Here is a 144,179-nt window from a genome sequence, read left to right on the forward strand (position 1 = left end):
CATAACTGAGACAGACATTGAAACAGTAATAAAGGCCCTCCCAACAAAGAAAAGCCCAGGACCAGATGGATTCACTGCTGAATTCTACCAGACATTTAAAGAAGAACTAACTCCAATTCTTCTCAAACTATTCAGAACAATCGAAAAAGAGGGAATCCTCCCAAATTCTTTCTATGAAGCCAACATCACCTTAATTCCTAAGCCTGAAAAAGATGCAGCATTGAAAGAGAATTACAGACTAATATCCCTGATGAACATAGACACAAAAATCCTCAATAAAATCCTGGCCAATAGAATGCAACAACACATCAGAAAGATCATCCATCCAGACCAAGTGGGATTTATCCCTGGCATGCAGGGATGGTTCAATGTGCGCAAAACAATCAACGTGATACACCACATTAACAGACTGCAGAAGAAAAACCATATGATTATCTCAATAGATGCAGAGAAAGCATTTGATAAAATACAACACCTTTTCATGATGAAAACTCTAAGCAAACTGGGTATGGAAGGAACATTCCTCAGTACAATCAAAGCAATTTATGAAAAACCCACAGCCAACATCCTATTGAATGGGGAAAAGTTGGAAGCATTTCCACTGAGATCTGGTACCAGACAGGGATGCCCACTCTCACCACTGCTATTCAATATAGTTCTGGAAGTTTTCACCAGAGCTATTAGGCAAGAAAAAGAAATTAAAGGGATACAAATTGGGAAGAACTCAAACTATCCCTCTTTGCAGATGATATGATTCTTTACTTAGGGGACCCAAAGGACTCTACTAAGAGACTATTGGAACTCATAGAAGAGTTTGGCAAAGTAGCAGGATATAAAATCAATGCACAAAAATCAACAGCCTTTGTATACACAGGCAATGCCACGGCTGAGGAAGAACTTCTAAGATCAATCCCATTCACAATAGTTACAAAAACAATCAAATACCTTGGAATAAACTTAACCAAGGTCATTAAAGATCTCTACGATGAAAATTACAAAACCTTAAAGAAAGAAATAGAAGAGGATACCAAGAAATGGAAAAATCTTCCATGCTCATGGATTGGAATAATCAATATCATCAAAATGTCCATTCTCCCAAAAGCAATTTACAGATTCAATGCGATACCAATCAAGATACCGAAGACCTTCTTCTCAGATCTGGAAAAAATGATGCTGAAATTCATATGGAGACACAGGAGACCTCGAATAGCTAAAGCAATCTGTACAACAAAAACAAAGCCGGAGGCATCACAATACCAGATTTCAGGACATACTACAGGGCAGTTGTAATCAAAACAGCATGGTACTGGTACAGAAACAGATGGATAGACCAATGGAACAGAATAGAAACACCAGAAATCAATCCAAACATCTACAGCCAACTCATATTTGATCAAGGATCCAAAACCAATCCCTGGAGTAAGGACAGTCTATTCAATAAATGGTGCTGGGAAAACTGGATTTCCACGTGCAGAATCACGAAGCAAGACCCCTACCTTTCACCTTACACAAAAATTCACTCAACATGGATTAAAGACTTAAATCTATGACCCGACACCATCAAATTACTAGAGAGCATTGGAAAAACCCTGCAAGATATAGGTACCGGCAAAGACTTCTTGGAAAATACCCCAGAAGCACAGGCAGTCAAAGCCAAAATTAACATTCGGGATTGCATCAAATTGAGAAGTTTCTGTACTTCAAAGGAAACAGTCAGTAAAGTGAAGAGGCAACAGACAGAATGGGAAAAATATTTGCAAACTATGCAACAGATAAAGGGTTGATAACCAGAATCTACAAAGAAATCAAGAAACTCCACAACATCAAAACCAACAACCCACTTAAGAGATGGGCCAAGGACCTCAATAGACATTTTTCAAAAGAGGAAATGCAAATGGCCAACAGACACATGAAAAAATTTTCAAGATCACTAACAATCAGGGAAATGCAAATCAAAACCACAATGAGGTTTTACCTCACCCCGGTTAGAATGGCTCACATTCAGAAATCTACCAACAATAGATGTTGGAGAGGATGTGGGGAAAAAGGGACACTAACCCACTGTTGGTGGGAATGCAAACTGGTTAAGCCACTATGGAAGTCAGTCTGGAGATTCCTCAGAGACCTGAATATAACCCTAGCATTCAACCCAGTCATCCCACTCCTTGGAATTTACCCAAAGGAAATTAAATTGGCAAACAAAAAAGCTGTCTGCACCTTAATGTTTATTGCAGCTCAATTCACAATCACTAAGACCTGGAACCAACCCAAATGCCCATCAACAGTAGACTGGATAAAGAAATTATGGTACATGTACTCTATAGAATACTATACAGCAGTCAAAAACAATGAAACCCAGTCATTTGCAACAAGATGGAGGAATTTGGAAAACATCATGCTGAGTGAATTAAGCCAGTCCCAAAGGGACAAATATCATATGTTCCCCCTGATCGGCGACAGCTAACTGAGCACCAAAGGGGAAATTTGTTGAAGTGAATGGACACTATGAGAAACAGTGACTTGATCAGCTCTTGTCCTAATTGTTGATGTACAATGTAATACTTTATCCATTTTAGTATTTTTTTTGTTCTAGTACTATTGGTTGAACTCTGTAATTAACACACAATTATTCTTAGGTGTTTAAATTTTAACTGAAATGTGATCCCTGCTAGGAATTTGGAAAGCATTATGCTGAGTGAAATAAGCCAGTCCCAAAGGGACAAATACCATATGTTCTCCCTGATTGGTGACAACTAACTGAGCACCAAAAAGGAAACCTGTTAAAGTGAAATGAACACTATGAGAAACGGTGACTTGGTCAGCCCTTGCCCTGACTGTTGATGAACAGCTTAATACGTTATCCCTCTTAGTATTTTTTTTGTTTGTTCTACTTAATACTTTTGGTTGAATACTGTAATCAATACACAGTTATTCTCAAGTGTTGAAACTTAACTGAAAAGTGATCGCTGTTAAATATAAGAGCGGGAATAAGAGAGGGAAGAGATGTGCAATTCGGGACATGCTCAAGCTGACTTACCTCAAATGGTAGAGTTAGAAACATACCCGGGGATTCCAATTCAATCCCATCAAGGTGGCATGTACCAATGCCATCTCACTAGTCCCGCTGATCAATTGCTGTTCACAATTGATCATAATGAAAGGACTAAGAACCAAAGGGATTGTATAAACAAGAATAGTGTCTGCAAATACTAGCTGATAGAATAAAAAAGGGAGAGAACGATCCAACATGGGAAGTGAGATACACAGCAGACCCATAGAATGGCAGATGTCCTAAAAAGCACTCTGGCCTCAGAATCAGCCCTTAAGGCATGCGGATCTGGCTGAAAAGCCCATGAGAGCATTACAGGCATGGAAAGCCAAAACACTCTGGCAAAAAGAACAAACAAAACAAAACAAAACAAAAAACAACCAAACAAACAAACAAAAAAAACCTAAATGAAAGATCTCAGCGAGTGAGATCCCAGTGAAAAGAACAGGTCATCAAAGAAGGAGGTACCTTTCTCTGAAGGGAGGAGAGAACTTCCACTTTGACTATGACCTTGTCTAAATATGATCAGAGTTGGTGAACTCAAAAGGCTTCCATAGCCTTGGCAACTCATGACAAGAGCCTAGGGTGATTACTGATGCCATAAACAAGAGTGTCAATTTGTTAAGTCAACAACAGGAGTCACTGTGCACTTACTCCTCATGTAGGATCTCTGTCCTTAATGTGCTGTACATTGTGATTTAATGCTATAACTAGTACTCAAACAGTATTTTTCACTTTATGTTTCTGTGTGGGTGCAAACTGTTGAAATCTGTACTTAATATATGCTAAACTGATCTTCTGTATATAAAGAGAATTGAAAATGAATCTTGATGTGAATGGAAGGGGGGAGGGAGAGGGAAAAGGGAGGGTTGTGGGTGGGAGGGAAGTTATGGGGGGGGAAGCCATTGTAATCCATAAGCTGTACTTTGGAAATTTATATTCATTAAATAAAAGTTTTTAAAAAAAGAACATTAAATGGCCATGCACAATAAGTAAAACTACTTTATGGTTTTAAGTAGAAAAAACACCAAAACAACAATAACAAGTATCAAAAATAACAAAAGCCAGGAAGCGGAAAGAACATGATTTCCAACCAAAGTTGTCAAATTAAAAATAAAGTGTCTGTTTTCAATAATAAATGTAAGGTCTATGGAAAAGTATATGCCTGGCCCATTCACAAGAAAAAATTGCAATAGATTGGACTTGTCCTTGAAGAATCTCAGGTGCCAAATTTACTAACAAAGACTTTAAGCCCATGATTTTCTATTTTTTAATTAGCTAAAGGGAACCAAATCTAAAGAACTAAAATATGAGATGTCACAGCAGGTATAGAATATCAATAAAAGGATAGAAATTATTTTAAAAACAAATAGAATTCCTGAAGATTATAAGTACAGTAACTGAAAAGAAACAAAAATACTAGCAGTCCTCAACATATTTGAGCAAACCGAAGAAAGATTCAGAAAAATTGGAGATTAAGTCAACTGAGAGTACCCATCCTGGGGAACAGAAAGAAAGAGAATGAAGAGAAATGCACAAAACAGCAGAGATCTGTGAGGCAGCGCCACGTGCACCAGTATACATGCAACGGAAGTTCAGAATAGGAGGCGGGACAAGGGGACTCCCACACATGATGTAAGAAGTGCCACAGTCTCCAAGCAGGAGAAAGTCAATATGCCTACACTTCACGTATCATTTCATTAACACACTGTTAAAGGTCAAAGACAAAAAGAATCTTGAAATCATCAAGAGAGAAGCAACTCATTATGTACAAGAGATCCTCAACAAGATTAACTTTCTTATCAGAGACCGGGAGGCCAGAAGGTAATGAAACGGCATATTCAAAGCACTAAAAGGGAGCAAATTACCAGCAGAAATTCTGCATACAAAAAAAAAAAAAAACCTTCAAAAATGAAGGAGGAGTTAAGATATTCCAAGATAAGCAAAAAGTGAGATAATTCGTTTTTCGTAGATTGAACCTACATGAAATACTACAAGCAGTCTTTCAGGCTGAAATGAAAGGAATTGGGCAGTCTGTTGAACATACTTGAAGAATTAAAGAAGTCTGGTACGGATTACTACACTGATAAATACTAACTATAGTTTAAATATTTTTGTTAGTGATTCTTTTTTCCCCTATTTGATTGAAAGACAGCTTCCTAAAGCAATAACTATTCATTTATATTGGTGTAGAAGTACATAAAGATGTAAGTTGCAACAACAACATTATACAAGAGAAGAGGAGTGGACATACATAGGAAAAAAGGACACAGTTGACTCAATATTTGAAAAGAAACCAAAGTAATCCACCATATTCACATGTTAAAGAAAAAAATTGCAGGATCGCATCAACTGGCACAAAAATAATTTCACAAAAATTCAGTGCTCATTCATCATCATAACCAACTAGGAATAATGTGGCACTTCCTCAAGTTAAAAAGAGCATCTGTAAAAAACTGCTTCCCGCGGCAGGTGTTACGGCCAGCAGGTTAGGTTGTCACTTGGCATACCCACATCCCCTAGCAGAAAGCCTGGGGTCAAGTTCTACTTCAGCCTCCAATCCATCCTAGGAGGCAATAGATGATGGTCCAAGCACTTGGGTTCCTGTCATCTATGTGGGAGATATATACTGAGTTTATGTACCCTGCACATGTGTGCATGAGTCAATCTGCCTTTAAAATAAATGAATAAACAAATAAACTTTAGAAAACACTTTCTATGAACATTCACACTTCATATTGAGGTACTGAATGTTTCCCACACAAGATCAGAAACCAGGCAAGAAAGTCCATTTTTTTAAACTTTTATTTAATGAATATAAATTTCCAAAGTACAGCTTATGGATTACAATGGCTTCCCCCCACTCCATAACTTCCCTCCCACCCACAACCCTCCCTTTTCCCTCTCCCTCCCCCTTCCATTCACATCAAGATTCATTTTCAATTCTCTTTAAGAAAGCCCATTTTCATCATTAATGTCCAACATAGTACTGCAGGATCTCTGTAGAGCAATAGAAAAGAATAGATGCACAGAGAAGAATGAAGAAATAAAATAATGTCTACCTGTAGATGACATGATTGCCTGTATAGAAAATAACAAAGAAGAATCTGGGGAAAATTGTACCATTTTCTACCCTTATATATTAAGCATTTTGTAGTGGTTATTAACTCTAGAATACCTGAACTGTGAGGTCATATTTTCCTCTTAAAACGTGACTATCTACATTGTGTTTGACATTTCTACCATTACACATGATAACTGAAATAAATGAGTTTGTATTATTTCAGCTATTAAATTATTTTGATTAAGAAAATAAGAATTTATAAAAATTATCTTAGATATCACAAAAAGTTCAGCAAAATTCATAGGATTCACAATAAATATACTTAAATGAATTGTATTTTAAGTATGTAGAAATAAATTAAAAACACACTATCATTTATGATTTCTTAACAATGGAAAACTTGTGCATAAATCTAACAAAATACGCATGCCAAAAATGAAAATACTAATAAAAGGAATCAAAGGCAATCTAAATTAATGGAAAGATATTCCATGTTCATGGACCAGAAGACTCAACACTAAAGATGCTAATTCTTCTCAAAGTGATAAACTAGTTTAACATAATTCCTATTAAACCTCCAGCAAGACTTTTTTCTAGATACAGACAAAGTTATTCTAAAATATATTTCAAAGGAAAAAGAACTAAAGTTGTGAAAATATTTCTGAAAAGAAATGGCAGGAAGTGCTCTATTGCAAGACTTCCTACATAGTTACTGTAATTAACACTGTGTGCCATTGGTGGGGGGTGGGGCTCACAGATAGCTCACGGACACAGAATAGAGAATCCACAAAGAGCCACTCATATATTCAGTCAACTGACTTTCGAAAAAGGTACACAAGCAATTAAACAGATAAATGGTGCCAGAAATTAGATATTCAAATCAATTAATCATTATCTAAACTTTAGACCTTGTATGAAATTGACTCATTTTAATGATGAAATTATGCAACTTTAAAAGAATACATGTATAGAAATCTTTAGAACCAAGAGCTTCGTGAACAGTTCTTAACATGACACCTATAGATGAACCATCAAAGAAAAAAAAATCAATAAATTGGATCTCATCAAAATGTGAAATGTTTTGCTTTGTGAGAGATCTTGTTAGGAGAATGAGAAAAGAGCTACAGACAGGGAAAATATTTGCAAACAACATATGTGACAAAGGATTCATGTGTAGTATATGGAAAATCTCTCAAAACTTAACAGAGAATAAACAACCCAGTGAAAATGCAAAAGACACAGACGTCTCAGTGAAGATGACATACAGATGGCAAATAAATCAATGGAAATATGTCCATCCTATTCCATTAGGGAAATGTAAGCTAGAGTCAAAATTAATAGCACAGCACACTGGTCATATACTGTTGGAAAATTTCAAAATAACAATGTCAGTTGCTTGTGAGGAAGAAGAGTAACTTGAACTCTCATCCCCTGACTTAAAATGATACACCCATTAGGCAAACGTCATTCAGTTTCTAAAAATAAACAGACCCTAACCTAACAGCCTCATTCATCAGTATTGACCCTAAAAAAAGTCAAGCACTTGTGTCCCCGCTAAAACCTGTGCATAGGGCCAGAGATGTGCCAAGGTGGATGAAACAGGTGCTCCTGTCATGCCAGCATCCCAGATTGGAGCTCTGGTTCCACTTCTGTTGCTCCACTTCCAATCCAGTTTCTTGCTAATGCCCCCCCCGCCCCCGGGAAGGCAACAGGTGATAACCCAAATGCTTGGGCCCCTCTCACCTATATGACAGACCAGGAGGGAGTTCCTGCCTCTTGGCTTCAGCCTGGCCCAGAGCTGGCTGTTGTGGCCATTTGGGCAAGTGAACAAGCATATGGAAGATGTGTGTGTGTGTGTGTGCGCGCACGCACATGTTCCTCTCTGTTGCTCTGCCTTTCAAATAAATGAGTAAATAAATAAATAAATAAATTCTTTAATAAAAAATTGCCCTAATGTTAGATAACCTCTACATAATTTTCCCAAAGTGGAAGCATCCCGATCATCTTCCCATGCTTGAATGGTTAAACATACTACACGACATCTACAGTTAATTAACAGACAGAGGAAGAGAGAGGGAGAGAGGGCACTCCCATCCTCTGGTTCTATCTCCGAAGGCTGAAACAGCCAAGACTGGGCCAAGTTCAAAGCTAGGTGCCAGGATCTCAACCTCACATGCTTGGCAGGAACACAGTCCCTTAAGCCATCATCCTGCCTCCAAGGATCTGCATTAACAGAACGCTGAATCTGTGGCTGGAGCCAGGCATTAAACCCAAGGCACTCTGATGTGAGATGCTAGCATCTTAACAGGTGCCTTAACCACCAGCTGAACACTTGCTCCCTTTAACTCACTTTGTCCTTATTTAAAAAAAAAGATTTTATTTAATTATTTGAGAAGTAGAGTTACAGACAGAAAGAGCGAGAGATGGAGAGAAAGGTCTTCCATCCGTTGGTTCACTCCCCAATTGGCCACAATGGCCGGAGCTGGGCAGAACTGAAGCCAGGAGCCAGGAGCTTCTTCCAGGTCTTTCATGCAGGTGCAGGATCCTAAGGACTTGAGCCATCTTCTACTGCTTTCCCATGCCATAGCAAAGATCTGGATGGAAAGAGGAGCAGCTGGGGCTTGAACCGGCGCCCCTATGGATGCTGGTGCGGCAGACGAAGGCTTAGCCTACTACGCCACAGCGCTGGCCCCCACTTTGACAACCCAGAGATGTCCTCCTTACCTGTGCAACTGCTTCTGAAACATCCGTACTTTCTATTTTGGAGTTGGATTCTCAGTCTGAAGAATTGATTTGTGTAATTAGGCAAGTGATTTTGAAGGAAGATTTTGCATGAATTTGCAATATAATTTTCCTTTTCTGTAACTGTTAATTGAAATCATTTATCAGGTTTTGAATCTGAAAAAAGTTAACTTTGAAAAAAGGTGTGAACTGTTAATTTTTTATGCAATCTCAACATTGTCTTTGATGCACTCATTAATTCCTTATTTACAATCAGGGCTGCTAGCTTCCTCAGTTTGAGTAAGAAATGGCCTGCCTTAACCCTTAGTGGGATGGCAGATTTTAGACCCAACAGTTTGGCAATAGTTGTCTTTGCTGTCCTGTCTCCTTTCCTGTCTCAGGAAAGTGTGGGGCTGAAATTACCATGAAAATGTGAAACAGGAATTTTGGTACAGAAACACAAGGGCTTAATAAATACAACTTCATTTTTGTATAACTCAGGTAGCGTTCTCAGCACTCATGTCACCAAGTTCACACAAACGTAAGCTCAGGAGAAGTGGGGACTCCTCCAGCCCCTCCCCAGGTTGCCCCTGGTTCTAGGGTCTACAGAGCACATGGGTTCCTAGCGGGGAGGCCAACTTGATCTGACTCTCAGTGTATGGCTGCCTGTGCTGAGATCCGTCCATATGAGTGCCCCCATGTCTGGGGTCGGCCATTAGCCCAATCCGTGGCCTGGGAACCCTGAGCCCTTGAGCACCTGGGGGCGCTTGCTTCTCCTGCACCTCTGCCACCTGGAAAGTCTACAGCTTGCCCAAAGCCTTATCTGCCTTCACTGAATTGCTTTCCTCTCCTGCCCTCTTCCCAGGAAACTGCACGGCCCAGCTACTTCAGGGTTCCTGCAAAGTTTCCCGGGTTGTCTTCCTGGGCTGTGGGTTCAGCCCATGGTTCAGGCCATGCTCAGGGATGGTTGACTTCTCTCTCTGCAGCCTGAAGCTCTTCTCCATCTTGGTCATGATGGTTTCTTCTAAAGCGTCTCTGGATCCTGCAGGTCCTCCAGGGGCCTGAACTGTGGAAATTCTAAAGAGACAGAGAGATACCTTTCACTCCTCTCTTGTCTTAATTCTCCTTCTTTCCCTGAAACTGAAAACAAGCAAACTGGATGAGGGGTAGACTGAAGTCGTGTTTGGTGGGAACATCAGTCCGATTACGACCCCTCCAACCCAGGGGAATCCCCCTACCATCCAACTCTGTTTTGAGAGCTCTCCAGGCACCCCTCACTGACAAGCCGTTCCCAGACAGCCCCACGGATCCACATCCTCCTCCCGGCTCCTCCCTCTGTGCACATCTTCCCCCTTCCTCCTCGCCCTCTGAACACCCGAGGACTGGGCATGGTTGGTGAGCCACACGCTCACAGGCAACTTGGAATCCATTCCACTGACCTTCCTTCAACTCTTGCCAACCCCTGTCCCCATGAGAAGGTGGAAGAGAAGAGAAAGATGGATGCCCACCATTGCTGTCAACAGCTTCACAGCTGTCCATGGTACGATTCACCACAACCTCATCCTAGCTTTGAACATTCATCCGCTTCCATGATGGTAACACCAGATTAGTGAGAAGGAAAATAATACATCTCAGGAACCTGGATCTGTGTAAAGAACAAGGATAAGTGCTAGGGAAGGAAGAAATGAAAATGGAATATTTCCTTTTTGTCAGTTGACCTAATGGACTATTTACTACTTGTTAGAAATAATAATAATAATTTATTCATTGATTATCACTGGTAGAAAAAGGAGATGAATGACAACACAACTATAAGAGATAAGAGCAAGAAACCAGAAATCCTCTGTTAGCTGACATGTGTGCAAACCTGGAGAGGTTTAGTGTTCCAATTAGAATTAAATTAGTTGTCAATGCACATTGCAAATTCTATTGCATTCACACACCAAAAAAAATTTTAAAGAAGCGTAATTGATGTGCCAAGAGAGAAGGGAAAACAGAATTCTGTAAAATACTCAATTAAAACCAGAGAAAACAGAAAAAGAGTGGAAGAAAAAGCAGAAGCAAACAACAAAGGCAAAAATTAAAAACAGTGACAATATGGCAGCTATTAACTATATCAGTCCTTTTAAATGTGAATAGTTCATATACACCAATTAAATGACAGAGATCATCAGGGTGAATTTCTAAAGAAAACCTAACTCCATGTTGTCTAAAAGAAATCCATTCTTGAGCCAGTGGGTGAAGCTGCCACCTGCAGTGCCAGCATTCCACATGGGCACTGGTTCAAGTCCCAGCTATTCCACTTCCAATCTAGCTCCCTGTTAATGTGTCTGGGAAAGCGGCAGAGGATGATATAAGTGTTTGGGCCCCTGCACCTGTGTGAGAGACCCAGAAGAAGCTCCTGGTTGCTGGCTTTGGACAGGCCCAGCTCAGGCTGTTGGGGCCATTTGGAGAGTGAACTAGTGGAAGGAAGTCCTCTCGCTGTCTCTCTCCATCTGTCTCCTTGTAACTCTGCCTTTCAAATAAATAAATAACTCTTTTTTATAAACACCACTATCAGTATGAAGACTCACAGAAGGGATGGAAAAAGACATATCATGCTAACATTAATCAAAATCAACCATCATATTCATTTCAAACAAAATAGACTTCAACAAGGAAAATTATCAAGGATAAGGAGGGACAACATTTAATGCAGAGGGAGTATATTTTCTGAGCAGACATAACAATACTTAATGTGTGTGAGCCTAACAGCAGAGGTCAAAATAAAAAGGGCAAAAACTGGCAGACGAATCCACTATTATCGTTGGCATCTTTAACACCCTCTGGCAGTGACTGACAGATCCATCAGGCAAAAACCAGCCAGGACATAGTCCAACTGAACAGAACCGTCAATCAACGGACTCTGATTGATGTTTATGGAATACTTCATCCAACAACAGCAGACTGCAGACTCTTCTCAAATGCCCTTGGGACATTCACCAAGAGATACCACATCCTGGGCCATAAAGCCCACCTCCTCAAATTCAAAGGGATAGGAATTATGCAAGGCTTGCTCTCAGAACATAACGAAGTTAGGCTAGAAGTCGGTCTCAGAAGTAAGGTGAAAAATCCCCAAATATCAGGACGTTAGATGATGTAATCATAAACAGCACAGGAATCAGAAAGTAATACAAAAATATGTTGTGCAAGACGGAAAATGTAACTTATCAACATTTGTGAGATTCAGCAGAAGCCATGGCTAGAGGGAGTGTTTTAGAGCCGAACGCATGTATTAGAAAAGAAGAAAGATTTAAAATCAATTGTCTAAGCTTCCATCTTGGGGAACTAGAAAAAGAAGAGAAAATTAAGCTCAAAATAAGCAGGAGAAAAGGAATAGTAAAAAAAAAAAAAGATGGTAGAAATGAAATTGATAACAAGAAATCAACAGAAAAAAATCAACAGAATCAAAAAGTTTCCCTGGAAAATATCAAATAAATGGCTAATGGTATAACCAGGCCAACCAAGAAAAAGAAAAGAAAGAGAGAAACTAAATTATTGATATCAGAAATGAAAGAAGAGTCATCACTAACCCAATAGAAATTAAAAAATAATAAAAGAATATTATGAACAACTATAAGCTTACAGATTTGATAAAAGTTGTTAAAATGGGTCAGTTTGAAACACATCACTTGCCAAAACTCACACTCTAAGAAATAGAGAATCTGAAGGTTCCTATATTAATTAAAGAAATTGCATCCATAATTAATAACCTTTCAGCAAAGGCTTAGGTGGTTTTACTGGGGTGTTCTATGGAACATTCTAGAAAGAGATGATACCCTGGTTAGGACGCTCTTATTCCCTAGCTTATCACCTAACTCTGGCTCCTGATTCCAGCTTCCTGCTAATTACTAATGGCTCAAGTGATTGGGTTCTTGCCACCCACATGGAGACTTGGATTGAGTTCCTGACTCCTGAATTCACCCTCATCCTCCAACCATTGTAAGCATTTGGGGAATGAACCAATAAATGAAACCCCCCTCTCCCCCTCTCTCTATTTCTCTCTCTCTCTCTCTCTTACTCTTTCTGTGTGTGTGTTTGGGTTTGTATGTGTATGTGTCTCTGTCCTTCAAAAAATAATTTTAAAAGTAGATATATTTTAATATTTTATTAGGTGTTGTCAAATCAATCCACTAAGTTTGATGCCAATAAAGAATACTTATTTCTCTGCAAATTTGCTGACTGAAAATATATTTTCATTTCTGCCATTTTATGGGGGAAAACATGAATCTCCTAATTATTAAATTCTATTTCTTTGAAAAAACAAATGTAAAATAATTTTATTAATTTTAATGTGTTTTTGGTCACACATTTTTAGATATAAACTTTTCATATTATTTTAATGATCATAGTAATGTATAAAATTCTTTAACTTACTGACGTGTCCTAAGGGTTTAAAAGACTATTTATTTATTTGAGAGGCAGAGTTACAGAGAAAGCTGACCCAATCCAAAGCCAGGAGCCAGGAGCTTCTTCTAGGTCTATTCCATGGGTGCAGGGTCCAAGAGTTGGGCCATCCTCCACTGCTTTCCCAGGCCATTAGCAGAGAGCTGGATCAGAAGTGGAACAGCTGGGACAGAAACCAGCACCCTCTGGGATACCAGTGCCACAGGCGGAGGCTTAGCCCACTGTGCCTCAGCGCCAGCCTCATGTTCTAAGGGCTTTAAATGCTCTGATTAATTTAATCATCAGACCACCTGGAAACTAGATAATCTTACTTTAATTTTATAGACAAGGAAATTGGTCAAAAGGAGATCAGTTAAACTTCCTGAGGTCACACAGCCTAGGACGCTACGTTTGCCACACTGGCAGAATTCACACTCTCAGATGCTGTGCTGGTCTGATCTTCAAGGGATGTTTGTTTTGGAATGGAAACACACACATAAACACACACACACACACTCGTGTTTCCGAGTAAGACAACACGGGCAGATGCTGTGCAAAAGTTAACGTATAGCTATGATAAAATAAAAATGAAATGCTTCCATTATATTAGGTAAAACTTTATTATAATTAAAGTAGAAGTAGTCAGCTGGGCAAAGTGTTATAGGTATATTTTAGAATTAACATTTTTTCTCAACTTCCACCTTTACCTTCTCGTCTGTTAATGATATATACATATATATATATCTCTTCACATTTGCTTCTAGTGCTTCTTTGATTTCATAATTTACATTTAAAGATTTTACTCACATAGAGCTTGCTTTGTTATATGGTTTTTAATTAATGGATTATTCATTAAACTCCTTTTTGCAAACGATGGGCCATTATCCCAACATGTTGAATGGGTCTCATAGCCTTTGTCCACAGATTTAAAATTTCCTATTACATAAATCCAGGCAGGTTTCAGGATTTTTCTCTTCTACTCCACTGACTTATGACAGAAAGGCAAACCATACTGGGTTTGTTATTACAACTTTATCATGTGTATAGGCAAGAATTCTTCACTGTTTGTACAATTTTTCTTGAGTAATTTACCTATTGATTCTTCCATATATGTTAAAATCATTTTGTTGAATTCCTGAAAGAATCCTTTAATTTATTATCATATTTCAGATTACTTTCAATGATTATTCAGCTACCTTTGGATTTAGGGGAAGATAATTAAACTAACTATAAACCATAATTTTGTGCTCTTCCCCCAAGATGTATTTTTCTTATGTATTTTTGCTAATTTCCAATGTCTGGAAATTCCAGAAAAAAAAGTGTTTAAATTTTTATACATTTTAAAGTATACATGTACAAACACCCACACTCACACAAGAGTTTCATATACCCAATATATTCTTTTCTTTACTTTTTTCCACTCATTTAAATTCTGATCTTAGCTCTTTGTTTCTATATTTTTGTGATTTTTTTTCTTAAGATATATGTATCTATCTGAGTTACAGAGATTTTTACAGATGCAGAGAGAGAGAGAGAGAGAGAGAGAGAGAGAGAGAAAGAGGTCTTCCATCCACTGGTTCACTCCCCAATGGCCACAACACCCGGAGCTACATTGATCTGAAGCCAGGAACCAGGAGCTTCTTCCAGGTCTCCCACATGGGTGCAGGGGCCCGAGGACTTGGGTCATCTTCCACTGCTTTCTCAGGCCATAGCAGAGAGCTGCATTGGAAGTGGAGCAGCCTGGACTCCAACCAGGGCCCATATGGGAAGCTGGCACCGCAGGAGGTGGCTTTACCTGCTACACCACAGTGCCAGCCCCTATAATATGATTTTTAATTATTTTTCTTTCTTTTCCAATTTTACCACTTGAAAAAGACTTCCTGCCACATTTACTTCAAATGTAGACATTATAAGTATCAACTCATTAAATTTTTCATAAATAAAAAATTATGCAATGGTTTAAAATTTGTATGAAAATCTGAACATATTTTGAGATTTAATACAGTTTTTTCATTTTTTCCTACAAATTTAATATAAATATGTAGTCAAAATTTGAATTTTTATCTGATAAACAGGTGATTAAAAGAGTAGTGTTTACGTGGGAGACCCAGAAGACTCTCCTGGCTCCAGTTTCAGATTGGTGCAACTCTGGCTGTTGCAGCCAATTGGGGAGTGAACCAGCAGATGTCTCTCTCTGTCTCTCCTCTCTGTGTAACTCTTTAAAATAAATAAATAAACCTTTAAAAAAAAAGAGTAGTGCTTAATTTCCTGATGACCGCTATTGTTTTAAAATCTGTGTCATTAATTACTACTTTGCTTATGTTTTGGTTAGGTTTGATACAAATATTTCAGATTTTTTGAAGCTTATTCATGTTTTTATTGACTAATACGATGTAACAAAGACATAAACCTCAGCCATTCTCTCTCATTGCCCAAAAGATAGATAAACATTGGAATGTATTCCTTGCCCTTGAATCTCAATTGGGTCTCACACCCTATTGCCTTCGTACCCCACCCCCCACAGCCACCTGAAAGACCAGTTGCTAGGAACACCTGAAAGTCCAGTTCCAGAAATTCCCCTCCAACTGCTGCCCTCTGCCCCCAACCACATCCTCAGCCTCCTAAGATATAGAAAGGCTCTGCCCCTACAGGTGGGGCCTTCTGCCATGAATTCCATTAGTGTGCATGACAGCAGCTGGTCACCCACCCCTACGAATTTATTTTCTCTGAATAAATTCAATCTACCTGTAAATTCATACACTGCTTCCTCTCTATTCTGCACCTCTTCTCTTAACGTAAGATCAACTTGTAATCAATAATATGTGGGTGTTAGGAAATAGGTATTTTCTGTATAAGGTAAAAGGTTATTCACATTTTCTATTTTTTTCTCTATTCAGTCTGTCAAAGAAATAAAAACAATTTGAGAGACGTCTCTGTCCTTGTGTGCACCATTTTTCTTTATCCCATCTAAAGACGTTGTTACTACAGTAAAATCTTTCCACCTGCTGGCATTAATGTCTATTGGCCCCTGTTGTAGGTAGTAGTGCGACTTTCTTCTCTTTCCCAACTGTCTTCATTGGTACTTGAGCAGGTGTGTGTTGGGGGAGGGGGATAAGAGAGGGAGAGGAGGAGAGAGAATGAGGATGTGACGATGAATCCAGCTCACCTAGATAGGATGCATTATTTTATTTACTCCCCAGATGCCTGCAACAGCTAGGGCTGGGCCAGGCCAGAGCTAGGAGCCAGGAGTTCCGTCAGGTCTTCCATATAGGAGGCAAGGACCCAGCTCCTTGAGCCATCACCTGCTGCTTGCCAGGTTGTACATTAGCAGGAAGACAGAGTCAAAACTGGAGCAGGGCTGAAATCCTGGCGCTCCAATACGGGATGCGGAGGTTCCAGGCAGCATCGTAACTGCTGTGCCAAAGGCCAGCCCACAGACAGCATTTTGAACCAGAAGCTCACCAAGACATCTTCTGTAGGTTGTCTTACTCTCCATCAATCCCTTTCCCCTATTCAGACACAGCAGACCTCAATGAGATGGAGCAAGGAAAAGCAAGGTTTCTCCTGGGACATGCAGCCCAAGTATGGACACAGGACCCATCCGCACCAATGCTGGCATCAGCAGCCCAAGCCATAGCTTCCGTTCCCTCCCAACTGGTTGGTCCCTATTCCTCTTGCTCTAGGAAAGAAGTGGGAATACAGGATTGCAACAGGTGTGATGAGCGTTTTGCATTCAAAATGGCCTTACTTCCAGGAGTGTCTTTCTTTATTCAAATATATTTCAAGAGCAGTTTCAAAAAACCCTCCTAACAGATGCAGCTCAGTGCTGGCAGCTGTGTGTGTGCCCTGCCACTTGGGAAAGAGGTCAGGGAATTCAGTGCCAGACCCAGAGGAAGTCAGCTGTCTGCTGGGCCGGATCTGCAGGGGGCGTCTTTTCAAAGAATCCACACCGTGTGCAGAAACTGAGGCTACTTTCTTCCTTCTTTCCATTGGCTGAGGCGTTGCAGCCAACAGACTAACACAAGTTAAATGCAAAACCCAGACAAAAACCTAATGGTCGGGATGACAGACTCTCCCCCAATACACTGTCCCCTGCACTGCTTTGCACAGTTTTTTCCCACCATCTGCAGCTTGACCAGTGTTTGGAGAGCAGAGCCTCATGGCGACGGGGCAGGAAGGGATCTCCAATTTGAATCAGACGCCCTGGCAGCCCTTGACCTCCTTTGCACTCATGCCAGCTCCGTGTTCCCCCATTCTGCGTTATCCCCCATTCATCCCTAGCCAGAGAGCGAATACTCCTCCCTTGTGTCTACTTGGGTGCACTCCTCTCCACCTCTCCACTTTTGCACCTCCTTCATAAGCCTTTCTTCTTCTTCTTCTTCTTCTTCTTCTTCTTCTTCTTCTTCTTCTTCTTCTTCTTCTTCTTCTTGGACATCCTCACTTGAACTGTGCATGATAATACTCAATTACAGTATGATAATTTAAAAAAATTACCTGCATGGTTTTTCAACGGTGCCATAAAATAGTAAGCTCCACAGACCATGCCACATCTTCCTCCTGCTGCCCTATGATCTGGCCAGGCATCTATGGTTCAGTCAAGCCTTGGGGGATTCCTTTACTTCTCTCCACTCCCTCAAAAAAGAATTGGCATGGCTTTAGTTTGGTTCTGCAAAGGGGATTGCAACTTCTCATAGTCAACTACAAGTTTGAAGCAAGGGTTGATTCATAGACTTGTGGTTTCTGATTCATGCCTTCTCTCACCCGCCTGGCTGAAAACCTCGTCCCCTTCCCAGGAAGGAGGTGTTTATTTGGACTTGCTGCTCCGTGTGCCATTTCCGGGATGCCACGGCTCTTTCAGACACATGCGCACGCGCAGTGGGGTGATGTGTCTCTTCTCAGCTGCACGGGAGACGTGGTCTGCTCCACTTTTCTCTCCAAATCGCATCTATTTTCATGTTCGGTAATTACACCCTATCGAGTTTCTGCCTGCAGTACCACACATCTTCCTTTCCACCGTCTAGCACCTCCTGTCATCTGCAAAGGGGGCTCGGAACGCAGTGAGCTGTGTGAGAGAGAAGGAGCTGGTGGAGCCCCCTACCCCCTGCCAGAACCTCCCTGCGTGCAGAACTCAGAGGACAACAACCACCAGCACTTGGCTTCACGTCTGGATAGTGAGAAGATTCTGTCTACCATCAATTTAGAGCAGGGTTTTAGACACAGCTCCAGCCTCGACCCAGTGGAATTACATTGAATTGCCCTCTCTCCGATTTGTGATTGGAGGAGGTGAGGGAGGGGTTGAGGATGGTAGGAAGGTAGAGTTCTTTTGATTGTATGATATCCGAAAAATCAGATGTCATTTTGGGGGAGCTCTTAAAATAGGAACATTGTAAATCTTAGACTCTGCGGGGTGCTGCAAATGCTCTCCTGCTCCTGGGGATAAGAGCAAGAAGAAAGAGAGGTGCTTTGGGAAGGTGGGTCAAAGTAGCAGATGGCCTATGAGCTCAAGGGCAGCTGCCCACCTTGAAGAATCAGTGACCTTCAAGGACATTCAACTGTCACTAGTCTGTGCTTACTAGGTTCGGCTGACCTGTATTATTTGATGATTAACAGATCCAGACATCCCTTAACAACATCCACTGTAAAACCTGGATGCACCTGCTTCCCCCAGGTCCAATGCATGTTCCATTCATTCTCCTGTCCACCAGCCCCCCTCAACTCATGCTGACTAGAAGGGTGAATGTCGCTCCCCCATTCGTGGAGGAACGACACAGGACCCTGCGCTGTTCTTTTGTCTGCTCGGCCCTTCCCGGGTTTGCTGATGGTCCTTCCCGAGTTGGCTGCCGACCCCTCCACCTCCGTGGAGGGGCGGCTCCCCCTGCCACTTTCCCCACTTCCGCGGAGGAGTGGCACACCACCGGCCGGCTCTCTCGGGGGCTGCTCAGATGTTATCCGGATGTTCCCGGTGCATGTTGTCTCTCTCCTCCTTTATAGTCCTCTTCCACCAATCCCAACTCTGCTACCCACACGCCGAGCACGCTGCTCTCCTCCAATCAGGAGCAGGATCAGCTCCTGCAGCTCATCAGTCAAGTTGGCGAGAGGCAGCTGCGTAGAAGTTGTTTGGTCCTTTCTCAGCGCCATATTGTGGGAGAGCAGATGCATAGAATAAGTCTTAATTCCAGTAACTTAGTTTAGTCCCAGTTGCTCCCTACAGGTGAATCAGTGCTTTGGAGAAAGACACATAGCTTCCGAAACTTGTGCAACATGAACTCCTGAGTATTTAAGCAATAAGCAAAAGTTTCACGAAGTTATACTATTTATTAGCATTGTTAAATTTCAGGACAACTGCAGTGGTCACATAATTAACCCAGATGAGTAATATGTAGGCAATGAAGTTGGTTTAGATTAAATAAAAGAATGACTAAACTGAGCTAGAAGGACCCTTTGAGATCATTGACAAAACGGAACTCTAAGGACTGAAAAACAGCCCTGGGGTTCTCTAATAGTCAGCAATAAACCAACCGGCAGAATTAGGGGTGAAAGAGAAGGGTAAGGAGAAGTTTCTAGAACCAATGGGGTAGGAAGCCTGGAATGTGGGGCTGTGTGGAGAAACCCAAGCAGAGCGGCCCAGTCCCTAGGAGCCACTCCTGCAGGAATGGACCTCAGAGCAGACTCCTACCTCTCAAGAGGGCAGCCCAGGAACAAAGAGTATGATGGCTTGAGCTCAAGCCCCAAAACAGACAGAGGAGGAAGATGCTTGTGGACATGGGCTCAGGGGTCTTGTGTTGCTTCTGGAAGAGGGTGGTGGATCTGGGTTCCCTGTGTCTCCCACAATGCACAGGGTCAGGGAGAGGACAGCCCTCCAAGATCCCCATCTTGACAATTGCAACGCTTATTCTAAGAGCACACATGTTTCTAAGTGCCATAAATCAAGTTATAAGCTATGAAATAAGACATGGCATGTCCTCCCACATTGACAAACACAGCTTCATAATAGCTTGGCAGGTTGGGCTTGAGTTTCAAATTTCCAGGCACCCTGGACCTCCATGGACCACACATGCAGAATGTATCCACCCCCTCCCACCCCCCAACTTTCTGACCACTCCATTTCCCCCTCTGCAGTCCCCAGCATCACAGAGGGCCTCCTGCGCACATGTGTGGACACCAAGCCTTCACGGCCAAGCTATGTCCGCACTGCCTGGGCTACAGCTCTAGTCCAGAGTGTGTGGTCTGCATGTGGGAGGTTGGATCCGGGGAAGAGGTCAGTGCAGGGCTGCAGCTGGGCTCAGGGCCATGTGGCAGGGGGCCCACTTGACCTGTGTGGTCCAGGGAAGCAGAAGGGCTTTATATAACTTTATCTAGCTTCATGCCCTTGCCTCACAGGGAATAGCTGTAGAAGTCCCAAGCAAGCCTGAGGTTGTGGGTAGGGGCTGCACTGCATGGTTAGGGGTGGGGAACAGGTGCTGAAAAGAGTTTTCAAAGCAGCCACCACCCTCTTTGGTGCCTTGATCAAGATCACAGAGCAAGAGAGTGGCTGGAAGAGGCCTGGGATTACACTTCCCATTCTTTCAGCTCCAGTGCGAAGCAATAAATCAATCAAGTCTGGGAACTCCTTCCCCAGGATCCCTCAGGTCCCCAAACTTAGAATATCACTCACTCAGCACAGGCCTATCTCTGGATGGCTGTTGAGGTACAAATTTCTTTTTTCTTTTGACAGGCAGATTTAGACTGTGAGAGACAGAGACAGAGAAAAAGGTCTTCCTTTGTCGTTGGTTCACCCCGCAAATGGCCGCTACGGTGCGGCACGCTGAGCTGATCTGAAGCCAGGAGCCAGGTGCTTCCTCCTGATCTCCCATGTGAGTGCAGGGCCCAAGCACTTGGGCCATCCTCCACTGCACTCCCGGGCCACAACAGAGAGCTGGACTGGAAGGGGAGCAACCAGGACAGAATCCAGCGCCCCGACCGGGACTAGAATCTGGTGTGCCAGCGCCGCAGGCGGAGGATTAGCCTAGTGAGCCGAGGTGCCGGCCTGAGGTGCAAATTTCAAGAGAAACTTGAAGATTGTTTCCATGTCCTGCACCCACCACTCCCAATCTCTCCTCCCCGACCCCAGCTGGACTTCCATTATTCTTTTTTTCTGCTCACGGATGCAGCTCATCAAGACCAACAGCTTCATCTTGCTAAACGTCACAGCCTTTCTGTCCAACTTGCTGTATTCCCAATTGTTAGCCATCACAAAACACACCGAACACTGGAGTAAGAGAGAGGGTTAATTGGAGAAACCCAGCAGGCTGGAGGGAAGGGGTGAAGAAGGAAAAGAGAGAGGAGGACAGTACAAGAGAGAGAGAGACAGAGAGGGGAGGAGCTAGCGAGGAGAGAAGAGAGAGCAGAGAGAAGAGAGAGCGAGCAGGAGAGAAGACAGAGGCCAAGAGAGAAGAACCAAGAGAGCACATGTTCAGGAACAGGCCCTTTTAAAACTTTGCCTGAGGGTGGGCAGGGAAGCAGAAGCAGCGAATCCCATTAGGATGGGGGTGGAGCTTGACCACAGAGGTTGGGCCATGTGGCCACTTGGCTTCCAGCAATGGCGGCGGGGGCTAGAGCTTGACATGTAAATCAGGGTATAGATCATGCCATAGATAAAACTGTGCCAGTTTCCTAACACCTATTGCACCTGCATGGTCCACACTCCTTTCCTCCTGATAGACTTTTCCTCATGCATACCTGTCTTGTGCAGGGTTTCGTCATATGTCCCTCTATACTCAGTTTTCTCTGCCAGAGCCTGCCCCTGTCAGATAGTTCAATGTCAAGGTGCAAGCCTTCTTCACAGACTTGGCATGGTCTTATTATCCAGGTCCTGGCTTAAAATGCAAGCATATGCTGATGATTCTCCAATCTGCAACTCTTGGATCCTTCTTATCGATACAGACGTCTGCTCTCCATCCTCTCTTGGGTTTCGAAAAACTTCTTTTTTAAATTCATTATGGATTCACAGAAAATTGAAAAAATACAGGAAAATCCCAGGTAGCTTTTTTTTTTTTTTTTTTTTTGACAGGCAGAGTGGACAGTGAGAGAGAGACAGAGAGAGAAAGGTCTTCCTTTTGCCGTTGGTTCACCCTCCAATGGCCGCCGCTGCAGCCGGCGCACCGCGCTGATCCTGGCAGGAGCCAGGAGCCAGGTGCTTTTCCTGGTCTCCCATGGGGTGCAGGGCCCAAGCACCTGGGCCATCCTCCACTGCACTCCCTGGCCATAGCAGAGAGCTGGCCTGGAAGAGGGGCTACCGGGACAGAATCCGGTGCCCCGACCGGGACTAGAACCCGGTGTGCCGGCGCCGCAAGGTGGAGGATTAGCCTATTGAGCCACGGCGCCGGCTCCCAGGTAGCTTTCACCTTGGGTGCACCCTGGTGTATCACAGCAGTTAAGCCACTGTCTGTAACACTGACATCCCATATAGGAGTGCCAGTGGGAATCCTGGCTGCTCTGTTTCTGATCCAGCTCCCTGCTAATGTGCCTGTGAAGGCAGCAGAAAATGACCCAGTTGTGTAAGACCTGCAACCCATGTGGGAGACCTGGATAGAGCTTCTGACTCTTGGTTTCAACCTGACCCAGCCCAGATCTTGCAGCCATTTTCTTAAAAGATGAATTTACTTATTTGAAAGGTGGAGTTATACAGAGAGAGAAGGAGAGGCAGAGAGAGAGGTCTTCCATCCGCTGGTTCACTCCCCAGATGGCCACAATTGCTGGAGCTGAGCTGATCCAAAGCCAGGAGCCAGAAGCTTCTTACAGGTCTCCCATGTGGGTGCAGGAGCCCAAGGACTTGGGCCATCTTCTACCACTTTCTCAAGCCATAGCAGAGAGCTGGATCAGAAGTAGAGCAGCTGGGACTTGAACCAGTGCCCAAATGGGATGTTGGCACTGCTGGTGGCAGCTTTACATGCTACACCACAGCATTGGCTCCATCTTGCAGCCATTTGTCAATTGAACCAGCAGATGGATGATCCCTTTTTCTCTCTTGTCACTTTGGGTTTCAAATAAATAAATAAATAAATAAAACAACTTAAAAAAAAAAAAACAAGAAATTTTCATTGGTGCAATCCACAGAAGGTATTTCAATTTTGCCACTTTCACATGTGCTTTATATATGTTTGCTGTATGTGTGAGTGTGTGTGTGTGTGTGTGTGTGTGAAAGAGAGAGAGAGAGAAAGAAAGGGAGGGAGAGAGAAAGAGAGGGAGAGAGAGAAGAAGAGAGGGAGAGAGAGAGGAAGAGAGGGAGAGAGAGAGAGAGAGAGAGACTAAGACTCTATGGAATCTTACCACATGTAGATTCCTGTACCCACCACCATAAAGAACTGTTCTGTCACCACAAACTTCCTTGTATTATTCCTTTATAGCTACATGCACACTTCATCAACCCCTCAGTCTGTCAGTCTAGCTTATCTATCCTCTATCAGTTCTGCCCTTAAATACAAACAAGAACAATCCCAACCTTGCACTGCTACTTCTATAACTGTGCCCTTCGCCACATGTATTATATATGCATATATACATATATATGTGTGTATGTATATATGGGGTGTTACGCGACCTTGAGAAATAATGTTTTTTCACTTGGCATAATTCCATTGCGCTCCATGCAGGTTGTTTTGTCAACAGTTCATTCATTTTAGTTCTGTGCAATAAAACCATGGTATGGATGGACCACAATTTGTCTATTCATTACTGAAGGACATTTAGATTGTTTGTAGTTTCTGCCTCCTATGAATAAAGCTGCTGTCAACATTCACATGCAGACATTTATGTAAACATAGCTTTTCATTTCTCTGGAATGAACACCCAATACATTGTTGGTTTGTACGGTAAGTGTATGCTTGGTGTTGTAAGACACTGCCGAACAATTTTCCAGGGTGGTCATAGCTTTTTATATTCCCACCAGCAACGAATGAGTGATCCAGTTCTTACTATCCTCACCAGCATATTTAGGCATCACAATATTTAATTTTGCTATTCTGATGGATGTGTAGTGAGATATCATTATGGTTTTGATGTGAATTACTCTGGCTAGTGATGTTGACTATCTTGTCATGCCCTTTTTTTTTTTATACTTTTGTTGCAAATGATTTGGCACACTTTCGTTCATTTCTAGGTTTTAGCCTTTATTCCACTAATCTATGTGCCTATCCTCCTAACAGAACTAGACTGTTTTGATTACTATTGCTATGTAGTAAGACTTAACATTGGATAGAAAGTTTTTCTCCCACTTTTTTCAAAGCTGTTGTAACTATTGTAGATCCTTTGTCTTCCTGCATAAATTTTAGAAGGAGCTTATCTCTGTCTACAAAAAAAGCTTTCTGGGACTTTGATAGGACTTCAATTAAATCTGGAGATCAACTGGAGAATTGCCATCCATATTGTTCTCTTGTATTGTGTGTTCCACTATATTGTGTAAATTTGTCCATTAAAGGGCTTTTGGTTGCTTACATACCTTGACTTGATGGATAATGTTGACATGAACTGGGGGGCACTGATATATCTTTTTTTTTAAGATTTATTTATTTGAAAGTCAGAGTTACACAGAGAGAGAGGAGAGGCAGAGAGAGAGAGGTCTTCATCCACTGGTTCACTCCCCAAATGATCACAATGGCCAGAGCTGCGCCAATCCAAAGCCAGGAGCCAGGAGTTTCTTCCGGGTCTCCCACACAGGTCAGGGGCCCAAGGACTTGGGCCATCTTCTACTGCTTTCCCAGGCCATAGCTGAGAGCAGCCAGGTCTCAAATCCATGCTCATATGGGATGCTGGCGCTTCAGGCCTGCTGCACCACAGTGCCGATCCCTGATATATCTTTGATATAGCATTTTTAAAAAAACCAACTTTTTTCATTGAATTTCTATGTTGATTTATTGTTTCTGTTTCATTGATTTATGTTATTATCTTAATTTTTTCCTATTCTTCTTGCTTTGGGTTTATTTGCTCTTCTCCTAGTTTATAAAAGTAAAAACTTCAGTTATTGATTTGAGACATTTAACCTTTCCATATATGTATTTATAATAAGCTTATCTTTATCTTCAAAAAACCTTACTGGGAATTTCATAAGAATTGCATCAACTCTATAGATCAATTTTAGGAAACTGATGTGTTACTATGTTTAATCTTCCAGTCTATGAACATGGTATGTCTCTCCATTTAGTTAGATCATTTTATTTTCTTTAATTATAATGTTATGATTTTCAACAAATAGCTCTGTCATTTCATTTTTTTGGAGCAATAATATGATATAAAGTTATGGAATTTCCCTCTCTACATTCACAAGTTTTGAAATGTTAAATTTTTATTTCTACTAGCTTCATTTTTTTTCTTTTTAGGTTTGTCTTGAGGCTTCTTTTTGACTTATTGATTATTTAATTTATTTAATTATTGTTTAATTCCTAAGTGTATAGATTTTTTTATTTTGCTGTTTCAAATAACTCTATTTTAGTTAGAACACTCTATAGAGTTTCAATGCTTTTAAATTTGTTGAGTGTATTTTATGGTCCAGGGCATGGTTTTACTTTTCATATGTTCATGGGTGTTTGAAAAAAATGTGTATTCTGTTGGTGCTGAGTGGAGCAGTTTTTACCTAGTCTCTTTAACAATTTGTCCTTTGTGTTTAGTTTTCAGGAACTTGATTACAATCCTGGCATGGATTTCACTTGATTTATCCTGTCAAGGGTTCATTTGGCTTTTTTCTTTTTATATCTATGAAGGTTTATTTATTTGTTTGAAAGGCAGAGTTAGAGATGGAGGGAGGGAGAGAGGGAGGAAGAGAGAGAGAGAGCAATATTTCCCATCTACTGGTTCACTCACCAAAGACCCACAAGGGTCAGAGACAAGAGTCTGAAGCCAGGAGCCCAGAACTCAATCCAGGTCTCCCCTGTGGGTATCAGGGACTCAATTATTTGAGCCACCATCTGCTACCTGCAAAGTGCACATTAGCAGGAAGCAACAATTGAGATCTAGGACTGGAATCCAAGCACCGTCATATGAGATGTGGGCATCCCACATAGTGTTTTAACCACTGTACACAATGTCCATCCCTCCTCTTGGACTTTCTTAAAAAAAAAATGCACCACCAACTTAACAATTTTGAGATAGTGTTACTGAGATTTTGCCTGTCTCAAACCTTCCCCTGTTCCAATCTTAGCATCTCTGGTATGGCCTCTACCATCCAGTCAGCTGACACAGCCAGGGCTCCAAGCCTTGGTGGATTCTCCCCTTTCCTTCACTTCGCCCACTTGTACCACGCTCTCCTGCCATGGCCTCAAAGTGTCTGGCCCTCACCTGGTCCTTCTCTGCCGCTCCAGTCGCATCCTTCTCATCTGCTCCCTTCTACTCTTTTTCCCCTTCCTTCCATTCCTGGTGCCAGGCCTTTGCCTAAGTGGATCCCTTCCTCGCTCCCAAGAGAGTCTTTCCCTGGGGGCCCCACCTCCCTCCTTCTTGCACACTCTCCACCCCACCCCCTCTTGCAACCCTGGTCAGATGGCCAGCAGCAGGCATCCTGCCTCCTCTGCCCTCCCCTGTCCTGGAGTCCCAGTGTTGTCCACAGCATCCTACTGTAGCCCTTACCCCAGCACACATGCGCAGTGTGATGCATCCTAGGTCTACGTGTGGAAAGGAATCCACATGTCACACAAAACAATCCCTTTCATTGTTTTCAGTTTGCTGCCATCACTTTTTGTGGCTGCCCTGCAGCATTGGTTCACGTGAGTTGATTTGAGGCCAAGGTCAGCTTTGAGTACTCGTAGGCGCTTTTGTCCTCCTTGTCTGAGGCCATGTAGTCACTGCCCTGCTCACCATCTATCAGGTGTGTCCCCAGAGGACCCCCTGGAGCTTCCTGCTGGATCAGTTTCCCTCCAGGGAACACAGGCCTGGGCCACCTTGTCCCAACCTCCCTGACCGCTGGCTGATGTCCTTCAGGGATCTCCACCCGCCCCCCAGCCTTCCTTCCTGTCTCAGCCCAGTCACGGGCTTCCTCCCCAATGTGGCTCCCATGCCCTAACCTCGCACCCCATTCATCCCAGGGCCTGTTCCCACCTCTCCAAACCTCCCCTCCCCTACCTGCCACCCTTCCCCACTCTCAGTGCCCATCTGACATCCTGAGGCCCCCGAGAGCTGGCTCCACCTCCCCTCCTGTTTTTCTGATCTGGCCATCTCTGGGACGTCCGTCTGGGACCCTGTCTGAGTCTATGTGTGTATCTTCCCCATGACTCCAGAATACACTACCTGGAGATAAGCCAATAGTCCATTGGATACCGAGACATAGAGCCATTCCTGGAAAGGAGTCCTGCCTTGGCAGCTCTGAGGAGGTGGGCTCAAGACTCACATCCTAGAGACTCAGACTGTGTGCAGGAACGGGAGGACTCAGCCTGGAAACTCCACCGATTTGTGGCTTCAACCTAGCAAGTCTCAAAAGACCAACAAAATACTTCCTGGAAACTGAAAAGCTAATTCTAATATTTACACAGAAGAGTCTATATGTAAGAAGAATGGAGAGAATGTAAAATTTGTAAATGTAAAAAAAAAGAGGAGGGGAGGGTTTGTCCAAAAAATGCTATAATCTCATTTTGATAAAAAGGGAAGGCATTGGCACCAGGCACTACAGAAAAGTAGTAGTACAGGAAAGTGAACTGAGAAATAGATCTGTGTACACTGAGAATCCGAGAGAGGAGAGGCTATGAAATGTAGTGTGCACTTAAAAATATATATTACATCTCCATCTCACAGTATTTGAAAAATAACTGTAGTCATTACAGGCTCCAAAGAGAAAATGTGCTATAAAATCAGGAGATAGGGTCAGCGTAGGAAGGAAAAAAACAGATAGAAAAGGCTGATCCTTTGACACCAGCAGGTACTCAGTAGATGTTTGTGGAGTGAATAAATGAAACAAAAATGTTAAATTCTGAGCCACAAATAATATGGGCAGAATGAAAATAGTGGAGTGTGTAGCAATAGGCATGTGCCTGATAGAAGATTTTTATCTTGGAAAAACATGACCGTGTAAATCTAAAAAGACAAGCCAAGAGGAGAATGAGGCCAGTCTGGGGAAGGTTGTGGTGGTCATGGTGGTGGTAGGGGATGGGGTGGAGAGTGGAAGTGAGAATATTGGAGGGCCCTGGTCAGGATGGACACGTGGGGAGGGCTGTGGCCAAGCAGACACTTGGGGAAGAGAAGGGAGCTCAGGTCACAGCAACTGGAACAGTGTGGGCCCCAGGGAACAGAGGAGGGGTCCAGGCAGCAAGGCTGGATGGTGGGCAGGGCTGGTGTCTATCTTTAACGAATGAGGGCCAGCAATGATCCAAGCCGCTCCAGGTTGAAAGAGGTTCCCCAGGACTCAGCACTGGGCAAGCAGGTCGGTTGCAGGCCAGAGTGTGCTGTCTGTGGGTGGCAGGGGTTAGGGGGAAGATCCAGGGGAAAGTCACTGGTGGGCCAGGGTCAGGTTTGCTGCTGCTCGGTTGTCCAGGGTGAGCTGAGCACTGCTCACGGGGGCTCGGGGGACAACTTCTGTGCTGGAACACAAAGTGAAGACGACATCCCTTGCAACCTCCCTCAGGGGCCTCACAGACAGGTGCACACCCAGGGATGGTCTCTGCTCTGAACCACCTGTGTCCTCTGTCGTCTTGAGCTGAAGATGCTGCAGTGGCCACTGGCCTTGGGGTGTGCTCAGGGACTGTGGTGACCCAGTCACCTGTCTTCCACCCTCCTCACCCCAGCTCTGGAGATGGGGACAGCCTGGGCCTGGGGTGTAGGGATGCTGGAAGCCCACCAAGGGGGAGGGGAAGTGTGGACCAAATGCTGGCTGTGCACTGACACCGGGAAACCACTGCTGCCACAGAGCTGCTACCTGGCTCATGCTTCGTCTCCCCAGCTGGAAACCCAGAGGTCCCACTCTGTGGCTTGAGGGATTTCCCACCTCTGACACTGCAAGGACCCCCTGCCTATAGGAACAGGTGGTGTGGATCTGAGTGGGGGCAGAGCCTAGGCCTCCAGTGTTGAATCTGGTGCCACGCAGGGCCAGATCCTTCCTCAGTCCTTTACAGGAACTCTGCAAAGCCCAACCCTGGGGCGTGTTTGCCATTCCAAGCCAAGCCCTAGACAGACTGCGACCTGGCTGCATAGCAATGCACTAAAAATGGCTTTGCAATCCAAATCTGCTCAGGACGCCTTAAGGCAAAGCCAAATGTTACTGTGCCTGGCCCAGAGGCTACGCTCCAAGTGCATCCAGCCTGCTTCCCAATGCACCTGACGCTCCGCCGTCCATTTCTGTGGTGAGTTAACACACTGGAAATGTTGGAAAGACAGTGAAGCCACTTGACCTTGAGCTTCATGTCCTCTACAGTGGCCTCAGCTCACTGCCCCCTCAGGTTCCTCCAGTGACACCTTCTTGAGAAACCACTGCAATACCCCTCTGACCTGGAGTGCAAAGGAAAGTGGAAAGGAACCCGCCTCCTCCATCCACCTGCTGGATGACCTGAATGATCCTGCCTCTGTGCCAGGGCCCTGCCTCAGACCCCTCTATAGTGCTCCCCTGAGGGTCCCAGCTTCCCACCCGGCCCCTCTTATTTCTGACTCTACTCCTCAAGTCCTGTGGTTGACCTGTCATTCATAGTTCAAGTTGCCCTCTTGATCTGCCTAACTCTTCCCGCTGGGCCACAGTGAGAGCCTGCTCAGCTGCCTTGGCTGGTGGCCTGGGGACAGACCCACCCAGGGTGCAGCTGCTTCCTGAGATGCAGCATCTTCTGCAGGGGACCCGCCCTTCTCTGTCTGAGCTCCTGTTGGGGGCATGAAGCTTCCTCAAGCAAGAGATCTAAACGGGCAGGGGCCACTGCCACGTTAGAGCAAAAGTGCCATCGGGGGTCTCTTATCTGATCCCTTTTATTATTTATTTGTTTTGGAGGTAGAAATGGAAACACACACACACACACACACACACAGAAGGAGGGAAGGAAAGAGAGAGAGAGAGAGAGAGAGAGAGAGAGAGAGAGCCAGAGCCAGGAGCTGGAAACCCAATCCAGGTCTCTGTGTGGGTAGCAGGAACCCAATTATGTGAGCCACCACTGCTGCCTCCAGGATTTGCAATGGTGGGAAACTGGAGTCAGGAGCTAAGGCTCAAGCCCAGGGACTCTGGAACTGCGGGCCAAGCATCTACCTGCTCCTTGATCATTGCAGAACTGTTTCTATGTCTGCTCTCTCCCTCCCTCCTTCTCTCTCTCTCTTTCTCTCTCCCACACACTACCTTTACTCTTACTGTGTTCTTCTCTCTCTCTTCATTTCAACTTTCTCTTTGCTTGGAAGAACTTATTGTAAACCAACTTTGTCAGACAACTTTTGTAAACAGTGCCCAACATTTATCACATTTGTGTTCAATATTTTTCTTACATATAAAGAGCTGACAGCCTGCTCTTCTATGATAGATGTACTTATTTCTTTTAAACTATCACTAACCGAGCATATCATTTTTATACAGTAAGTGTATATTCAATTTTCTACAGTTTCGACTTCTAAACAGCCTTACCAGTGAGACAAATGACAAATATATTGCAATATTAGCAAGGACTCCCTTAAGCCCTTGGAAGACTGTGGAGTTGACATTCATTCCTATTTGGCACAGATGAGAAGATGAGGAGGATCACGGTGGGCCTGGCTGCTGAGGCTTCTTGCTGTCAGTCCAGCACAGGGGCTGGGTGGGGCAGCTTCCTCCTTGCCCCATGGACTGGCCAGCTTGCAGGTCCTGGAGCTGAAGTCTGGGGCAGGAGGTTTTCTCACACTAGGTTTCTGTTTTGCAAGCGTTCTGAAGCATTGGCTCTTTTCTGCCCTGTTCCGCTCTCAATAGAACTTGGCTCCTAGGCCGGCACCGCGGCTCACTAGGCTAATCCTCTGCTTTGCGGTGCCGGCACTCCGGGTTCTAGTCCCGGTCGGGGCGCCGGATTCTGTCCCGGTTGCCCCTCTTCCAGGCCAGCTCTCTGCTGTGGCCCAAGAGTGCAGTGGAGGATGGCCCAAGTATTTGGGCTCTGCACCCCATGGGAGACCAGGATAAGTACGTGGCTCCTGGCTTCGGATCAGCACGGTGTGCCAGCCGCAGCGCGCCGGCCGCGGCGGCCATTGGAGGGTGAACCAATGGCAAAGGAAGACCTTTCTCTCTGTCTCTCTCTCTCTCACTGTCCACTCTGCCTGTTAAAAAAAAAAAAAAAAAAGAACTTGGCTCTTCCAAAAAATCTTTGGGTAGACTTGCTCTGATGAGCCCACCCACACAGAGTGCAGAGAGGGATCGAGAGTCAGGTGCAGGAGCCCTTACTGTGCACTGGAGGAGAGGTCCAGGCACAGGCTCCCAGCCCTTCCTCCTGCCACCTTCCCGACTTCTCTCATCCATTTCCTAAACCAAGCTCCTACTGTGTGACACACTAACCACTAGGTGCACAGACCTGGCCCTCAGGAATCAAATCCAACGATAAGTCCACAGATGGAGATATCTGAGAGTGTGCGCCAAGGGCGACCGAGTGCATGGTCAGAACGCCAAGGCGGTTATGCAGAAGGAAGACCAGGAAGGACTTGGCTCCGGTTCTGGGGTGGAAGCATCGATAATGGATCTGTTGCAATTCCGCCACGGAGATGATGGACGAGGCTTTTCCACTGACATTGAATCAGGTCACTGGGCCCATTGGATGTGATACAATGTCAATGAAACTGTTATGTGTTATTGATGTCAGTCACGGAATAGATAAAAACATTATAAAAATAGCTTTTGTCGCCATTTACATTTTTTTTTTCATAAATGGTAAAAGGCATCACTCCTCACCTGCCAAGGAGTGAGGGAAGGAAGTAGCCGTATTTACACCTGTGCCTGAGGAGTCCCAGGAGGTCAGAGAGGGGACAAGTCCCCCCAGAGGGGGCTGCAGAACAAAGACTGAGGCTTGCACGGCTCCCAGCCTCAAAGGCAGGAAGATGGGGAGTGGATAATTGAGACGGTGAAAGACAGGCTACATGGGGTCCGTGTGCCCCTTCTTCCACTCCACAGACACGCACGGACACCCTATTGTGTGCTGGAAATGGGGCTTGGAAATAGTCCTCCTTGTCCCAACAGGACGACTTAGAGCCTGCCAAGCTGTGAGGTCTCTCACCTGGACATCCAAGGCCAGGCCTGCCCTCCAGGAAAGCGAGGTGTGACCGAGGTGTTCTTTGAGGCATCGCATCATGACGACTCATGCAAGTCCACATCTACATCCAGATCATGCTTGGTACTCAGAGGCGTGTTGTCCCAGGGGCCTTTGGTTGGCCAGCCTGGGAATGGGGCAGGCACTACATAGGAGGACACTGAAATGACCTGGCCAACGTCACAGTGAGTCATGAGTGGACCCTGCAGTGTGTGCCCTTTTTCTTGATCTTGCTGCGTTCTCGTGGTCAAGATTCGGAGACACCCCTGGACCCCAGTAGCTCCGTGCTTGAGTTCTTTTTTTTTATTTTTTTTGACAGGCAGAGTGGACAGTGAGAGAGAGAGAGAGACAGAGAGAAAGGTCTTCCTTTTGCTGCGGGCGCACCACGCTGATCCGAAGGCAGGAGCCAGGTGCTTCTCTTGGTCTCCCATGGGGTGCAGGGCCCAAGCACTTGGGCCATCCTCCACTGCACTCTTGGGCCACAGCAGAGAGCTGGCCTGGAAGAGGGGCAACCAGGACAGAATCCGGCGCCCCGACTGGGACTAGAACCCAGTGTGCCGGCGCCACAAGGCAGAGGATTAGCCTCCTGAGCCGCAGCACCGGCCATTGAGTTCTGAAGTTAGTTCAGGGCAAGGCAGGCCATGGGGCTCCTATCCATCTCCTGAACCTCACTGCTTCCTCTACTCCCACGTCTCACCCATACAGAGAGAGCTTCATGGAGAGCCAGGCAGGTGGTCCCCAGCAAGCCTAGATTTCCCGACACATCCTCCCACAGCACCGGTAGTGGATCCGGCAGAGTGAGACACCTGGGAGTTGGGACAAGAACTGAACTTATCTTCCACATTACCCTTTATCTTCTATAACTGGTGGAGGCAGGGACACCTGAGCCTGGGAAACTTGTAATTATCCCGGTGCCCCACATCAACTGGACTGAAGTCCCACAGGGCTTCTCCATGACTGAGCCAAGGCCAGGTGGCCCCGAGTGCAGGGGCGCCTTCTGAGACATTCAGCTATCTGCTGGATCTGGGTAAACACACTGCAGGTAGAGCATCCCTAACCCGAAACTCACAAATCTCAAATGCTGCAAACACCAAACACTATTTTGAGAACCGATATGACAGCACGCATTGGGCATTCCACACCCTGGCATTTTGTTCCATGCACAAAGATATTAAAAATTACTTTCAGGTTATGCAGATAAGATGTCTATGAAGCATAATGAGTTTTGTGTTTAGACTTGGGTCCCATCTGCAAGAAATATCATTATGTACATGCAAATATTCCAAAATCTGAAAAAAAAAAAAACCTGAAATACTCTAGCACCCCGTGTGCTGAATGAGGGGTCCTCACCCTCTTCCTTTAGGTCTTCAAGGCCCTGGGCTGTTGGGCACAGCCTGAATTCCTCTGCAGGAAGGCCCAGCTCAGGAGGGGAACCTCCACAGCCCACCCAAGGAACACTCTGGGCTGTCTCAAGGAGTCCAGCTCCACCACCACCCAATGCAATTAAAACCTCAGTGAGAAGCATCAGCTGAAAGGAACCCAGAGTTACAGACCATCCCCCTACCCAAACAGACAAAAAAGGGAAGCAAATGGGAAATTGAGAAAAAAAACCAACACGAACAAGCAATGCAACAGTATTTCTTACACAGATCCGGAGATTCTTGACAAGTGAAACATCTGAAATCTGTGCCAACACATTTATCTACATATGGAAGAATTGTTACATAAGACTGAGTGAAAGCAGCTTTTTTGTTTTTGAAAACTATATTTATTTATTTATGTGGTAGAGCTATAGAGAGAGGAGAGGCAGAGAGAGAGAGAGAGAGAGGTCTTCCATCTGCTGGTTCACTCCCCAAATGGCCACAAAAGCCAGGGCTGGACAAAGCCAAAGCCAGGGGCCAGAAGGTTCACCTGGTCCTTCCATGTGGGTACAGGGGCCCAGGCACTTGGACCAACCTCTGCTGGTTTCCTAGGTGCTATAGCAGGGAGCTGGATTGGAAGTGGAGAGCCCTCTGTGGTGGTGCTGGCTGCCACCCCCACATTCCCACCACCTTTGCTGCTGGCAGAGCTCTTACTACGGAGGAGCACTCCCTTGTGTCTGCACATTCAGCTCCATGGATCAGCACCCACCCCCCGTCCTTCCTGAGCTCCTCTCAGCTGGCCTAGGCGTTGACCTCTGCCAGAGCCCCATTCGTATCCTGTCTTCCTGTTAAGCCGCATACACACCTTTCTACTTACCACAGGGCCACCAGTTTCTACTGGTGAGAACATAACCAGCAATGTAGTTAATCCCTGGCAAAGAGTGTGGGCTCCAGGGTTGGACCTGCCTGTGATCCTGTGCCAGGCTATAATAGCTTGGCCACTGAGAAGACTCTGGGCCAGGCGCACTACCTCCCTGTGCCTTTGCTTCTTCCTCCATGAAATGCAGCTATGAATGTTGTCTACCACATAGTTGTTATGAGGACTCAATGCATCAACAAATGTGCACTTCTAAGATAGCGGTGAGCACACAGTTAGTATGCAGCAAACAATATGCATTGCAGTTAACCTTTGGTTGGGACTAAAAGGAGAATATTTGGACCGAGTAGCAGTGAAGCAAGCTTTGGGGTCTATTATGCCCATCTTCCTGGCTGGAGGGCTTGGGCTCCTTATCACTGCCCAATTTTCAACCTCAAGGGATCTTCCCTGAAGTGATCGATAATTATTGCTTCCTTCATTTCACACTCAGGGAGCCAATTGTCCAGCTCCAGGCCACAGACCCAAACCAGCTCGCAGTCAACAGGCTTCTGAAGAATCAGCCAGCAAAGGGAACTGAAAAAGGAGGCGGCATGAGCATGGGACTCGATATCTCTCCTTACCAATGGTTTGCTTTCAGCTCTGTCACTCAGGACAGTGAGCTCCTATCAGTTCACCTTCTCTAAAGTGTCAAAGGGTTAAAATCTCATCCTTTAGCCTTAAAGGAAAATAGACACAGTTATGAGTTCCAGGGCAACTGTTTAGGTGTGTGTGGCTTTGAGACGTTACATAACGTCTTGAGCATCGGCTTGCTCATCTGAAAAATGAATATGATGACACAGCTAATGGAAGGAACGTGCTACCCTGAGCACGGCTCAGAGGGGCACCCTCCATACAGAAAAGAGAAGGAACTGTGTTTTATTGTTTGACAGAACAAGATGAAAGGAAAGTAGCAGAAACCAGGCAGTAGAAACAGAAACACAGGGGTTCCAAATAATGAAACCATCAGACACGGATTTCAAATTAATTAGACTCACTAATTACACTTTCTGTGTTCATAAATTTTTCTTTGAATGTAGATTCAAAGATTTGTCTTTGATAAAGCAATTTTTTTAACAATGAGGAGAATTTCTAAAAAATAGCATAGGAGATTTTAAAGGGACATTCTAGGAATTGGCGATGTGGTGTAGTGGGTAAAACTACCACCTGTGGTGCTGGCATCCCATATGAGCACCAGCTTGATTCCAGCTGCTCCACTTCCCATCCAGCTCTCTGCTATAGCTTGGGAAGGCACCAAAAGATGGCCCAAGTTCTTGGGCCCCTGCATCCACATGGGAGACCCAGAGGAAGCTCCTGGCTCCTGGCTTTGGATCAGTCCATCTCCTGCCATTGCAGCCATTGGGGAGTGAACCAGTGGTTGGAAGACCTCTCTCTCTCTCTCTGTCTCTCTCTCTCTCTCTCTCCCTCTGCCTCTGTTTCTTCCTCTCTGTAACTCTGCCTTATTGAATAAATAAATACATCTTTTTTAAAAGGACATTCTATAACAATAAATAAAAATGAAATTAAGAGTTGAGTGAATGGGTTTTGCAACAAATTGTATAAAGCTAAAGACAGAATTAGTAAAAAGTAGCACATATAAAATAAAAATACAGAATGTAGAGAAAAATGATAAGAAACTATAAAATAGGACAGAGGTATAGATAGTACAGTGTCAATTCTAGTACATATTTAATTAGAGTTATACAAGAAGAGAGAGAAATGGACAAGGCATTTGAAGATAGTAACTGAGAATTTTCTAGCAATGTTGAAGGACATCATGTACTGTTACAAAAAGCTCACAAAATATGGAAAAGAATGAACTTAAAAAATAGATTCCTATTTATACATATAATAAGCAAAAATTTTAAAAAGCCTTTAAAATCCAGGCAAAATAAGAATATCTTCAGAAGAGCTCCAACAAGATTGACAGCTGACTTCTGAGTAGAAAATAATTAAATAAATAATATGCTTTATGTGTACTGAAATCATGCCAGACAAGAATTCTGTTCCCCTTATAATAACCTTCTAGAATAAAATTGTGGAATGCATTAAAAATAATGCATTAGTGTTCTACAGAAAAATTTTTCTTCTGGTAATAGTGGAACAATTTCTATTGCATGAATTTTGTCATAAATAACAAATATTCTGCAGAACACAAAAAATTATAAGATGTGTTAGTGATGACAGATAAAGAATTCACTGAACTGGAAGACAGAACAATGATAATTATCTCAGGATAACAGGATAAAAACAGGAACAAAAGGATCAAAAATAACAATTGAGGGGTAGGTGTTTCATGCAGTGGCTTTAGTTGCTACTTGAGATGCCTGAAACCCAGATCCAGCTTCCTGCTAATGTGCACCACAGGAGGAGTCAGCCAAAGATGACTCAAGTGTTTGGTTTCCTGTCACCCATGAAGGAGAGCTGGTTGGAGTTTTAGGCTCCTGGCTTCAGCCTGACCCAACCCTGCATGTTGCAGGCATTTCAGGAGTGAGCCAGCAAATCAATCTCTCTCACTCTCTCTCTCTATCTTCCCTCCCCATTCAAATAATAGGAAAATAAATTTAAAATTACAAGAAAACAGCAAGAGAGTCTCAACAATCTAGGAGGCAATAGAAAAGAGACTAACATATATATAATCAGAATTCTGAAATGAGAAGAAACAGAAAATATATTTGAAGAAATAATGACCCCAATTTTTCAAATTTGGTGAAAGAAATGGATTTACAGATTCCAGAAGCTCAGCAAACCCCAAATAGAATCCATACAATGCAACTCCTCCTGGACACATCTCTCTCAAGGTTAGATGAAAGCAACAGTGTTGATTGCTGCTGACTTCTTATCAGAATCACTGGAAGTCACAGGACAGTGGAATGGCATTTCTAAAATGCTGGAAAAAAAACTATCAATAGAGAATTCTTTATTCGATGAAAAGATTCTTCAAGCATGAAGATTAAATACATGGTACAGGTATATTAAAGATAAAGAGTTTGGTGTTAGTAGGCAAAAGGTACAATGAGTGTTAAAAGAAGTTCTTCAGATTGAAGGCAATCTTACCAGATGGAAATCTAGGTTCATAGAGAGGAGTAGAGGCCTAAAACTGGTAAATATGTAGGAAATGCAAAGCACTTTCCTTAAAAAAAGGCTAGACTAAACAAATACACAACATTTCTTTGTGGGACTTACTTTTTTAAAGATTTATTTATTTGAAAGGCAGAGTGACAGAGAGTGAATGAGAGACAGGGAGAAAGATTATGAATCTGCTGGTTCACTCTCCAAATGGTCATAGCAGCCTGTGTTGGGTAGGGCTAGAGTCAGGAGCCAGGAAGTCTTTCCTGGTCTGCCAGTGTCCTCTGTCTTTACAGGTGCATTACCAGGAAGCTGGATCAGAAGCAGAGCAGTGGGGATTCTAACTGGCATTCGAATATGAGATGGCATAATCCACTGTGCCCAATGCCAGCCTCTACTGTGGGATTTATAAAGGATGTAACTGTAATATACACAATAACTGTAGCATAAAGTACAGAGTGGGGGAAGATGGAGACAAGGGCTCTGCATGGACTATCAAAAATAAGAGCTGTGTATCTTAATTCTAAGAGCAACTGGAAAAAAATCAGCTATAGCTTTCAAAAATACATGAATTGAAATAAAAATCACAAAATATATGCATTAAACCAAAAGAGGGCAGGAAAAGAAGAATTTAATAAAAGGTGAAAACCAAAAAAAAATAGTAAAGTATAAGATCTAAATTTTCTCATTTTTCTGAATGAACTTAATTATATCATATAAGGGAATTAACAAGCCAATTAAAAGGCAAAAATTGTCAGAAAAGATCTTAAAACATCAAATGGTGTTCTTTTCAGTAACAAATGCATTTTAAATTTACAGGCACAGATACATAGGAAATAAAAGAATAGAAATTATATTGCATACAAAATGTTAAAAAAGAATATGCAATGGAGGATATTTGTGAAAACAACACGAAAAGCAGCTTACAGAAGTTCACCTTATTCTAACAAGGGGCAGATTTAGCACCAACAATAATTATAGCAATGGATTATAATATAAGTAAGAAGAAATTTAAAAATCCATGCTAACAGTTTTCTATACATAAGAATGCCAGCTATTAAACATTGAACAGATGATAGAATTAGGAAAGTCTATTTTCAAAGAATAAATTCATTTAGATAAGGATAATCAATGGATACAAAACCATGGGCAAAAGATTTAACTGGAATAGAATATTCACTAGTTCAAAATAATATGAAAAATTCATCCCAGGAAAAAATACAATAATTACAAAAGGAAAAATGCTAACTGCACAATGGAGAAACCTGGTGAACACGGTTCACATGGACAAGCATGCAGCAAACAGATGCCGTTTGCCTTCTAAAGCAACACACTGAAAAGAAGATTGAGGGCCAGCACTGTGGTATAGTGGGCAAAGCTGCTGCTTATAGTGCCAGCATCCCATATGGGCTCCGGTTCAAGTCCCAGCTGCTCCTCTTCCGATCCAGCTCCCTGCTAATGTGCCTGGGAAAGCAGTAAAAGATTCCAAGTGTTTGGGCCCCTGCACCTATGTGGGAGACCCAGAGGAAGCTTCTGGCTTCAGATTGCCCCAGCTCCAGCCATTGCAGTCATTTGAGGAGTGAACCAGCAGATGGAAGACTTCTCTCTCGCTCTCTCGCTCTCTCGCTCTCTCTCTCTTTCTCTCTCTCTCTCTCTGCCTCTGCCTCTGCCTCTCAGTAACTCTGTTTTTCAAATAATTGTGTCACTTCTGTAGTGTTCCATCCCCAAGTACATCATCCAAATCTAAGCAGTAGGAAACATCCACCAAGTTAAGGGACATTTTACAAAATAAACTTCCTGTTAATCTTCAAAAGGATTGATGTTAGAAAGACCATGAATGACAGGGTGGTATGGGGGGAAAGCCACTATATTCCTCAAGTTGTACCTATGAAAATTGCATTCATTAAATAAAAGCTTCAAAATAATAATAATAAAAAATATAGACTATGAAAGAATGAGGAAATGTTTCAGATTAAAATAAACTAAATAGAAATTCAGGTAATCTAGGTCGTAGTATTGCATTGGTTACTGAGCTGACAAAGAATTCCTACAGCAGACTTTATAGGGGAAGATGGTAAAAATTGAAATTATGACCGTAGATTAAATGATTTTATAGCAATGTGTAATGTCCTGATTTTAAGTATACCATGGTTATGTCAGAAAGTGCCCTTTCTTTATCAAATACATACTAACAAGTATTGCAAACTGTTAACAATTGACAAATCAGAGTAAAGAAACTCCATTGTACTATTTCTAAAATTATACTGAAAATTGGAACTATCACCAATAATTCAGAAAGAAAATTGAAAACTAATACACCACATAGAGTGGGATTTTTCTGAGAAATTCAAGGGCGGTCAATGTTAGCAAATTCATTACTACGATCCTTCACATAGAAGCTGTAGACTACATCAACAGCAAGTCAACATTCATTTTATTTGTTTATTCATTTGCAATAAAATATTTATTCTTCAGAGACCAGCATTGTGGAGCAGTGGGTAAAGCTGCCACCGGAGACACCAGAATTCCATGTGGGCATTGGTTTCTGTCCCAGCTGCTCTACTTCCGATCCAGCTCCCTGCTAATGGCCTGGGAAAGGCTTGGGCCCCTGCCAGTCATGTGGGAGACCCAGAAGAAGCTCCTGGCTCCCGGTTTCTGCCTGGCCCAGCCCTGGTCATTGCAGCTATCTGGGGAGTGAACCAGCACATGAAAGATCTCTCTCTCTCCCCCTTTCTCTCTGTAACTCTGAGTTTCAAATATTTTTTTAAAAAATATTTATTCTTCAGTGTAGAAGGTAACATTGTCTTTAATAGATATTTAATAGAATATATTTAATGGAACTATTCCTACCACTTTCCAGAAGAGGCAAAAACCGCCATCACCTGTGCTTCTGCTGCTACTAGGTACTCATTCTCTTCCAGAGCGGTGACGAGGCATAAGAATTCAGAAAGAAGTAAAACTTTCTCCATTCACCCATGACCATGCAGATGAGAAATCCAATAAGTCAATGCTAAACCAATTCTCACACACAGGGAGACAAACAGAGTTCAGTAAGAGATACCGAATTAGCTTAAAATAATAGCTTTTAAATATACAAGCAATAATGATATAGAGATCTAATGAAAAAGAATAATCCCATTTAAAATAAGAACAAAAGGGTAAATTCTTACAAATAAATGTAACAAGAAATGTGTAAAACTCCATAAGGAAAACTTCAAAACGCATTCAAAGTACTCAAAGGTGTAACTGAAGAAATGGAGACACTTCTCATGTTTTTGGATAGAAAAATTAGCATCATAAAGATGTCATCTGGGGGCCAGTGCTGGGTCTTAGTGGGTAAAACTGTAGCCTGAAGTGCTGGCGTCCCATATGGGCACCGGTTCAAGTCCTGGCTGCTCCACTTCTGATCCAGCTCCCTACTAATAAGCCTAGAAAAGTAGAGGAGGATGGTTCAAGTACTTAGGCCCCTGCACCCACGTGGGAGACTCAGAAGAAGCTCCTGGCTCCTGGCTTTGGCCTGGCCTAGCCCTGGCCATAGTGGCTATTTGGGGAATGAATCAGAGGATGGAAAATCTCTCTCTCTCTCTCTCTCTCTCTCTCTGCCTGTGCATCTCTGTAACTCTGCCTTTCAAATAAATAATCTTTAAAAAATTTCCTCTAGCCAAGTTAAAATATAAGATGATAATGATCACAATAAAATTATCAATATTCTTTCCTGGATCTGGACAAGAATTTTAGCATTCATATGAAAAAATAAACAGGAAAACATTGGAAAAAAATAAACTTGCAGATTCTTTACAAATCAGAACAAATGCAAGCCTACTAATGAATTTACCCTGAAGTAACACAAGGAATATCAATTCAAGTGTTCATCCATAGACGATTGTTTGAATAAACTTTGGCATACCCCTGCAATAGAATAATATTTAGCTCTAAAAATGAGTGAAGAACGTCTTCATAAACCATTAGAGTGATTGCCTAAATGTTTTATCAGCTACAAAAGGAAGATAGAGTTTTCTACAGCCTCATAAAAGATAGCATCTATGCACATATATATGTGCATATGGATATCAAAATCCGTACATACATACTTACTTGTGCAGAAAGAATCACAGCAAGGTTGTACCAGAAAATATGAGAGATTTTCCTTCTGGTGACGGGTAGCAATAGGATGGGATGGGATAGGTGAGTGAGACTTCCTTGAATATGTCTTTGTATATAATTTTGAATTTTGAACCATGCAAGTGTTATATGTGTGCAGAAATGAAATAATATCAAAAGGATAATAAGTTCATGTGAGACTCTATACACAGAAGCAAATCAATCAGATTGCACTTCAAATTGATAACCACAGACAGAAAGGAGTTTGTTTGAGTAACTTGAACATGGTGCTCTAATCATGCCTGTCTACAGGGATATGTTCTATAGTTAAAAAAGTTTTGAAAACATGTTGGAAAGAAATCCTGAGAATTATTGGGTGTCTTGATGATCGTGGTCTGAGTGTATGATTCTGAAACTGTTTTCTGCATTACAGAATAGGGAAACATGCATAAAGGTGATGCCATTCTCAGTGTGGCAGAAGGGAGATGCAGATGTGAAATTAATTTCCTTCTGAATTGGAGATTATCAGCAGGGACACGAGACTTTATGGCAAAAATGTGTTTCCTTTCATTTTTAAAAATTTCTTTGAGAGAAAGAGAAAAATCTTCCACTTGCTACTTCACTCTCCTAATGACCACAACAGCCAGGGCCGTGCCAGGCTGGAGCCAGGAGCCTAGAACATCATTGGGATATCCCACCTGGTGACAAGGACCCATATCCTTGAGCCATCTCTTGTTGCCTCCCATAGTGCACATTGAAGGAAGGTGGCATTGGGAGTAGAGTCAGTCTGCAGCCCAGGCACTCTGGTGAAATGTCGGTGTTTGAAACAGTATCTTAAACACCATGCCAAATGCCCCGGCTGAAAAACGCATTTTGTAATTCCTTCCCCTAAAAGGGGTGAGAAGCGCTATTAGCCCATTGGTGAGGAGCACATCTAAACCTCAGATCTTGGCTTCTACATACCATTCCCCGTGAAAGAAAACCAGGGCTCCTTAAAACCGTGACTGAATAGGGATCCAGGGTAGAAAAGAATGCAGATTAAGCTGAGGATTTGTGGTGGTTTTGCCAGGCAGCAAGAGAGTGCTTAATACTCTTCTTTCCATAGATGCCACTCACTACCTAATACAAAAGGAGTTAGAAAATGAGCAAAACATCATTGTCCTATCCCCTGTACCATCACTGACTCTGGCAAGAACAGTTAACTGAAAGCTGAAAACCTTGCATCAAAGATCGCCGGAGGTGATGAAATGCCACAGCCTCCATGTGATTATAGAAGGGACCTCTGTCTGCTTACTGGCATACTAAATACTAGAGTAAAACATTCATACTGCAAAGACCTGGCAGTCACGACCACCCACCACCGGACACTAAGTGCCTCCTGATATGGAGCGACAAGATACACCTTCAGCCCCCATGCGATATTCTTGCCCAAAGTGGTGGCCCCAAATCAGATCATGGAGAAATAACCAGGAAAGCCCAGCATGCAATACGTTCTACCAGACAACCAGGCTGTTTCTTCAAAACACACAAAGTATTCATCATCATTTCAAAAACAAATAGAGGGCATTGGAGACCACAAAAGACGGGAGACAGGACAGCCAGGAAAATCTCTATGAGGATCCAACTCTGAAGGCACGCAGGGCACAACTATGAGGATTTAGATATTAATTCTGTTTCAGATGTCATTAAGTCAACGTCCTGTTAGGTGGAATACCGGTACGTGGCTGTGCAGAGGGCTGCATTCGTTCTCACGGCAGTGGTGTTTTCTGCACGTCGGCATTGATAAACATGCTAGTTATCAGGAGGCAAAACCAAAGTGCGATGAAGACGTTTTTCAGACAAACAGCAACTGTCTTAGCAGCAGGCGCGTACGACAGGAAATAGTCCAGGGCTTCTTTAGGCAGAAGGGAAAGAATCCAGATGGAAGATCAAAGAGGCAGGAAGGAATGAAGCACTCTGGGAAAATCTGGCTGAAGAACTCTCTTAGAAATCACAGCGCTCTCTGGAGGGGCTTAAGATGCGTGGAGAACACATAGCAGAGAGCAGGGGACTGAAACCGGGCAGAGGAGTCAGAGTGGCCGGTCCTGCCCTCCGCAAACCTTGTGAAGTTACCCAAGTGACCTTTGACTTGGCGAGCCCGGGCGACATTGTCATCTCTGTGGCAGAGTTTCTCAGCGTCAGCACTGGGTGTGGCTTCAGTGTGTTCCATGTGCTGGAAGCTCCACGCCCAGCGCGGCGGTGTGGCAAGGCGGGTCACTCGCAGGTGATGCGGGCACAAACGCACCGCTCTTGCACGTGGGTTGATGCAGTGGTGGCGGGAGAAAGTGAGCTACAGCAGGAAAAGCGTTCCTGATCCTGCGGTGAGTCCCACCCCCTTCCTCTTGTGCCCTTCCTCCATCGCCATGTCATGACGGAACCAGAAGACCCTCACCGGATCCAGCCCCCAACCTAGTCTTTAGAACTCTAAGAAATGAATCTCTGCTCTTTATAAATAGCTGTGTCCTGTTATTGCAGCACAAAATGGACAAAGACAACAGTAGTGATATTTGAAGCCAAGTATTCTTTTGTTTATTAAGTAAAGATGTATTCATTTATTTGAAAGGCAGAGTTACAGAGAGAGAGAAGGGCACACACAAACACACACAGAAATTGGTCTTCCATCTGCTGGTTCACTCCCCCAAATGGCTACAACAGACAGGATTGGGCCAGGCCAAAGCTAGGAGCCTGGAACTCTATCTGGGTCTCCCACGTGGATACAGGGGCCCAAAGACATGGGCCATCTTCTGCTGCCTTTCCAGGCACTTGAGAAGGGAGCTGTATCAGCAGTGGAACAGCCAGAATGTGAAGAACCCAGGTAATGTTTGCTGTGGGGAACTTTTCAATGTACTGTAGGACGCGTAGCAGCCTTTCTGGCCTCTACTCACTCACCACTAGCGTCCCTGCCCTGCACCTGCCACCGCCGCTGTGACAGCCAGAGTCATCTCCACACATTGCCAAATATCCCCTGGCATCCTCCCAGCCGAGAACCAGTGTAAGAGGTACACCAGGGAGGGACAGTAAACAAGTACATACTGCCCAAGCAGGAAGCACTGGGAGAATTCATGAAATAACCAACCCGGAGATAAGATAAGGGGCATGGAGGGGTAGGATCCACCCAACACTAGCTAGTCAGATGGCAGATGTACAGCTCAATGCAAGGAAGGTACATTAACACATACGTGGTGGAGGTGCCAACCAAAAGACAAAGATGGCCGCCGGAAAGATCAGGCAGGTCCTCTTGAGTATCCGTTACCCAGAGTAATCTTCAATGTATGCTATAATAGCAAACGGTAACAAATGACCTATGGTATACAGAAGCTTATAGCACACCATTATCCTTAATTAATGGGTAAATCCATGGCTTTTCTTCAATGGAGCTGATTTATTGTCTTCATTTTCAGATGTTCCGCCCCGTGTTTCCAGCGAAAGCATCGTGTGCCCATAGTAACCAGCAGACACCATGCATGTGTGATCTCCTTTACGACCTGCATCTAATTAGCTTTTTATTGTCATCTTCCAACTCACGCTGAAACTGTCCAAACAGGGGCAGGATGACTCCCCATGCCGATTAATAAGCTCCCGGCCCCGGCCCTGCCATAAACAGAGCGTATTTATGGCACCAAGTCAGCAGCTGCTCTGGGGCGGGGGCGGAGTGTGGGAGTCAGAAGGGGCGTTGGACGAGGCCCCGGCTGGCCCCCGCCTCCCTGCTCGGCGGCACCTCACCTGCCTGTCCTTCGCTGCCTCTATTAGGCTCGGCTAGTTAAGTGAAAGGGAGCGAAACCAGCTGAAAGCTGGTGGGTGTTGGAGCTTGGAAGTCCAGAGATCCCCGGCTAATTGCGGGTCCTAACAGGCACAATTAGCTGCTACAAGCCCTTTGAGATGGCCCAGGGCCTTTCTCAGGTAGCAGCCATCACCAGATAAAGGCTGCAGTGCACTCCACGGAGAGAGACACTTGCAGACAGGAGTGTCACAGGCTGCCAATTACCTTCTCCCTGTACACAGCCACTTCCCGGAGAGACGAAGGACTCACAGGAGGCCCGGGCATGAAAGGGACACGGTGCGGTGCAGGCTGCTCTCAGCCCCAGGAAGCCGAGCTGCCCTGTGGCGGGCTAGAAGTGGGTGGCGGGGGTGGGGGGATGGGGGGGCTTGCACATTCCCTTAGAATCAAGATTTCATGGGCCTCGCTGCTCAGGTTTTCCCTTACCTGCAAACCTCCTGGCAAAAACGCCATCCTGTGCCCCCCTGCAGCACTTTTTATCCTGGGGAGGGGTCCACCAAGATGCAACTTGGATGTGGTGCTGAGAGAGGAAGGCAAGTTGGTGCTGGGGAGAGTGGTTGAGCAGGAATCCGGATCGCCCAATTAGACAGCTATACGTTAAGGTCACATCCTTCCCAGAGGGCAGGATCCCAAGACACCAGGTAAGACAAAAATCCCATTTTGATGGTTATTTTGGTTGCATGTACTTAAAATCCTCCGTGAAACACACTAGGTGCATTTGGGTAGATAATGCTGTGCAGTCATTTGTATGTACGAAAGCACGTGTGATTGGGAAATACGTTACAAAGATGACACACACAATTCTTAGTGGAAGTCTCACCCCACAGAAGGAAAGCATTAAGCGTGTGCAGAGTTGACGTTCTGTATGTTAACATGCGTGCTGGGCGGCTTTGCTGTGTGGAACTGGGGACAAGTCACATCCTCTGTAGGATTCAGTTTCCCTGTCTGAGATGGAGGGAGCTGGACACGGCAGTGTGTGCTGTCACGGCCAGGCCTGATGCCGCAAGTCACGTGATCACGGACCGTGCACTCCCCTCCTACACGGCTACAGATCTGGGAGTGGGGGGATCCTCAAGCCCAGCCTTGTGCTTGCCCTACAGAGGCGGAGGACACGCGGCAGGGACAGCATCCACCCGGATGGCTGCATGATGGTGCATCCGCCCAATGCCTGCCACACACTGTGCACCTGACGTTAGCCATGTGCTAGCCATGTACAAACGAGCAGGGGGCCAGGGCTGGTGGAAATGTGGGTGGTGAGGCAGCCTCCCAGGCCTGCAGCGTGGGACAGTTTGGGAACAATTAGAAGGCCCCTAAGCAGTGTCAGATGACCTCAGCAGGGAACAGCTGGTGCCACTAACTAAAGCCTCAGGCCTTTGTGTTTTCGCAGCTAGGTCTGCATCCACCTGCACTCTGAGCCACCCCTCATCCAGACTGTTTTGTGATGTTCCAGTGCCTGGAAAGCCAGTGGCCCCCAGAGAAATCGCTGGGAGAGAGACGGTGATGTGGCTCAGGAGTAACATCCAACACCCGTTGGCCGCCACGGGACCTGGGGCCTGCTCCCATCTCTGCATTTCTTTGCTGGGTGAGACATTTAACTTTTCTGGGCCTCTCTTTCCTAGTTGAACAAATTAAGAGTTTCACTTTATTGTGTTATGATTACTCCCAGCATTGACATCTGAAGAGTCTAAGTTCTCCTACCTGGTCTCCTACAAATTATTTTTTTTAAAGATTTACTCTATTTATTTATTTGAAAGAGAGAGAGAGAGAGAGATCTCATTTTCTTGTTCATTTTCCAAATGCCTGCAACAGCCAGGTCCAAATGCCTGCAGAAGCCAGGAGGCAGGAACTCCTTCCCTGTCTCCCAAGAGGGCCAGCGTCTGCTGCTTTCTCAGATGCATTAACTGGGAGACGGCTCAGAAGTGCAGCTCCATCCAGGTCTCCCACGTGGGTGCAGGGACCCAAGGACTTGGGCTATCTGCTGCCGCCTTCCCAGATGCATTAGCAGGGAGCTGGATCGGAAGTGGAGTAGCCCAGGGCGGGAAATCGATGTCACAAGAAGTGGCTTAATCCACTGTGCCACAACACTGGCCCTTCCTATGGATTGAGCTTTAATCATGACGATAAGGCCCTCCAGAAAGACGAAAGATGGAAGGGAAGCAGGAGGGAGGAGAGCGTCTGTACCACAAGAGAAGATGACACCAGGCTGTGGAAAGCAGCGCTCCTGACCGTTGGTGACCTGGGGTTCAAGTCTCGGACACCCCACCCCCTCTTCAGGGGAAAAACCACTGCTCCATTCTAGCTGCACTTCTACCAACAGGCAGGATGCTCTTTTGTGATGGCCTCAACCAGCCGTCAGCTAAGAGTTAGGCACCGGGACAGAGATGTCAAGGTAAATTCAGTGGGAGCCATGACAGTCTTTTCAGTAAATGGTGCTGGGATTACAGGATAGTGACTGGGGAAAAAAAATGAACATTGACCGATTCTTCATACTGTACACAAAAAGCAATTCAAAATGGATCATAGACCAACATGTTAGCATTAAAACCATAAAGCTTCTAGGGAAGACTAGGAGAAAACATTTATGATCTTAGACTCAGCAAAGGTTGCGTAGACTGTTCCTAGAAGGTCTCAACCACAAAAGGAAAAACATAACAAACTGAAATCCATCAAAATTAAAGCCATTTTTCTCATTGAAAATTCAAGAAAATTAAAATGCAGGCATATATAATTCTTACAATTCATTCATAAAAACACCTACTAAAAGATGAGCAGAAGATTTTACCATTCACTGCCACCAAGATAATTTAAGAAAGGTAAATAAGGGCCGGTGTTGCGGCTCACTAGGCTAATTCTCCGCCTGCAGTACTGGCACACCGGTTCTAGTCCCGGTCGGGGCGCCGGATTCTGTCCCGGTTGCCCCTCTTCCAGGCCAGCTCTCTGCTGTGGCCCGGGAGTGCAGTGGAGGATGGCCCAAGTGCTTGGGCCCTGCACCCCATGGGAGACCAGGATAAGTACCTGGCTCCTGCCTTCGGATCAGCACGGTGCGCTGGCCACAGTGCGGCGGCCATTGGAGGGTGAACCAACGGAAAAGGAAAACCTTTCTCTCTGTCTCTCTCTCTCTCACTGTCCACTCTGCCTGTCAAAAAAGAAAGAAAGAAAGAAAGAAAGAAAGAAAGAAAGAAAGAAAGAAAGAAAGAAAGAAAGAAAGAAAGAAAGGTAAATAAGAAGAGGAAGAGGGGTCTCACGTCGCCAGCTGTTCAGAAACCAAATTAAGGGCCGGTGCCATGGCATGGCAGGTAAAGCTGCTGCCTGTGGCACCAGCATCCTACACAGGCACCGATTTGAGTCCTGGCTGCTCCACTTCCAATCCAACTCCCTGCTAATGCACCTGGGAGGGCAGCAGAAGATGGCCCAAATGCTTGGGCTTCTGCACCCTGTGGGAGAACCAGAGGAAGCTCCTGAGTCCTGGCTTCAGTTTGACCCAACCCTGGCTGTTGTGGCCATCTGGGGAGTGAACCAGGGGATGGAAGGTCTCTCTCTCTCTCTCTCTCTCTCTCTCTCTCTCTCTCTCTCTCTCCCTCTCCCCCATCACCCTGTAACTCTACTTTTCAAATAAAATAAATCTTTAAAAAACAAAACAGGACTTCAAGAACCAGCTGGTGTCACAGCTTGTGGCTTAGCCCACTACATTGCACTCTGGCCCCAGTTGTGCACTCTAAGAGTAATACGTTAACCTACTGGATGCCAGGCTCTAGGTCTATCATGAGAGAGCGTTGGGCTTCTTGGGGTCTCCTCACAGAAGCCTTGAGGGCACAATCCAAGCCTGACAGCCTCGGAGCAAAGAGTCATGGCGAAGCTGGTCTGAGCCTTCCCCAAGGAAGGGCCACTGCCAATGGACTGCAAGCTTCTCCACAAAACTCAGTGTGGACGGCAGGACTGGGGAGCAGGTGCTGAGCAAACAGACTGCGTGGACAGTTGCTCGGCCATTGCTCTTGTCTCATCAGATCCTTGGGGAGCAGGGATGACAGCTGGGCGAGGAGATGGTGGTGGGGGCGTGGGGTATTTCTGAGTGGCCACGTGTCCTTAGGCTGGGATGTTTTGCCCTTGGAGTGGCGTGAGGTGCGTGCTTGTCCCCTGTGCTGAAGCACTGCAGGAGAGTCAGGTGGTGCACACAGGCTCCCTGTAGGGTGGTCTGAAGCTGAAATCACCCGGGGTGGGGGTGCCCTCTACGTCAGAAGCCACTGTGAGGAAGAGAGCATTCTCCTGCCTCTCGCACGGACCAGTTCTTTACCTTTCCACTGCCAGCTGCTCCCTCTGCTAACGGCTTTCATCTCCTTCGACTAGCACATGGTAGGCAAGGGTCCACCCACACTTTCCAGAGTCTCAGAGCTCCAGGGCCACTGCCGGTCAGCCTGAGCCTGCAGTCGCATCGGCTGTGCTCAGCAGGAACACGTGGTAGGCCTTCCAGGAGGAGGTGCACGCCCCTGGACCCGACCACAGCAGACGGGGGCAGGAGCCAGGCTTCCATCCTCCAGCACAGCCCTCAGGGACAAGGCCATTTGGGGTGGGCATCCCCAAAGGGCCTACGATGGAGTGGAAACCCGCAGCTCCTTCTGGAGAGACTGCAGCCTGCCTGTCTGTGTCCCCTTCAAGCCCTGCAGCCGTAGGCTTCTGCGTCTCCATGCATCTCTTCTGATGCCTGGAGGTGGCTGGTTTTCTCTGTGAGTGACCTGAGGACCTCCTGGAGTGCATTCATTGCTCCCAGCAAGCTGGATGAACTCAGCCAGCCAGGCCTAACCATAGTTTGAGAATCAGTTTCTCTTTGCAGAGTTGGCGGGAGCCCTGCCCCAGCGGAGACTTCCAGCAAGGAGCTGGGTCCTCCCAAGCTTTCCCATCTCCCTGCCCTGCCACCACCCCTTGCCCTGGGTGGATGTGTGAGCCTGGAGCTCCACCCTTCCAACTGCAGCCAAGCGAAGCATTGGGAAGTGCAAACAGGCACCTGTTCTCAGAGCCTCAGCATCCTCCCTCGAATGTCTGCCACCTGAGAGCAAAGAGAAGTCTCCGTGATGGATAGTGGTCAAAGTCGTGATCTTGGGGCCAGCGTTGTGGTGCAGCAAGGGATGCCGGGAGGCTCACATTCCATAACAGAGTACTGGTTTGTTTGAGGTTCCAGCTCCCTGCTAATGCGCCTGGGAAAGCAGTGGATGACGGCCCGAGTGCTTGGCTCCCTGCACCCACGTGGGAGACCTGGATGGAGTTCCAGGCTCCTGACTGCAGCCTGGCTCACACATAAATGTTGCAGCCACTTACGTGGTGAATCACTGCTCTTGCTGGTCCCCCACCTCCTCTCTCTCCGCTCTGTCACTCACCCTTTCAAATAAATAAATCTCGAAAAGAATCATGAACTTGCTCCCTGCTGCTGTGGGTCAGTGGCCTCCTGGATGGGGCTTTGGGTCAGCAGCTGGAGGAAAACAGCTGACTCATGCTGGTTCTTCTCCGAGACAACAGAATAAAGCTTCCTGGGCTTCCCAGGGCAACAGAGGCACAGCAAAAACAGCTTCCTGGCCAAGAAATAGACAGGAGCGTGGGACCTGTGTGTGTGTGTGTGTGTGTGTACAGGTGCACACATGTGTATGAGCACACCTGGGATACAAGGCTAGCCCTGTGAAATTTTAGGGAAGGTGTAGAGGGACCCGGAGTTAAGGACGCAGTCGGGTATCCTTGTTAACTCATGCCTGGAGCCAGGGAAAGCCCGCGGTTTTGTGCCATTGGAAGAAGGAAGAAAAGGAGAAGGCTACTGTCTGCGTCAATAAGCTCTGTACACTAACAGTTAAACCCGGGCCAGCTAATCTGTGGGTCCCACTGCAAAGTGAAAATGCAGAACTTTGTTCAGAGATTAAGAATTTAAGTTGATGACAGCAAGATAATGAGTCAGGTGAGGCGTCCTAGGGAGCAGACGGGCCAGGGAGATGGCCGTGCATGGAGCTGGAGCTCATAACATCTCACCAAGGTACGCATAGTCCATGCTGGCACTTCACTTTCCACCCTGTCCCCAGCATGGTCACCCTGGGCTCCCTGCTGTCCCCTCTCCTGGCCACCGGGTCACCTTCTCCCTCTTTAGTCCCTGGCTGTGTCTTGCACTCAGGGGACGCAAGATACCTGTTGGTTGATTGGCCTGAGAAATTAAATATTTTGGTAAGGTCTGGAATGCGGTTATCGAAGAACATGAGTGCATTTGCTGTCCTGTGGCAGCTCCCCAGCAAATGTGTGCACCTGCCGGTCCAGGACCGCCATATGATAGGTGTTTGCTACCATCCCACAGTGTGAGTTCATTCACAGCAGCTCATGGGACATGCTGACTTGAAGGGTGCCGGAGCTGGTAAGGAAGCTGAGGATACCAGGAGGGGGAGGAGCCCTTCTGGGTTAATACCAGAGACCCAGCAGCTGCTCTGTGCTGAGCTGATACTTGCTATAAACAAACTGCCCTCCCCTGTGGCCCAGAGCTCTCCTGGGGATAGCGAGCCTGTGGGATCCAGAGCCAAGCCCAGCACAGCCCAGGACCTGTGCATCACCAGGCATGAGAGCAAGGACAGAGTGGGCTCTGGCAGTGGTCTCCAGAGACTGAGCTAGCCGAGGTCAGAGCAGGACACACTCAACAGCCTGCTGTCCACAGCACAGATGGAGTGATGACTCTGTAGGACACTGAGGGAGACAGTCCTGGACCTGGGTTGGATGAGAGGCTTGGTGATGGCCTAGCCCTTCCTCTTCATCCTGGCTTCATCATCACTGCCATCCACCACCCACCCCTGCTCTGAAAACCCTGATCACCTGTGCAGCTCCCAGCAACTGTACCTCATACGCCATTGTCTCCCCATGACCACGATTTTGCCTTCCACGGTTTCAGTTACCGATGAACAACCATGCTTTGAAAATACTAACTGGAAAATCCCAAAAGGAGACACTTCCCAAGGGTTCAGCTGCAGGCTGCATAGAGTGATGAAACCCCATGTCACCACGCTGTGTCCTGCTTGGGCTAGGCCCCTTCCTGTTGTCCTCCGTGTGGCACCCTGAATACCCCACCCATGCAGGAGTCACTGAGTGGCCAGCACACTGACTAGTGTGCTATCACGGTGCTTGCAATCCTACTAGACTTATCAATGGTTCTGAAAGACAAGAGCACGGATGTTGGCAATCTGGGTGTGCTAAAGACACTGCTGTAATTTGAACAGTCTTGTTCCTGAGCCCATACAGAACTTCAGACCCCATTGTCATAAATTAGTGGGACCAACAGGGTGGGAACTTAGTCCAGCCATGGCTATGATCAGAGGTGGGCCTAGCAGGTGGTTCTTTGTCATGGTGGGCGTGCCCTCAGAGGTCACGCTCATGAGAAGGTTGCTGTGAGTGCAACTTGGTCCCAATTCTCTGCTTGAAGATTCCCGATCCCTGCTGCACACCAGCTCCGTCATTCCTATCTGCCACTCTCCCATCACTGGGGCCAAACCAATGGGACTGCCTGCTCTTGAACTTGACCCTTGCCTGGCTTGAACTTGACCCCTGCATGCTCTGACACTTGAACCCTGCCTGATCTGGAACTTGAACCTCCAAAACCTGGAGCTAGAGTCAGCCTTTGAATCTTTATCAATAAGTGTCTTCAAACATTGGTAGTAACAAGCAGCCAAGAATACAGAAACCACAATGTGATTCCTCAACAAAAAGTGAAAGTCAAATAGGACATTTTAAAAAAATTATTTATTTTATTTGAAAGGCAGAGGTATACAGAGAGAGAAGGAGAGGCAGAGAGAGAAAGAGGTCTTCCATCTGCTGGTTCACTCCCCAGATGGCCGCAACGGCCGGAGCTGCACTGATCCAAAGCCAGGAGCCAGGAGCTTCTTATGGGTCTCCCACGTGGGTGCAGGGGCCCAAGGACTTGGGCCATCTTCCACTGCTTTCCCAGGTCACAACACAGAGCTGGATCAGAACCGGCAGGATTCAAACCGGCACTCATATGGGATGCTGGCTCTGCAGGAGGTGGCTTTACCTGTTATCCCACAGCCCCAAACAGGACATTTTGAGAGAAAAAGGGAGATACCTTGTTGACATCACTTTTATAATAATAGTATATTGCTATAATTGTTCTATTTTAACATTAGTGGCTGTCATTAATCTCTGGTCATGCATACATTAGAAGTTAAGCTTCATCTTAGGTACACATACAGGAAAAAAAAAAAAACAAGTAGTAGGGTCAATCTGCTGTTTGACATCCACTGAGGGGCCTGGACCATATTCACTGGTGATAAAGGGAGACTGCTGTATACAATTTCCCCTCCTATGTAAGACAAGCAAACAGGTACAGAGCAGTGATATAGCCTGGATTGGAACATGGTGCTAGAACTTGTTTTTTCTTTTTTAAGATTTATCTTATTTATTTGAAAGAGTCTCAGAGAGAGTTACACACACACACACACACACACACAGGTCTTCCATCAGTTGGTTCACACCCCAAATGGCCACAATGGCTGGAGCCGCGCCAATCTGAAACCAGGAGCCAGGAGATTCCTCCTGGTCTTTCACAGAGGTGCAGGGGCCCAAGGACTTGGGCCACCCTCTGCTGCTTTCCCAAGCTCATTAGCAGGGAGCTGGATTGGAAGTGCAGCAGTCGGGACTCGAACCAGCGCCCATGCACGATGCTGGTACTGCAGGCCTGGGCTTTAACCCTCTGCACCACAGCGCTGGCCCCTTGTATTATTTTTTTACCTCCCACTTACCCAGGGGGAATTTAAAAAAAAAATCTAGACGCCCAGGCTGCTTGACTAGGATTCTGATAAGCTTGGCCTGACAGTCATATGCACGCTGCAGGACCTTCCAGAGAGATCCTGAGCCCTGGAGTAGAGGGTTAGCAGGGAAAGCAGCAGGTCTGGGGGCCTCAAGGGCCCTGCCCAGCCTTGAGGTTCCCTGATGCCCCGAGTCCACCTTTTGTACAAAAGATGCTTTGTTCATGAGTTGCAGGGCAATGCAGATCCCTCTTCTCGCCCCCCAGTCTCTGAGCTAGATCTAATCACAGGGCCATTTTCTCCTGTCTCCCATGGCTTCCAAAGAATAAAATTACCCAAATGGATAAAAGCTTGTCGTAGGCATATGTAGAGCATTTCAAAGTCTATTTATCAGAAAACTGCCCATTGCACTTACACCATGGAAACTCCAAGCACGAGGACTCTGTCATTTAATTTTGAGGAGAAAAAAGCTGAACAGAGAGATACAACTGGAGCGACCTCGTGCTGGAAGTGGTTTCTGTTTGCAGAGGCAGCCAAGTTCAATGCCATCCACCCCGAGAGTGCTCTCTCTCTTCTCCCATCTCCAAATGCCTGACCCTTAAGGGCAGCAGCAAAGTGTAGCTGAGTGCGATGTTGCTTTTTCTCTCCGGCTCGGCAGTCTCCCCAGGCTGCGCCATGCCACTTACATCCAGGAAGGAACCTCCTCAGCTGATGCTGCCCTCGGTCACCTCTGTGCCACCATCACCCCCGCACCCAGAGTGATCAAATGTGTAATGGCACAGGCAGCGGTGGACATGGAGCTGCTGGGAGGGGCGGTGCTGGGGGCTCATGGTTAGGAGCCTCCCCGAGTCCACAGGTGACCCCTGAGCTCCTGCTGTACTCTGTGGGGCCCGTCCCCACTGACTTCTGCTTGTCATGCAGGTGTCTCCAATGGAGCAGTAGCACTTGGGGCTTTGCAATCTCAATATGAAGTCTCTGGGGCCAGGGCTATGGCACAGTAGGTTAATCCTCTGCCTCTGGTGCTGGCATTCCATATGGGCATTGGTTCAAGTCCCGGCTGCTCCTCTTTCTATCTAGCTCTCTGCTGTGGCCTGGGAAAGTAGTAAAAGATGGCCCAAGTGCTTGGGACAGAGAAGAAACTCCTGGCTTCAGATTGGCTCAGCTCCAGCCATTGCCATCAACTGGGGAGAGAACCAGCAGATAGAAGACCTCTCTCTGTCTCTCCCTCTCACTGTAACTCCACCTCTCAAATAAATAAATAAAACCTTTTTAAAAAATGAGGTGGCTGGCACTACGGTGTCACTGGTAAAGCCTCCACCTGTGGTGCCGGCATCCCATATGGGCACCGGTTCGAGACCCGGCTGCTCCACTTCCAACTTAGCTCTCTGCTATGGCCTGGGAAAGCAGTAGAAGATGGCCTAAGTCCTTGGGCCCCTGCACCCACGTGGGAAACCTGGAAGAAGCTCCTGGCTTCTGGCTCCTGGCTTCAGATCAGCACAGCTCCAGCCATTGTGGCTAACTGGGGAGTGAACCAGCAGAATGGAAGACCTCTCTCTCTTTCTCTCTCTCTCTCTCTCTCTCTGTGTGTGTGTGTGTGTAACTCTGACTTTCAAATAAATAAATAAATCTTTTCAAAAAATGAAGTCTTCATTTTCATCTACTTTGTCAGTGCTGTGAAAAGGTTTCCTTTTGGGGCATTATCTCTGGGCATCCAGGGTTTCCAGAGAATTCCTGCCTCTGCCACAGCACTCCTATTCTGAATTCACAGGCTCATTCAAACGAGGCCAAAGGAACTCTGTTGTATCTTGAGGAATGGTGCTTCCAGGCTGGTCTTCTGTGGGATACTGTGCATCTCCTGATTGCAGCCCCACGGTGCCTCGGTGCTTTTTCAGTCACCACAAAGCTAGCCAGACCCTTGGGCCACACGGGGACACTGGGAACAGACTGTGTAGTATGCAACAGTGTGTGTCCCCTCCTCGTAGCATCATCCACGTTCTCCAGAGACAGGAAGTTATGTGCACACAGACACACACCCATGCATGCATATGCACACCCATGCACACACACAGACTAGGTGAATGTGCATCCGTACTTTGCACCCTGAAAGCTGCTCTAACAACTCCTCACGTTAAAACTGGAAGTAGGACTGAATACTGGCTGTGATCCAAGTGGAGAAGCACATACCAGGAATGTGTGAGACGTGATTTCTGATTGTGACGGGCTGGGAGCTGCACCATCACACTGGAGAGACTGCCGGCCGCAGCAGCCAGCCTCCTGCCCCAGTGAGTTCCAGAAAGTGACCAGCCACAGAAAATTCCCCCTCCCTCCTTCTAGAAGTGTCCCCTTGCTGTAGTCCACCAGGGACGGCTCATGGTTCTTGAAAAGCAATTAGAAAGTCTCCCCAGCTTCCACAATCCCACTCTAGCGGAACATCTCCCATTAGGACACAGTCTCTTTGTTTCTTCTTTGCATTCTATAAAGCATCCTCTCCTTCCTAACCCTTACACCCTTGCCCTGAGAGTCACAGCAGATGGGTTGCCTTGTACATGTCTATGAAAAAGCAGGATGTGTGTTTTGTCTGGGACCCAGTCTTGTCCTTGACAGACATAACTCGCCGATGGTCCAATCACATAGCCGTAGCAGTCAAGATGGAGTCGAGTCCTGGGAGCACTCAGAGGAAGGCAGGAGCAGTGATGGAGAGAGAGATTCCTCATAGGAGGTGAGACTTGAGGAAGGCCTTGCAGTAGGAGGTGGGCAGAGCCTTAGGAAACACAGTACAAGAAGGCCAGCGCCTCGGCTCAATAAGCTAATCCTCCACCTTGCGGCGCCGGCACACTGGGTTCTAGTCCTGGTCAGGGTGCCGGATTCTGTCTCGGTTGCCCCTCTTCCAGGCCAGCTCTCTGCTGTGGCCAGGGAGTGCAGTGGAGGATGGCCCAAGTCCTTGGGCCCTGCACCCACATGGGAGACCAGGAGAAGCACCTGGCTCCTGGCTTCGGATCAGCGCGGTGCACCGGCCACGGTGGCTATTGGGGGGTGAACCAACGGCAAAGGAAGATCTTTCTCTCTCTCTCTCTCTCTCTCTCACTGTCGACTCTGCCTGTCAAAAAAAAAAAAAAGAAAGAAAGAAAGAAAAAGAAAAAAGAAAGACAGTACAAGAAGAATGGGAGGGAATCACAGAACAGAAGGTGCATAGGTGCAGAGGAGTCAGGGGCCGAGTGTGGCCCTGGGGCATTGGAGGAATGAACCAGTGGATGTGAAATTTCTCTCTCTCTCTCTCTCTCTCACCCCTATATGCTCTCAGCCTATCAAATGCATAAAATTAAATTTAAAAACGTAACTTGTAATTCCATTTTCCACATACTTTTTGAAATTCCCACCTACAAGCTGAGCTGTTCCCACTGTTCTAGGCCTGGGGATATAGCAATTATAAAAACACAAATCCCCAGGTCCCGTGAGCTGACACTCTCGCGGGGAAGCCGCACCTTCTCATCTGTGTGCCTTTTCAGCTTTCTCACTCCTGCATCCCTGCACAGCACTGCTCCTTCCAGTGCCTCTTCCAGCTCCTTCCCAGGCAGGCGCCTCTGCGGCAGCTCGTGCACAAGTAGCACAAAGTGGCACATCTCGGAGCTGCTCCTCCTGGGACAGAATCCAGGTCTCAGGGCCTGCCCCTTGCAGTGAGCTCCCAGAGAGCAGGGTGGGTAGAGAGGTCTGTGAGGCGGTGCTTGGAGATGAACTGGGCAAGGAACTCACACTTGGGTGTTGGAGGCTCTGGGTCTCTAAGGACTTATGAATTTAAAGGAGAATTCCCAGGCAGCTTCAGGCACTTGAGGCTACCAGGCCCTTACTCATTCAGCAAAGCTTTGGTGAGAGCTACTGTGGGACAGAGATGGCCACCTGGGCTCCAAGTCCTGGGGAAGCAGGACACGGGAGGTCCCTGAACACTGCCTCAGGTGGTGGAGACAACCCAGCACGTGACCATGCCAAGCTGGGTGATGGAGAAAACAGAACACAAGGGGCAGCCGACTTGGTCTACGTGAGGACAGTTGAGTGAGGCCCTGGTTGGAGAAGGGCCCTTTAAATCCAGCCCTGAGGAATGAGTAAGAGCCAGCACAGGAAGGCTCGTCCACAGAGCACCACACACGCCTGTGTGCTGGAGACCCTGCTAGCAACTGCACAGAGGTATCAGAGTTCTTGAATATAAACACTGGATGCTCACTGGCAAACTGCAGTAGAAAAAGAATACTAGAAGAATATTAGAGAAGTCAGGAAGGCTGGGGATTCGAGCAGGAGCCCAGGACGCAGGCTGCCGGGAACCCCACCAGGGTTAAGCTCGGGAAAGACGTACTAGGACCTTCTCATTGGTGCCACTTCTGCTGGACACCAGACTGGCCAAGATCTCCTGCAAGAGCTAACAAGTGGGGAGTAGGTGCATCTACGTCCATTTAGATGTAGATTCACATCAGGTAACTTCCCTAAGTCAAAATGAAATTTTCAGATGCTGGGCAACCAACACCTGAGAAATCCATTCAATCCTAAGTACCTGGAACATGGAAGATGAAAGAAGGAACGGAAACTCACTTGGCCATTTTAGCAGAGGCCAGCAAATCCGGGTCCTTGAGGAGCAGGTGAGGGAGTCTGGACAATGGGGAACTGTCCATGGGCTTCAGTGAGGGTAGGGGTGAGGCCTGAGGGCACCGGAGGTTACAGGAACTCTGGTTGAGAACTCGCGGCAGAAAGGATGGGGCGTGGATGGGAGGGGAGAATGGCTGGGGGACAGAGGGCGCCTGTAGGGCAAGCACAGTCATCCGGAGGAGATACAGCCATGGCGATGGAGCTAGAGAGAGAGCCCAAGCCACCTGAGAGGCCTTTAGGAAATAGCATCAATGGGGAGGTGGGGGGGGGGGACAGGTGTAAGACGGACTCTCATGAAAGCAGCTCTTAAGCTTATTGGATAAGACACCTGTGCCCCACCCAGGAGTACCTGGCTTTGATTTCCAGCTCTGATTCCCAATGCCAGGTTCCTGTCAGTGTAGACCCCGGGGAGCAGTGGGTGATGGTTTAAGTAGTTGAGTCCCTATGACTGACGTGGGAGAACTGGATCGAGTTTGCAGCTCTTGGCTCCACCACAGTCTCAGCCCTGGCCATTGTGGGCATTTGAGTGTGAATCAGTGAGTGGAATCCATCTCTCTCCTTCTTAAATAAAACAAAAAAAATTGTAAAAAGCAATGACCCCTAGACATTGCTGTACACTACTGGGTGCACCGTGGCATCCTCCGTGGGTACAGGGACCCATGGAGAGGAACAAGTTGAGGGATGGACGGGAGAGGATCATCTGGAAGCCTCAGAGGCATCTGAACCCACTGTCAAGAGGACCCGGGAGTGCGGGCTGGGCAGCAGCCAGGGAAGGAGAGATGCCCAGCGCTAAGGGACATTCACTTCCATGTCCAGCAAAGTCAGAAGAGCCAAGGGCGGCCTGCCGGGGCTGTGAGAGCGGGAGCCATGAGCCGGGGAGAAAGCACCAGGACCAACCAGGGCCTAGGGCACATGGAGGAGGTGACGCCTGGGCAGCCTGTCTGTCGGGCTCAGTGGCAGGAAGTTCATGGCGTAGCCTGCGGTGGATTTAAGAGGCACAGTTTAGGAAATAAACACGTATTCATAAGCTCTCGCACCCAGAGCACGTGCTAGCAAGGCTGGATTCACAGGCTTGGATAGTGACGGAGACAGAGCCAGCACCAGCTCCTCTGACAGCACCTGCGAGTAGGCTGGCGATTGAGAGACATCCTTTGTGGAATAAGAGAGACCTGAGAGCATTTTCATGGTGGCAGGCAGGAAGCAGGAATTAGCAGATATCCTACATTTATTTTATGCTTATGATGTACTAGCTACTTTTCTCAGTGTTTTCTGCACGTTAACTCTTTGCCTTCTCCAAACAAGCCCCGTGAGCGGGAACTGGTGCTCTCTGCACTTCTGAGATGGGAATTCGAATTGTAGGGAGACCGTGCTGAGGCCCCAAGGCCAGGCAGGCTGGCTCCAAGGTGGGCTGTGTAAAGACTGTGCTGATCGGTGAGCAAAGATGGACAGAGAAAGCAGGTCACCGGGTTGCAGAGGAGGCACAAGGCAGAGGGATGTGCTGTGGGCAGCGAGAGGCTCTCCTGCTCCCTGTGACATGGGACAGGGGGCAAAAGGATGTGCTTTGATGCAAGGAAAATGGTAGGTGTGGCGACAGTAAGTTCACGGGGCAGCTTTTGCTTTGTCTGTAACGCAAGAAGCAAGTTCATCTGCTGAAATGGAAGGGCAAGGTGAGGAGCAGGCTCGGGAGCTTGGAGAAGATGGAATCCAGGAGTGGTTACCGACCAAGAAAACCCAAGAGTTGGAGCAATTTAGTGGCTCCAGTCTGGCTGGCTGGATACCCAGCAAGGGCGCCATTTCAACATCCCTCCCCGCCCATCACCCATCACTTCTGTCAACGGATTGCCTCCTCCGCGATCCTTGAGCGGGACCGGCCAGGGCAACAGGAAACAGCCTTGGTTCCCAGGAGCCATCCCCCAGAGGCAGCTCCAAGCAGCCGGGATTTTGAAGACGTGTGGCTGCAGGGTTGTGGGAAGGAGGGAGGGTTTTACCTGGGGAAGGGACAGCCTTGGAAATGTGGCTGATGGATAAAGCATTCTCCCCTAGGGCAAGATCCCAGCCACCAGAGACCGAAGTTGAACTTGGCTTTGCTTTCACTTTGCATTTCATGAACGACCTTAGCTTCCCCTCCACAGTCAGCGCTGTGCCCTCTTCACTCTGCGACAGTTCCGGGGTTGTGCCCATTGGCTCACACGGCAAAGCATCGGCCACCAAGAGCACCTTTTAAGGACCCTGCCCTGGGTGGTCCATCGTGCTGGAAGCCTGCACCTGACTGGAGCCGCCCTAATTTATTCCACGCATCCTTCAGCTCAATCTGCTATTTTTGAAAACCAAGGAAGGAGGCCATGGGCGTTGAGTCTGCGTGGAGTTGGGCAAACCCAGCTGTATTTTGGATTTTTTGCCTGCTTAAAAAATATTTTTCATTGTTTTGAGTTTGATGAGAATGTGTTTTCCCATTAATTTTTAAACCAAAATTGGATCCATATGTTTTCTGATTCACGTCTGCTTAACTCATCTTGTTGCTTTAACAGAGCATTTGATGTCCAAGAAACCTCTTTATATGCGTTCTCCTCCCCAGGTTAGAGTGAGGGTGAGGGGGAGTTGAGGCAGGACTGGAGATCCAGAAATCCTGGGGTCCATTTGGAAACATAACCCGGAGTTTGAATAGCCATCTTCGGTATTCCCAGGAAACACCCATCTTTCTGCAGCAAAAGGCCTTTGCGCTGGTGCTTTTTTGTGTCCTGGAGGCTGCTACAGGTCCTCCCACCCTGAGCACCCCCAAAGTCAGGGGTGAAACCTGGAGGCTTACAGGGAGCTGCTTGTTTTCCGAGTGAGCCGTTTTCTTACAAAGCTCAGCTCTGCTCAGCAGTCAGCGGCAGCGAGGGCCTCTGCAGTACGGGAGAGGTCACTTGTGGAGGATCCCCACGTGCACGGTCCCCAGACCTCTGTGCTGTAAGCCTGGGGCTGTGGTTCTTGTCCTCAAAGGGAGTCAGGTGCTTCTCAGGACCCCAGCGGGGGAGGGAGGACAAGGACACTTTGGCCAGGCTATCCATGGAGACAGGTGCCACCCACCAGAAACCCACCCACCAGAAATGCCCAATGATGCCACGGACAGCAAGAGCCTTAAATAGTTCTCTCTCTTTTTTTTTAAATTTTTTTTTTATTTTTGACAGGCAGAGTGGACAGTGAGAGAGAGACACAGAGAGAAAGGTCTTCCTTTTGCCGTTGGTTCACCTCCAATGGCCGCAGTGGCCGGCAGGCTGCGGCCGGCGCATCACGCTGATCCGAAGGCAGGAGCCAGGTGCTTCTCCTGGTCTCCCATGGGGTGCAGGGCCCAAGCACTTAGGCCATCCTCCACTGCACTCCCAGGCCACAGCAGAGAGCTGGCCTGGAAGAGGGGCAACCGGGACAGAATCCGGCGCCCCGACCAGGGCTAGAACACGGAGTGCTGGCGCCACAAGGTGGAGGATTAGCCTATTGAGCCATGGCGCCAGCCAATAGTTCTCTCTTCCTTATACTCTCATCTCAACCTTCTTGCGGGATAACAAAGAAACTCCTTACAAAGTTGCAAAGCACAGAGCGGACTTGAGGAAGTCCTTCCCAGGGTCCTCCAACAGCTGTTTGGTTTTGCTTTGGTTTTAGTCTTAATCTTCTGAGAGCCTGAGCTTAATTTATAGAGTATGGATGATAGCCCTTAGCTCTCTCTTCGTTGGGAGGACTGAGCTCTGTGAAGCACTCTTCTTTGGCAGTAAAATGCTGTCAGCAGGCCTGGTGGTTAAGATACACTGGTCTTGAGCGGGCACGGTAGTGCAGTGGGTTAAGCCTCTGCGTGGGACACCTGCATCCCATATTCGAGTGCCTGGTTTGCATCCTGGCTACTTGGCTTCTGCTCCAGCTTCCTACTAGTGCACACCCTGGGAGGCAGCAGATGGTGGCCCAAGGACTTGAGTCTCTGCCACCCACGTGGGAAACCTGGATGGAGTTCCAGGCTTCTGGCTTTGGCCTGGCCCGGCTCTGACTTGAGAGGGCATTTGAAGAGTGAACTAGTGGACGGAAGGTACCTTTCTGTCTTCCTCTCTCTCACTCTACCTTTAGAAAAAGAAGTAAAAACAAATAAACATTTTTCTTAAAAAAAAAAAAAAGGTATCCTGTCTCACCCAGCTTTGCTCCAAATTCTAGCTCCCTGCTAATGTAGACCCTGGGTGAAAGTGGTGATGGTTCAGGTAGTTGGGTCCTGCCACTCATGTGAGATACCCAGATAGAGTTCTTGGCTCCTGGCTTTGGTTTGACCAGGCCCTGGCCATTGTGGGCATGTGTGGAGTGAACCAGCAGACAAGAGTACCCTCTCTACCTCTGTGTGTGTGTGTGTGTGTGTGTGTAACAGTAGATAAATTAATGCATGAATAACGCACACAGGGCTGTGGGTGGTTTTATAATAATCATCTTTGGCCCCCTGACTTGCCCCAGAGGAGTGAGCCTTGGGGAAACTGGACCAGTTCCCGGCCGCCATCCCACCCCTCCCACACAAACGCTCACACAGCCAGGAGCAGCCAGGAGGAGAACGCGAGCGTTTCCAGGATCCCGAAGCGACAGCAAGGTTTCCAGGCGGGATGAGCTGGTTCCAGGATTTCCCTCGGCGCCCTCTCCTCTCCTCTCTATGGGCGTCAGTCTCTCCAGTTGGTTGTTTGAATTTGGTAACTGTCCAAGGAGAGGCAGTCTGCGTCTCCCCCTCAGTGCGGTGCTGAGTGCCCGATTGCTACTCCTGCTACAGCCACCAGGACAGAGCAGTTTGGTCCCAAAGGGCAAGGGGACTTGTGGGTGTGCGTCCCCTGTCAGCAGCCACGAGCCTGGATCCAGAATGCAAGGTGCGGAAAAAGTCCCCGAGAAGACACGATCCAGCCTCACATATGGTTGGTCTCTCTTTCCCTCTCTGTCTCCCTTTGCCAGGAAGAAGTGTAGGACCAATTTATGCACAAATTGGTCACATTTTCACACATAGCTCCAATTATCTAAAAGGGGTTTAGCATTATATTTATATTGATAAGCTTAACAATGTTGAACCGCGACTCTCAGCTGATCTGTTACAATTCCCATCCAAAGGGACCAGAAGGAACCATTGGAAACCCTCCAGCATCTCAAGAGAGAGGCAGCCTTGAAAAAAAAATGAAAACTGCTGCACCAGGTCTCGGTTCTGCAGAAATTACCGCATACATTCCAAAGGAAGGAAGGCCAAGGATAGTCCAACGGGTACCAATCCCCTCCCGAAGGCCCAGGGGAGCTCCCGGGTTAGGGAGAGTGGAGATGGCACCCCATAGTCGTGTCTCCAACAAAGAAAATGAATCTATGGCAACAAGGGTAGACTTAGCACCCAGGCAGACACTTGATAGAAACAAGAAATGCGTGTTTATGGCGATTTATTTGCAAAATATTAGAGCTCTAGGTTGGGAAGTTAGCAACAAGCAGTTCTAATACCTGGGCTTCGGAGACACCTGTCGTTTCAAGGGTTTTAACCACGGACGGGAGGTTAATGCGATCAGCTGCTTTGCTCTCTCCCCAGTGATCCTTGGTAATCTGTGCTGGCTCCTGCCCTCCCACCTTTAGCCCCAGGCCCTGGCTGGTTGCCGCCTTGCTGCACGGGCTGAGGACAGAATTTAAGACCATCATATATACCTGGGTATACGCATCTGCCCCTCGCTGCATGGCCATTGTGATTAATAGCTGAAAAGAGCTGGCAACTGTGGGCTCACAGGACCAGGTAATGCAGGCTAATATGATTACTTGTAGAGCTAACTTGGTTAATTGCTTATAACTCGCTGAGCCCCTCCCCCATGCAAATTGCTTTGTTTGCTTCCGCAGTGGGTGACGTGGGGACGGGACCTGCACGCATCTGGCTGGTGCTGGTCTGCCCAGCACTGCAGCAACCATCCGAGCGTGGCTCAGAGGTTCTTTGCCTGCATCAGCACACGGACCAGCCCGGGTACCTAAGCTGACACTCTATGAATCTGCACGTGAGATTCTCCCAAGGTCAGGTCCACAGACTCATAACCATGTATGCATTTGTTACTTACAATTATTACATGAACATTTAATAAAAAGAGAAAACTTGTGGGTTTTGCCAGGGTTAAGCTTTCAACTTGCATTTTTCCAGACTCCACCTGAGTTAGCACCAGGGTTTCTACCCAGAAAGGTGCCTCCACATCTCTTCCTGGTGCAGTCGGCCACCCACGAGGCTGTGCACCCCCTCCTCTCACAATCACCAGAGGCAACCACTCCGCAGGCCAATGCAGGAACACAGGGCCTCATCGTAGCACAGAGGAGGGCTCCAGGGACCTTGGATTCAAAGATGTGTATGTGGCTGGGAGGTGGGACCTCTTGTTTCACCAGCAGCAGCTCTCTCCCCATGCCAGAGGGGAGCCCCAGCAAGGCCAAGGATGTGGTGCCCCTCTGAGCGTGCCCATACTTCAGGCGCAAAGGCACAAGCCCGCTGCTTGCAGGCTGGTGATCTGCATTCCCACGAGTGCATGTGAGATGCCACCAGGGCTTTGGGTTATCCAACTGTCCCTTGGCGGAACGATGGATGATGTGTCTTGCGAGAGCCTGCGAGTGGCCCTCATTAGGTCATGCTGTGGATTTCTTCTAAACATTAGGGTTTTCTGCAAAACTGTACCTTCCATAAAGACAGGGCCCCTGCCTGTCTTGTTCTGTGTTGGCGTCTGGACCTCACACACTTCCCAAGCTGTGAAAGACGTGACTGGAACAATTCGGTACCCTAGCAAAGCCCCCGTGTTTCATAAGGAAGCCCTTCGTCCCAGAGCCAGCCCCTCCAGAGGGCAGAGAGAGCTATGGACAGGCTGGGCAGCCATCCAGCCACTAAGCCACCGCTTGCCACGCATCTGCCACAGGCTCTGCTTAGTCGCTGGATGCAGGGGGCTGACGCTGAAGGAGCGGACATCACCCCCGTGTTCAGGACGGCCTGCATGTGGAATGGACCAATGAGCAAAACAAGAATGAACGAATGAATGGATGGTTTTTGAGGGTAGTTAAAGGCTACAGACCAGGGTAAAACGTAGAGTGACTGGGGGCTGGGAGTGAGTGGACCAAAGCCCTCTCTGACATGATGATGTTGAGAAAAGAAGGAAGAGAAAGGAGCCTGTGGAAGGCAGGGTGATGGCGTGTGAGCCCTGAGGCTTTCCAGGTGGGGAAGCCTCTCTGGGGAAGACATTCCCAGAGGAAGAACCATCACAGTATACTGGAGACATGAGCACTTCTGAGAGATCTTGAGGTGCTTACTTGAAATCCACCCCAACATAAGAAAGTTTCCTGGCTGCACACCTGCCCCCTCGCCTCCAATCTGAAGCCTCTCCCCTTCCCGGCACTCACTGCGCCCAGCAAGCAAGCTGCCCCCCAAGCCTCAGGGTCATGAGTTTCCCAGAGAATTCTCCTCTGGCTCCTCCACCCCGAGTTACACTTTGCAGGAAGAGCAGGATCCGAGCGATCAGAGGCCCTGCCTGTGTGACCAATGCACCTGAGCAGGAGACAGGCGGGGAAGGGAGGTGGGAAAATGGTCAAGGTCCAGGCCCCGGGCAGGACATGGTCTCACTGAGCACCTGAGCGATGAGGTAATGCAACTTAGAGACTCCGGTGGCCAGCAGCCCCACGGGGAGTGCAGGTAGCGCAGGAACACCTGTCGCCACCTGACTCATGCAGAGCCGGGAAGTGAGTCAAACACTCCAATCTGTGCTGCTCGCACGTCGGCCCTTAATTCTATTCCTCCTCCTATTTTGCTCTCAAATGTATGTTTTGTGTGGAGTTATCCGTCACCGGGCGCTGTCACTGAGATGTGTCATTCCTCTGCTGTGCCTTCTGATAAAATGGCCTTAATGCATATGCAAATCTGTCTTCCCAAGAGGGAGTGTGTGGAAACACTCGCATTTGGCTGCAAGTCTTCCTCTGTGAAAAGACTGGAGAAGCATGTGCGTTAATTTTACCTTCAATTGCAGGCTGAAGCCACCCACCCTGTCCCTGTCACGCAGAGCCGAGAGTTCAGACTGCAACACTCTGCTTTCCATGAGGTCCGCCGCAAGTTAAGAGAAGAAAAAGCAGCTGACTGCTCTGTCCTCCTGGCTGCTCTGGGGTCCCAGGTGTCTGTAGACGTGCTCCCTCCCTCCTCCCTCCTCCCTCCATCCCTCCCTCCTCCCTCCTCCCCTCCCTCCTCCCTCCATCCCTCCCTCCTCCCTCCTCCCCTCCCTCCTCCCTCCATCCCTCCCTCCATCCCTCCCTCCTCCCTCCCTCCATCCCTCCCTCCTCCCTCCCTCCTTCCCTTCCTAAATTGTTCTTCCTCTTCCTACCCCTCCTCATCCCTTGCCTCCATCTTCGCCTCCTCCTTGTCTTCTTTCAGCTTCATTTTTTTGTACTTCTAGAAAACCTCTCTCAATCAACAGTGCTGCCGTTCTCTCTGCTTCAGACAAAAGGAACCAGGTAGCAAGACCAGGTTGTGGCCGAGGAACCCCGATAGCCACACACAGGTCCCCTAAGCAAAAACACCAACGAGGCAGTAGCGATTTCGAAGACCAGGTGTGGTGTTATCAGCGCCAGCCTGGCATTTGGCTTCCCTGCCTCCCTAAGATGTAACCAGTGGTCCAGCAAGGGAGACATGCTCACATAGAGAGCTCAGGGCAGACCCCAGCCATCTCCAGTCTCGCCTCCTTCCAGCCCTGTCAGGTGACTCTCTGGCTGGCTTGGGATTGGAGATGCTTGGCAGTAGGCTGGCAGACGTGAGCCCCTTGCAAGTGTCCTGCAGAGGTGACCGTCGTCATGCCCCTGCGGTGGCAGGTGCTCGCTGTGTCTGTCTGTTCCTGGCCGAGTGCTCACTGTCTGCCCAGCCCCGGTCCAAGGGAGGAACTGGTGCAAGTCTCCTTTCTTCCGGAATCTGGCCAGCTGGCGGAGACAAGACTGGAACAAGAACTAGAGGTCAAGACCAAGCAGTGAACAGTGCAGAGATGAAAAACAGGAGGGTGGGAGAGGTGTTTGGGAAAAGGATGGGGGAGTAGAGCTGAGAACTAAAGGGGTCTCCTGGGAAAGTGGGTGTTTGAAACTCATCTTTTCTGGGATCCACAAGGGGGAAAAGAGACAAAGGCCTTTCCTAGCTCAGGAGACTGTTCTTTCAAACATGTTCTTCAAACCTGTCACACAAGAACAAGGTTGCGGACCCAGCATGGGGTGCAGTGGGTTGAGCTGCCACCTGCAACACCAGTATGCCATATGAGAATGCTGGTTCCAGGCCCAGCTGCTCTGCTTCTGATCCAGCTCCCTGCTAATGCACCTGGCAACAGATGATTACTCAAGTGCATGGGCCCCTGCCACCCAAACAGGAGTCCCGGACTCAGTTCCAGGCTTCTGGCTTCGGCCTGGCCCAGCCTTGGGCTGTTGGGGTCATTTGAAGAGTGAGCCAGCGGATGAAAGGTCTGTTTCTCTCCACGTGTCTGCCTCTATCTCTGTCACTCTGCCTTTCAAATAATAAAGAACAAAGTCACCCAAGTCCCCTGTCACTTTCCATAGTCAACTAATGACATCTATTATTGGTGGAGAGATTAAGACTCAGAGAGGGAAGTCGCTTGGCCAAGGGCACACAGCTCCCAGTGTCGGGCAGGGTTTGAAACTGCAGAGTCCAGCTCTAAAGGCCCAGCCTGTTCCTACTCAACACTTTGCCAAGATAGGAACGGGGCAATGTGCTGTTCCAGGGACTTCCAAAAGTCCCCTCTGGCTGAGAGAATGGCTAAGTTAACTCGTGTAAGACTGGAGGGGTGGTCAGGGGCTGGAGGGCGAGGCCAAGGAGCTTGAACCTGAGCGTGGGGTACTAAGGGATCAACTCAGGGTTCACACAGGTGCCACATGGTCGGTGACACTGGGAGGTTTGTACCGTGTGCAGGTGAAAGGTGAGACTGGATCCCGGGCCAGGGCCTCAGCACACACGGAGGCTACAGGGAGAGGAGCAGAAGGGGCAACACCCAACAGAATACAGGAAATCCAGCGGCCGTGCTGGCACCACACTGTGTTACTGTTGTTTCTCCTCCTGAGCTCCCTTTTGCCGTGACTGCTATGTTCAAGGTCAGGAGAGCAGGTTTCAGAACCCAGCGTCACAGCCTGCATGTGCAAAGATGCCCACGGCAGACTCAGGCACCCGAACCTAAAACCTGCCGCATCTTCCAGGGGGTGCCACGGAAGCCCCTGAGCGGGCCGGTCTCCCCCTCCCACCCCCCACCCCTGGCGGGACAGCCTGGCTTCCTATGACGGGCCCTGCCTCCTGGGACCTCCAGGTCACACACTGTGGTGACCATATCTGCGATTTCAATGTCTGCACACTCACCAGCCTAATCACGTTTCCCCCAGAGTCTTGTTTCCTTCCTCATTCCATAGAGAAGGAAACAGTGTCTCAGAGAGGTTAAGGCACTCCCCTGAGGTCACACAGCTGGGGAGTGTCTGAGGTAGACCCTGCTGCATTGCTGCCCCATACCCCCCCACCCCTGCAGAATAGAGAAGCCCCACCTGAGCCTTCCCCACCGAGACCACAGCCCTGAAACCCCTGCTAAAGAGGACCCCGGGCTTTTAAAGAACCCCTCACAGAGCAATTATTTCTTCCAAATATTGGGAGATCAAGGGATCACGGCGTGCCTGATTTGCTCATAACAGATATCAGAGGTATTAAGTGCAGTGTATCCTGAGTGTAATTAGTGGATGCTTTTCAAATGTGATGATAATTGCAGCCCCTTGTTTCTACAGTAATTTACAGAACCACCGGTCCCCACTGCTGCCTGGCTGGCACTGGGGAAGCACGGAGCTCCTCTTCAGGAATTAGCTGGCGTCTGTGGCCCAGCCACACGTCCAGCAATCCCTGTCCCTCTCGGGAACGGTCCCTCACACCTGCAGAAGCCCCCTGGCACTAACGGGCTCAGGATAAAATCTCACGTGCTTTCATCGGCTTCGTCTGAACCACAGCCCACGGAAAGAGCTCTTGCAAAGCCGCTGTCTTCGGGGCAGTGCGGTGTTTGTTAGGATTTTAAAATCTCGGTACTCTCCACCTGTTTCTCTCTCTCTCTCTCTCTCTCTCTCTCTCTCTCTCTCTGCTAGAATGCTTGACTGTGACATGTTGAATTGGTGATGCTTGCCAGACAAGCTGGGACCCCTCGCCCAGCATCTGTCCATCTGCAGCAAGGACAGGCATGTCCCCGTCCTCTGACACGCGATGCTGCCCAAGTTCAATGCCAGTCAGGGTCTCTTCCTGCTCCATGCTGCATCACAGCACCCGCTATCTCTCTGGGAAAGCACGGTGGCTCTGAATGCTAGAGCCATTTCGTTTCTGCCCCTCTACGCCTATCCCGCCAGCTACGTGTTTCGCTTGCTCGTAAGTCGAATGACGCCTCCTTGGGCTGTACATTGAAATCCTCAATCCCAAACCTGAGGGCAAAGGCCTGGGAGATTTGCTCGCACAGTGACTCTTGCTCGGTTTGAAACCTCGTCCAGTTTACCTCTCTGAGTTTTTGCTCTCTGGTCGTCCTCTTGAACAATTGCATTTCTGAAGGCTTAGGTGTCTGTGGACATCTATCCAGAGCAACAGGCAGAAGGAGAAAGCTGTTAATAGAAATTCTATTGTCAGAGCCCACCTCCAGGGGCCTGCGCTGTGGCGTAACGGGATAAGCCTCTACCTTATGCACCAGCATCTCATATGGGCACCAGTTTGAGTCCCGGCTGCTCCACTTCCAATCCAGCTCCCTGCTAATGTGCCTGGGAAAGCAGTAGAAGATGGCCCAAGTGCTTGGGCCCCTGCCACCCATGTGGGAGACCTAGAAGAAGCTCCTGGCTCTTGGCTTTGAATCAGCCCAGCTCTGGCCTTTGCAGCCATTTGGGGAGTGAATCAGCAGATGAAGACCTCTCTCTCTGTTGGTAACTCTCTCAAATAAATAAATAAATAAATATTATATATATATATTTTAAAAAAAAGGTTCATCTCCACTGGGACAAGGGAGTTTTCCCAGGTGACTCCCTCTGGAAGAGACTGGAATGATCTGGAGATGTCCAAAACATTCCATCCATGGCCAAAGCCCAGCTCAGCAACACCCAAGCCAAAGGTGAGGGTACAGATTGACAGCCATAGATGTTGTGAGGACATTGGGACTCCCACACTCCACGTCCAATTAAGGGAGGCCAGTTGGAAATAATTGAGCCTTCAGGAAACTCACCCGGATTTCAGCTGATCTGACTTTTGAACTATCCCTAGCTCAGGAGACTCTGGGGACAACCCCCAAGGCCGGCCCCACCAGGCCTCAGCTGGGACCAGCAGGCTGTCCTGACTGGTGATTCCTCTGTCCCACCAGAAGGGGCGCTCTCATGGTTTTGCAGTAGGCACTGACCGCTTCCCCACCCCCACCGCAGCACCACCAGGCGCTTGTCAGGAGCCACTCAATTTGATAACTCATACTGATGACTCATTGCCCTCTTCACAATATCCTTGGCAAGGGTTAGACAGTGACATTTGCCACTGAAAATAATGCATTGTCAAATCGGCAAACTGCAGGCTATAATTTCTAACACTTGTATCTGTTATTTTAAACATGAAACGCTGCATCAGTTTGACATTAATTTATATAATGGGGACCGAAAAGGATAATGCAACCTTGCTGACCACCGCCATTTAATTAACTGGCAGGGAGAGCTGCTCACCAAAACGGCGGAATCGCCATGCGCACAAACAAACCCTGTTTGTACACCTTGTGTCATGCATTATTGAAATGAGCCCTGTCATTAGGGCGAATAATCAGGATGCCTGAGTGAAAGCAACCCCTGGTAAATGGAGACACGAAACTTTCGTGAAAGTTTGTAAATACAGTATTGTATGGAAATTTTGCTGCCTGGGCTTTCCTGGGCACTGTAAAATGTTTTATTATGAAAAAAATGGATAAGATACTTATCTTTTAAATTGGAGTTTAATATTTTATTAGTGCCAGGCACATAATTCTCATCAAATGGCAGGAAACTCTTTTTTGTATGGATATAAATGTCTAGAGTTTAATATTTCAAAGATAAGTACCTACCACTGCATCTATCACACAGCAGCTTAATGGAATTTACTTTTTCTTAAATATTTATACTGTATATGTGTTTGCGAGTCAAGTGATTACGGAGCTGGAAGGTGGAGGGCGCGGCTGGCCGGGTGGTTAAGCGGACACACCTCCCACGCATGCTGCGTGTTCTCAGCCCTCCCATCATTAACCTGGCCAAGGAGACAATAAGGAAGTAATTCAGGCCCAGGAGCTGAAGGAGGGGGCACGGAGAAAGCTTGCCAGCTCGGAAAAACAGCCCGAAAGTTGCGCCAATGGAACCTGAGTTCTGCAGACAACTGCACAGCCACCCTGAAGCGGATCGGATTGGAGCACGCTACAGGGGAGCGGCGCAGGGCGGCTGCCTTGTGCTGGGACCCCTCCCGGGGGCCACAGGCCCTCAGCGGCTGTGCAGTTCTGCAGCCTTGCAAACTCCTTCCCGGGCCCGAGCTATGCTCTGTGATCCATGCTGATACAATTACCTCGCCTTTATTGGCAATTTAGACCTGCTTTTAGGGACATTTTCGAGCAAATGATGTTTTCTTGATATTTTAAAAGAAGCAGTGCTATTCGCCGTACCTTTGGGATAAGGTAGAACCCAGTTAGAGGCTCATTAGGGTACTGATTGCTACCACGCGGCTTCTTGGCTGTGCATGCAGCTGGCAGCCGAGCTGCCAAAGCTGAAGGTTTGGGCCAGCGGGGAGAGGTCCCCCCCACATCAGGGCCATATTTATTTTGTATTTCTGGGTGAAACACGAACCAGTATTTATTCCCCTCATACTTAGAAAGGTCTTAAAACTCTCCCGTTAGTCAAATGATATTAAAATAGGCTCAATAAATTTTTTAATAGGCACATATGCCAAAGGGATGAGGGGGAGGGGGCTCCTTTGTGCCTCTGCAGGTGGCTGTCCAGCTCCTGGGCTTGGGTGCCGCCTTTGCTGGCCAGGTGGAGGCTGGGGCTTCGCTAGAGGAGTGGTTCCATCCACAGTGGATAAGACGGGCTCTCCTCAAAGGGCTTCTGACGGGGATTTCAGTAGAGCGGCATGGGAAGCCACAGCAGGTGGAATTAACCAAGGCGCATGAGCCTGCTGGGTTTCCCAGCACCAGAGGCAGCGCGGTAGACCAGAAGTGGAGGGGTCTGAACCAGACACTGCTCTGGCTGACCACACCGGCAAAGGTAGCAGCGGGTTCCTGGGGAAACCCGGGGCCAGGTGAGCATCGGGTAGCAGCTGGGGCTCAGCGCAGGGTTTCCCTCCTCCCCGCTGCCTCGGGCCAACTGGGCAGCAGTGTGAACAGGCAAGTTCCACTTCCAGGGTGACGTCCTTGTGAGAAATAAAAGCTGATAATTTAAAATGCTCTTAAACGGGCTGTGAGCAAGAGAGAGCTCGGCGGCGGTAAATAAAACCTGTTAATTAAAACGGATTCTTTGGAGAAAAGTGTCGCCCCAGTCCTCGCTGGCACAAGCCGGAGCCAAACCTGTGTGTTCTGCTCGGGATGGGCTTCCTCCAGCAGGCCACGTGGCACTGGGACTGCGTGGCCCTCCCACACTGCCCCGCAGTGTGGAGCAGTCCAAGCTCCCCATGGCGGTCAGGACATGGCCCCTGCCCAGCTCTCAGAACCCTGCCCAGCCCCTCCGTCCCACCACACCAGCCTCGCTCAGTCCCGCCTCCCGGCCTTCCCCTCACTATTTCCATCTCCTCTGCCCTCCCAAACATCCCAGGTGCCACCTCTCGCCATCACTCAGTGGCCACATTGTAAGCCTCCCACCGCCCACCGGAGATCCTCCTCGGTGGGACATCCAACCTTGACACCCACACGGCTGCATCCGATCCATCACCAGTGGCCCTTCTTGCCAGGGGTCACCCCGCAGAGCCATCCCCTGCCACGAAGCAGATTCGTGGGCTGGTCTCAGTGGTATTCCCAGCTCTTAGCTGGGTGGGGGTACACCACGCTAGGAGCTCCATTCATTCTAATGGAGCAACTGGGAAGACGTCGCAAGCACCACTCCAGGTGTTTCCCCCTAAGAGGGCAGCCTCCTGCTTGGCTCAGAAATCCACAGGCTTCTTAGGTGGGGTCCAGGTAACTCAAAGCCATGCGAACTGAGCCAACTGGCCAGCAGGGGGCACCCAGGAGGCAGGTGTGAGGGAGAGACAGTCACACTGTGGCTTGGCTGGAGGCGGACTTGTGCCCAAAAGGAGCAGGTCGCCGTCCAGGCCTTTGATCTGAGCAGGATTCTAGGATCTAGGCTGGAAGTGCAGAGAAGGCGACCAGGCAATAAGTAGGTTTCTAGCCGAGAAGTGGCAGGTGTGCCCAAGCTCAGAGTCAGCCGTGTCACAACTGGAGCCGCGCAGGGAAGCTCCAGCCCAGGCCTCAGGTTGAAAGGGCGCCATGTTGGCTCCGAGAGCATGAAGACCCGCAGCATAGCTCCACCAGGAGCCCTAGAGTGAGCAGGGGTTGGGCAGGCTGGGGAGCAGCGCAAGGAGCCAGGATGGCGGAAGGGGCAGTGGGGCACGTGTGCAACGACAGGACTCCAGAGAGCAAGGTGGAGATAAGCACCAAAGAGGGCCATGGGAGCCTGCACTGCCCAGGTGCTGGGTCGTCCGAGAAGTAGACAAGTAGGGCAGCATTGTTCCATGATGCTCTCAGTCTTGCGCATGCAGGAGGGTGGGCTGGGCCATGATGTCCATGTCAGGGGTGACCTTGCCTGGAGGAGCCAGTCACCCCCATGCAGGTCCTGGGGTGGTGAGAGGCAGCCCGCAGGTGCAGGCAGCGGGCAGCAATGTCTTGCTGAGCCGTCTCCCCCTGGGAGCCCAACACTGTGCTACACAGGGGAGGCACGGAACACTGCTCCCTGAATACAATGAGCCTTTGCTTTCTGTACCCTTCCCCCACCCCAACCATATCCAGCCAGCCAGGGGAGCCCCTCACAACCTCATGGCCATCCTGGGGGTGTGTCCCGGGGCAGCTGGCAAAGGCATTGAGCCCCAACAAGTATTCTCCTGGGAGCCCCTCTGAATCTCTGCCCTCCCACAACCACTCCTAACCTCAGCACTGAGACTAAGAAAATGCCTCAAAGTCACCAAGCCCTGTGGCAGCAGGGGATCCCCAGGCTCTTCAAGCCACGCCCACCAGCCATGAGCCTAATCTCAGCTCACATCCAACAGGCAGCCCCAGTAGGAAGCTCAGTCCCTCCCCTGGGCTGGAGGATCATGCCCCAGCAGGACTTGCATACCAGAGGGAACTGACCAGGGGTCTCTCTCCCTGCTTTGCAGCTGCAGGCAGACAAAGAGGCGATGCTTTATAGGAGATTCATTCCCAAAATGGCTGTGAGGGTGCAGGAGGGTGCAGCCAGCCCGTGCGTCCAGCCCAGGGCGGAATCAGGGCACCAGGCAAGAGCCAGGGACACAGCGCCCCACCCCCGCCCATCCCCACCCAGGAGGAAATACCGCTGCCTTTCAGAGAGGTTTGCCTGCACCCAGCTCTGTGGAAGCACATCCTTCTTCCTTCCTTTTTCTCATTTCCAGCGCACATTTTGGGAAAAAATAAAATCCAATCTGGGGTTGGGGGGGCGCGTGAGGGATCCGGACTCCTTTCTCGTATCTATATCTCCTAGTTGTCATCTGACTCTCCCTGTTGGGGAATATCCTCTCTCATCAGTGTGGCTCCCTGCATCTCTGCAACCACATAAATAAAGAAAAGAAAAAAGTGGGCAATGAGGCCTCTGTGTCGCGCCCAGCCCGCAGAGCGCGAGCCGCTTACGAGACAAATACAAGGGAGCGATTATTGCAAGGCCATGCCCCGTCCCGCTTAGCATGAGGGAATCATTTGGGGAGAGAGATTCAATTTCATAAAAATGATTTTCAAGAGCTGTTTTGTGAGGAGTCGCATGTTGGGGCTTTTTTTTTTCCTTTTCACCAAAATGAATAAAAACTTTATGTTCAGTGGGGTACTTAGGTATTGGTTTTGTTAATTTCTTAAAACAAATTGGCTCCCCAGTAAATCCCAAACTTGGACAGCCACATTAAGCTAGCAGTAGGGAGGCAATCTGAGTGTGATTATCCTGCGAGAGAATTCCCAGAATTTCATCCAAACTGTGATTTGTTCTGTTATAAAAGGCCTATAAAACCCAGTATAGAAATTCCTGCAGGAAACTCGAGTGTTTAAATATCTGCAATTACTCTCTCGTGATTAAAGGAAGATATGAAGGACAGGACATTAGTTCACAACAGAGAGGGTGAGGTGTGGCGCGAGCGATAAATCACGGGCGACCGTGACACAAGCGGACCTTGAGGTCCGGTCACAAATCAGCTCGCGGCTCCAGACGCTTAACCGGCAGGCGCGCCATGGCATTCGGCAATGGCAACTTCAGGGCTGGTAAGCCCCGGTGCTCCAGGGCCCCACCACACATGCCGCCGCTGTTTCTGGAGTGTTCCTTGTGCTTTGTGCAGGAAGCAGGCGGCGTTTGCTGACTGCCAGGCACATGCAAGAGGTCTTCAAAACGCCCAGAGAAAACGCACCTCTCCGTGGATTTCAAAATGTTTGCACCAAAGAAACCTCCCTTGTAAGTCCGTTTTCCACCAACTTTTTGACGTCGTTAATGCTCCATTCACACACACACCCCCACTTCATATCCCAGACTTAGCCCTCACTGCCCAACAAGTCTCTGAGTTGCCTTGGGCTGTGTCTCCTCTCTAATACTCCGTCCTCTAGGTGGTGAGCTTTAGAATAGTCATCTAAGGATAACCCCTGGCAGTCAATCCAATGGTCCCAGTTCGCAGGTGAGGGAGCTGAGACTCAGCTTGGCAGGGGGACCCACCCATGTGTACTGTGTGGGTTAGCAGCATCCCTAGAAGAAAGCCCACCCTCCTGGCCCCTAGCCTCTTAGTCTTGGGAAACCACTCATCTTCCCGAGAGTCTCCAGGTAGGCCAGCTGGGGACTTGCCCTGCTAGAACTTTCTTCCACTCTCAGACCTACCTTATCCTACTGCCCTGAGGCTCCTCAGCTTGCCTGTAGGTGTGCAGGTCTTTAGAGAGTGAGCTCCGTGGCTCCCGGGCTTGTGGCTTATCCACCAGCAGCCGCACAGTCCCCATGGCTGCATAGCCCCCAGTCAGCCCCTTCTTCCATGGACCGAGTTTGCAGGAGCAGCCCCAGACCGTGGAGGCCTGAAATGCCACCTCTTCCCATCACCGCTCCAACCCTACAGGTCCTGACAGCCTCCTGCCACTGGCCATCTCAGGGTTCTCTTGCAGACCCACCCCTGCCTTATTCTAACACCGTTATGACGGGTTTCCTAATGGCGTTGGGCCAGCGTTTGCACTGATGACACCAAGCCGGTGCCCTGGGCTTCTGTCCCCGTCTCCTCCGGCACACCAGGTATCACAGATGAATGAGTGGCCTTCGAGGACACATCGATGAGCTTGCACTTCACCCTGAGGCTGTGTCTGTGTATAGACCATCATGGTTCATTCCCCGTGCCTTCCACCTCGGAGGCCTTCTGAGAAGGTGAGCAGCAACCTACTTACCTAAAGTGTCGAGTCCCTGAGCCCCAGCAGCTAAACACTCTGACAGGCAGAGTGGACAGTGAGAGAGAGAGACAGAGAAAAAGGTCTTCCTTTTGCCCTTGGTTCACCCTCCAATGGCCGGCACATCGCACTGATCCGAAGCAGGAGCCAGGAGCCAGGTGCTTTTCCTGGTCTCCCATGGGGTGCAGGGCCCAAGGACTTGGGCCATCCTCCACTGCACTCCCTGGCCACAGCAGAGAGCTGGCCTGGAAGAGGGGCAACCGGGACAGAATCCGGCACCCCGACCGGGACTAGAACCCGGTGTGCCGGCGCCGCAAGGCGGAGGATTGGCGGAGGATTAGCCTAGTGAGCCACAGCGCCGGCCATTGGCACCAGCACTTTAAACATCATGTCTTTGCATACGTTCTGCAAGCTTCCTCTCTCTCTCTCTCTCTCTCTCTCTCTCTCTCTCTCTCTCTCTCTCTCAATCTTGCCCTCTCCTCACTACCCAGCCTCCTGAAGCTTGAAGCAATGTTTTGAGAGGTCAAAGTGGAAGACCGGAGAGGCCGTGAAGCACACGTCGCACAGGTTGGTGTGACCGGCAGAGCGCCTGTGCAGGTCAGCGATGACAAATGGCGCAGCCCTGGAGGTGTGCGATCCATTTATTGATTTCCAGCCCTCCCTCCTCTTGTTCCAGGGGCCTCCAGGGAGAAGAGAGTCACAGATTCTTAGGGCTGAAATTGTGCAGGAAGGACACGGATTTCCTATTGGCCAGACATCTGAGGCTGCCCGGCCAAAATATGGAGCCCATTACAGGCAAATCTGGTTCATGTTTCTGATGCAGACAAATGGCTTCGCGCGGGCTGATGGCCTGAGCCCCTGTGTCACTGGTCCAGGCCCACGGCAGCAGACGTGCCACCTCCCTGACTGCCTGGGGCTCCCCCGGTGAGGGTCCTGGAATAACAGACATAGGGCGAATATTCATATTTAACAAGGATTGAGGATTTGCCCTGTGCTGGGAAGGTTTTTTTTTTTTTTTCAGCTCGCATTTCCTAGCTCATTGAATACCCACAGCTCCTGTGCCAATGGAGGTAGCACTTTTGTTGTCAGCTGTGAGGCTCCCACAGGTCACTCTGCCCCTCTCCCCGCCCCTGCAAATTGGAGCCAATTTCACACCACCCCATTTGGCATAAGTAAAATAAGAAGAAGAAGAACAATAATTTGGTCACAAGTGCGTAACTTCTCAAACCATGCGTTCTTTCCAGAAACATCTCTACTAAGGGCCTGGAAAAACTGGGCTAGGGAACACAGACGGAAGCAGAGGGAAGCGTGAGATTAAATCGCAGGGGGGCAAACCTTGTCAAACTCCAGGTTGTAAACGTTTCAGGTTTTGTGAGACACAGGGTGTGTGGGGTGACAGCGAGGGAACTTCAGAAAGGTTGGGGAAAACGGAATTAAAGGACAAGTTTGTTTGAAATCAATGCCTAGGAGGAGAGCTCCAAACCGTTCACGGAAAACACTTACTGTGGGGAATGTATGTGCAGAGTTCCACACTGTTTTGCACCAAAATAAAATTTTTTGTTTTAATTCCTTTTTTCCCCATGAACATTCTGGACCAGCCTCATCCTGGACTATCATGGACGGCAGGCTGACGGATACGCATGACTGGGCCCCGTGAATGCGGTCTTTCCATAACCAGACCCAGCCTGCTGGCAGACTGGACGTGGTGCAGGGCTAAGCCAGCAAGGGGCATTTCCTGTCAAGTGCAGGGCCCATCTACCACACAAACGAGGTAATATTAGACAGTGGTTGTGCCGGCGCTGTGGCACAGCAGATTAAAGCCCTGGCCTGAAGTGCCGGCATCCCATATGGGCGCCAATTCTAGCCCCGGCTGCTCCTCTTCCAATCTAGCTCTGTACTATGGCCTGGGAAAGCAATGGGACATGGCCCAAGTCCTTGGGCCCCTGCACCCGCGTGGGAGACCTGGAAGAAGCTTCTGGCTCCTGGCTTAGGCTAGCTCCAGCCGTTGTGGCCATTTGGGGAGTGAACCAGCGGATGGAAGACCTTTCTCTCCATCTCTCCCTCTTTCTCTGTAACTCTGCCTCTCAAATAAATAAATAAAATCTTTAAAAAAATTCAAAAAAGGAAGCGTTTCTAAGACATGGAAGCCCAATCCTGTCATCTTCCCTCCATTGGCTTTTCATGTTAGGGATGTAGAGACAAAATAAGGTGACGTTAATCAAGCTGTTTGAACTACGAATAATGGGAGATCTCTAATTCACCTAAGTGGATGAGCCTGGGGTTTTAATCTTAAACATAGAGAGTTCATGAATGCAAGTCTCTGGCACGGTTTACCAAATTATAATTGACAAAAGAAACAGTAAAAATAGATTAATGCTAACATGAGTGATCAATTTCTCCCTGAAGTACCATGCAGGATTCCTTCACACATTCACTGCATTTCCAAAGCTGCCGCTGATGGCCCCCACTCCGCCGCGGTCGGCGCTGGAATTCCTGGCACTACACTGGGGGTGACGGTGCCATGTCTCAAAGTTATGCGGCACCTGATTGGTCGTGTTCCTGCAATACATTTTCCTAACCTCAAGATAAAGATCCATGCATCTCTTTACCCTTTAAACAAAAAAGCTATTGTAATAGCATGTAGTCCCAGGCGCAGTCTGAATACCAAAAACCGGTACATGCACTGCTAAACTGTTTAAGTATGGAAGAAGTAGTGTCTAATAGCATCAGGAAATTGAAATTTAAAAATTTTTCTCACTCACTTATTTGATGAGAACTGGGTATGCTGACAGGTGAAGCAGAAACCCATTTTTCAAGTTAAATGCCAAGTGGTTATATAGCATAATATTCAGTCAAAATTAACCACCTCACTGCTGCACTGACACCCAGCGTATTGAATGCCAACTGTTCCCGTAAAGCAAACGGCAGGCCCCTGGGAGTGCCTGCAGAAGGAGAAAGAAACTGTTACTGATACTTCAATTATTTAGTTGGAGTCCCAACTCTCTGTGCAGTGGAGGAGGGAGGGGGTGGCCGGGCAGCAGCCCCCTGATTCTCCCAGACGCCACACTTCCAGGACACTCCCTCCCTCATCGTCTAAGCCAAACCTCAGAAATGTCTGGAGATACCCAGGGCCTCAGGCGATCTCCCTGTAGGCAAGCAGGTGCATGCCCGCCTGTGGCACACATGCCGGGAGCAAAGCGGAGGTTGTTGGTCTAAGTTGGCTTCCTAGCGACAGGAAGACGAGAAGCAGCGGCCTCCAGGGAGCACAGATGACTGTGCCCAGGGCAGCTGCCGGAGGGGCCTGAGCGACACAGGCAGAGGGAGCCATCACGGGGTAGGACTGAGATTCGCAGCCATGGCTTGGGGAGCCCTGTCTGGGGGCATAGATGGAACGTTAAAGAGTGCCCCTTGCAAACACTAGCAACTCTCAGCTGCTGCGGGCACAGGCTGCAGCCAAAAGGATGGTCTCCAGACACAAAGAAAAACAGGCGGTCAGGGCTACTTGCAGCCTCACATCGCCTTGGGGCACCTCTCTCCCTCCATCTGCAACGCGCAGTGTCCCACAGCCGCTCCGGGGTGCCCGGACACCAGCTGGAAATCAAGGGGACAGCCAGCTTAGATCCACGACCATACGCCTTTGCCTGGTTCTTCCTGTGAGAAGGAGAAGCTGGCAACATTTTCTTTCTTTAGTTTTTCATTTCCAAGTGCAGTGTTCCATCTGCTTCTCAGAAGCCATCCCCCCCACCACCCAAGGACAGCAGGGCAGAGGTTATGGGGTCCTCAGGTGGCATAGAAGGGACACCAGTTGCCCGAGGTCTGCACATCCACTGGTGGATGAGCCAAGACTGGCATCCCGGTCTCTCCCCTCTGCTACTCACGTGCCTGCTTTATAAAGTAACCCACACTGGAAATCACCGAGCAGCCACGGCGCTGGTGAAGACTGAACCTACATGCCACCCACAGCGTCCCAGTCAGTGCCTGGTTCTGGTTCTGTTTCTGCTTCCTGCTAGGTACACACCTTGCAAGTCAGCGGGTGGTGGCCCTGCTTCTCACATGCGAGACCCAGGCTGCGTTCCAGGCTCCTGGCTTCTCCCTGGCTGTTGAGGGCATTTGGGGAGGGAACTGCTGATTGAAGTTTTCTCTTTTTGTTTCACATACACAACGCACACACACACACACACACGTTTACAAATGAAAAACTACAAACTTTTTTTCTGTTAATGTTTATTTCTGAGAACTTGGAAAATACAAAAGAATTGCAGTAAAATTTAAAAAGACACTCCCTCAGGGGCCAGCACTGTGGCGTAGCAGGTAAAGCCACGGTCTACAGTGCCAGCATCCCATAGGGGCACCGGTTCGAGTCTCAGCTGCTCCATTTCCAATCCAGCTCTCTGCTGTGGCCTGGGAAATAAGCAGAAGATGGCCTAAGTGCCTGTGCCCCTGCACCCATGTGGGAGACCTGGAGGAAGTGCCTGGCTCCTGGCTTCGAATCAGCGCAGCTCTGGCCATTGCAGCCAATTAGGGAGTGAACCAGTGGATGGAAGACTCTCTCTCTCTCTCTCTGCCTTTCCTCTGTGTAACTCTTACTTTCAAGTAAAATAAATATTTAAAAAAGTAAAAAATAAAAAGATACTACCTCTAATTCCACCTATTACCAAGTGATATTAAACCATCGGCCTCTTTCTCACTCCATCTCTCTCTGTCTCTCTCCTCTCTGTCTCTCTCCTCTCTCTCTCTCTTTCTCTCTCTCTCTCTCTCTGTGTGTGTGTGTGTGTGTGTGTATGTGTGTGTGTATGATAGAGAGTTAGTTTGGAGCAGGCCCTTTTTATTCACTGAATTTAAAATTGCATACATATGGAGGTGGCTTAGGAGCAACAGGTTTAAGCACACACACAAGGCTGCACACACGCACATCCGCGTAACAGCAGTCATGGAGAGGAGGAGGAGGTGCCTCCTGCTTTTGATTTCTGATGGTGAGATCTCCCCGTGTCCGCACCCACCCAAAATTTCCTAAATCGGAGTGGAAGAGCATTGGGAACATCAGGAAGAATGTGCTTTCCAGGGAGGTAGGAGCCCACTTTTAAATAAAGGGTACTTAGGGCTGTCAGAGGAGAGCGGAGCCTTCTCCACTGCTTTAAGAGACAATTTACTGCCTCATTAGTGCGTGTCATTTAATGGAAAGGCCTGTTATTTTTGGAGGAAGAAATGCATATTCCACACTAAATCTAATAACAACGTAAACCTCTAATAAATAATTGTAGCAGTTTATAAATATTTAAACAGTAAATCTGGAAGTCCTGGGGGACGGGGAAGGCAAGGAGGGAAGATCTGACTTCTAAAGCACTAAACCTAGGTCCTGACACATAATGCTTGCAACCTTTCTTCGTAGGCACGGGAATGAATGTCGGGGGCTTTCGGCAAAGAGAACCCTCAGGGCAAAGCGATCAGGCCAGCGTTCCTAAGTACAAGAGTTGTCGGGGCTGAGCTTGATCAAAGGACTCAACTAGAGACAACAGCCCGAAATCTTCAGTTTCTGACCTTCACTTTGACCATAAACCCCTGGAAGATTTGCACTGAGCCCTGGATGTGCAGAGATAATTCACGCCAGAGTGTGCAGCCCCTGTCGACTTGTGGGGCCAGCCAGGAGACTCAGGCTGGGCCTTGAGGACTACAGTGTGCCAGGGCTGGTGCCAAGGGCTGCAGGATGGACTCCACGGATACCCACAAGCTACTGTGACGTGAGAACTGTCACTGAGACCTGCGGAGACGAAGGAAGCCTGCCGAGGTACTTGCTCCTGAATGGTGGAGCTGGGATTGGGGCCCAGATGGTGCTTGGGGGAAAACGTCCCCTCTGCAGGAGAGAACCACAAGAGAGGACTTCTGCTTGCTTCTTTGCAACTGAAATGAGGGGAGGAGACCGAGGGTGAAGCGGATGCTGAGGACAGAAGAGAAGAGAGACGGGAGCCACCCGAGCTGCCAGTAGCTAGGGTGCAGTTCATCATGTCATCTCCAGGGGATGCTCCCCACCTGGATGTCCCCTTGTCATTTCAGACAAAGGGAGGCAGGAATTTGTATGACTTCAGCCAGAAGCATCCTGGTTGATCCAGGGACCCAGACCAGGAACCCAGGCTGGTGTTGGACAAGGAGTCTTCAAAAAGTTCATAGAAAACGTGCATTACAAACACTATGCATGGATTTCAAAAATGTGTTGCACCAAAACTAACTTTTCTTAATTCCATTTTCTACATATTTTTTGAAGCGGCCTCGTACTTCAGACAGGAGGGCTGATTGGACAGTGTTCCATGTGGGGGTCAGACTCCTGGCGATGAACAGCCCCTGCGTGACACCCCAGCACCCAATCTGACCTCCTTTTACTGACATCTCCTGTCTGTTCCCTGCAGAACCCCTCTCCCTCCCTCCAGGTCACATGTGGCCTGGGAACTGACCAATCCCAAGCACCGCGTCAGAGATGATAGATACAGATAGTAGCCAAGACAAGCGGCACACCCAGTGCTTGGTCCCAGAATGGATTTGAGTTCCACTTTTTCTTTTTTTTTACAGATAGCGTTAGAGAGAGAGAGAGAGAGAGAGAGAGAGAGAGAGAGAGAGAAAGGTCTTCTTTTTGCCATTGGTTCACTCCCCAAATGGTCACCATGGCCGGAGCTACGCTGATCTGAAGCCAGGAGCCAGGTGCTTCCTCCTGGTCTCCCATCCGGGTGCAGGAGCCTAAGCACTTGGGCCATCCTCCACTGCCCTCCCAGGCCACAGCAGAGAGCTGGACTGGAAGAGGAGCAACCGGGACTAGAACCCAGCGCCCATATGGGATGCTGGTGCCACAGGCAGAGGATTAACCAAGTGAGCCACGGCACTGGCCCTTGGGTTCCACTTTGGAGCAGCAAGATAGAAAAAGAGCTCCCACTTCCAGGACTGAAGCCCACTGCTCTCCCTCTCCCTCTCTCTGTCTGTCTCTGTCTTCCTCCCTCGGAGTTTGGGGAAGAAGATACATTATCCTGGGGAATGTTGGCCGCCATCTTTCTCTCACAGGGAGCGGAAGTGCTGGGATGAGGCTGAGGCCATGAGAAGCAGAATGGAGAATCCCAAAGGAAAGCAACACCAGGTCCTGCAAGCCCTCCTTACCTCTGCTCTGCCCAGTCACCTCAACCATCAGTCTCTTGTAGTTCTCAACAGTTTGAGCTAGTGGTCTTATCACTTGTCCACAGGCATTGTTGCACTCTCTCTCTCTCTCTCTCTCACACACACACACACACACAGTGGGCACAGGGGGGAGTCAATGAATCCAGAATTCTTTTTATTTTAAATTTATTTATTTCTTCATAAAGGTAGAGTTAGAGGCAGAGGCAGAGAGAGAGAGACAGAGAGGAGAGGCAGAAAGAGAGAAAGAGAGAGAGAGGTCTTCCATCCACTGGTTCACTCCCCAGATAGCTGTGAAGGTCAGAGCTGGTCATATCTGAAGCCGGGAGCCAGCAGCTTCTTCCAGGTCTCCCTCACAGGCGCAGGGGCCCAAGCACTTGAACCATCTTCCACTGCTTTCTCAGCCACAGCAGAGAGCTGGAATGGAAGTGGAACATCTGGGACTCGAACTGGATTCAAACCAGAGACTAATGGGATGCTGGCACTGCAGATGGTGGCTTCACCCGCTACCCCACAGTGCCAGCCCCCTCACCCAGCATTCTAGCAGGGCCCCTAAGTCAGTGTTTGGGATCTGTGTCCAGAGACCAGGGCCAAGTATCTCCAGTCATCACCTGGTGAGTGGACCAGCATCCACTCCCAGACATGCACAAGGGCCTTCAGCAACCCAGGGCACAGCTGAAAAAGTAAGAGGTTTAAGTCCTGAAGCAAACACACAGTAAAGACGGAGAAAGAACCAAAGTCTTTCCTTACCCCAGTGAGCTGTAGACCAGCCTCTCCATGCAGCATGTGCGGCGCTGTCTAGATTCCCAGGTGCAGAGTCAGGAAAAGGATCCAGAGAGCTCCTACGTGCAGTTCTAGGCAGTCTGGTTCCAGGATTCCTACATGCAACAGCACCACTTCCAAGCCAGGATGTCAAAAATGCAATCTTTGAATCATTCAAACAACAACTACTCTGTTTTCCATTTCATGAGAATGAAACTGAAGTGCTCCAAAGGGGTGCTCAGCTTCCTCCTGTGAGCTTTCTTGGGGCAGAGGTACCCTTCCTTAGGTAAGCCTCGCCCTCATATTTCTACTACCTGTACCTCAAGCATTACCTTGTCTTTCTCTTGCTGTCATTGTTGTCCAACATCACGTGCCTGGTTAATCATCTGCAACCAGCTGATAAGGCCTCCTTCTTCCAAGGAAGTTGCATGGCCCCTCCTTACCCTTCTGGTTCTTCTGATCCTGGGGTTTTCTTGCCTCCAGGGCTCTGCTTCCGGGCTTCACACCTGAGTTTCCTTCTCCAGCTCACTGCTATTTGAGGGCCCTGGTGTCTCTGGTTCCAAATGCTTTGCCCTTGGTTGGGGAAGATTGCACCAGCAATCAGGAGTCAAAACTCACACAAGGCTCCAGGTCTGGGGCCCTGGGTGTCTGTTCCACCATCCAGCTCTGGTTATGGCCCAAGGTTTGCTTACTAAAATATCATTTTCCTGAACATAGTTCACTGGGCCCTCGCCAGCACTCAAAGGCTCCCATTGGCTGTAGACTCTGGTTGCATGAAATCCTCCTCATATACCGTCTCCCATGTATGCCAGTGCAGGCGCTGGCCAACCCCCTGACCTTGTGCACTGCTGTCCCACCGCTGTGCTCAGAATCTGAAGTCCGCAACCTTTCAGACCTTGCTTGAGGGTCTCCATGATTACCCAGGCCTTAAGCTACCCCCCCCCCAAGAATCTTGCTAAGCATGTTCACCATCAACATCCACTGCCACATGTGGTCGCTTGTGTCCACGCATGGACCTCCCATGGGCAGAGGGGCCAGGTGTCCTTCACCCTTCCATGATACTTCTGTGATAACATGCATGAGCACAGAGATCTGCACAAATGGGTAGAGTCGAGAGAGAGAGAGAGAGAGAGAGAGAGACTGATGCAGCCACCATCCTGCATGGATCAGGACTACACTGGTAGAAACCCTGACCACGTGCCCTCAGAGTTCCACGACCCAATTCCGCTGTCCTGGGGAGGTCACAGGACACACTGCAGACCCTGGAGCTGCCACCATGGACTGTGACAGGTGATGAGAGCAGGCAGCCCGCCCACTAGTAAGTGAGTCTTAGCAAATCAGGAAAATCATTGCAGGGGCCAGTGCTGTGGTGTAGCGGGTAAAGCTGCCTCCTGCAGTGCCCACATCCCATATGGACGCCGGTTCAAGTCCCAGCTGCTCCACTTCTAATCCAGCTCTCTGCTATGGCCTGGGAAAGCAGTGGAAGATGGACCAAGTCCTTGGGCCTCTGCATACATGTTGGAGACCCAGAAGAATCTCCTGGCTCCTGGTTTCGGTTCGGCACAGCTCTGGTGGTTGTGGCCAATTGGAGAGTGAACTAGTGGATGGAAGATCTCTCTTTCTCTCTCTGCCTCTCCTTCTCTCTCTGTGTAACTCTTTCAAATCAATAAATAAATCTTTAAAAAAAAAAAAGGAAAAAAAAAAAGAAAACCTCTGCAAATCCGACTCAGAAGGGGCCTGGGGTGTACTCACTCCAGCCCCTTGTTTCCCAGCAAGCAAACTAAGGCCCATGGAGACATGATGTCCCCAAAGCCACTGAGCTAATTAACTGAAGGGTCCAGATCAGAAGCCAGGTCCCCTGGTTCACTCAATTGCTCAGACCTCCTTTGATTAATAACGAGTTTCATTGTAACTCTACCCGATTAGGAGTTATTCAAACTAGATTCTTTAACTTTTTCATAGGTGTGACAGGAGGGCAGCATTCTGTGGTCAGATAAATTGGGATCATGATAAACCAAAAAGTAAGCTGGCATATCGACTCAGAACATCTCAGAGCTCATAGTCTGTTAATGCACAAGGGCAGAATTGTAAGTAGCATTTCCCAAATTTAACTGATCACAGAATTCCTTCTAGTCCACGCCCTAACAAAATATCTTGCGACATTAACACGCTGGGGCGCGTGACTTGGAAAATGTGGCTCGATTCAGTTTTGCATGAATGAGGACTCAGGATTTGCTTCGACAAAGCCCAGCCTCCACAGCCTTCACGAAGCACCTGCACTTGCCTGCTTGGTGAGGTCTGGCTCTGCCCATCCCCACCTGCTCCTAGAAGTGAGTGGAGGGATTGGGGATGCCAGGCTACCAAGGGGCCTGTAACAGAACACCATAGCCCTGGCAGCTTGTCAGCATCACTGACTGCTCACGCTTTTGAAGGCTGTTGAGTCCAGGATGGAGGTGCTGGCAGATTCTTGGTAGGGGGGAGCACACTTCCCGGCTCAGAGGCGGCGCCTTCTTGCTGCATCCTCGCCCGGTGCAGGGGTGAGGGAGCACCCTGGGGCCTCTGACGAGGGCGCGGATCCCACTCACCTTCATGGCCTGCTCACCCCCGAAGGCTCTACCTCATCAAAGCCAACACTCTCAGGACGTCGTTGGCCAGATGCGCAGCCGAGGGGCCAGAAGCATCCAGCCCAAAGCAGTTGTGCTTCATGCTTTGTGACATCTTAAATGCAAAATTCTAATTTGTCCAAGTTCATCTTTAAATCTTCAAACAGACCCATCTCTAATTAGCACGAACGCAGAGCAGGCTCAAAGCCGTTCAATGACTGTGTGCGTTTCACCAGATCAGATATGGGCCCTGGCAAAGATGCCTGACGGGTCCCTCTGGAGCCACTAGGGGCAGAATGGGACACAGGGGACCTCAGCTGTGCGAGGGACCCGTCGTACAAAGTCTCTGGTTGGCTGTGTCACGCGCGATCTCAAAAAAAGGCATTATGTGACTGCGTCTTACCACATACCCCAACTGAGTTCTCACAAGGGTATTACAAAAAACAAAAATCACAGGACTTGGCAGTGACTCCGTAAATAAAATCACTGCTTTAATTGCTTCAGTGTAACAGGTCAGTCGTTATCAAGAAAGGTTTTGATATATTTTTTAATTAAATGGTGACTCTGCTGATCAGTTTCACTGATAATCAAGCAATCTCTTCCTAATCCCCCACCTTCCAAAACAGCGTGCCTTCCAAAACAGTTACAAGGAGGAAGAGCCGGGGATCTGATCTGAGATCTGTCCGTGGTCAGCCGTGTAGACTCCAGCGAGTGACTTTCCCTCTCTGCACTGAGGGTCCCTGCCCCAGGAGGGAGGAGGGACACATGGTTCTCAAATGCTCCTTCCCACCTTGGAATTCTACAATGTGAATGCAAGGTGGGGATGACATTGAAAGATAAGTGTATATTGGTGCAAAAATTTTGGAAATCCAAAATAACGTTTTCATTAGGTGCATTTTCCATGAATCCTTTGGAGATCGCTCGTAGTTTTATAGCAATAGAAGCCTTCGCTGTCACCATTCTTTCAAAGATCTCTAAGAGCCCCCGTGAAGGGCAGGCTCAGCGTGGGCCAACACAGATTCCTGGTGTCTGGCCTCTCCGCCACCATAGTCCTGTTTCCTGGTTTACAAAATGGGAGGACCGTGTCTGGCTGCCTTGTCAAAATCACCTGTCTCTGCTCTGCTTGCTGCTTCCGGAATGCCAGGCACACGCCTGAGAACACACTCAAAGCATCCCTGGGCCATTTGCAACACTGCTTACGTTGATCTTGCCCCTGGCCGAGGGAGGGCAGCAGGGGGCTCAGCTTCAGCCACTGACAGCCCCTGCCTCGCTGCCACCTGGCTCCCCTTGACCCCATCCTGTGTGCGGAGAAGTTAAGGTACCGAGAGGTTAACACTACTACCAGAGTCCATCGCACCCCCATTCTTAGCAAAGAGCTGGGGAAACCTTGACTTTCCTGATGTCCCTTCAGGTGGTCCTGTGACCACGGCTTTCTTGCTCTTCTGCTACAACCTCCCACCTTCCAAAAGCTGCACTACATGTCCAGGGGCCCCTCTCCTGCACGAGGCCTGGGAAGGGCACTCAGGGCCTCCAGCCTCCAGCAACTGCCTTTCTAGCTCAATAAAAAAAAAAAAATCCCCCACCCTCCTGTGACTTTTGCTTCTCCAGAGTGCTGTGATGACTGAGAGCACTTCTCAGTGAAAAGCCCAAGGGCCCACTTCCTGGTTATCATCTAGGGAGGTGCTCATGGGAGGGACCATTGTCCCCAGTGGGCCGAGTGGCTAACTCTCTGCTGTGCTTGCTCAAGGGGCTGGAGTCAAGCTGGGGTGCTCTGCCCAGGCGCCCTCACCAGGAGCCCTTGTTCAAGCTATGCACACGGCTTGCCTCTCCCTGAGATCGCCTGGCATTACCAAGGCCCAGCCTTGTTTGGTTTTGCTTGTGGCACCCTTATGGCGGTCTCTCCCAGTCCTGGAGCACCACGGGGAAGCAGCTGAGCATTGGTGGTGGGAGACGGAGGTCAGACTCTCTCCCTGCGTGCACTCCGGCTCTCTTGCTGACTCACGGGGGCCTCTCCTGATAACCCTTCTACCTGCACCTCAACCCCGGAGCCCAGGGAACCCAGCCTGACACAGAAGCTCTGCTTCTCTCTGCTGTTCTGGGTATGCACTCCTCACCCCCAAGACTGGACTGGAAGGGGTACCCAGAGGTCCTGCTGAGCAGGTAACTGATGGGGAGTGACAAGGAGGGAGAAGGGGCTATGACTGGGCTGAACTGTGCCTTGCCTGCTGGGAGGAGGCATGGGTTCCCTGATGCCTCCAAGGAGCCAGGACTTGGAGGAGCAAGACCTTGTGCATCCCCTTGGGTCTTCTGTTCTCCAGATATCACAGGTCTGCCAATCCCCTGAGAGCCCCATGCACCTGCCCCCTCCCTTGCTGCCGTTTCAATGTCTAATTTACTCTTGGGGCCTTCTCTCCTCCTCCTCCTCCTCCTCCTCCTCCTCCACATCCCAGAATTTGAAGAACGCTTTGCTCTTTCCCAGGGTCACTGGGGAGAGGGCTAAATTTAGTTACAGCATGGGATGAAATGGAAGGGGAGGGGGACAAAAAGAAGCATTGCTACTGCTTGTTCTGTGGGACACGGGGAGCAGAACCCCTTCCCGGCTGTCTGAAACAATCATTGGGAGCAGCCCCTGCTTGAACTCAGCCATTGTTTGGCTCGCTTTTTGGACACAATGAGAAGCTCTCTAAAAAAAAGGAAGAGTAAACCGATCATAACTCGAGGGAGGAGTGGAACTTTCTCTAACTGCAGAGAAACAATCTTGGAAGAGCATTAAGGCGGCCTGGGCATGGCCACATGGTTTGCAGGTCAGATGCACACAGAGCGAGCGGGCACTGCAGCTGAAAACCAGCAGCGAGAAGGCTTCGCTGCTTTGCTCTTCCCACCCCACACTCCCTTCCTCTTCTCAGTAGGCAAGTGAGACTTCAACACAGCCAAGCGGGCAGATCCGTGCCGATCCGGCTTGGATGACGTCTGTGTGTGGATGACGCTGGGGGCTGAGGACGGTGCTGTCAGGGTGGGGGAGATGCTCAGAGCAGCTCTTCTGACCGGTACCCACTAGATGCCAGCAGCACCTGCTCTGGCTCCGACCGCCAAAAAATGTCCAAAATATCTCCGGGAGTTCCCAAAGGTCCCCAGGGGTTGCCTTACACATACACACGCTCACACACGCACTCACACATATGCACACACACACACACACACGTATGCATGCTCATGTTGACAGTCATTGCTCTGGGCACTGGGAGACCCAAAGGAAGTCCCTGTTTATTCGCCAATTGCTTATCATTTACAAAGCACCTTCCTGTATTTCTGCTCAAATTCTGCCATTTACGATTTGTGATGGGCTGGTCCGTGCCTCCTCCCCCGTGCAAAATTCATACACTGATGTCCTAACCCACGAGTGCATCCTCATGTGACTGCAGCTGGGCCTTTAGCAAGGTAAATGAGTTACAATGAGGTCTTTAGGGTGAGGAATGCTCTTAGAAGAAGAAGCAATTAGGTCTGAGAGAGGTGCCGGAGGGGAAGCCGGGAAGAAGGTAAGAAGGTGACCTCTGCCTCAGGGGAAAGCTACCCAGCTGACATCCGACTCCCTGGTGGTGGGCTCCTAGCATCCCGTCCGTGAGAAACTCTGTTGCTCCAGCCGCCCAGTCTGTGCGATGCCATGTGGCAGCTCTAGCTGGCTGCTGCAGGTTGTTGGATGCTGTTTGTCTCTGACCCAAAAGATTCATGTGTTGGGAGCTTGGTTGAATTGGGTGGTGATGCAGAATCTTGAAGAGGTGAGAAGTCCTAAGTTGTTTGAGGACAGGTCCTCCGGGGGGCTCGGGAATTTCTCACGGAACCCCTGAGATGGCTGTGGCTATGGAAGCCTCGGCCTGGGCTCCCCAGCTCGCTGGCTACCTGTACCATGGTGTGATCTCCTCTCCTGCCTTCTGGCCTCGTGTCCTCAGAAGGGCCTGGGCCATGCTCTGAGGGCTTCCAGCCTCCAGCCCTGAGGGCTAAGTAGACTTTTTCTTCATAGGGAGCCTGCCTCTGGTGTTTCGTTATAGGAATGCACTGTCCCGTGAGTCTGGCAAGGCTGAGTAAGTTTCAGAGGAGGTAAAATATTCCCAGAAGTGCTGAGCTCTTGATGGGGGAAGGGAGCAGACATAGAACCTGGACCCCCAGGTGCCTCTCAGAAAGCCTCTTAGTATTTGGCAACAGGTATTCAGTGGGGGCAGACAAAAGGAGGTGTTCCAGGATCAGTATGGAGGAAGAAACACCTGCTTCATAACAGTCTTTTCGTTAGTCCAGAGTTGACTCCTAATTTTCCTCTTTGTTTCCTGGATACCATTAGCCACTCACAGCTAACTGAATGTAGAGGCCTGGTGCATGGCTGAAATTAAGCCACTTTGTTAAAAATGCCCAATCATTTCTTTATCTGGCTTCTATCTCAGCAAAAAAAAAAAAAGTCCCTTTTCTCCATTTTCTCTATTCAGTTTTTGTCTGTTTCAGTTTTCAGAGTTCCTTGGGACCTAATATGTATTTGTGCATTTGAATAAAATAAATAACTGTTCTTCAGTCAAAAGCCACTATGCATTATTTGGTTGCTTATTTCAGTGGCTCTATCACTAACCTTAGCTGACTAGCAGCCAACTGTTAGGGTATTTTTGTTTGTTTTTTAAAATTATTAAAAGAGGTATTTATTTGAAAGGAAGAGTGACACAGAGGGAGAGTCAGAGAGATCTTGTGTCTGCTGGTTTACTCCACAAATGGCTGCCATGGTTGGAGCTGGTCCAGGCTGAAGCCAGGAGCCTGGAATTCCATCTGGATCTCCCACATGAGTGGCAGGAGTCCAGGCACTTGGTTCAACGTCTACTGCCTTCCTGGGAGCATTAGCTGGATTGGAAGTGCAGCACCCAGGACTCAAGTCAGTGCTCCAATACGGGATGGGGCGGGGAGAGGGGGGCGGAAGAATCCCAGACAGTGGCTTAACCCGCTGTGCCACAATGCTCTCCCTGTCAGCCGGATATAGAATTGAGACTACAGAGGCGCATGGTGTGACGTGCAGGCATGCATCATTAACACAGGCACAAGAACGCATTCTCGATGGTGTGTGCTTGTGAGGAAGAATAGAATAAAAGCCACGGAGTAGAGAGATATGACCTAAGTGTTCTTCTCCAAAGCTAAGCCCTCCCAGATACAGAGGGATTAGTAAGCAACAGACCTTGTGGCTGTCTCTCTGCCCCTCGCAATCTTGTTTTGCTCTTAGGACAAAAGGCAGTCGGTTCCTGCAGACGACCTTCCCAAGCTCATCTAAACAGGTGTACCACCCTCTCGCAGGAACTGCAGCCTCATGGGTAGACACAGACAGGTGTACGTGGTTCCTTCTCACTTGTCTTTCACTATGGTCTTGGTGAACAAAATCTGCCCCCGCTGAAAAAAGAATCCTACAGAATCAAAAGTCACTAAAATCTCACCTCACTCAGATTTTTCTGGCAATGTGATATTTTTTGTGTGTATAGAATATTCCAGGTTCTGCTGCTTGGTCTTAAGAAAAATGCTAACAGTAATAGGCACGTGAACTATCTTTAGGATTTATGGTGTACAGGGGAAAAACAGAAAGTACCATAGATTTGTATAGTTTTTTTTTTCCTTAGGAAAGATGTATTGTGCTGGTTCTAGCAGGAAGATGAAGAAAAACCATGAAATTCTTCATGATATTATATGAAAATTGTCAAGCTGCTAGGATATCCTCATTGACTATGAGCCAGTCCCAAACACAGTGTATTTATACTCGAATTTTTCAGTTTCCTTGGACAGTAGCTTTAGCCTTGTGCAGTTGTAAAGTCCCACAAAAGAGTATTTACTTTATCTTGTCAGAAAATGTAGTCATAAAAGAATCATAAATGCCCTGTGTTTATCAGGTTGTCTTGGCATACTGGTTGTCATTGGAGACACAGCGTCCAATTTTTTCACTCGCTCCCTCTAAAGAAAATGAAATGTCTCATTGCTCTCTTCAACAAAAACACCAAGAATCCTAAGTTATCAGAGAGAGAGCCTGTCTCCCCATTAGCACTATGTTAGTGATAAACAATGTTTTATGCCCCATAATTAAGGTACAGGTAATGAGCAATTATGCAGATCATGAATTAATTATATTTAAAACAGAGGCCATTACAATCAATATTCACCACATTTCAACTGCATTCTGGAATTAATAAATCTAATTAAAACTTTCAATTGGCAGTGATCTGTTTATACCACCTTTGCGAAGAATCACAATTAACAGCTGTCTATGAATAACCACACTCCACGTCTCTACACACACACCATGGAGTCGAGGGTACGGGGCTGTCACCTTTGCTTAGGTAGATCGTTTAAGACAAAGCTGCCTTGGAGTGGTTCTTTCTCTCACGGGCTGATAACCCTGGGGGACAATTCAGACTTCTTTATTACAGATGCTGGAGCCTGGTCCTTCTGGCTGTAGGTCATAGAACAACCTTTTCAAAGTGAAGTTGGAAGGGACAGTCATTTCACTGGTTGGTAGCTGACTGATGGATCAGTCTCTACCCAGCATCCGCAGACTGGAGAACCACCCTTCTCCCACTCTCAACTGGTGTTTTCAGAGAAGGGCTGGCAGGCCTCCTCCCACCTGGGTGGGGTCATGTTTCAGTCCCAACCAATTGGGTCATCACACTTTGCTGGCCATAGCAATTGCTTTAAGGCTGGGCTCAGGACTTTATGAGAGTGTGAAAGTTATTATATATCACAATAATGTGGTTGTGGCTTTTGAGAACAAAGTTCTTTTGTTTTCCAAAGCATTCAAAACCAAAAAGACAGATGCACGGGGCATTTGTCCATACCACTTGCCCAGCCCAGGAGCAGGGCTGGGGTGAGAGAGAGACTGGCTCCCTGTCATTTATTTCCCTAAATCCAGCTGTGCCTGAAACCAGCTAACTGGAGTTTTTGCATGTTAAATCTCTCTGTGAAGGGCCTTTGCTCACATTCTGAGTGTCTGAGAATCTGGGTGGCCCATTACTTCCACATAGTTATTGTACTAAGCCACCCTTACGCGAAGAAAAATCCAAGCCAGAATCAGAGCCTGGTGATAGTAGAAGTTGGTACTGGGGAAGGGAAGAAGCCTGGCCTCACTTTATTGTTTTATTTATTTTTTTATTTTATTTCTTTGGAAGTCAGGGTTACACAGAGAGAGGAAGAGACAGAGAGAGATCTTCCATCCTCTGGTTCACTCCCCAAATGGCTGCAACACAAGGGCTGGGCCAGGCCTAAGCCAGGAGCCAAGAGCTTCTTCCGAGTCTTGACTTGGGTGCAGAGGCCCAAGCACTTGGGCCCTGGTCTCACTTCAAAATGAAGCATCTATGTGCTTATGTCTGCTTTTTGTGAAATATCCAGAATACATCTTCAGTCCATGGTGCTAGCACATAAACCTGGGCTATGGTTTGAGGATTTCCTTCTACACAAACTTCTGATGGCAGAGGAAAGCGTGACTCAGCAAGGCCTTCTGGACTTCCTTGAAAATGATGAGCTCTTCCTGACCGATTGGGTGGGGAGGAGGGAACGTCTTCCAAAACCATGCATGGTGACCCTCAGCCAATGGGATAGAGAGCATTGCAAGCAAACTCAACGCCTTTGTTAGAGATGTTTTGGTATGATAACTTTCTATTTACAATGCACATCTCTATCTATAGCCTTGTTTGACTCTGACAGCACTAGCTGTGGCCTCATCCATTAACCCACCCATCAGTTCATGATTTGCTGAGTGCCTACTGTGTGGTAGGTCTGAGGCCTGAGTGAGACACTAAGTTGTAATGAAACCCAAGAGACATGGATGGCCTCTTCCATCATTTGGGATTCTGTGCCTCAAAAAATTGGGTTAAGATCAAAGACCATGAGATCCCAAACCTCAGCTCACCTTCATTTGAGGAGGAAATAAGGTTTATTCCATCAAAATCCAACAAGTGTACCATGCTTTCCTTCTATAATATCCCAAAGCACTTGGCGCAGAGTTGATTTTACCTTGAACTTGATGCGGCTTGATTTTTGGCAACCCTCAATTCCAGTAGCTCCTTCCAATGCCTTCAAATTGGACTTGGGCGTGTGATCCTGTCTCACCTGTTTGTGAAGACCATAAAGGTGTTAAGCACAATTGGTTGAGATCACTGTTGCTTTCCATCCAACTTCCCCTTTACCACTAACTTTCTTGTCTGGTTTGGCATTGGAGTGGCCCAAGGCACTCTGAGGATTTGGATCAAGGAGGGTTGGGCAGGGATGAACAAACTCATTTTGGTTTTGAAGGGATATATTTATGCATGTGTGGCCATTTCCTTATGTGTACATTGTGTATTTGTAGCTTCAGCATACTGGTGGCTGGCAGAATTGACTTAGAGAATATTCTGTCTGCCCCTATCCCAGTCTATCCCATGCAAACCATGGAAGTGCAAGGCTAGAGTTTCTATTGAGATGTGCATGCACTATGCAGGATTATGAAGGATTAAAAAAAGATTTCAGGTGTGTGAAGCCAGATGCTGATCTGTGGAAATTCTTCCAATGATCAGATATTATTAATAAAACTATTCATGTGGATGTGTTATTATTGATGCCTAGTGAAAATGTAATCTCTTGTAAGGGATAGATTGAACATAAAATATGCAATTAAAAACACACCACACTTCGTTCTCATTTTTGATGAGGAATAAGAAAAACAGAATGTATGAGAATTCATGTTTGTGAGGCACAAATCTGTAGCAGTACGTCACTCAGCAAATTCATCCGAGTGTGAATTTGCATGTTTTATGCATGCTGGGGAAGGATCTTTCTATTCCCACTATAGAAAATGACATTATAAAAGTGTTGATCAAAGAGAATGCAGACCAAAAAATGGTAGGAAGAAAACGTACTATAGAGATGTGTCAGAGTGTTAATTTTTAAAATTGATTAATAAAATATGCTTTTTCCAAAGTATTTGTGATATTTTCCATTTTTTCCCGTGTATATTTTTGATGATTTCTTTTATCATTCAAAGTAGATATTTACTTCCAGCCCTAACTTTACATACATGATATATTCTTAAAGATAGCCTCCAAAATTGTAAACGCTTGCAGAAAATCTGGATCAATCCCAGGTTGGAACACCACTCTCCATACTGAACTCTAGTGTCAGCCTCCAGGGCTGTATCTGAGGCTATGGAGACATGCCAGCCAAAAAAAATAGACAGTGATCTTTGCACCTGATAAAATTTTAATACAATTGAGAAAATAAGATTTACAGAAAAAATAGAGAAACAGAGTTAAGAAAGGGCAGGAAAGAAAAGTGTAACTAAATGGTAACAGCAGAGTTTTGAAAAATATTTATGTGTTTGTTTCTTGCTTTGTCTATGTATTGCACGATAGGTGTCCTGGATATGCTTTGTGGCCCCTATATGGGGTGGCCTGTGCTTCCTCCATCCCCTTTTATAGAAACTCCTCTTCCTCCCCTTCCCTATGACCATACTGAGCCCTCTCCCCACCACCCTCCATCATAGTAGAGTGGCCCAGGGATGAGAACTTGACCCCATCTGCACAAGAACAGTTGGCTTCTTTCCTGGAAATTGGGAATCAGGACCAAGAGACCTCAGTCTACTTCTGATTGATTTCTTGTACCAAACGATGGAACCATGGGAACTGGGAGGAGCCGTTCCCTTCCATGTGGATTGGGGAGCATAGGAGCCAAAGAGATCCCTCAGAATGGAGAAGGAGACAGGTGGGAGAACCAGAGCACTCCTGAAAACATCCTGCTTCCGGTTCTGCTCCCATTTCAGACTATCGTCCCCAGGCTATGAAATGCACCTTTGGAACTGTACAAGTCAGTGGATTTTAGCACATTCACAGAGTTGCACAGCAATCACTAGTAATTGCAATATGCTTCTATTGCCGCAAAAGGAAAAACCTGACTCACAAACATCCACTCCCTTTCTCTTCACCCCTCCCTCTTCTGCTCTCTGTGTCTATGCATTTAGCTACTCTGGTCACTTCCTATAAATGGATAAAATAATATATGTTCTCTCCTTGTGACTGGCTTCTTTCACTTCACACACCGTTTTCAAGGTTCGTCCTCATCGAAGCACACACCCCCTGTATGGATACAGCAGACTTGATTATCCCTTCATTCTATTGAGGTGGTGGCCCTAGAACATTCTTCCTTTTGATTTCCTGGACAGGCTCATTCATCCTGCTCATCCCAATAGGACTCCACCTTTTGGCTTAGGGTCACAACCACCATCCTTGGTCTCTCCTACGAGTCCTAACTTATATAACTACAGGAGGAACTGCCTGAGAAGGATCCCTGAGGGAATGGGGCCTTGCTTAGGGTTAGAAAAGAAGGCAAATGTTTGGAGAGGAAAGCTCCTGTAGAGACAGAACCAGCAGAGACGGAGCACGCGTCCTTGCGCAGCGGATGACAGAGGGGCTGAAGCATGGGAGGCTTGAGCACAGAGATGGGACAGTGATCAGAGGACTTTCTAGACATGCCGAGGTTCAAAAGAAAACTCAACTCTGTTTCTAACTATCAATAGGTGGCATTTCTGTGTCACTACAACATACACTGGCCTTCAGAATGACCATCCCCTGAGCTGTCCTTTCCACCGACCGTAAAACCTTGACCTAATCCCATGAGTGCTTCCCAGTGCCCCAGATGGTGGGGTAACCAAGGGCATAAGTTCTACCACCACTGCTACCAGTTCACCTACCCAGGACCACTGCCTGCCCTTGGAAGTGAGGTCAGAAACGGCACCTCCACAAGTTACCCACAGCACATGGGGTACAGCAGTCTCAGTGCCCAGGTTGAGCCCTCTCTCCTTGTGGATAGCTGAGTGGCCTTTAGTGGTCAGTTCATATCCCTGAGCCTCATCCTATTTGTTCATTGGTTTGCTGTGGGTGGAACATATCTCGTGTTGGTGGGAGTATCAAACGAGAGGCTGAGTTGTCTGTGAAAGAATGCCGCGGAATCTATTCTATTTTCCCTAAACACAGTGCCATCCACCTACTGGCCACAGATGCACATGGAAGTGGACGTGAACAAGATGGAGGGGTGTGGGGCCAGCATGTGGCATAGCAAGCTAAGCGGTCACCTGCAATGCCGGCATCCCTGATAAGAACATTGCCTCAAGTCCCAACTGCTCTGCGTCCCACCCAACCCTGCTAAGGAGCCTGGGAAACACAGGAGGTGGTGGTCCAAGTCCTTGGGTCCCTGCCACCTACATGGGAGACGCAGATGGAGCTTCTGGCTCCTGACTGGTCATTTGGAGAGTGAACCAACAGATGGGCGATCTCTCTGTTTTTCTCTCTCTCTTTCTCTAATACTCTCCCAGAAGAAAAACAAACTTCAGCTTTGTTTTTATTGATCAAATGGCACATGATTCCTACAAATGATGCCACATGGTGACTATATGCTGAAAGGGACCAGGAATTTAACAGCAGATCTTTCTTATCCCATGCATGTAACTTCACAGCCAAGGGGCCGCTCCCTCCGACCCCCTCATAGAGTCACATACACATTTCTCCATCCTTTCTTGGTCCTGGGTCCTGACCAGTGCTCATCCTCTCGGTCTCTGGAAAGCCATCACGGAAAACAGGCAGGTCTGACATTTCACCCCGAGCTGGGCACTGTGATTTCACTCCTGCCTTATGTTTAAATGAAAAAGAGCAGGCCGAGGAATAACCCAACGTAATTGAGCGAATTCACACGGTGATGTTGGCGCTGCCCACAGCGGTACCTGGCAATCACCCCATTCATATTTTGGGTTCTGACACGAGAGTTTTCAGTATTTTACGGCTCTCTGTTCCATGTCAGCAGCTCACTGTACAGCTGAATATCAGTCCTATTTAAATCTGCAGGAAAATAGCTGCAGGTGACATAACCTTTCGTGTCGTACCACTGTGTACATACACAAATAATTGAGGCTCTTGACCCTGTCTGGGCCCATACAACTGTAAGTACAAACTTGACATTTTGATACTGCTGCTAGCCTTTCTCGTTGTTATTTTCTGTTTCAATAATCCATTGCAGGTAGAAAAATGAAAGAAGGAAGCATGAATGATTAATGCTGTCAAGCTAAAATAATGTATTTAGAAAAATCTATAAATCTGTTATTTGTGGCATTTTAAAACTGAACACGACACTCCTCGGTGCCATGCCGCCTGCTTCCCGGCAGATGGATGTGAGTGTGCAGCAGTACGGGGCAGCCACGCGGCCTGGGGAATCTGGGCTGAGCTGGGCTGCGGTTGTCCAGGGAGAAGGCTCAGAGGGAAGCTTGGATCCTTCCTGGATCGAGGTCAGGAGCAGAGGCCCACCGGGGAGTCTTTAGATTTGCATTTCACACCAGGGTGAGGCTGGGCTTTGCTTTTGAGGTTCCTGGCTTGCCATTCCCACGGGGCTGCAGTCTACAGGGTCCAGGCAGCCAGCTGTCTCTTGCTCCAAGCCAATCTCTATTGGATTTAGTTCAAGCTCAGGCTGAAAGTTGATCAGGTTAGGCTCCTAGGAGGCTCCACACAGCTCCAGGCGGTCTGCTGCATGCTGATCCTAGCACACGACTTTGCCATCACACAGACCCCAAGTTGGACTCTGCGTCTCCAGGGCAGGCAGCAATCACAGCCCCTTCACCCAGGCGTCCCCAGGTCTCGGAGGCCAACAGTTTTTCGTATCTGTTGCAGCCTAAGTCGCCAAGCTCTGATCACCCTGCTCTGGCCAGAGATACTCTGGCGAAAAGAACATGGAACCTAGGCCTGTGCCGCGGCTCAATAGACTAATCCTCTGCCTTGTGGCGCCGGCACACCGGGTTCTAGTCCCGGTCGGGGCGCCGGATTCTGTCCCGGTTGCTCCTCTTCCAGGCCAGCTCTCTGCTGTGGCCCGGGAGTGCAGTGGAGGATGGCCCAGGTGCTTGGGCCTTGCACCCCATGGGAGACCAGGGTAAGTACCTGGCTCCTGACATCGGATCAGCGTGGTGCACTGGCTGCAGTGCGCCAGCCGTGGCGGCCATTGGAGGGTGAACCAACGGCGAAGGAAGACCTTTCTCTCTGTCTCTCTCTCTCTCACTGTCCACTCTGCCTGTCAAAAAAAGAAAAAAAAAAGAACATGGAACCTACAGAAGATGCTAAAATGGCCTGAAATCAAACTGTCACTGATGCTTTGCAGCCCCAATTGCTGTCACCAACATGTTAGATTTGGTTAAAAGAGTATCTCAAATTTTTGCAGATGGTAAAATCAGTAATCAGTGGCAACGCTGTGATTATTTGCAAGTTCCAGCTCTTCAGCACCTGGTCAGAGCAGCCACACAGGCCACCTTAGGTGGCACTGGGGCTGCCCCGACGGTGTGTGGTGGGGAAGGGAAGGGCCCGGAAGAACAGAAGTTTCCTATGGAACCTTGGTTTGCTGGAGAGGAGAGCAGCTCCCCTGGGCGCATAGCTGCCCCAGCAGGTTGCAGGTCTTCCGGGAATGTGACCCACACTGGAGAGAGGCAGCTCTGAGAGGGCCGGCTGGCGACGCGGGGTCTGTCTTTCCTGCGGGCAGCCTAAGCACGTGGGGAGGAATCGACCCTGCTTCACTTAATTAATGCTGTTGACAATTTCTCTGCAATAGCAGAAAGCATTACTTCAAAGCAACCAATGAGGAGAACTGAAGGCCACCAAGGGTAGCAGAGAGCCTGTAGATGCACTTGAGAGTGGGAGGCACCAGGCAGTGTCCACCTTTGAAAGGACCCTGCCCGTGGACAACATTAAGGATGCCTGGGGAGACCTCAGAAGCCACTGACTGAAGTTGACAGATGGGTAATGCGTGCCTGGTGTCAGGTGCATTGACAACAGGATGAGTGGGCTCTGGCTCTTCGTTCCCTTTTAGCCATGATGTGATTCTTATTTGACTCCTGTGTCTGTGCCTCTGGGGAGTCCCTGGGAACACGGGCTCAGGGCTGGGTGCCATGGTAGGCAGAGAACAGCCGCAGGACAGTGGAAGCCCTTCATCTCCGTAGTTGGGGCAGGCAAGCAGATGGCACCTGTGTACGGCAGCCCTGTGCTTACTGAGGGACAGAGCCCAGCTTGTTTGCACCCCAAACCTGGTCTGACAAAAACCAGGAGGAGCACCAGCCCTCCCTCTGGGTCCATTGTGCATGTCTATGTGCCTCTATCCAGCAGAGGAGAAATGGACTTGAATCCAGTTTGTGTTTCTGTAATAATGGAGCCCTCAGATGCCTGATCTATTTGGAGACGCTTGCTCCACTCAGGTGCTGGGCCCCCAATAATTTAAAATTAACTCAACTCTCTCAGCATAAAAAGTAATGGCTCTGTCAAAAGCCAAGTGCGGATTTCCTAATTTAAGGTTTTACATGCTAATTCTGAATAAATGGAGGTGCCATGAGAAGGAGGGGTTCTCTTTGTAGGTGCATGAAGGCGGACCATGAATTAGTGGAGACCATTAAAGTTACATCCTGCAGAGTTTCAGGCTTCACAAATGCCAGACCCAACGCCTGGTCCTGAGGACCCAGAGGGTACCCCAGAGGGTGGCATGGAAGAGTCTGACCTTAGTGCTCGGAGTCCCTCCCTGATACAGGCTGGGAGTGCCCACGCCCTGCCCATTAGTACATGCTCTTCTGAGTAAGTGTCCAAGAGACCTTGACCATTCACTCATTCTCTTCTCTGTTGGGCTTTCCCCTGGAGTGTCTACTTCTCAGAGAGGAGTGCTGGCAGAGGCTTCGACCCAAGCAGAATCACTCGCCCTGGTGTGTGACTTCTGCGAATATCCCAGGTGACCCAAGGTGACGAGGTGGAGATCACCTCGCCTGTCTCCAGCTCATGAGACGCTCCCACCACCAGCATCTGTCCTGGCCTGTCCAAAGCCCTCCAGGGACTCGAACAATCTCAGGACAAGTGGCGATTTCCTAGCCCCTCATTTTTCCTGAGCTGTTTGTGAAGGAGAGACCTAGGAATATGATTCTTGCCCATTCTTTGGCCTCTGTGTGGGAATCTAGGGCTCTGTGGCCTAGCCCTTGGCTTGACTGCTTAGTGCCACATCACCAAGCCCCCGGCTCTTTCTCCTTCTGCATGGAGCCCTGGGGGCCAGGCTGAGATTGTGAGGTGATGTTGGCCAACTCGTGCCTGACCTCCAGTAGGAACCCCAGCTGGACTTGTCCCTGCAGTCACAGCCCAGCCCTCAGAGCACTTTCCACAGGGTCCACTCTGCTGAAATACAGGGAGGGGGCCCGGGACGAGGGGCTCTGTTTACACAGGTGTCCACACTCAATAAGATGAGAGCATGAATACATTTCCCCGCAGTGTTTCCCAGCGAGAAGTCGAGTCCACACGTGGAAACACCCGTTCCTGGCAGCTGTGCAGATGGGACTGTGCAGTTTCTGAGGCCCCAGGCCTTTCTCACTGATCTGGATGCTGGCTGTGCTGTCCCAGCCCAGGGCTGAGCTCTGCAGAGGAAGACTTCCTTGTGCTTCCTCCCCCTGCACATGCTGGGTCATCATCCAGGAGCTTCTGAGACGGTGTCAGGCGTGGAGAGAACAGAGTGCAGAGACTCAGGGGTCCCTGGAGGAGGCCTGTGTGTCCTCTCAACCTCCACGGGTGCTCCTTGAGCCTGACAGTTAAGGTATCCGTCTAAGACACCTGCAGCCCACACTGCAGTGCCTGGTGGGTTCAAGTCCTGGCTCCAGCTCCTGACTCCAGCTTCCTGCCTGGGCAGACCTGGGAGACAGCAGCGATGATTCAAAGAGTTAGGTCCCTGTCTCCCACATGGGAGACCTAGTTGGGGTTCCTGAATCCAGGCTTCCTCCTGGTCATTGCAGGCGTTTGAAGACTTAACTGGGATATGGGAGCTCTTTCTGTCTGTCTGCCTGTCTCTCTCATTCTCTCTGCATACCTGATAAATAAATAGAAAGTTACAAACAAAACCTGGGACCCTGGATGAATCGCAGGGTGGCTGACTTGAAGAGGCAGAGGCGGAGTGTGAAGGAGCCCAGCATTTCCAGGCTCTGGCCACTTCCGCGTGATCACCCCAATATGGAAAAGTAAGTGGTATTGGTGGTCAGAATCCTTCCCACCCCCAACCAGGTCCAGAGGTACTCACTGACCCTTTAGCTTTGTGGGTCAGCTGGTTTTGCTTTGCCACTTTTTCTTAGAGAGCACTGAGTAAAAGCAACTGGAAAACGAAGCCAGCTCCTGGCCAAGATCAGCTCTGCTTCCACCCGTTGGGTTTTGTGGCACTGGCCTTCATCATGGCAGCTCACCATGGAGGGCAGGGCAGGGTGGGCTTGGAGGACAGGCTCCTCCATGGGGGCTGGGGCCACACTATTTGTCTCTGAAGCCCCAGGCACCCCAAGGCTGCTCCCTAACATCGGAAGCCAGACTTGCTGACTAAATCAACCCAAATGTCAACATGGTGCCTGGGGTGTGATGCGTGTGGGGTGTTGATGAAGTTTATGGAAAGTGTGTATTATGAAAAGGCGATGAACATTTTAAGACACGAGAGTAAGCACTCCCTTTTTGTTTGTTTGTTTGACAGGCAGAGTTAGACAGTGAGAGAGAGAGAGAGACAGAGAGAAAGGTCTTCCTTTTGTTGGTTCACCCCCCAAATGGCTGCTACGACTGGCGAGCTGCGCCAATCCAAAGGCAGGAGCCAGGTTCCTCCTCCCGGTCTCCCATGCGGGTGCAGGGCTCAAGCACTTGGTCCATCCTCCACTGCCTTCCTGGGCCACAACAGAGGGCTGGACTGGAAGAGGAGCAACCGGGACAGAACTGGCACCCCGACCGGGACTAGAACCTGGGGTACCAGTGCCGCAGGCAGAGGATTAGCCTAGTGAGCTGCGGCGCTGGCCAAGCATTCCTTTTAATTCCATTTCCCATGAGCTTTTTGATGTCCCCCCACCATGAGGCTTGTTTTACCTCTGGGGGGAAGAACAAACATTGGGATAACTTCTCCCTCAATAAGAGGGAGGAAAACTGGACTAGCCTTGGGAAGACCCTCTCCTGTTGGGTGAATGCACCCAACGGCCTTGGCGGGCGTGACGGTGAGGTGCTCACTCTTGCATGTTCTCAGGAAACGCAGAGTTTATGATTCTCAGCAACACAGAAGGTGAGGTGTTTTTTTTTTTTTTTTTTCCAAGGGGAGTAAATCCGTGTTCGGAATCCATCTGGCACTGGATCTCAAATAGGCTTTGTTGCTCAGAGGGTCGTGTAGCTTTCATATTTCTGGATTTAGACAGGAGAGAACCTCTAAGTGGCTGAGGGTTAAGGAGAAACAGTTGCTGATGGCTCAGAGCTGAGCGCTCTCCAGCTGCAGGGAGCAGATGGCCAAAGCAGCCAGGGAGTTCCTCCAACCAGACAGGGCAAGGACTAGCCTGCTCTGTGTCACCGGTGCCTCGGCGTGGGCAATGGCAGTTCAAACAGCACTGCCTCCTGGGCACGCTCTCCCTCTCCCAAGTGCCTGATCTCTTGTGGCCGTAATTCAAGGAGGTTAGAGGTGGGACAATTTCCCCTGCAAGAACTGGATTGTCACAGTCAACCATTGTAGTCACAGGAGACAAGAAATAGAAACCCAGCAAGACAGACCTTAGTCAACGGATGGCAGTGCTTCCCAGGTGTTTTTGCAGCTGAACCTGGACTCCCAGGAAGTGGAGTCCTCTGTCTGAGCCTACCATTGCTGGGGATAAGCCAGCCCCTGGTACATGGAGGCTCCGTGACAAGGAATTGCAGAGCTGTGCTAGCTCCTAGGACACCCAGCGAAGCTTTGGCATAGCCTGGGCACAGCAACTATACTACCAGCCATCCTAGGGCTCTTCATGTCCTGATGCTGTCTTCAAGCCTCGGGACAGTCTTGCTGGAAGTCACATCTGGCCTCAGCTGCTTGGGAGGGAGCCCATACACTACTCCTGCCTGGCCACCAGCACAGTGCTACCTATGGAAAGGGGAGTGGTCTATGGGCTTCATAAAACCAATGGGCAGCGTGGACCTCAACCCTGTGGATCCAGAAAACCACAGTGGTGAGGACCGGGGGGCACAGGAACCCATGCGGAATCCCTCACCCTGGGACGCCACTGAGATAACCAAGGGAGTTCTAAGGTGCGGACTGGAAATCCCAGCGTCAGCTGACACAGGCACGGAGCAGAAGGAAATAAAATACGAATGTGGATCAGGCCTCCATCAGACTCACAAGCTGAAATCTCGAACCCAGGCATTGCCCAAATCACAACCTCAGTGGCCACGCACAGGCTCACTCGGAAGCCCAAGGCCACCCAATTTGATGTGCCTACCATGAAATTCGTGGCACCCATTCCACCGACAAACACACCATCATCACACCACACACCTGAACTCTCACCTCACTGCATGCATCCACCTCACCAGCCAAGCCCTTGGAACTCCCATTAGGGACCCACCCCCCAACACACACGCATGCATCCTACACTGAGCTCTCTCCACACCCCCACATGTGGCTGCACCCCGCATCCATCCACTGGACATGTTTTTGCTGGTGTGTGCCAGGAGAACAGAATTATGTATGTTACTTTTTGGGATCAATGCAGCAAGTTCCAAATGATGTATGCCACGGAAAATGCCTGCCTTGTGCACAGAGAATACAAACCATTATGTGCTGAGAGAGCTACATTCAGCCGCCTATTTGTTGTTTGTTGACTGCTGTCAAATATAATAAAATGAAATAAATCTCTAGGAACAGAAAAATTAAGGCACCTAAATGTGCTATTGTTTTTGATTTTGTCCAGGACTCATAAAATGGTACTTTTCTTCCCTTCCCGAGTGGTCAGATAAATAAATTAACTATAAAGTCGGAAAGAAAAACACATCCGTGGAAAAGTGCTCTGCAGGGGCACGCTTGTTCTCACTCCGCCTCTGCCCTCCCTCGCAGGCTGCTGCCTCCACTTCTCTGCAAGCCCCTGGGATCAGGCCCTTGGGAAGGGAGGCTGGAGTCGGGGGCAGGGGCTCCTGGGAGGCCTCAGCACTGTGCTCTTCTCTGTGTTGGGGGTCCCCCCTCTCTCCAGTTTCAGATCCATTCCCCACACAGGCACAGGGGCACTGCCTTGTCCAGGTCCACAGGGAGCCTATGTTATCATCTTCTGCGTCCCCCTGCCCCAGTCCAGCACCAACTTCCTATCCCAGGAGTGCTGCCCTTGGACGGCTGGAGCCCTTTGCAGTTGGTCTCCTTTGAGTAGGAAATGCCTGGGAACATTCTCATCTCCCCTGCAAGTTGAGGGTGGGGGTGTCATCCTCCACCTGGGACCCACAGGTGTGAAAGCTCCAGCCCCTGCACCTGCTGCGGATTGGAAGATTCTGGGGTGCAGCAAACACCCTAGAGTCCTCCTATGGGAACAGGCTGTGGCTATCCTCTGTGAGACTCTGCCTGACTTCTCACTGCTATGGTTTGAACATGATTTGGCTCCCAAACACAGGCAGGATTTGGAACCCTCAGAGTCAGAGAAGTTCATGACACAAGAGGGTAGAACCTGACCCCCATTTGTGGTGCTTAGGAGGTGGGCCCAGTGGGAGGGCCTCAGGCCACTGAGGCTGTGGTTGGTCCTAAAAGCTGAGTTGGGTTCAGTCATTCTCAGCTTCCGGCTCACCACGGCCTCCTTCCTCCACCCATGTTGCCTGTTCCACAGACTCTGCCCTCACCAGACGCCAGACCCATGAACTTGACCTTCCAAAACGGAGGGCCACAGCATAAGCAGCCTGCAGCAGGCGTTTCAGTACCGCAAGGGGAAGCTCACTCATTTACTTCCCTAGCTTGGCTTCCTCTTCCCTGCGCTTCTTCCTGACCCCACTTCCCTACCAGCGCCCTGGAAGCACTTCCTTCAGAAAGCCGCACACGCAGACCCTGGCCTCTGTGTGGGCAGTTAGAGGAGAGTCTGGGGAAGCAAATGTCCTCCCTCACCTCAGCCCGGCCATCCCTGCCCTGCTTCGACCCAGAGAAATCCTTACATTAGGGAACTGCCTGAGGTTTCCATGGATTAAAAGACTGTTTCAAAGCTCCTGGCTGTGGGCAATTGGCTCATTTCACAGACGGGAGACCCTTCCCACTGTCTTCACCCTGAGAGCTGATTGTCACAGCATCTTCTTGTGATGCACCTGTGCAGCCTGTGCAACATAAGGGGGACACCACAGTCCCCAGGGGCAGTGGTGGGGGTGGAGGTGGGAGGTGTGAAGTTAACTCAACAAGGAGGCCTGACTCTGGACTAGCGGGACTCTGAGGCAGGAGGATGGACGCCATGGGCAGCCTTCCTGCTGTGCTTCTGAGAGTAGTGACCAAGTGGGACAGAGAACCAGGGTAGCAGAAGCCTGGAGACCTAGCAGAGCACTGCCCAGAGAACCGTTCAAGGAAGGCCTCTCCCTCTCCTCCTTCCCTCCCTACAGTGGAAGCAAACCCAGGCCAGCTGGCAGGTGCCCTCCCCAGAAGCAAAACTGAGCCAGGTGGATGTGACATCGCTAGGAGCGCAGGGGACTTTGCAAACCATCCTGGTCTCTGCCATTCTTGGGTAAGTGATGGAATGAGAGAGCCTCGGGCAAGGCATATCGGACATCCTGCTTATGTGGGAACTCAAGGAATTCTCTAGAAAGATGAAGAAGATGTGGCGAAAGTTCCCTTGATTCCCACAAATGCCTCACAATTTGCCAGATGCTTGCATAGACTCATTCATTTCATCCTCAAAGAAAATTAAGTAGGTGTTATTCTTATCCCCATTTTATGGATGAGAAGATGTAGGCACAGAGCAGTTCAGTACCTTGCCCGGGTTCACACAGCTGAGAAGCAGCCTAGGCGGGAGTGGATCCCCAGTAGCTCGGGCCAGAACCCATGGTCCCATGCCTTCTATGCTCCCTGTCTGTTGGGCCACAGTTCAGACGCTCACCATGGTGATGTGCAGGAAAAAGATGGAGCCCTACAGCCAAACCTGGACGGATCATGTTCATGGGCAAGGGAGTCACTGCCCCAGGGCTGTTGAGTGAAAGGCTCCAGGAGGTCCAGCTCAGTGAGAGGAGCCGATTCCACACAGGGCTGGAGAAGAGAAGGGACCCTGGACAGGGATAGGCAGAACAGCAGGGCACGTGGGCTGAGGGCAGCAAGAGAGGGACACCGCGTGCTGAATGTGGTGGTGTTGGTAAAGAAGCAGATCTCGGAGGGCTTGCAGTGCTAAGTGAAAAAAATCTGAATTTTATCTAGAGGGAGAAGGTTGTGAGATCCTTTCCAAGGATGAGCACTTGGCTCTGGGGTGCTCTGAGCGGCAGCATCACTCCCCGGCTCGCCCCTCCCCTCCCCTGCACCATACAGGCCTTAGTTGTTTCTCAGTAGCAGGTGCTCAGCCGGCAGCAAGCAGGGAGCTGGGAGTGGACGGAAGCCTGAGCCGTCTCTCTCAGGGATCTCTCTGAGAATTGAAGTGTTTGTTGGCACTGGGGCTCAGAAAGCAACCCCCAACCTAGGTCACTAGGGCATGCCAGGTGCTCCGAACTAAAAGAGAGCCCAGCCTCACTGACCTCCTCCCTCCGCTGGCCCCCATCGTCCTCCTCTCCTCCCCTCCAAAGTGCAGGGAGGGGCTCTCTCTCTGGTTCCCCTGCCTGTCTAGAAGTCCAGATACTCCAGCAGAGGGACTCACAGGAAAGGAGACTAGCGTTCACGCCACACCCACAGTCCAGATCGAACTTCGTCCCAGCTGTCCTGTGTTCTCTGGATCCGTTCACCTCCTCCCCAAATGATGTATGCTTCCTCTAAAATCACCTGCCTTCCCACTCCCTGCCTTCTTTCCTATGAGGACAGCGTGTAAGCTCCAAATTTCATAGGGTTGTTGGGTTCTCACTCTCCTGTGATGCCTCTGTGCGTGTCATGAATTCGCTTCTTTTTTCTCCTGTTCATCCACGGATTGTCACTTTATTTCACAGACTCAGCGGGAGATGGAGGGTTCTTTCCACTACGCTGTGTTTTGTTTTGATTTGATGCTTCCAATTACACACAACAAACCCAAACCAACCGCCATTCTCCCTACAGCACTGTCGAAATCGTCAGGTGTATGTCCGGATTGTGTCCCCCATCGCATTGTGGCCAGTTAAGCCACCACCTGCAACACCTGCACTGCATATCAGAGCAGTGGTTCAAGCCCTGGCTGCCCTGTTTCTGATCCAGCGCCCTGCTAATGCACCTGGAAAAGCAGCAGAAGATGGCCCAAGGACTTAGGCCCCTGTCACCCACATGGGAGACTCAGACAGAGTTCCTAGTTCCTGGTTTCAACCTGGCCCAGTCTTGGCTGTTGTGGCCATTTGATGAGAAAACTGATGGATGAAAGATTTCTCTCTCTCTCCCTCTCTCTCTCTCTCTCTCTCTCTCCCTCCAATCCCTATCACTCTGCCTTTAAAATAAATAAACAGCATAAAATATAAGGGGGAGGCTGGTGCCATGGCTCACTTGGCTAATCCTCCACTTGCGGTGCCGGCACCCTGGGTTCCAGTCCTGGTTGGGGTGCCAGATTCTGTCCCAGTTGCTCCTCTTCCAGTCCAGTTCTCTGCTGTGGCCTGGGAAGGCAGTGGAGGGTGGCCCAAGTGCTTGGGCCCTGCACCTGCATGGGAGACCAGGAGGAAGCACGTAGCTCCTGGCTTCGGATTGGCGCAGCGCACCAGCCGTAGCAGCCATTTTGGGGGTGAACCAATGGAAAAGGAAGACCTTTCTTTCTGTCTCTCTGTCTTTTCTCTCTCACTGTCTAACTCTGCCTATCCGATATATATATATATATATATATACATATATACATACATACACATACATATATATATATATATATATATATGGGGAAAAAGAAACAATGAAATCCTCTTCCAGTGAATTAATGACTTGTAAGAGCTTGAGTGACGCTGTTAATCTTTCTCCATCTTCTGCTCTCACTTTGTGCCCGCTCTGGTCTTTCTGCCAGCAATAAGAAAAGGACACATCACTGAACCACATGGCTGTTGTAGGCACTGCTTGTCTGCAAACCCAAAAGCCTGCAGCAAACTCCTCTGGGTTCCCACCTATTGCTATAGGTGTCTACTGCAGCACTTAGGGGTGCCCAGGGGGCTCAGTGCTGAGCAGTAAGGCAGGCGACGGTTTGCCAGTGACACCCAAGGAAGCTGTTTTACTTCCTGATGATAGGCATGGGTTCAGTGCGAAGTGTGCCTGAAGAGCACAAGGTCCTTCCCGGCCGTGTACATGAACTTGACACCTGAAGTTCTGATGGCCATCAAGACCCATGAAGTGAAAATGCAGAGAATGGGAAGATACAAAGCTCGTGAGTTCTCAGTGGCTCGGCTGAGCCGACTGCCAACCTGGACACTTCTTTAACAGTAAACGTTCTTGATGTTTAAGACACAGTTAATCCGGTTCTCCATTACTTAGAGTGAAAAGCTTTCTCAACTGACAGGCACGTCTTAATGGCCACTCTCTTAGCCATGCAAAGGCCCAGAAGAAGCTTTGAAATGACTCCCCATAAATACTCCTTTAAACTAGCCACGGCTCTCTCTACCTCTGCCTGCACCAAGAGAAACACAGGACTGTCCCTTGTATGCGTATCTGGTCCCTGTAACTAAGCTCTTTAACAGGAAGAATGCGGTTTTATGTTCTCTGGTCTCCTGCAGAACACATTAACTACATCTCTGCACATAGAAGATGTTTAGAAAATTCCTGGTGCGTTGTGCTGAGCCAAGCATTTGTTAGTTATTCTTCTAAACAATCGCAGTTGGTTCCCACTTACTTGTTATCTTCTCTATGAACATGTCTCATTTCTCTATTATAGGAAACTTTCTCATGACAGACTCTATGCCTTATTTATTTCAGCTACCTCAGAATGAATGCCTTATACTCTACCAAGCATGTGCTCAGAGGATGACAGCTGGATAAGGAAAGATTGACGTGAGAGGGACTATCAGATACAAGGGGTTGACTCTTAAATGCCAAGGCCAACTCTGGATGTCAAGGTTAAGCCAATCCTGGTCATTGTACTGCACTTGCCAATGGTTGGTTCAAGAGGAAGCGGCTGATAGACAACTAGGCTACTAGGTGTCCATGGAAGAGGTCTTTGGGACAGATTTCCATTCTTAAGTGACAGACAGAGAGTGAGCCACCTCCACCTTTCTTTCTCTGGATGTTGTATCTGAATGTGATAGGCAAACAGCTGTGGCCATCTTGTGACCCAAAGGGACCCAGGCTTGTGATGAAGCAGATTCTGGGGCAGTAACCCAGGAGAGATAGAAAGGACCAGTGTCCTTTACTATACCGTGAGTGGAAAAAACCCAGTGTCCCGGATTGCGCTGGGGGTGAGGGGTTCCATGCCAACCCTTCCCTGCAGCTCTGGATACCCAGTTTTTGGAAACTGCTAATTTACACAATTTAAAGTCAGCCTAGATCAAAGTTTTCCGCCCTCTTGCAGCTCAACACATCTTACCGGATCCGAGTGCTTTGGGATCAGAGGAGGAGGGGGATACAGCTCCTCACACTCCAGGGGACTCCCCAGAAGCCAGGCATATTCAGTGACAAAGAAAAGGATCAAGGACCTCCTGCATTCAGGATGCAGGGGTGTAGGAGGAGGTCTGGCTTCTCTGTGCTGGGGCTCGGATGGATTTGCTAGAGGTCTGCTTGTCATTTCCCAAGGGCCCCGTCACTGCTTGATTTGCATCTTGAAAACCTCTAATGACTTACAGCAGTGGCTAATCAACGAGGGAAAGACATTGGGGAGCCTCCAAGCCCCCATGCACATGTATTCCTTGACGTTTCCAGCCCAGGTGAGCCCTAGGGCACAGAAACAGCCCAGAGGAACAAGAGCCCAACAAGGGACTAGAAAAGGCAAGAAGTGACCACGCTCTTGGCCCCCAGCCCTGCTCTCCATGAGACTGGGCAGAGGTGATGACAGGGTTTTGTTCAGGAGGGAAGCCCTAATGAATCCTCACGGACACCCCCACAGGCTAAAGGGAAGGACCCCGGCTGTGCCAAGCGGAGCTCTGGCTGTGCCATCTGAACTCTTGAGTTCTCTCCTAGCTCAGTCTCCCTGTGTGAGCCTGGACCGAAGACCTGAAAGCCTCGGTGTCCTTGTTGGCAAGCCAAGCGTTTGCTTCAGGGCATCTTCCAGGCCCTTCCTGGAGCTGACAGGCTCTGTAGCATTAGGAGTTTCTGAGCTGGTTAGGAACCTGCCAGTCATGTGTGGGCATTCCGGTGCTGTAGTGTAGCCGGTAAAGCTCCCACCTGCAGTGCCAGTGTCCCATAGGGGCGCTGGTTCATGTCCCAGCTGCTCCACTTCCAATCCAGCTGCCTGCTAATGTGCCTGGGCAAGCAGCAGGAGATGCCTCAAGTGCTTGGGCCCCTGTACCCCTGTGAAAGACCTGGATGAACTCCTGGCTCCTGGCCCAGCCCTGGTGCTGGGGAGTGAACCAGCAGATGGAAGATCTCTCACTCTTTGAGTGTATAACTCTGACGTTCAAATAAATTTTTTTTTTAAATTCAGCAACCTACAATTTAGGAAAGAGTTTCTAGCAACACATGGGAAAATTATTAAAGTTCAAAAAGTGTGAATTAAAATAAAATAAAAAAAAAAAAACAGAAAAGGCCACCCTCGCCAACACCTCTTCAAGCTTCACTCTAACACCCAAATGGGGCTGGAGGACCTTCAAGAATCACCAGAAGGATCAGATGGGGCAGGGGAAAAGGGATGGAGAAGTGTGGACGTCACCTCCCCCACCCATTGATTTCACATCAACACCTCCTCCTGCCACAGCCACCAGGGTTCCGATTTACCTGGAAGCCTAAAGCAGCCTTTGTCACAGCAGGAGTGAATGAATCCTTCCACAGCGGTGGTGGGTTGGGTGGATGACATTTTGAGTGGAAAAGGTAGGAAAAATCTCAGTTCTGGAAGACTTTTAAATGGACTCGTATCTTGAAAGCAATGTTATTTTATGGCCACGCTGGAAGGGTAATATCAAACTTATGAAATATTTACTAACTTGGCTGCATAAACAACAAATCACCTCCTTTCCATTAAATATTTTTGTGAAGGATATTTTCGTAAAATACTGCATCTTGCAATTTAATTACAATGAGTAATTAAAACTTAGAGCATAATCATTTTTGGCAAAAAGTCAGTTTTTGTTAAAATTTTAAGATAGAAAAAAGATGCATATTACGACCATAATACTGTTAGTAATTAAGATAAATGCATCAATTATTAAAGATGCAAACATGTCAAGCAAGCATAACTAATTATTTGAGCATGTTAACAGTTGTTTAATGTTAACAAGCAGTGAATTATTAAAGACCCCATGTGTCACATTCTAGACTGCATAAAATAGAATGTTCTGGAACGTTTTAGGATTTTCAGGTTTTCCTTAGATCTCTTCCATCGGGTTAGCCATAAAGTTAAGATAACTTGCCTTTAAAAATGTATTTCTAAAATAATTAGCTCTAATCAGCCTGGGAGAGACCACATCTTGGAGTCTGTGCAGCAGAGAAAAATGCAACTGATCCAAAGAGAAACTGCAGGCCCCGTGCCATGGCTGCTGGAGAGATTGATGTGACTTGGGGGACTGTTTCCCAGCAAAGGGCCAGAGTGAGGGCAGAAGCCGGAAAACGTGGTGTTGGTGCAAAAGCACAGAGGGTCGGCACAGAGGGTGGGGAGGGGGGATGCTCCCACACCTCACAGCTGTATATCTCTTCTTTCTTCTATTTAGAGATACACCTTTTTGAAAACAGCACTTCACGCAATCATATAATCAAGATGCCAATTAAGACACTTGCATAAATCACATGCGAAGCAATGCTTGGATTATTTTTGACTGTCAAACCGCAAATCAACGCTGGCGACGTTCTCGCTGGCGTTCAACCGGGCTGGGGTGTTTCCTTCTCCCCAGATGCAGAGCAGGCCCTCGGGGAGCCCATCTGTCTGTGGGCCTGGAGCACAGCGAGGGAGCAGCTCCTTGTGGTCGGAGAGCCCCAACATTTGGCGCCGACTTGGCCCCGACCCTTTGCAGTGGGAACAGGCAAGTTTCCCATGAGTCTGGCTGAGGTCAAGGACCTCGGTGAGGCTCTTGGAGGGACGTGCGTCTGGACACAAAGATGGGAAGGGCAGTGGGAGGTGGCTGTGGCTGCCCCTGTCTGCTGCCACAGAAGAGGCGGCCACCATCACAGTCGTCTAAGGCTGACCCTTTCTCTGACAACCAAACAGCCCCCAAGCTCCCAAGGCAGCCACCTTTCTTTTTGCCTGGCCAATGCCCGTCACACAGTTGGTGGGGCTGCTTGGCCTGCTCACGGCCTGCTGAGCGCTTGGCCCTTTCCCACACACTGCAGGTGCACAAAGAAGAGGAAAAGCCTCATCCACTCCCAGAGGGCTTGCAGTGGATCAGAGTGAGACTCCCCGGGGGAAGAGCTCAGCTCATGGAGCAGCCTGGAGGCAGGGGCTGAGCCTCCCTCTAGGGGTCGCCAGGGGAGGGAATGGTCAGAGAAAGCTCCTAGGAGGAGCAGAACGGCCACCAGCTGCCTTCACCTGGTCCAGGAGTGCTGAGTCAGCTCTGCCAGGGTGGGGCACTGATGCAGTCAGCATTTCAGCCCTGTCACTGAGCAGGAGGGGGCCTCTCTTTTGGAGGGGGCTCCTTTTTCTCCTTCAGCTGCTCTCAAAAAGGCCCCCAGCCCCAGACATCATCTTTTTTTTTTTTTTTTTTTTGACAGGCAGAGTTAGTGAGAGAGAGAGACAGAGAGAAAGGTCTTCATTTTGCTGTTGGTTCACCCCCCAAGTGGCCACTATGGACGGCACGTTGCAGCCGGCGCGCTGCGCTGATCCAAAGCCAGGAGCCAGGTGCTTCTCCTGGTCTCCCATGCGGGTGCAGGGTCCAAGCACTTGGGCCATCCTCCACTGCCTTCTCGGGCCACAGCAGAGAGTTGGACTGGAAGAGGAGCAACCAGGACAGAATCTGGCACACCAACTAGGACTAGAACTCAGGGTGCCAGCGCCACAGGCAGAGGATTAGCCTATTGAGCCACAGTGCCGGCCCAGACATCATCTTCTATCTCCTGTTATCAGCCGTGCTAACTGGATAGTGCTCACCACACACACACACACACACACACACACACACAACCTGTTCTCCCCATCACCCATCTGCAAGCAAATGCCACAGAATTCCCATGAAGCTCAAGTCTCTTTAGGAGCCCCCTACCCTATTCACCCAGGCACAGACCTGGGAGGAACCCCAGCAATTTTGCATTTATCATTTTGATTAGTTTTCTTCACAAAACCTGGATCTGCCCCCAAACCACCCTCTGGCCAGCCTAAGCCGGGTGATGGGCTCCCACTCCCTGCAGCACCACCTCCCCAGGCTTGCAGTGTCCCTGATGGCAGCACAGCATGGTGGCAGCACTGGAGCCGCAGAACGGTGCAGCTCACCCCTTCCTCCCCCAAAGCCCACATAAGCACCTTAGCATCAGACTGGCAGAGCCCAGAATTGCCCGGCCGCCTCCACTCCAGTGGAGGAGTGTTTGTGGCAGCAGGTGAGTGGTCCCTATGGGAAGGTCCAGAGGTCCAGGCCTGAGTGGAAACCTCATTCTACTCCTTGCACAGGCCTTGCCTTTGGATATAGAGAGCGTTTGCTGGTGCTGGGCAGGAGAATTCCCACAGGGACACATGGGGTACACCAGGCCACGCAGAACGTGCATTTGGCTTGTAGAGCTGGGGGCGTCCCTCATTCCCCAACAAGGGTCTCTAACTGCATGATTTTGATGGAGGTCAAGAGACCAGTAAAAGAAAGATAGGGAACTGAGTGCTTGGGGTGGGAGCTGAGAGAGGATACATGTTGGGGGTTGCACTAGGTCTGGTCCCCACGCCCCAGCCCCACTGGCAGCAGGGCTGAGGCCCCTGTAAAACAAGCTATTGGCTCACTTCTGATCAGAATTCGGGTGACTCTGGTTAGGAAAAGTGCAGCACTTTGGGGCACGACTGGATTTGGCATCTCTGCAAGGACCACAAGCCTCAGTAGGGATGGAAGATCCGAGGAAGACCAGGTGGGAGATCATTCTTTCTTGGAGAGAGCAGCTGAATATATGCGGAGTCCATCCAAGACCCTCGTGGGGAGGCTGCGGCTCTCACGTCCATGTGCCACGCTGCAGCTGGCCACTTCCTCCACGTCCTGTGCAGTGGCACCCAAGTTCTTCAGGTCAAAGGAATAAGGGCGAAAGGGGAATGTGTGTCCTCTGGGACCCTAGCTGGGGGGTCTCCTCTGTGTTCTTTCCCCTCTCCCCAGCTGGATGGCAAGACCCCCTCACCCCGGATGGTGGCGTCCCAAGGTTGGTGGAATCTGGGCCCCCACGTGGATACCTGGAGGTGAACTCTGTACCTCCTGGACACCCTAGACTACCTAATCAGTAACAAATAAACTGCACCATTACATTCCGGGGTCTTTTCGTAGCAGCATTTAGCCCGCCGTAACTAATAGCGCAAGTCAGAAAATATGTGTATTCATGCCACTGGGATGTGACCTGGAAATGGTGTTGGGCTTTACTGGGGAGAACACAGCACCCAGGAGAGCTTGCCTTGCATGCATTGTGTCATCCTATCAGCCAGGGTCACTGGCAGGGCTGGCATCTGGTGTCCCTGCGCTCCCACGGAACATCATTGTCACCGGCACCTCTTTGTACTGAAGGTTTTTTCCTTCTTTCAGCCACTGGTGGCAGCCCTAGGTGAAAAAAAAAAAAAAAAAAAAAAAAAAAAAGCAAATCCTAACTTAGTTAAAGGCAGCTCCAGCAAAGCTGGCAATTCTCCACTATTGTTTTTATGAGCCATTTATAAACGCCAGGATGGCTCTTTGCGGGGACGCACGGCCACCTGAAATACTGAGAACCCGTCCTGCACGGCGGGATGGAAAGCGCCCACAAACCTTCGGCGGAGTTCTAAATCCTGGCACTGCCGGCATTCCAGATCCTGAAATTGTGGGTCTCCCATCTCCAGCCTGAGCACTCACGGCTGAATGCGAGTGCTCCACTGGCGCCGTGCCAGACGCATGCCTTCATGTGTCAGCCCTGAATCTCTTCATATGTTAGGGTGAGCTGCGTGTACACCAGTTTCTTCACTTCCAAGGCAGCTTTACCATCTGTTTCTATTACGGGAGTCTATGGCGCAGAATACCTCCATACACCAGAGCCTCCATTTTTTTCCTGGCGTGCCGTTAAAACACTTTATGAACAGAATGATTAAAAGGTAGGGGCCTCCTTAATTTTCCCCCATTTTTCTTGGCACGTTATGGAATTCGCAAGGATTTTTACAGTTCATTTTATGAAGATGAAAGGTGATTTAAAAGAAAATTAAGAAATTATCGGGGAATGTAAATGTGGCTGCAACCCAGCTTTTAAAAATCCTTTAATCTCATCATGATTAAGTGGATTTTTCATATTGTTTCCTAACTGCATATACTTAAGAAGGCAAAATTCAAGTATATTCCGAAATTTGCAAATAGTTCTGGAATTTGATATCACAGAGCTTCCCATGTCTCTGTATTTTAAAACCAAATTAAGACAGCTATGTGATGAAGCTTTTAGTCAAAGGGTTCTGGGTGTATGCATTATCACACACACATACACACACACACACGATCAAACTCTTTAGCTTTTAAGGCAAGACATGAGTGTTGACATCTCACATAAAAACCTCACGTCTTAGGATCTTCAATGAGCACAAAATGGGTTCATTTTGCTCACACACGTGTGTGTGCCTGCATTTTCCTGTGATCCAAATAACCCAGGGTTGCACACATAAACATGTGCGTGCATGCATTTTCCTGTGTCCTAAGTAACCCAGTGTTGCACACACACACGTGTGCGTGTGTGCATTTTCCTGTGTTCTAAATAACCTGGTGTTGCACACACACACACACATGTGCCTGCATGCATTTTCCTGTGTTCAAAATACCCTGGTGTCTCTTACCCAGCATCTGCAGAGACACTGCTTCACCTACTGCTTATTTTGTGGGCCTATTCATGAAAACAGGTGCATGTCCTTACAGGATGTTGAAAGGGTTCATGGTGACCCGTGACCCCTTTGGCAGCAAACATGGCGGTAAGCAGGAAAAAGAAGCCAGAAGACTTACCGCAACTTGCTTAAACCCGGAACAAACGGATCATGCAAAATCAAAATCCTCCAGAAATCGCCTCTTTGTCTGTGGAAAAGCCTGTGTGTGAGGAACAATCGGCACCCGAGTCACCCGAGACTCTCCCCATTCGCGGTCAGGGAAGGGCCTCTGCTTTCACGGTGTTGCTTTGGCCAAAGCCAAGAGAAAGGCGCTAAAGAACACAAAACCTACAGCGCAGGATCTCCCAGGTCCCTGGCTGCTGATGCCGCCTCAGTGATTTTCTTGCCTGCGCATGTACTGTGTGCAACAAGACCCAGGTCTACAACATCACGGTCAAGGCTTGCTTTTGTGCTGAAGCAGGGAGCACGAGAAGGGAACCCGGAAAATCGATGTGCAGAGCAGGAGGAGGCACTTCAGGCCTGGGTGTCCGAGGGTTTACAACACAGAGTGAGGCAGCCCTGGGTCTGTGTAGCCCGAGGACCAACATCCACACACGGATAGCCTGGTGAAGCCGTTCTCCACCAACATTTCCCGCTGCTTCCTGCAGGAGAGCAGAACTCTAATTTCCACCCTCTCCTCTCCTCTCCTCTCCTCTCCTCTCCTCTCCTCTCCTCTCCTCTCCTCTCCTCTCCTCTCCTCAAAGATGGCCACTCCCCAGTCTGCTCTACAACCCCATGCCCCGCTTGGTGGAACCAGTCCAGCACCCTGCATCTCCAGGCTGGAGCTGTGCCCGGAAGCAGAGTTGGCTCCCCCATGGCTGCCATCACCACTCGCCTGTGGCTGTGCCTTGCATATGGTTGGTTTCCACCAAAATACACATTGAGTCTTGGCCTCCAGCGCTGCAGTGTTGGGAGGAGGACCACGGGGGAGGATTTTGGGTCATGGAGGTGGAGCCCTCATGCATGGGCCCACACCTTTCAGGCAGGAACGGGTAGTGAGCCCAGGCATTTAGCCCCTTTCCCCTGTCTCATACAGGTGCTTGCTTGGCCTTCTGCCTTCTGTCACGAGAGGAAGCAACACAAGATCCTCACTGGGTCATGTTCTCTTGAAACTTGAGCCAAGATAACTGCTCTTCATTGTAAAGCCTTGAGTTAACTGACAACGGACTAGGACACCTGCTCTGTGCACAAAGCCCATGGTGAGCCTGGGGTAAGCACTTCAGATGGAGCAACCCTGGCATTGCAGGGTCACAGGTACTTTGCCGCACCCCCCAGGGAACCCAGGTAGAGACAACAGTCTGTGCCATCCTCCATAAGCCGGCAACACCAGGGACCTCTGCAGACTCTCTCCTGCTGTAAGTATGCTCTCTTTCCCTCTCCCCAAGGGGCACTCCTCTTCAAGCAGGTGAAGTTTAAAGAAGAGGAATGTCCTGAGAGCCAAGGAGCAACCATAAGTTCATGGCTTTTTATCGATCACCAGAGGCCTCTTTAGCCATGAATTGCAGTGAGAGGAAGTGGAAAAAACTTAAAGATTTATTTTATTTATTTGAAAGACAGAGTTACAGAGAGAGGTGGAGACAGAGAGAGAGGTCTTCCATCTGCTGGTTCACTCCCCAGATGGCCGCAATGGCCGGAGCTGAACCAATCTGAAGCCAGGAGCCAGGAGCTTCTTCCAGGTCTCCCATGTGGGTGCAGGGGACCACGGACTTGGGCCATCCTCCACTGCTATCCCAGGCCACAGCAGAGAGCTGGATGGGAAGAAGAGAAGCTGGGACTAGAGCCAGCACCCATAGGGGCTGCTGGTTGCCGGCGCTTCAGGCCAGGGCGTTAACCCGCTACACCACAGCACTGGACCCTGAGCCACTGTTGATGTCCTTGGCAGAGCCCAAGGTTTGGGGAGGGGGCTAGAGGATACATCACCGCCCACAAAATCACCATGTTCCTAACTCCGAACACCTGCTGCGATTCTTGCTCATGGTTCTCGTCACAACCTGGAGCCTGGACTGTGCTGCCCCACACTCATTCCTTCCTAACCTAATCTGTGATTTTACCCTATATGGAAGTTGTTTTTTTTTTTTTTTTTTTTTTGACAGGCAAAGTGGACAGTGAGAGACAGAGAGAAAGGTCTTCCTTTGCCGTTGGTTCGCCCTCCAATGGCCGCCGCGGCCGGCGCGCTGTGGCCGGCGCACCGCACTGATCCGATGGCAGGAGCCAGGTACTTATCCTGGTCTCCCATGGGGTGCAGGGCCCAAGCACTTTGGGCCATCCTCCACTGCACTCCCTGGCCACAGCAGAGAGCTGGCCTGGAAGAGGGGCAACCGGGACAGAATCCGGCGCCCCGACTGGGACTAGAACCTGGTGTGCCAGTGCCGCAAGGTGGAGGATTAGCCTAGTGAGCCGCGGCGCTGTCCAATATATATATATATGTGTGTGTGTGTGTATATATATATATTTAAAGATTTTCTTGATTTATTTGAGAGGGAGAGTTACAGTGAGAAAGAGAGACAGAGAGAGAGGTCTTCCATCCACTGATTCACTCCCTAAATGGCCACAATGGCAGGAGCTGCACCTATCCGAAGCCAGGAGCCAGGAGCTTCACCCAGGTCTCCCACACAGGTGCAGGGCCCAAAGACTTGGGCCATCCTCCACTGCACTCCCTGGCCACAGCAGAGAGCTGGACTGGAAGATGAGCAACCGGGACAGAATCCAGCGCCCCGACTGGGACTAGAACCTGGTGTGCCGGTGCCACAGGCAGAGGATTAGCCTATTGAGCCATGGCACCAGCCTCAAAAGTTGGGGTTTTTCTTGCATATGGAGGTGAAGTGGGAAGCAAGTAAGACTCCGGGAGCCGATTTGGGCTCGTCCTAAACATCAGTGCTAGCAAGAGGCTCTGGCATAACCTCTGGGGTACTTGACAGAGCTGCCCAGTTCCCTGCTGGGTATGGTGATTCCTCACCCTCCCATCCCAGGGCCGCTTCCTATGGAAGTTTATAGCTAGAGTCACTGCGAGTGCCCAGGCTGGGACTATGTTAGAGCAGCAGGCTTTGCGCTCCTCACCTGATTCCCCAGAAGCCTCAGGTGAAGCTCAAGCATTCCTGAGAGGATGCCAAGGAGCTCAGGTGCTCCAGCGAGGCATTAGGACAGACTCAACAGCATGTACCCGCCGGGCAGGACTGCCCAGCGGGGTGGCCTGTTACCCCGTTGTTACCCCGCTGCACATTGCCTCCTCTAAGAGGGAATTCATTCTGCCCTTCCACTGGGTGCCCAGGAGGCTGCCGAGTACCCCAGGAAGCTGGTTTCCAGCAGAGCAGAGCAGAGCAACAGTGGCTCCTCCGCCTCCCTGCCCTCCCCATCCTTCCCTTGACCCAGGCCTAGGGCAAGTCTCTAGAGGACAGGACCTGGTCCCATCAAACTCTTGATCCCTAGCCTAGCACATGGCCAGACAGAACACACCAGCCCAATAGATGGGGAGACAAGGCTGCTATCCTCCATGACACATTTACATTTTATACCTTTATTATGGGAAATCTCAACAAACACGAGAAGGAGAATAAGACAATGAGCTCCCCATTATACAATGCCCAGCTCCAATAATTATCTTTATGGCCTGTCTTGTTTCCTTTATTGCTAATCTCCCCACACCCCACTACCCCAACCACCACCAAGGTGAAGTGTTGTGACATGCAAATTCCAGTTGCTACAACCTTTCATAGGTGAACAGTTCAATTTGTGTGGCTGGTGTTATGTTGCAGCAGGTTAGGCTGCCTCTTGTCACACCAATACCCCCATACAGGCACCTGTTTGACTCCCAGTCCAGCTCCCTACTAATGCACCTGGGAAAGCTGCAGAAGCACCTACCACCCATGTGGGAGACTCAGACGAAGCTCCTGGCTCCTGGCTTTGCAGTCATTTGGGGAGAGAACCAGCAGATGGAAGATCTCTGTTCCCTCCTTCTCTGTAATTCTACCTTTCAAAGCAAACAACCAATCAAAATTTTCAATTTGTATTTCTAAAAAAGAAAGATAAAACAACTTTCTAGCACCTAAGAAAATAACTTCTTCATATCAAATACCTAGTTGATTTAAAAATACTTAATAAACAATAGGACAGATTTTGTGTACTTATTTGTTCATAATTGGTATTTTCAACTTTTAATCTCTAAATTCCCTCTCCCTGCTTTTCCCCTTTCTGTTCATATTTGTTGAAGAAACCAAGTCATTTTCTCTTTATTCCAGATTCTGCCAATTGCACCTCTATTGTGTCCAGCGTGTGTTTCTATCCCTTGTATTTTCTGTAAGCTGACTTTTAGATTTAGAAGCTGAATTGGACTCTAACTCAGAAGCATGTGATACCCAGTTTTTTCTTTTCTTGTGATGTTAGTAACCATCAATAATCATTGCCTAAATCCATTTTTGTCAGGGATTGAAAATTCTCTTGCCTTACTTTATTAACAGAAATACTTCTACAAAGGGTGCTTCTCTACTTTCATAAAGGGCATTTTTCTCTTACCAACTACTCTGTTACCTTGAAGGAACAATCTCAAAGAAAATGAAAGTAACAAAGTATTCCTTTTTACTTGCAGTTTTTAGAGCAATTAATGGACTGTGGGACCTTGCAGGATGACCCATATGTGTTGTCATGAACAGGTGGATTTTCACAGATTTTCTGTGTTTCAATCTGTTGCAGCCGATAGTCGCATCAACACTCTCCAGCCATTGGCTTTTGACACAACTCTTGCCACTATGCACCTCGGGGTGTCTCCATCACACTTCCCACATCATGCCATTCTGCAGAGTTTCCTTGCTTCCTTACATGATAAGACGCACTGTGGTTCTAGCCCTGGATCTATGGTCAGGCACTTCGCTAGGGCTCTGTGGTTCCTTCTGGTGGTAAATGGTGTATAGAGACCACAGTTGGGAGCCAGGGATTCTTAGAGCTATCGGGTTGATCCTGGTTTCCAGTCATTTTTCAGTGTACTTTCTTCCCGAAGAGGAAGCACATCACAAATGCAAACTGACATTTTCACTTCAACTTGAGGTTCAAATTTTGATTTTATATTTGTGTAATTATGTTAATAACCTTGTAATGTCATTAGCATAATTACTTCATTGCTTCTTCCTGCTACATACATGTGTGCAAGAAAGAGAGTGAGTTCCAGAATAAAAATACCAAATTATTACTAAAATACTGAAAGCTATGTTTGCAGTTCGTTTTTGCCCTTAGGAAAGATCCCACTAAGGGATCTTTTTTAAAATTAACCTAAAGGAAATTCTCTCTGGGGGCTGCATAACCAACTCAATACACATTTAGGTCTTTTCATGTTTTTTTTTTTTTAAATTTTAATTAGTTTTAACAGATTCAATATAATTTATAGATATAATTCTAAGAATATTATATTCCACCCCACCCTCTCTCTTCCTCACCCCCTCCTTTCCTCTCTCTCCCTTCCTCCCCCCTCCCTTCCTTTCTTCCTATCTTTCTTTTTTTAGTCATTGAGAGTGTATTTTAAACTTAGATTACAGCAAAAGGATTAATGCTTCACCAAATAAGAAGTTTAACAAGTTAAAAGCAAAAAGATCCTAGTTTGGTGGAAATATAGGTGTTGGCTATCAACAATAATTGAATGGAAAAATGACCATTTCACTCATACACAGTACATTGTAATCACAGATCATTAAAACTATAGTAGTATAACATTCTTAACCATTGGTTTGACAAAGGTAGAAAACAGTTTTACAAAACTGTATTTGCAGCAATACTGATACACACAGGCATATCTTTCTGTCTTTTTGGTTTTTTTTCCTTTTTTTTTAATTTTAGCTCCCATGTGTAAGGAAGAGCATGTTGTTTCTGTGTAGGGTTTCTTTCACTCAACATGATGCCCTCCAAATGCATCCGTTTTGATACAAATGGTAGAATTTCATTCATTCTCTTTTATAGCTAAATACTATTCCATTGAGTATATATAGCACATTTTCTTTGTCTGTTCAGCTGATGATGGACATTTCAGCTGTTGTGAATAGTGCTGCTATAAACATGGTGATGCAGGTATCTCTTTGACACACTGTGTGCATGTTTTTTGATATATACCCAGGCATTGAATTGCTGGATCTTATGGCAAGTCTATTTCTAGTTTTTTGTTTGGTTGGTTGGTTGGTTGGTTTTGCTTTGCTTTTTAAAAGAAATCTGCACACTGCACACTGTTTTCCACAATGGCTACACCATCAACACGCCCACCAACAGTGTTCAAGTGCTCCCCTTTCCCACATCCTCACCAGCAGTCGTTACTCTCTGTGTTTTGGATTTTAGCCATTCTGACGGAGTGTGCTGTCATCTCACTGTGGCTTTGATTTGTGTTTCCCTGATGGCTAGTGATGTTGAGCATTTTTTCCTATATTTGTTGGCTGTTTGTATCTCTTCTTTTTAAGAACTGTCTATTGAAGTCCTTTGCCCATTTCTTAACTGGATTGGTTGTTTTTCCATTGATGAGTTTTTTTAGTTGTTGATAAATTCTGGATATCAATCTTTTGTCAGATAGGTAGCTTGCAGATGTCTTTTCCCATTCTCTTGGAAGTCTCTTCACACTACTGATCATTGTCCTTGTTTTGCAGAAGCTCTGAGTTTGATATAATTCCATTTTATTTAGTTTTGCTTTTGTTGCCTATGCTTTGGGGGTCTTGTCCACAAAGTCATCTGAAACACCAATGCCTTGGAGTGTTTCTCCTGTATTTTCTTCCAACAACTTCATAGTCTCAGCTCTTAATTTAAATCTTTGATCCATCTTGACTTGATTTTTGTATATGATGAAAGATATGGATCTAATTTAACACTTCTACATATATACATCCTGTTCTGCCGGCACCATTTATTGAAGATATTATCCTTACTCAAATGTGTGGTCTGAGCCCTCTTATCAAAAATCAACTGGCTGTATGTACATGGATTAATTTCTGGGCTCTGTTCTGTGAAACTGATATAAACACATATTTATGTTCGGTGATGGTTTTGGGGGAACTGATTTTTATTTTGACTTATGCTTGATAATTACATAAAATAAAAGTGTACTTCAGAAAGCTCATAGAAAGCAAAATGAAAAGTTTGCAAAGAAAAATGTGAATCCATATATAGAGAAGATACTCAGAGATTTGAGGGAACATGTGTATTTTGAAAAAATAAAAAGTATGCCTAGATTTTGAGCTTTTTTGCACCAAAATGTTTTTACCTTGAATCCTATTTTTCCATAAACTTTTTCACGTGCCCCCATCTGTATCTGGTTCCAAAATCAATTTTTCAAACAAGTTATATGCAGTGAGAGCTTCTCTCTCACCCTTCTCCACGGCTTTTCTTTTCTCCCCTTAAAATTATACCTATGTTGGATGACTTCACTTAGTTACTATACAGTCCAAATACAAATAAATAATAGCATACCATGAGTTATACTAAATAAATAATAGTAGCCCATTCACATTTTTCCCTCTCTTTCTTTGTTCACAAAGCTGCCCATGGTGGAGGTGACTTCACAGGGGTTGATAGAGAGACCCCACACTCCTTCCTAGCCACAAGATACTCTGTCTTGGTATCCCCCTCATTCTGAAATGACAAGAGAACCATCAAGGGTGAAATATTACAAACCCTGAAGTGTAGCATTGAAGGCACCGTCTTATTGGTAATGTGAGGCTTCCATGAATCTAGATAAGAATAACTGAAGTAAGCCTGGACTTGCATCAAAGCAACAGTTATAGGACAAACATCAGCAAGAGCAGAGGCAGTAGTGATAGAAACAACACAGCAATTATTATTGCTGATATATATCAATCACTTCTGTGCCAGAAACTGGAGCTAGCACTTTCCATCTCCTAAATCATTTTATTTGAGTTCCTGCAACTTTTCACAATGCATGAATGAGCCGTGAGAAACCTGCTTTATCCCACATGGACCTATCAGCCTATAAACACAACCCTGCGAGTCCCACGTTCCTTGCTTCAGGGCTATCCCATGCACCCAAACTTTCCCAAGCATTTCTGCACATTTATCTGGTGAATTTTAAGCCTGGATTTCGTTGGAATTTAAGACCCCTCTCGAAATTCTCTGGGAAGACTTGGAAAAATCCAGGGACCATAAAAATTCCCAACTGAAGGCACTTAACTCCAAATGGCCCTTGGTGAGTGATGAGTGCAAGAGAGTATCACTGACAAACAGGTGCTGATAAGCTGGGACAAGGTCAAGTTTCCTAAAGACCCTTCCCTCAGCATGCCCTGCCTGGAGCTGATGGGTTGCAGCCGCTGAGCCTGGTCCGTCCCAGCAGTGCGTGGTATCAACCTCCCAAGCACCCTCTCTGCTAAGAGTTCCTGCCTGTGAGTGAGGCCCGCTGTGCACAGGAGCCGATTTGAGATGCAGTTGTTTGATCAGAGGCGTACTGTGCCGTCTGCTGTTTTCTCCTTTCTGTTGCAAGCCAGCGAGCCATGGTTCCAATGCAAGTAGGGGATCCACAATGATTTTTTTAGCAATGCACGTGACTGGGAAGCCGTTGAAGGCTGCACTTTGGGGTCAGGGACACTTTGACATCCTTCCCAGGAGGCTCCCCCAAAACCAGACCTATGGAGCAGGGATCTCTACAGAGCCTCCCTTGTTTATTGCTGCCATCCTGTTAGCCGCACCAGGACCCTGAAGTTTCGACAGACAAAACAGGCCGTACAGGTGACCGTTCAGCTGTCAGCCTATTCCAAGAATGGTTTTGCTGAGCCTACAGTAATTCAACTCTGCTTGAACTCCTCTCCTTGTCACCAAATTATGCAATGGGAGCAGGAACACAAGCAGAGACATGGGTGCTTTCCATGGCATCCGTGGGCCGGCTCCACGGTGAGGCGTGAACACTTGCCAGTGGCCCCAGTGCACAGCGTCATGTGGGCTGCTGCTTCCTGTAGCAACGTCACGCTGCCTCAGGACCAGACTATGCCTTCTGGAAGAGCTCAGATGCAACCAGGACATTGTCACGGCCCAAACCGCCCGGCCTGGATCTCAGCAGGAAGCCAAGGTGCTCAGCCTCTGGGCTGGGAAAGGACACCTGATCTCTCCAAGTCCTAGCTCTTTCTGGACCCTAGGGGTCCTGGGAACAGTGCCCACCGCACAGGGTTCCAAATGAGGAAGTTCATGAGAGATTCGTGGAGAGTGCACAGAGGTCAGTGCTCCCCAGATACCGACAGCAGCGTGCCCCGACGTGAGCAGTAGCTGCTGTAGGGTGTGTGCCTATGACACCTAGATGGACAGAACTCTGTATTCCCATAAAGAGCTGATATGGAAGACTTTCCTGTCCTTGCCTATACGATGAGTATGCTTCAAAACGTTTATTGTTTGTAGCCGTTGTCTATATTCCCACTAAACTAGGGTTTCGCTTTTCACTTGTTAAACACCTTACTTGGTGATGTATTAGGCCTTTTTATTGTAATGTAAATTTAGAATATGGTATCTCAAAAACTAAAAAAAAAAAAAAAGGAGCCGGCACTGTGGCTTACTTGGTTAATCCTCCACCTGCGGTGCCGGCATCCCATATGGACGCCGGATTCTGTCCCGGTTGCTCCTCTTCCAGGCCAGCTCTCTGCTGTGGCCCGGGAAGGCAGTGGAGGATGGCCCAAGTCCTTGGGCCCTGCACCCCATGGGAGACCGGGAAGAAGCACTTGACTCCTGGCTTCGGATCAGTGCAGCGCCGGCCGTAGCGGCCATTTTGGGAGTGAACCAACAGAAGGAAGACCTTTCTCTCTGTCTCTCTTTCTCACTGTCTATAACTATACCTGTCAAATAAATTTAAAAAATAAAAAAAAAGACAAAGAAAAGGAGAAGGAAGGAGGGAGCCTTACCTGAATCTGAAAACTTTTTAAGATAGGTTTATACTGACACAAAATAATTCAGAAAGCCACGCATAGCAGGGGTCTTCAAAAAGTTCACAAGCAATGCCCACCATGAGAAAACGCTGCGTGGATTTCAAAATTTTCAGCACCAACATAAACATATTTCCAGGCCCCACCCCCACCTTTAAATCCTTGATTTCCATGCAGACTTGATTTGTCCTAGAAAAAGTTTTGAATTAAAAAAAAAAAGTGTGTTCTCATCTTTGTCAAAATCGATCATGTTTCCTTTTGGGACTAAAAGTCCCACCCTCTCCTTCCAAAGGGAAGGACACTGAATGAGAGGCTGAGACTGCAGCCAGCAGGCAGGAACACCCCCCGCCCCGGCCCAGGTTCTCCAAACATCGCTGGCACCATGGCCTCCCCTGAGGGGCAGCTGGCTCCCCAAGCGAATTCCCTGTTAAAGGACAGATGTGTATCCCTCAAACGTCCTGCCAGCAAATCCCAACTGGACACAGGGCGGGGTGGGTTGAAGCACAGGAGCCCAGACAGCCTCAGCTTTCCTTTCTGTCTCGGGTTGGGTAACCAAGGCCCGGACTTCATTCCCCTTCCCCGGTCAAGTCTGCCTGGCGGCATGACACCGAAGGGCGGTTTCAGATCTGGATGCTCGGGTGGAAACCGCCGTCCAAGCTTCACCCGGCGCAGACCTTCCCACCAACTGATTTATGTGTCAGGCGAGGCGCAGGCTGTCATCTCCAGCTTGTTGATGGGAACGGACTGTGCGCTGGTGTGGACTCAGAGAATCGCGTGACTGACAGCCCTTCAGCACCAACCCACTTCTCCACTCGCCTTCTGCATACACTCCCCGCAAGGCCACGGCAGCAGCGGCCGGCTTTGCCCATCTCGGCCATCACAACTCAGAAGTCAGGGCGCAAAGGGTTAAAGAGTCCCCCCCACACACACCCCACACACACACCCCGGGGTCTCACCTCCACCTCCAGCAGCCTGGTTCCTCTCCCCTGCCTGGGCTGGCTCCCTGTGATTTATGGACAGCTCCATCCCTGAAGGGAGCTGACAGTCACTCTCATTTTCTGCTGTCCACCCCCCCTCCTGCTCGGCCAAGGTCATGCGCGCGGGGGGCCCCCCCAAGTTCTCACTGCGCGTCCTCCTTCACCCGAACTCCAGGGCGGCCTCATGAATCATTCCGTCTCCACATTGAACTCCTGACGCTTCCCTAGCACCAAACTGCTCGACTTCCGCAATTTTTCTTCATTCTCACTAACAATTTGGTAATGAAATATTGATTTTTAGTTAGATTCAAATAGATGTTATTAAGTTTGCATTGATAAATCGTTCCCTTTCTCAGGCTGGAAGTACCTCAGTCAAATTCTGACTGCATGTTCATACCTGGTGATGTATTAATCTGACGTGGCTGTCAGCCGGGCTGCCCGGGCCGGCCCTGGGGGTGCAGACCTAATTGCTGTTACCTCACACGGAGGGCACCGTGCCAGTTGTAAAGACTTTAGCCTCGAGCCCCAGCTGGAGGCTCCCGCTTTTCTCCATAGCCACTGGCCTGCACAGGACGGAGAGCTGGCCCACGGTGTCGCGTGGTTCCCCACACCCTTCCTTCTTGCGATATGTCAGATCCAGCCCAGATCATGAAATAAGCGGACAGACAGACCAGCGTGTACCGTTCCCGTCCGAACATCATAGAGGCCGCTCGGAGTCCTCATGGGCAGAAGGCAGAGAGCGTGGCACCCGGGAGAGGCTGCAGACACACACTGCAGGCACAGGTGCACACTGCAGATTCTGCGTGCCCCGTGCGGACTGGGGGCGAGGCAGCGAGAGCTAGCTGCTCACCATCCAACCCTTTTGCCGCTGCCTCCCACACCCAGCTCCATGAGACAGACACGAATCACCAGGGACTCAGCACTCACAGGACTCTGCCCAGGAGCCACGCCTGGGCTGTGTGTCACTTTACTCACGGTTACCTGGCTCAAGACACAGGTGACCCAAGCTGGGCTGATCTCCAGTTCTCCATCCCGGTGAGCCAAGTAGGCACAAGAGCCGAGGGAGCCCCAGCGAGAGAGCCCCAGCGCTGTCCTTCTCCGGAATGATTTCAGACTGGGGTGGGGGAAGAATTCTCTTCTCGCCTGTCCGAGAACAAGGATGCGGGACCGCAAAGCCCGGAAGGCACGCGCCGCCCTTGCTGTGCGGAGAAGCCGAGGGCCCCCAGTAAGGGCAAGGCAGCAGCGAGGATGGCGGCTCCCCAGGCTGCGGCATCCGGCAACACGGCTCCCTCTTCCTCCTCGACGGAGTGCCAAGTCTGGTTTGGGTTTCCCTTACTCATACTCGAAAACCCCCCTCCTCCGTCTAACTAGGTCAACACTCGCAGCGGCTGACTCTGGTGTCATGCTCAAGGTCACCGTCACCAGAGGCCTTGCGTTGCCTGTCGCCTTGCATCCTGAATCCTTAGCTTCTCCAAGACCTGTTCAACCCGTGACTCGCCTTCTCTACGGTCAGCTCCTGCTGGCTCAAGCGGTGCCCCTCGTTCCCTCATTTCTCCAATTGGGAGACTGTTCCTCTGTTCTCACGACTCCCTTTATCTCTGCAGGACGGGTGCTTCGTCACTCTCCATAACCCCCTCACTGCAAACCATGTCCCCACAAGCTATTCTTTCACCGGTTAGAAGTTGCAACGAACTCCTGAGCTGGACTGGAAGTCTGGGGCAGGTTTGACCTGCACACAACTCCATCTTTCATTAGCAGAGTCTAACACGGTGCCCCTGCACCTACAGATCATATGAACTTGTGTTGCATCCTGTTTCTAATTCATTTATTTATTCTCTCTCCTCCTGTCAGAGTCCTCCCCATTCTTCAAAGCCAAGATTAAATACTGCCTCCTCCTCTGAGCCTTCTTAGGTTTCTACAGTCGGAATTAATCTCTTGCCTCTCTGTGTTCCCACACCATATTGCATTCAACTCCTAATTAGCATGCATTAATTAATGTGTACATTTGTATGCACTCCTTCCACAACACATTCTGGGTATCTGCTTCCTTAGATTGGAGGTAATTCCTAGTACGTCTGTTTCCCAGACGTGACTATCTTTCAGCTCCTGAAAGATAAAAATCTTATTTTTTTTCTCTAGCATCTAGAACAAGGCTGGAATGGGGCTGAATAAATGCCTGGTGGATGAACTGGAATGGACAGGGCTTCACTGAAGTGGGTGCATCAGCATGCGACGGGCTTCTTTGGAGCCCTGGTTTTTTGTCTGCATGTTAGCAGCAAATAGCAAGAACACTTAAAGTGAAACAGCTTGAAGTAAAGAAAGGTGAATTTGTAAACTCACATAACATGACCCCAGCACTGGGTCTGGCATCAGGCCCTGCTGGACCCTCAGTCCCAAACTGTGTCAGGTAACTCTGTGTCTCTTCATCTCTTCTTCAGTTTCTCTCTGCGTCGGTTCCATTCTTACGCAAGCCTTTGCCTCATGGTGCCAAAAGAGCTGCCAGAAGCTCCAGGCTTACAACCAGTCCTTCCAGAAATTGAAGGAGAGACAGCTTCTCTCTTTCGAGTGTTCCCCAGTGACAGCATTCACATTCTGATTGGCTTGACTTAGGTTGCATGACCATCACTTGGGCTGGACCAGGTGGCCCACCTGAACTGACAGCAGGAGTATGGTTCCCCAGAGTAAACCGGGGCAGTGATGATCGAAGACAGGGCATGCATGCTGGGTGGGCGGCTCGATGTCACTTCCTGCAGGCACTGGCCTGGTGCCCTTGAGGCCACCAGCCTTGGTCCCTGACCATGCACAGTTCTTTCTTTGGAGGAGAGCGGGAGATGCTAGCAGGGGATGCCGGCCTTTTCAAACTCATCCCTCCGTGTCTGCAAAGGAACTGTCAAGGCAGCCATTGGTAGGGAAGCAGGGTCCCCTTCCTCCCCGTGAGCAGCCTAGCAAATGGGTGGGGAGCAAGGCTGGCAGGCTCAAGCTCGAAGAGGAAATGGGCCACCTGCTCCCTCCCCTTCCTCTTGGTCCAAGCTGCAGCTTGTCCCTGAGCTTCGGAACTACAGGAGTGGAGGATCCTGGGGTGGGCACACTCAGAGTGCAGGCCAAGTGTCCACCCAGCTCCCGGCTCTGCCATTCCTGGGCTGCAGGAGTGGGACTGGTGCCCCAAGTCTTCCTCAGTGAAGACACTTAGAAGACACCAGGACTGCCCATGACACCAGGACTGCCTCAGGCCTCGGACGGCCCAGCAGAGCTGCTGGAGGCCCTGCCATTGCACCCATCCAATCCATCTTGCGTTCATCATCATGGAGGCAAACAAAAGGAACAGGTGAAAGTGCGGTTGGTGTTGCCACACCCTGCTGATCCCGTCAGCTCTGGCCAACACCGCCCAGAAAACAAAGGGATGCCTTTGGGAGTGGCTAACGGCCAGGGTGCCACCTGTTCCCTCCGCTTCCCGGGCGGCAGCCTGGCCTTCCTCCACCTGAGCTGCCTGAGTCAGGACCGCACGGATTGTTCAGAAGACGGGGCAGCCTCTCTGCTATAGCACCCGCCTGGTGGGAACGATGCTCCCGCCAGCCCCTGGCGCCTTCCAAGCCAGGAAGAACCAGAAGTGAGGGGAGAGCGAGGCCTCCCATTTGGCCCCCGCTGCTTGGATTTTCCTCTCACGGCCACAGTGAGTGCGGGTTAGCTCTGATTGATTTTATCTGTGAAATGAGCTGAAAATCCCTCCCAGCGAGAAGTGCTCAACTCCCTGCCTCAATGCAGACACTCCAGATAAATCAGATTGCCCAGCGCCCAGGGCGCGCATGGGCCCCGGGCTGGGGGAAGCTGGGCAACATGGCGGCAGCATCCCTGGGAAAGCTGCTGGCTGGGCCCAGGGGCTTCTGAGGCTGAGGATGGGGACACGGGCAGCCCTACCAGCCTGGTCATTGCTGCTCTGTCGGCTTCAGATACTGTGCCCTTGGCAGTCAAGGCTGCCTGAATGTAGGTGTCCTCGGAAAGAAATGCCGTGAGAAGGATACGGAGACCGGAAACTGATTAGGGGCGGAGCTTCCAGGAGATGCTGTTGAGGAAGCGGACAACTGAGTTAGGGAAGAGAAGAAACGCAGAAGAGGCAGCAGGTTGACTGAGGAGCAGGTTGCCATGGTGGGCGTCCACCGAGAGACCTGGAATAGCATAGCGGACCTGGGGCTGTCCCACTTCGGGGGGTGTTGGGTATCTACTCCTGCTCTTGCCCCTGGGATAATTAACTCCCCGGGCTTGTGGCCTGCCCTGGTCAGGGGCTGCGTGTGCTTGCATGGAACCCATCTGCAGAGACGCTAGCCTGTCCACTGTTGGCTTCTGAGGTCACCGTATGGCCAGGACACCGACCAGCTTCCCTCCAGCCAGGGGGATCTCCCACCGTGTTGCCCACTCCATTGGGCCCAGTGATCACATGGTCACCTTGGCAAGTCTCTACCCAGCTCCCCTACCCACAATTCCTCAGGAGTGAAAGTAGGATAAGCAGGTGCACCTTGGAGGCAGAGCGGAGAGCCATGTGGCTTTGGACCTGGGACGTGAGCAGAGAGCCAGGGAGGCAGGTGCCTGCCTCCTCCTGGCCTCTCCTCTGCAGGCCGGGCCCCTTGACTTTCCAGGTCTCCCAGAACACAGAGAGGGGATTATTATAATTCTTCTCTTTATCAAAAGAGACTCTGGCACGGTTGCTTAAGAGTCATTGATGAAGCTGACGTGAAAAATTCAGTAATTGGTTGCCAATATCCAATTACTCCTGGGTAATATGAAAGTGATGGGAAGGAGAGACAAGAGGGCACAGCCCGAGAACCCGTCAGGTGCAAAGAGGAAGCGGGAGGCTTGGCTTGGGCCCCTGAGACAGGATGGCGCATGGGAAGAGAGCAAGATGGGAGCGCACAGGGCACCTCCCCCGCCAATCCCCAGGGTTTCTCTCCAGTCAAGCCTTGTTCCTGGCTGTTCCTTTACCAGGACAGCCTTTCCTATGGGCCCCAGGCTGCTCACTGTCTATCACAGGTCCCCAGGGCAGTGGACCTGCCTGTGCTGGGGGTGGGAGAGTGGCGTGCGCCATGGCGAGCCTGGGAGACCTGGCTCCCAGCCCCTCCACCAGGCACTCTCTGGGCTCCCAGCTTCCTGCTTCATGACATGGGCCAGCACAGGGCTGGGGGTGCCTGTGAGGAGCAAGGAGCCGTGAGGGGTGCTGCTTTCCCTCAAGGGCAGTTTGCAGGGGTGCTGGGAGAAGGCCCCAGAGAAGCAAGAAGAGAGCTGGCAGAAACCTCCCTGAGTAGTCCCAAGTGCACGCCCTTGCCCACGCCAGGGGCCCCGCTGGCTCCCTGCCGGTGGTCCCTCGGCCTCTAGGAGGCAGCCCAGAGCAGTGGTGCCCACCTCCAGGTCAGGGGTGAGGCCGGGGGCAGGGCGAGGGGAGGATGCGCCCTGCAGCTGTCCTGCACTGCATCATGTCTGCAAATAAATGGCGTAATTCAGTTTCCAGGACTCTTAACCTTTTCACTTGGCATAAATTGTGATCACCCAAATAAATACAGGCAAATCACATTAAAAACATATATATACGAAGCTCATTTATTCAAGACATTTTCCAACTCTGAAAAATACCTGTATCTGATCAAGAGAAGAAGAGGGAAAAAAAAAAAGCTCTACTCTGAGCCACACTCATTCATTTCTGTCTCTGTCGGCTACAGGCTGGGGTGTTTCAATTCTTAATGTTCCTAACGACCTCGTGGTTCCACCTCAGACAGGTCAAAGGTCAAAGAAAGCATTGGTTTTTTTGTTTTGTTTTTTGTTTTTTTTTTTTTCTGCCTCCATTCTCAATTGCCTAGGAGAGGGTGAGATGCATGAGCCGGACGTGATGTGGTGCCAGGGCCGTTGGAGCAATAATCAATTGCAAATTATGTCTTATCAAGTTAAGAGTCAAATGGAGGGGGCTGTGGCTGAATATTTTATCAAAGCAATTTAATCAGAATGTAAATGACCATAAGCCTTAAAGAAAAAAAAAAGAAATAGAGGTTTTTAGGTATCTAAGAAGAACGGTACCTCCCAGCAGAATGAAACCTGCCTTGCTGTTTAGAGAGAGCTGGGGTTGGGGCAGGGCAGATGCTGGGAGGGTGGGCTCCATAAGGAGCTGCTGCAGGGGTCGGTAGCCCCCCAGGGCTCCAGCCAGGACTCCCGGTCCCCGGGATGCCCAGTGCCATGTTCCCAGCAGCACCGGCCACTGCTGTTCTCAGGGTACAGAGCCTCCGCTGAGACGGTGGCCTCCCATTCACCATGCTTCCTCTCCAGGGTTAGGTGGAGGTCAGGCCTCACCAGAGAGCCACACAGAAAGACAGCCCAGGCCCCAGCTTGGTGAAGGGACTGTGGGCTATCGGCCCGTCGGAATTGATGCCTTCTCGCCGGGGTGTCTCTCTGGAGGCTGGTATGGGCAGGAACACAGATTTCTGAGAGCAGAGCGGAAATACTGCAGTGAGATGCCATTCCCCCACAGACAGCAGTACTCGGCACGCATCACAGTCACGTGGGAAATGGTGCGGGACTGCCCCTCTGCCTCCTGCCCCGCTGACACCTGTCTGAGTTGACATAGGCAAGAAATAGCACACACAACAGGTACACAGGCCATTATATTCGGGCTCTTGGCACACGTGCACACTCCAATTCTCTGGAGACTGCACTTCTGTTAACCCTTGCAGCTCAAGACAATGCCCCGGGCAGGAACAGCCTGGGGCTCGGCCCTCCCTACAGGTGAGAAGACCCACCTAGGTTACCCACTCATGGAGTCAAGTCTAGAACCCACGTGGGACAAGGCTGGCGCCTGGAGGATGGGGAAAGGCATGTTTCCCAGGCTTATGGGAAGACAGCATCCTTTGCACACAGATGTGGGCTGTCCAGGCACAGGTGTCGGCTTGCCTCGGTTCAGCCGTCACTGCCCTTGCCCTGCCCCGAGCTCAAGGAGGAGAATTGGCGTGGTCATCGTGTGGGGAGGAGCAGTGAGATGGAGCTGGAGTCAGGATCAGCCTGCAGATGTGGGGAGAGGCCAGCCTACCTGTCAGCCTGCCCTGCTGCTCTCGAGGGGAAGATCGTTCGAGAATCGAGTCTTCCACCTTCGCTCATGAAGGTCTCCCCTGAGCTGACCAGTCAGCGTCGCGCTCAGTGAGCGTCTGCCCAGGTGAGGGCAACAGAGAAGTTCCCCGAGCTCTCCACCTCGAGGGGTGACCATCAGGCTTGAACTTGAAAATCTTTCCAAAGCTCAGCAAAGTATGCGGCAACTATTAGTCGCTGATAGGTTATTTTTGGCTTTCGCACAACTTTGCAAACAATCATAAGAAATCCTGGAGTCCCATTCTTGCACCTCCTCCCTGCAAAAATGGAACCTGCTCCCTGGTTGAGGAGATGGAAAGACTTCCAGGAAACCAAACCTGAGAACAACCTGGTTAGGACAGAATATCCTGCCCATCCCCTGACCTCAGCGATGGACATTCCCGGGAGCCAATCAGAGGACAGAATATCCTGCCCATCCCCTGACCTCAACGATGGACATTCATAGGAGCCAATCAGAGGACAGAATATCCTGCCCATCCCCTGACCTCAGCGATGGACATTCGTAGCAGCCAATCAACCAGCATCAGAGGACTCTGACTTTTCCAAGATCATCCTTCATGGAGCTATGATCTTCAAAACCCTGCTGTTCCTGCTGCACCTGCTGGGCCCTGCTGTGAGCTCACGGGGCGAGGAGGCATCGTTACCTTTGGGCTTTAATTACACTTGATTTCAACTTCTGTTGAGTGATCACTCGTCTTTCTCTAAGCCCTCATTTTTCCCAGAGCATTTTCTTGATGTTATTAGAGCTGTCTATAAAATATGAATCCCAGTTCCATGATAGTCATAAAAGCCATAAAATTCTATGCCTGCCATGAAAGTATTACATGATTTATTTTTGTGTGAAGTACATATTAAATCTCAGCCCTAGAAGAGGAGTTTGGCTCTTCTACATCACAAACTTTTAATAACACACACTTTGTCTTAAATTGCTATTATGTTAAGTTTCTGTGTTCATTTTACAAAGCTGTCATTTCAGAATAGGATCAGAAAATAGCCATGGTCTTATTTGGAGGTGAAAGTTGATATTCACTATAGCTTAAATTTTTCTCACTTGCTCTGTACGTTTCTGTTTTGTACATGGCGTGATTTGTGCATTTGATTTGTTTTCTTTTATGTCAAGTGCCTTTGGAGAAGAAATAGCAAGTGATTAACCAAGCCCTTCGACAGGGAGTCTGCCATCCCCATCGTCGAGGGGTGGGGGCTGCAAGAATCCACACAAGAACACATGTGGTGGGGATAGAGAGGGGGCATGAGGGACCCGTATGGGATGGAAGGGAGGGAGAGAATATTGAGAATATCTTTTTTCCTTTTCCCAATGCCCATAAGCCAATCCATAAGGATTTTCCAAGTTCCCGTTGTCTCACGCAGACATGAGCTCGCAGTAGGAAAGGCTCATTGACAAGATGCGAGTCACACACACAGAGTTGGGGAACATTGCAAGGCAGGCACAGGCTAGCAGGAATCAGGTGGAGTCCACTGCACAGTGAAGGAGAACAGGGCGCTGGGGGGTGGAGGGGAGACGAGAACCATGCCAGGCAGAGGAGTCTGGGCTTAACAGGAGAGGCGAGAGGGACTCTGAGCAGGGCGCAGGAAGAGCAGTGCCCAGGGCAGCACAGCAATGGCAAAACCAAGGCCCAGCCCAAAGACCCAACATGGAACGCACCAGCTTTTCTGCCCAAAGACTCACAACGCCTCTCGGAGAAATCCGAGCATGGAGGGAAGATCGGTTTCAGCCTGGAGGATACATGTGAAGTTTGGAATGAGTTGAAACTGATCTAAGAGATTTTCATTTCAAAAGATATCTGATCCGATGTGTCGATGGGGTGTTTCGCACACCTCGTCAGAGTTCAAAGACGGCGGCCTTGGGAGTGGGGCTTTCAAGGTGGGGAGCAGATGTGTACAGCTGGAGCAGGAGTGGGTCTTGGCCTCTTCAGACTTGGCCCACCGGCCAAGCAACACCGTGGAGACGAAGCCCCGTGTTGGATCCAGGCAGTTTTGGGGTCTGCCTTCATCCCGGCACGGGTACAAACAAGCGAGGTCTCTGATTGTGCCACACTCCCCTCACCTCTTCTGTCATCACTCAAGTCCTTCCCAGGGCACTTGGCTTGTGGTTGGGTCACTCGTCTGTGGTCACTGGATGCCCCAGTGGGAAGTGACAGACACTTGCCATGGCCAGATATTCTGACAGTGGTGGGCACTCACTGGCCTGCCATCTCCAAAGGACCCATGCCCTCGACTAACCTCCACATAGAGCAGAACTGGAGAAAAGCTCGCACAAGGGCCCTGAACCCCCACACAAGTGAGGGTAACAGGAGCTGAGGTGAGGAAGGAGGTCAGGCCGACATGAGGATGCATTACCTACCTCGTCATTTTGGAGTAAAGCGACTGTTTCATCTTTCAGCCCTGTCACCTGAGCAAGCACACAGAACCACGTTTCACAATCATCCATCAAGGGCCAGGGCTGTGGTCTCTGCTTTGAGGTCCTCAAAGAGCTGGTTCAAGTCCTGGCTGCTCGGCTTCCAATTCAGGTCTCACTGATGCACCCGGGAAAGCAGTGAAACATGGCCCAAGTGTTAGAATCCCTGCCACCCACGTGGGAGGCCCAGATGAAGTTCCAAGCTCTGTTCTTTGGCCTAGCCCAGGTATGGCTGTTGTGGCCATTTGGGGAGTGAACCAGCAGATGGAAGATATCTCTCTCTCTCTCTCTCTCTCTCTCTCTGTCATTGTATTTCAAATAAATAAGTGAAGCTTTTAAACCAAAATCATCCATCAACCAGGAGTGAGGGGACAAAGGAAGTGGAGGAAATAATTTGAAATGGATGGTCAGTGATTTGCTGCCAGAGGACAGAGTCTCTACCTTCTGGGCTGTGCACACGTGGGCACTGAGTCCCAAAGCTTCCATCACTTGGAATAAACACAGACCACCGATGCTGGGAGGTGATCACTGTAGGGCTGGCGGCGGCAGCAGCAGCCAAGCTCAGAAGATGCTCCAAGGTGCCTGAGACCGGTTGCTGCATCTGCCGTGCCTTCCCGGCACCACTGCACGCCCAGCCCTTATTCTACAGCCATAAGTGCACCTCAGCCTGCCCTGCAGAGCTGTGCCACTGGGGGTGCCAATGGAAGAAACCTCTTCTGCCCCAGAGGCACCCTGCTTTGTAGAGTGGCAGGGGTCACGTGGCTGGGGGAGCCTTGCAGGGGCCTGGCAGCCTGCACCTCGGGAAACGGGCAGCCTCCAGGGCACCCCACTTGGCCTGGAGCACAGAAAGCTCTCTAGGAAGCTCTCTGCTCTGGATGGCCGCCTCTCTGCAGCCGACAGAACCTGAGTTTTCTCTCACTAGAACACCAACCACATCAATCCCTCACAGTATATAAAAAGTCCCAGTAGCTAGCCTAAAAGTCTTACACCAATCAAATCTTTTTATTTTTTGCTTTTGCTTTTGTATTATGGAGACAAGAGCTAAGTGGACATTTAGTATTTATTTGTTTGTTTATTTTTGCCAGAGGCAATGATGCCACCAGTGGAAAGAGGAAACAATAGGTAGATAAAGCAGCATGGAGGGTGTGAGAGAGGAGGAAGCAGGACACAGGCACGTGCCCCCAAGCATCTGTCTTGGGTGAGTGACAGCCAAAAGGACAAAAGGTAAGGCAGCATTGGAAAAAAATGAAAAGGTTGGAGAAGCAGAATCAAGAAAGAAGCACCAGCCGGCGCCGCGGCTCACAAGGCTAATCCTCCGCCTTGCGGCGCCAGCACACCGGGTTCTAGTGCCGGTCGGGGCGCCGGATTCTGTCCCGGTTGCCCCTCTTCCAGGCCAGCTCTCTGCTGTGGCCAGGGAGTGCAGTGGAGGATGGCCCAAGTGCTTGGGCCCTGCACCCCATGGGAGACCAGGATAAGTACCTGGCTCCTGGCTTCAGATCAGCGCAGCGCGCCAGCCGCAGCGCGCCAGCCGCAGCGCGCCGGCCGCGGCGGCCATTGGAGGGTGAACCAACGGCAAAGGAAGACCTTTCTCTCTCTCTCTCTCTCTCTCTCACTGTCCACTCTGCCTGTCAAAAAAAAAAAAAAAAAGAAAGAAAAGAAAAAGAAAGAAAGAAGCACCAACCTGATTAGGAAAAAGAAGCCATGTATGCTGTAATCGCTAGAGCTGCCTGCAAACGGCGACCGCTTCCTCCAACATTAAAGAAAATCACTCCAGGTCAGGGTTTCCCTCCCCTCCGCTCTGGCACTCAGCGTCGCCCACCTGGATGCCTCTGCCCCCTGGCTCCAAGCAATTTGCGGAGAAAGAACATGTTCCCTGCTAAATTATCTCCCTCCGCCATGCTCCCTGCAACCACCGGCTCTGAAACAAACAGCATTGCTGGAGAAGGGTGTGCCGCAGCCTTGACGGGCGAGAGGCCGGTGCTACCGCGGAGCCCACGTCCCACCCCACCGTCTGCACCTGCGAATTTAAAAAAGCGCTGACTCTCAAATGGTAAGGCAGGGCAAGAAGGAAGGGCCCAGGTCTCCTGGGAGAGCCTCCCATGTAGAGAAGGTCTTTTGGTCCCACCAGGGGCTGGGGGTTTCTAGGTTAAAGGGTCTCACTGCTTAGCCTTGAAGTTGTCAGTCTAGAAGGGGGCAGCTGAGCCAATCGTGCAAGGTGGTGGTTTAAAGCGATCTGTGGTTTGCTGGGGCTTATCAAGTCTTTGTTGCAGCAAGTGGGAAGACACAGCTTCTGCCAGCACTGGACCTGCACTCCAAGGAGAGCAGAACACAGCCATGGAAAAGGGTGCAGCCACGCCTCGCTTAATGACAAGGAGAAGGCATCGTTAAGCGACGTCTTCGTGACGGCTAAGCCATCCTAGGCAATGTCATCTTAGAGAACTGCCCTCCTGCATGCTGCCCGTCATTGCCTGGAGCGTTGTTCCCCCGGCTCATGACTGCTTCTCAATGCCCAGTGGCCAGGTTGCTGGGCGTGGGCAGGTGGCTGTCCCTTACCCCTGCCAGGGGCACCTTACTGTGTTTCAACTTTTGGGTCAACAGAATCCGGCGGTCCTTTTGCTCCCAAAGCTGTGATTTTTGATGCTGGAATTCAAGGAACCATATCAACAGATGTGGGAAATTTTTCAGTTTTTCAAAAAGCTGTTCACGACCATTTCACTCTTTGTTCAACCACGCGGGACTGTGCCCCACCCTCCTTCGTTTCCTCTCTCAGAAGTGCACCTTCAAGGAAGCCCTGTGACTACCTTTGGTTTAGATGACCTGTTTCTTGTCAAACTTGTTTACCTCTTCCCTGCCCCCTCGGGACCTGGGTCCTGATCACCCCAGTGGTTAGGTGACCGCTGTCCCCAGCATCAGTTTGCATCAGTGGGTACCACGCAGTGTCAAAACAGACAGAGAAGGCACGCAACTGCCTACGACAAGCACCGCACAGTAAATGCACTTTAAAAGATGATCTCTTATATTTACCATAACAAGATTTCGCCTTTGTGTCTTTTTTCTTTTTTAAATAAGAATAAAACTCTCATATACATTTTCTAATTTATTATCGAGTATTTATTATAAGAAGAGAGCTGTGCCTAATCACAACTCATTAAAATCGCATATTATTCACAATAACCCACCGCTGAAGACTCATCATGTTAGCGAGAAAGAATAAAAAGTGTTTTTAAAATGAAACTTCATTTGAAGCATTTCTCTTTGGAGACAATCCAACATGTTAAAGAAAAGAGAGGAACATGCGTAATAAAATACCTTGGCAAAGAAAATTTGCCACAAGAAGAAGAAATTTCAAAAAAAAAATCACGGACAAGATAAAATATTTTTGCAAAAAATGAATAGGAACTCCGTGACCCAACGCCACAGGTTTGATTTCTACTCTACCCTAATGAAGAAAGAGAAGGAAAAACATCATCAGGCCAACAACGCACCCACTCTCTGTCTTGTTTTTAATCACGGTTCCTTTAACTCCTCCAGCTCAGCATAGTAGCTCCTGGGTATCTCGTTAGCTGAATGAAGCGGCTCTCGGCTTCCTTCCTGCTCCAGCCCCAACTGAAGCTCAGATCATTATTATATGCACAAAGAGGCAATGGCGTAGCATTTGTAATTCTTAGGACTGTCACCCCATCCGTGGCAGGCCACTGGAACGGGGTTATGAATACTCCATTTGCTGAGTGAGATGATTCAGGCATTAGCTGTGTGGCGGTTCCCACATGTTTAGCCTGAAAGAAGACATTTGTTTGGACTATATGCTTCTGTGTACTTTTTTAATGCAATAAAATTGACAGATCACTCCTTTTTGCAACAGGTTTGGAGAAAGAAAATGTTGTGGTTTTACCCTCCCCTTTCTGCCTTGATGGCTGTTTAGACAGCAGTCTTAAAAAATCACTAGTCACTAAAATCCCTCATGCCCGTTTCATATTGTGTTGATTCATATGAAATTCATGACAACAAAAAAGCAACTTGAGGCACTTTTGGAAATGACCGCTCTTTAGTGCGTCTCTCCTTCCTCAGGGCTCGGTGGGCCCAGCGCCCATAAAGCTGCCTGCTGTCTTGTGTCATGAAAAGAAACAGCTTTGCCTGGGAATGCCATTACTGTGTAATGAGGCATGCAGCAAAATATACCTTCAGCAGCCACTTGATGAAGGCTTGCTGACACACCAGACCAGACAGAAATGTTTTTTTGTATGTTCTTCCTTATTTTGTCCATCAATCACATCATTAGTCAAAGCAGACAAGGCTGTCAGCCGGGTCCAGATGCGGAGTGGCAGGCGATCGGCGGACAGGTGTTCCAGCTCCCCCAAAACGAGATCCTGAAATGAGAAAGGAGCCAAGACCTTGTTTCAAGGGCTGGAATGTCAATGAGAGAGAAAAAGCATCGGGAGGAGACGTTCAGGCGCGACCTCGCTCAGAGGAGGGCGGCCTGGCTCCCTGCTATGGCCCGACGGAGCCAGACAGGGCTCAGCGCCGAAGAGACTG

Source organism: Oryctolagus cuniculus, chromosome 18, assembly GCF_964237555.1.
Source record: "Oryctolagus cuniculus chromosome 18, mOryCun1.1, whole genome shotgun sequence".
NCBI classification, from domain to species: Eukaryota; Metazoa; Chordata; class Mammalia; order Lagomorpha; family Leporidae; genus Oryctolagus; species Oryctolagus cuniculus.